Source organism: Myzus persicae, unplaced genomic scaffold (assembly GCF_001856785.1).
Source record: "Myzus persicae strain clone G006 unplaced genomic scaffold, MPER_G0061.0, whole genome shotgun sequence".
NCBI classification, from domain to species: domain Eukaryota; kingdom Metazoa; phylum Arthropoda; class Insecta; order Hemiptera; family Aphididae; genus Myzus; species Myzus persicae.
This window is the reverse complement of record NW_019103867.1, coordinates 461,681-605,859: the sequence shown is the minus strand read 5'-3', so window position 1 is coordinate 605,859 and position 144,179 is coordinate 461,681. Positions and strand designations below refer to the sequence as shown.

General features: G+C 29.2%; 11 protein-coding genes and 2 long non-coding RNA genes across 25 annotated transcripts in view; 7 read left to right on the top strand and 6 right to left on the bottom strand.

Annotated features, from left to right (window-relative positions):
• The window catches only part of LOC111035649, a 9,510-nt gene extending 599 nt beyond the window's left edge, over positions 1 to 8,911 (bottom strand). Inside the window, exons 1-9 of the mRNA XM_022317344.1 lie at positions 8,601 to 8,911; positions 8,061 to 8,182; positions 7,757 to 7,980; positions 6,528 to 6,793; positions 6,230 to 6,432; positions 6,035 to 6,159; positions 1,973 to 2,139; positions 1,644 to 1,845; positions 1 to 44 (exon numbers count right to left, since the gene is read on the bottom strand). The exon at positions 1 to 44 is cut by the window's left edge and continues 599 nt beyond it. Of these exons, the coding sequence (XP_022173036.1) occupies positions 1 to 44; positions 1,644 to 1,845; positions 1,973 to 2,139; positions 6,035 to 6,159; positions 6,230 to 6,432; positions 6,528 to 6,793; positions 7,757 to 7,980; positions 8,061 to 8,182; positions 8,601 to 8,679 (1,432 nt within the window). The 5' untranslated portion in view covers positions 8,680 to 8,911. The remainder of the gene's footprint in view (positions 45 to 1,643; positions 1,846 to 1,972; positions 2,140 to 6,034; positions 6,160 to 6,229; positions 6,433 to 6,527; positions 6,794 to 7,756; positions 7,981 to 8,060; positions 8,183 to 8,600) is intronic.
• Positions 8,912 to 19,073: 10,162 nt separating this feature from the next.
• Positions 19,074 to 24,996, top strand: LOC111035624 (peroxisomal membrane protein PEX16). The gene is made up of 6 exons (XM_022317320.1): positions 19,074 to 19,357; positions 19,418 to 19,688; positions 22,513 to 22,676; positions 22,772 to 22,875; positions 24,262 to 24,365; positions 24,453 to 24,996. The coding sequence occupies exons 1-6, from the start codon at positions 19,231 to 19,233 to the stop codon at positions 24,697 to 24,699; spliced, it is 1,017 nt and encodes a 338-aa protein (XP_022173012.1). The 5' UTR covers positions 19,074 to 19,230; the 3' UTR covers positions 24,700 to 24,996.
• On the bottom strand, positions 20,033 to 21,128 carry LOC111035625 (mpv17-like protein 2). Of its 2 annotated transcripts, none has more exons than XM_022317322.1 (4): positions 20,961 to 21,017; positions 20,663 to 20,852; positions 20,269 to 20,603; positions 20,033 to 20,201 (listed from the first exon to the last, which is right to left on the bottom strand). In XM_022317322.1, the coding sequence occupies exons 2-4, from the start codon at positions 20,733 to 20,735 to the stop codon at positions 20,067 to 20,069; spliced, it is 543 nt and encodes a 180-aa protein (XP_022173014.1). In that variant the 5' UTR covers positions 20,736 to 20,852; positions 20,961 to 21,017; the 3' UTR covers positions 20,033 to 20,066. The 2 variants fall into 2 exon arrangements, with proteins under 2 accessions (XP_022173014.1, XP_022173013.1); XM_022317321.1 differs by having other exon boundaries at positions 20,067 to 20,201; positions 20,916 to 21,128.
• A 4,356-nt stretch (positions 24,997 to 29,352) lies between the features above and the next one.
• Positions 29,353 to 38,743, bottom strand: LOC111035619 (protein kinase C and casein kinase substrate in neurons protein 1). The gene is made up of 9 exons (XM_022317311.1): positions 38,233 to 38,743; positions 31,564 to 31,942; positions 31,224 to 31,412; positions 30,915 to 31,141; positions 30,731 to 30,851; positions 30,425 to 30,538; positions 30,115 to 30,245; positions 29,600 to 29,778; positions 29,353 to 29,508 (listed from the first exon to the last, which is right to left on the bottom strand). Exons 2-9 carry the CDS (start codon positions 31,924 to 31,926, stop codon positions 29,399 to 29,401), a joined length of 1,434 nt encoding a protein of 477 aa, XP_022173003.1. The 5' UTR covers positions 31,927 to 31,942; positions 38,233 to 38,743; the 3' UTR covers positions 29,353 to 29,398.
• Positions 38,744 to 52,416: 13,673 nt separating this feature from the next.
• LOC111035613 (protein Fe65 homolog) lies at positions 52,417 to 61,816 on the top strand. 5 transcript variants are annotated; one of them, XM_022317297.1, is made up of 16 exons: positions 52,417 to 52,589; positions 55,728 to 55,871; positions 58,140 to 58,416; positions 58,487 to 58,642; positions 58,763 to 58,947; positions 59,019 to 59,131; positions 59,406 to 59,527; positions 59,611 to 59,803; positions 59,876 to 60,003; positions 60,105 to 60,110; positions 60,235 to 60,401; positions 60,459 to 60,563; positions 60,628 to 60,827; positions 60,899 to 61,078; positions 61,156 to 61,353; positions 61,413 to 61,816. In XM_022317297.1, exons 2-15 carry the CDS (start codon positions 55,760 to 55,762, stop codon positions 61,330 to 61,332), a joined length of 2,121 nt encoding a protein of 706 aa, XP_022172989.1. In that variant the 5' UTR covers positions 52,417 to 52,589; positions 55,728 to 55,759; the 3' UTR covers positions 61,333 to 61,353; positions 61,413 to 61,816. The 5 variants fall into 5 exon arrangements, with proteins under 5 accessions (XP_022172989.1, XP_022172990.1, XP_022172988.1 ...); XM_022317298.1 differs by lacking the exon at positions 52,417 to 52,589 and adding an exon at positions 52,630 to 52,850; XM_022317296.1 differs by lacking the exon at positions 52,417 to 52,589 and adding an exon at positions 53,564 to 53,689.
• A 438-nt stretch (positions 61,817 to 62,254) lies between these two features.
• On the bottom strand, positions 62,255 to 65,471 carry LOC111035614 (COP9 signalosome complex subunit 6). The gene is made up of 3 exons (XM_022317301.1): positions 64,966 to 65,471; positions 64,453 to 64,892; positions 62,255 to 62,643 (listed from the first exon to the last, which is right to left on the bottom strand). Exons 1-3 carry the CDS (start codon positions 65,272 to 65,274, stop codon positions 62,433 to 62,435), a joined length of 960 nt encoding a protein of 319 aa, XP_022172993.1. The 5' UTR covers positions 65,275 to 65,471; the 3' UTR covers positions 62,255 to 62,432.
• Positions 65,472 to 68,782: 3,311 nt separating this feature from the next.
• Positions 68,783 to 73,623, top strand: LOC111035645 (dynactin subunit 2). The gene is made up of 8 exons (XM_022317342.1): positions 68,783 to 69,028; positions 69,410 to 69,484; positions 69,945 to 70,081; positions 70,151 to 70,259; positions 71,267 to 71,415; positions 72,095 to 72,308; positions 72,972 to 73,257; positions 73,411 to 73,623. Exons 1-8 carry the CDS (start codon positions 68,990 to 68,992, stop codon positions 73,608 to 73,610), a joined length of 1,209 nt encoding a protein of 402 aa, XP_022173034.1. The 5' UTR covers positions 68,783 to 68,989; the 3' UTR covers positions 73,611 to 73,623.
• A 1,554-nt stretch (positions 73,624 to 75,177) lies between these two features.
• Positions 75,178 to 83,721, top strand: LOC111035612. Of its 4 annotated transcripts, none has more exons than XM_022317292.1 (18): positions 75,178 to 75,308; positions 76,880 to 76,979; positions 77,035 to 77,183; positions 77,609 to 77,669; positions 77,738 to 77,865; positions 77,932 to 78,335; positions 78,922 to 79,220; positions 79,972 to 80,156; positions 80,229 to 80,515; positions 80,581 to 80,683; positions 80,764 to 80,854; positions 81,517 to 81,615; positions 81,892 to 82,088; positions 82,150 to 82,349; positions 82,436 to 82,748; positions 82,843 to 83,031; positions 83,151 to 83,364; positions 83,431 to 83,721. In XM_022317292.1, exons 2-18 carry the CDS (start codon positions 76,916 to 76,918, stop codon positions 83,526 to 83,528), a joined length of 3,081 nt encoding a protein of 1,026 aa, XP_022172984.1. In that variant the 5' UTR covers positions 75,178 to 75,308; positions 76,880 to 76,915; the 3' UTR covers positions 83,529 to 83,721. The 4 variants fall into 4 exon arrangements, with proteins under 4 accessions (XP_022172984.1, XP_022172985.1, XP_022172983.1 ...); XM_022317293.1 differs by lacking the exon at positions 75,178 to 75,308 and adding an exon at positions 75,319 to 75,504; XM_022317291.1 differs by lacking the exon at positions 75,178 to 75,308 and adding an exon at positions 75,560 to 75,981.
• A 7,291-nt stretch (positions 83,722 to 91,012) lies between these two features.
• LOC111035652 lies at positions 91,013 to 92,540 on the bottom strand. The gene is made up of 2 exons (XR_002604667.1): positions 92,290 to 92,540; positions 91,013 to 91,269 (listed from the first exon to the last, which is right to left on the bottom strand). It is a non-coding gene; the product is annotated as an uncharacterized LOC111035652 (long non-coding RNA).
• Positions 92,541 to 98,105: 5,565 nt separating this feature from the next.
• On the top strand, positions 98,106 to 100,047 carry LOC111035642. Its single transcript, XR_002604666.1, has 3 exons — positions 98,106 to 98,361; positions 98,429 to 98,701; positions 98,759 to 100,047. It is a non-coding gene; the product is annotated as an uncharacterized LOC111035642 (long non-coding RNA).
• Positions 100,048 to 114,311: 14,264 nt separating this feature from the next.
• On the top strand, positions 114,312 to 119,547 carry LOC111035620 (cyclic AMP-responsive element-binding protein 1-like). 2 transcript variants are annotated; one of them, XM_022317313.1, is made up of 7 exons: positions 114,312 to 115,256; positions 115,343 to 115,486; positions 115,651 to 115,768; positions 115,840 to 115,929; positions 117,585 to 117,716; positions 117,789 to 117,882; positions 118,762 to 119,547. In XM_022317313.1, the coding sequence occupies exons 1-7, from the start codon at positions 115,167 to 115,169 to the stop codon at positions 118,907 to 118,909; spliced, it is 816 nt and encodes a 271-aa protein (XP_022173005.1). In that variant the 5' UTR covers positions 114,312 to 115,166; the 3' UTR covers positions 118,910 to 119,547. The 2 variants fall into 2 exon arrangements, with proteins under 2 accessions (XP_022173005.1, XP_022173004.1); XM_022317312.1 differs by having other exon boundaries at positions 115,167 to 115,256; positions 115,343 to 115,489; positions 118,762 to 118,909.
• A 5,624-nt stretch (positions 119,548 to 125,171) lies between these two features.
• LOC111035621 (tRNA pseudouridine synthase A, mitochondrial) lies at positions 125,172 to 130,539 on the top strand. Of its 4 annotated transcripts, XM_022317315.1 has the most exons (8): positions 125,172 to 125,566; positions 125,673 to 125,871; positions 125,928 to 126,094; positions 126,709 to 126,976; positions 127,072 to 127,172; positions 127,235 to 127,535; positions 127,851 to 128,092; positions 129,875 to 130,343. In XM_022317315.1, the coding sequence occupies exons 1-7, from the start codon at positions 125,515 to 125,517 to the stop codon at positions 128,086 to 128,088; spliced, it is 1,326 nt and encodes a 441-aa protein (XP_022173007.1). In that variant the 5' UTR covers positions 125,172 to 125,514; the 3' UTR covers positions 128,089 to 128,092; positions 129,875 to 130,343. The 4 variants fall into 4 exon arrangements, with proteins under 4 accessions (XP_022173007.1, XP_022173006.1, XP_022173009.1 ...); XM_022317314.1 differs by having other exon boundaries at positions 127,851 to 130,539; XM_022317317.1 differs by having other exon boundaries at positions 125,172 to 125,576; positions 127,851 to 130,539.
• Positions 130,540 to 131,851: 1,312 nt separating this feature from the next.
• Positions 131,852 to 136,143, bottom strand: LOC111035644 (cyclin-J-like). Its single transcript, XM_022317341.1, has 6 exons — positions 134,463 to 136,143; positions 134,008 to 134,130; positions 133,762 to 133,933; positions 133,420 to 133,695; positions 132,562 to 132,718; positions 131,852 to 132,164 (listed from the first exon to the last, which is right to left on the bottom strand). The coding sequence occupies exons 1-6, from the start codon at positions 134,463 to 134,465 to the stop codon at positions 132,008 to 132,010; spliced, it is 888 nt and encodes a 295-aa protein (XP_022173033.1). The 5' UTR covers positions 134,466 to 136,143; the 3' UTR covers positions 131,852 to 132,007.
• Between the last annotated feature and the right edge of the window lie 8,036 nt (positions 136,144 to 144,179).

Here is a 144,179-nt window from a genome sequence, read left to right as displayed (position 1 = left end):
TCTTTGGCCGGCCGGTCGGGCGGCCGCTGGAAGTGGCGGAACACCTGCAGTATAACGTCATAGGTATTATAGTCATTATTCGACCGCATTCATATTATATTAAATTTAAAATATTAAAAAATAAAACATTTATATTAACAACTATTTTTTAAATAATAATTTTAAATACCTACTTATATTTTAAACTCTTATTATTTTTATGACATGATATGCGGCGGCGTGATTCACGCCGATCGTGGTCACCTGCATACCACATGTTTTTTTTTACCTTTAATGGTGGTTTTATTCAAATTCTGATTTTTATAATTCATAAGTAAGTATACCTACTTGAGGACCATCAATTCCAAAACACCTGGATTTTTTTATACCATTTAAAAGCATGTCCATACAAAACTATTTTTTTACGAATAAAACGCCCATAACTAGTGGAAAAATGTTAATTGACACTGTTAGTCATTAAGTCGAATAACTTTTTCGAAAATGTTAATGCGTCTAAATCGAAATTCGGACGAGTATAGATTTAACGTTAACGATAATGGGTTTGTAGGATATATGGGGGCTATAATGATTTGAAAATTATAATCAATTAGATTAATCTATCAACATTTTATCATCTATACGAATTGTCCGAGTATAATAAATACTGCATTAAATTATATTAGATCCATTTTAAATTTCATTTTTTAGGACTATTATCATTAGTGCTTACATTTTATTAACACTCAAAAACTACTCTTTAGAATACTTTGGTTTGCATAGGTGCATGAACAATGTCAAAAGAATCAACTTGAGAAAGTTTATAGTAAAAAAGAAATTTCTCATGTCAACAAAAAAAAGTTAGGTTAGGACACTTAAATGGTATAAAAATCTTGATGGTTGAAAATATGGTTGTTAAGTATATACTTAAAAATTTTGAAAATCATTATTTGGATAAGTTCCTTATTAGAGGAAACTATTGAGGTGAGCATGCTTGGTGAATCATTTATCAATGTTAATAACACTGCATTTAAATTTTATGTTATTCCTATCTATACGTCATACTTATTATTATATTTACCTGTTTTATAAACATCATATTATATTTATATTTTGCATGCATCATATAGTATTATTGTTAGGTATATAATTATAATTTATAACAATTATTATTACACTGGATGACTAATTTTAACAGTAAACACTTGTTATCACGAAAATCATTATTGCTTATGAAAATATTTATTTTTACATATGATATGTAATTTATAAATTTTTTATAATACAACACTTCGAAACAATAACTGTTTTTACTTTTTTATCACATTATTTTTTTTTTAAGTTTTTACTTTTTTAAAACACAACTGTCATTTTTTATTTCATATTTTAAAACAGAATATTTTTCGAGTATTTTGGTGAATTTGTTCAAGTTTTAGTAGTACTATTGACTAATAAGTAATATATGTAAGTAAGTAGTTTTACAAATAAACAAGCCATTAACGAATTTAAAGCTTAACATCCTTCTGTACATTTACTAGTATAAAGGAGAAATAATCTCTGAAATACTATATTCCGGGAAGGGAGGCTTTTGTCTCCATAGCTCACCCCCTTGTATAACCGCCCTGGCGGCCTTGCATGATGTTCGCATAATATAACAAAATACTCACCTAAATGGAGCTGATTTTGATCTCTGCTCATGGTTACTCATGGACGGGGAACTTTCACCACTGTTCATACTTGAGTTTCGACTACCGAACAAAGTGAATGCATCGTCAAGTAATTCGTGAAATTTTTGTCGCATTTTTGTGACGTTGGTGTCCATGGCGTTGAAAGCGTCAAAGCTCGAACACGAATCGTCATCCTGATCGTCTGCAAATGTTTAAAATGTCATTGTATATTTTTAATTTATTTTTTTATAATATGACTGCGTCCCATGCTTATAATTTGTGTACGTATGCACTATGCATGATACACTTTGTTTTTTATTAAAACTCACTACTTTTTATTTTCATTTGTTTACAATGTAAATCCCAAACTATAGGTCCAACCACCCCAGGATCTTGGCCACCAATACTCTCGTGTCTTGTCACTGTACGTGAATTTTTATTTTCACTTCCATTAAGTCCATCCAGTACATCTGTCAACGGTCCCGGTATCGAATCTCTAAAAAAATATAGCACATACAAAATGACAAATATATTAACACTCTGCAGATTTAATTTATTTATTAGTACAACATTATTTATATGGATATACCTAGTCTCAGACTAATAGTCTGGATCTTTTTTTATGATTATTTTGTATTTAGGTATATACCATGTACATATATTTTATATGTATAGCTATATTTATTAAAACAATATATATGTATAGCTATATTTTATTAAAACAATATATATGTATATTATATATCAATGGTTTTTATTGGTGCTATCAACAACCCTATAAATGATACCCGCAGCTGTTGCAAATGAATTAATTTCTATATGACTGTATTAAATTATTTAATTAAATTGAATAATAAATAGTTACTGAGCAACTGCCTGGCACAAAATTATAACGACATACGTGTAACTTAAGTCGTATCATGCAATTATGCCATATAATGTATATTATGTACCCATATAAAAAGTAAATTAAAATATCAAACAAATAACTATTTAATTGAGTTTTGTTTGGTGAATTTTTCTTGTTGCGAGTGTTTTACATATTATACAATACACTATACACAGCTATAGTCTATGAATCCGTGATTACCTATTGATCATATATTTTAACTTGTAATTACTTTATTTTGAACTTCAATGGGTCGTATAGAAATTAGAGTATTGCACGGTTTTGACTTTATTTAAATCTTGACATAATTCAATAATTCATAATATTATATTATAATCTATAGGTACCTAAGTGGCTAAGTATATTATTTACGGTATATGCAAAAATATAGCTCAAATGCTTATTTGTGGTGCAGATCGTATTCTGATGATAAATAAAACTAAAAAAAAAGTATTAAATTGTTACTACTTTTAAGATATCAAAAAAGTTGAAATGTTATAAAAACAATTTTTTCTGATATTTAAATTCTATTGTAGAATACTATCTATTTTATAGAATATATTAAATAGAAATTACAAGCTTATTGCAACTGCAACTCTGGTTACATATCCAATTTGTAATTTGGATGTTTGAAACTTTGAATCTTTATTAGCCAAGGGTAATCAAATCTCGAACAGAATCTTATGATAAGAAACATTTTTAATAACATATAATAATAGCTATTAATGTATTATATGAACACAAAATGATCACATACAAAATTTAATCTGACATTGTTGTACGTTAATATATTATTTCGCACACTCCAGATTTTATTACATTTGGTATCTCATCATATTTACAATAATTGAGGACCCTTTTCCCCACCTTCGGCTCTTACATACCTATATTTCACTTTATCGTGTGGCTCATGATTCTCTCTTACCGCTGGCCATCCCTGCTATATTCCGTGGTGGACGCTTACATTGGTTGTGTGGCTTAATAATTAATTGAAAATGTACTAGCATAAGCTCTTATATTTAAGAGCGCGGCTAAATAGGTACTTGAAATTTTAATGATTTGTACAGTTTTACAACGTTTTTATGATACGTCCGTGAGTAGAACCCGTCTGTAATGACAGAGGTGATGGTCCAGTATAATAATTATTAATATGTGAATATGTGATCTCTATAAAACGATTATCATACCCGTATATTGTGTAGTATAATTTATGATGTTCAATAAACTATAATTTATGAAATTAATTCTACCAGATGGACTTACGAAGGATTCGTAGTTGGACAGATAATACGACTATCATATTAGCAGAATCATATCTACAAATGACTATCTATACATTTGTATAATATGTTTACGATACATAGCTTACAATTAACCAAATTTTAGAACTGGGGTGATAAAAACCAAAATAGTATAAGTGTAACATAAGAAATGTAGCATCATTTTCACTAGACATAATACTACATACATAATGGTGGCATTCCATTTACCCAAACAAAGAAGCAATATATTCTAAATTCTTACACATAATGTTATAATGTTATAAATATCTTAAGTGGAGTTGAAAGAAATACGAGTATTTAATGTATTTTTTATCCTATTCACTTTAATGACAAATTCCAAAATTAAATTAATGAAAATAACTAAAATACCAGCTAAATTACATTATTGTTCGATAAAATGCTACAATAAATTCTTTCGTGTACAAAATATGTACTTGTATATTAGTAATATGATAGTAATCATATTTTAATAGCAACTTAAAAATATTAATATTATAACGTACTAATTTTGAATTCACTTGTTGTAACTTATAAATATTCGTAACTAAAGTTGAAGTCTAACACTGACTGAATTATAATGTCAAACATTTTATAGTTAGATACTAATTTTAAGATTTAAAAAAAATAGTAAATACTAATTTTTACAGAGATGCTAATAAAATATTATAAATTATAATTTTGAATTGATATTGTGTGTAAATTTTTAAAATACTGAGAATAGATATCCAGATATTCAGATAATATAGGTTATAATCGGATTATTAGGTTTACATAAAAAACCGGGATTCGGATATTGATCGTACAAGGTACAACATGTACCCATGTAATAATAGTTAGGTACACTAGTAATTTTATCTCTAAAGCCATATTATATACGGCATTAAATCTTTTATAAAATAACTCACAACAATATTATGTTTTTTTAAACCCAAATAATATGTGATGTGTATATTTATATATATTAACATTTAACATACCCACACATTCTTAAATAAATTAAATAAATAATTTATTATTTAAGTTAGACTTAAATGAAACAATTGTTTATAATACATGCTAGTTTAGCCTGGGGGACCATATTTAAAAAAAAAAGTTGTTTGATTATGATTGAGCGAGTTCACATTTTAACACAATAAAATAATTATTCTAATTATCCGTGACATTAAACACAGCCTTAGTTCATACCAGCATAATTTTATTAGTATAGGTGCATTTATGTATTTTGTGAATCAATTGAATATAAGAAGTAAGAATTATAGTAGTTATCTACTACCCACCTGCTCTATATGAAGATTATTTTATAATTATTGATTTAAATTGTAGCTGTTTTCTTGTTAAGTAAATGCGTATCAACAAGTAAATAAGTACAATATAAACATAAAATGTAAGTTTTATATTTTTAAATAAAGCTATTAAAATAATTTAATTTGATTACGCTTGAACAAACGTAGTTCTGAATGATTTTGTTTTTATAGAGGAGGTACCCACCTAGGTATATGTAGTTAAAACTTTTATTCGTTCCTAATTATTCTATAAAAGAACATGATCGTGCGATAATGTTGCGTGAAGTTATTAATTTGTATGTGATCGTATTTGTTGTAATAGTATTGTACTTTTCTTTTTATGCGCTATAATTCTATGGGCAATGATTATTCATAATAATAATAAAAAAAAACCACTCATGAAATAAAACAATAAATTATCATCTGTTGTTATTAAATGATTACACTGTGTAATCCGTCCATATTATAACGGTGGATCATATATTAGTATAATATTATACTCCTGAGATGATTCACCCCGGGATACCAGGATTGTATCTATCAAGCAACCTACCTAACCGTTTAGTTTTTTTTGTTTATCATGTTATTTTCATCTCAATGGCTACTTATTTCTCACTGAAATGAAACGCCCCAGGAAATTTTTTACGTCGAGATAAAATCGCTCAGCCCGTTTTTAAGGTGTTCGTTAAGTTTTAAATTATTGGATTTTCCTAATGAATAAACATTTTCAGTAAATATGATAATATATACAAATTATACACATATTATACTTGATTTTTTATTTCGTTTTGTTTTGTTTTTTCATACATAATTTGTATCCACAAGAATAAATGTCAATTCCTCTTTTCTTTGGTTTATTTTTGTTTATGTATATTATTATTTTTTTTTTTTAGCGTAGAAACATTGTTTTATTCCATACTAAATTGACTTACTAACTTTTGAAATTTATTAACTGCCTGCATCGAAAGCAATGAATTTGAAATTTTATTTCTATTTCTCGGCTTAGGTTCGGGTGTGTGGAGAGCCCCGATGTCTTCAGTAGACGTCGCCTCTGTTTTTACCTGAAAAATAGTGAATATTTCTTAACGGTGCTTAAAGTCTTTAGCGATAAATCCCAAAAGAAATAAATACATCGTTGTGAGGCGTTTGATCTTCGCAAAACGCCATGTTAGTCCTGTCGGAGCTAATGCTATTTTTTCTTCTTTTTTTCTTATGCGCTACGAAAACGCCAGTTACGAGTACTAGTACAATTATACATGTGGCGGTGATGAAAATCCAAATCTCTCCATAATTTACACCACGAACTCTTTGAAACTGTGATCCGTCTAGGTAAGCTATACGAGAAAACCGAGTTTTTACAACCAATAAAATATAATATCACGCATTATATTAATATGATAATATATAGGTACACGAATGTTTTACTCACGGCGGGCTTTGATTTTTACAGCGTATCCCAAATGATCTGCAACTTCCCGTGTCGTGACAAGGCTCATGTCACGTACTGCTGTTGCAGCAGACACAGGATGGTCGTTTACGCTGACGAAATAAACCAAATCCAATTTGTTCAGTACGGATAGAACGTCCACTTTGACTTTAATCGGTTTTTCGTTTGTGTCCCATCTACGATTCCGATCCGAGTTTACCTCATCCTCGGTCCAATTCGAGTTTAGTCCGAGATGCCGAGCTTGTTGTCTGATGGATACACAACATATTATAGTGATTAGTAAACAGTATTTATACAGTAAGCACCTGCATTACGTATAAATCGAACTTAATCGCCTGTGATTCTATGGACAACTAACTCGGATGTACGCATTTCAAGTGTACGATATTATTTTATTGATCAAACGTTCGCTTCGTAACAATGCATTATCGAAACTTCATTTCATATCTGGTGTCAATCGGCTATCAGCCACTATGACTTAAAATTAAATCATTTTTTTTTAAAATATTTATTACGTCATAATATAGTAACTGTTATGTTTATGTAACTATTACTTGTAAGTTGTATGATTTGATGTACAATTTTTATAGATCACAAAATATTTTAAAACTATTTATAGATAATAATTATTGTATTTAGCTATTTTTATGTACATAGTTACGATCATTGTGGAATTATATTATGCTGTAACGCCATTGAATAAACAAATTAAGATTTATGTCAAAAATATCAAATATGTAACGAATAAAAAAATAATATTGTCTCTACAAATATGAGTCTAGACTCTAGATTAAAAATATGTTATATGAATATACATATTTTATTAATGGCGTATATAAATCAGAGTAAAAAACATAGTTAAAAAAGTATTTCAATCGCATTTAACCTCGGCAAAAAAAAAAATAATTGCATTGCTCTTTATAAATAACGGTTTGTTGAATCAAAGTTAATAACTAGTATTTGAATACCAAATCCATTATCATATTAGCTTATAATTATTTTGACTATTTTGAGTTTTACGAGCATTTATTTATTGTCATCTACTACCGTTCCTACACTACGCTTAGACTCATAGTATTCCTATTGACAGCATACACGCTCGCGAGTATAATAAACGGATGCTGTACGTGCAACTTTCATATTATATTTTAGTATGTTCCATGTTTAAAGAGCAGGTATAACAGATAATTTAAATATTTGACGTTTAATACCTGGTAAAAGCAATCGTGTAGAGGATGGCCAATTTTTCTTTTATGACGGGTATGGAAATATGAACATCCGCTGGCGAGTCGAAATTTAATTCTGTTACTATCCAATATTCTTTGTTTGGTATTTCGGCAGTTTGTGGAATGTCAATAACCCCGAGATGTGGCGTAATAGACGTCGTAGGTTGAATGTTACAATCTTGCCCGCCTATACAATCCTCGGGATTTTCCTAAAATAATATTATGTTTCATTCATTTATGTTTTTATTTTATTACAATAATCACCATAAACATAAATCAATTAATTTACTGAATAAGATGGAATTTTTTTAGTGGTGGATGTTTGTGTTGGTTCATTCGAGCCATCTCCGGAACCGGACCATAAAAATATTTTCAAATTTGTATAGTTGTGCATGGAGTCTATTAGATTATCTGAAAAATAATTAGTGAGTACCTAGTGTAATATTACTACGAAAATGAATTATGCTTTATTTTTTAACAACATCAAAGTATAGTAGGTATAAAAAAAAATAAATAATAATATAAACAACCGTTGTAATTGTTATTTTACTTGCAAATCACTTTTGTTTATTTGAAATAAAATATAAAATAATTGTAATCATCTACAACTCAATAGTATTATACAATAATTACACATTATTTATACTATACCAATTTGTCGTTTTACTTTAAGTGATTTTAAGCCCTTGACAAATAGCACGTATATCCATTAATTTAATTTTGTGAATTTATATATTTATTTTGTTTCGACCATCATTGATAGATTGGCGACACAAAATGTACTACCTACTAAAATATTACTCATAATATTAATTTATTATTTACTCACCTTCTTCTTGTTCGACACTCTGTAAATTGCAGCTAGATAACATTATTGTGTACACCAAACATAGCCACCTTATATCCATGTATACATTCCAAGACAATTGTTTGCATTTGGACAGGCAGTTCCATCAACCTCCATTGTATTGTCCAGGATTGAGTTTTTTGCTAGAAACGTTCGGTTTGATTGACATTTCATCCATTTATACATGGTAAAAAATGAAACATGTATACCAGCATACGCGCGTGCGCGCATGTGTGTGCAATGCGTGAAGTAGAGTATCCATGGGCAACACACCCAAATAATAATAATTAATGTGCATATAGGAAATAGACTTCCGCACGACTGTAGTGTATAGTTTATTCGCTAGACATTATGTTCTGTACGTATAATACAATAAATGAAAACAGTGTAGATCAGCGTTCATTAAAACTTGTGCCTACGTGGTTATATTATACGTCATAATATATACTAGATACCTACAGGGTGATTCATCAGGCATGCTCACCCTTATTTTTTCTTTAATAACAAATATATATTCAAATTCTGATTTTGACCAATTTTAAATATGTACTTAAAGGACACATTCATTTCATACACTTATATTTTTTTCATACAATTTTAGGAGTGTCCTGTGGTGACACAACTCCTTTTTTTTAAATGAGAATCACCCTTATTTCCTGGTATTTCCTAATATATTGTCAAGCAAACTAAATTTTGACAAGTTTGATGCGTCTGAATCAAAATTTGAACAAGTAGTTATACTTGAGTACTAATAATAATATGTTCAAGAATAAATTTTCGGCTTATTGAACTATAAAGACAATATTTGTGAAAGACCATCCAAAGTTATACCCATTGAGCTAGCTTGCTGACATTTTGACGACAACTACTGATTTAAATTTAATTAGAAAAAATATTCACTATACTAGGTCTTCGTTATTTCCAATTATTATTATGTTTTGTTATTTTATTATTTTATTGGAACAGCTATAGACTATGCTACGCCTCTAGGGGGGATTCAATTATTGTTATAGTCAATTTTTTCCCTGAGACTCAATTCGGATGCAGATGTTGTTCCCTCACCAGCTATTATATGGTATACATTTAATCTCGACCCCATTTAGCATCGGCCGCTGTTCAGTGGGTCATTTGATAAAATTCAAATTCGCGTACAGATTCGCAGTTTAATACCTCTGATAACAAATTTATTCAAATTCTGTTTTTTAGAATTTCTATGTAAGTTCGAGGACCATATTATTTTCAAAAACTTTGATTTGTTTACACCATCTATTTAGTATAGTAACCCATCGCGTTACCAATTTATTTTTTTCAAAATACGCCCATTTATCTTATCCAGTTGAGTTTTTATTTTTTGAAAATGTTGCGATACATATAAATCGAAATTTGAAGCAATAGTTTTCGATACCTACACATAATAATATAATACATAAATAAAATATTAGAATAACAATTATTCATCAAGAGCAAATTTATGTACCTACGTATAGTAATAATAATAATATATATATATATATTATACAGCAAAGACGGCTGTGGGAGTAATATATTACGCACATGATTAATGATTAATGACACTGAATGATTGGTTCGGACAGTTCGGTTTTGGCTTAAAGCGACTTTATGTGCGCAGTCAATAATAGTTGTCTGCGATCTCTGTGATTGAACAGACTATAATATTATCATCATATGCGCGAGTTTTTAATGCATTTTTATTAAATATATTATATTTTTATATTACACAATAGCGTAATTCGCATAAAAGTAAAAAAAAAATGTATATACTTAATAATATAGGGTATAGTGACACAGTATGTATGATGATCTATTACAATCATTTTGGATTAATATAAAACTTTATCGCAGTGCACGTAATGCAAAGTGGTGACATACTACCTCCTGAATCTTCGGCGACCTCAGCATTGAGTTCAGATAGTACCTATGGAAGAAAGTGAAGAACATCTATTAAACGGAAAATTATGGGGAAAACGTGACCGTAGGTATTCGGTTTGTGTTGGCGAAATGACAAATCTGTGGAACGCGGATTTTTTTTTAATCATTAAAAAACGTGACAGCGAAGTACTAGCGGTACTCATCATTATATTTTATCAAAGCAAAGGGTGAGACAGGTTCCACAATTCATAGTGCCGAATGGAAAGCATACGACTGCTTAAGGTTAAGTCTATAGTAATTGCTATGGATATTATAATTTTTACTAGCAAAATAATATCAAGCCTAATTTATATTTTCTATTCCTACAATTTCACAAAAAATTATCAAAATAAGTATAGGTAATAATTTTAATAACTTGATATTAAATTCTCATAGAAATTATATGATTGGAAAAATTCATATTATTTAAATTATTATATAATAGTACATGGACAATATACATACGTTTATTTAGGACTTATACCTGTAAAAATTTAAAATTGTTCAATACTTAAATGTATTTTCTATGAACTAAAACATTATATTTTATTATATTGGTATAATAATAATTTAAATAAATAATAACTATGATTAAATTGTTATAAAAACGTGTTATTATACCGCAGCCTGCAGGTCAAAGTTTAAAAGAAATAATTGCGTTCATAATATAATGATTAATGAACAATCATTTCATATAACACCACACAATATTACCTATCGGTTTTGGTAGGTACACAATTATCGATATCGATGATTTGTATTATAATATACCATCGAGTTTAATACCTGCTGGATTTATCTTTCTTTTTTGTGTGGACGCAAGTTTTATGCTGCCCGGCTAACATTCAATATCGTTAGATAAAATAATGTATATATAGGTAGCTATTAGTTATACATGATAGAATATGTTTTAAACACGCTGTACCGTAGGTACACATTATCAGACTATCAAACTATTAAGCGCTGTTGTACCTACCTATACTAATAGTTGATAAACTGTGTATGTTTAAAAGGTCATATACTCATATACATTAGTTAACTCGTACGTTATTCGGATAACTGATATAATATGTGTCTGATTAGGTCGTATAAGAGATTTTAATGTTTAACGTTTTGCTGTTTAGTACAATATACATTATAGGTACTAGATTTATTCGTTATATTCTTAAATTATTATTTTATTTGTCTGTTATATTTATCATATAAAACTCTACTCTAGAACGTTACAATATATTATATTATCATACTAGATTAATGATGATGCAATTGTTGTACTGAATAAAACTAAATAATCATCCACACGATTATACCAATACCTTTCATTTAAATTGTATTTTATTATGTTACAATTATTGAATCCAATAGCGTAGTAAGCTTAAACATTTTTGAAAACTAATCCGCCCTTTTATCACTTTTATCGACCATCCCAATCTCCTTCAAAATGGGATAACATGTTAACAGAAATGTAAAAAAAACCACTACTTAAATGAACTATCTAAAATCTATATCGATTTTCATAAATCTCTCTCGTTATGAAATAAATTACCTCAAATGATTCATAGCAGGTCTAGACTCTATAGACGATATGTACTTAATTCAGAAACTGAAAAATGACAAGTTATATTGTACAGTAAAAGTTATTTCTAATAACATATCAAGCTTATATTTCTCTTATTTTGACGAATGAAATTTCAAAAGTAGATGTGTTTACGATAATATTCAGTTAATACAATGTAATGACTAATAACTATAATATTAAAATACTAAATACACATTTAAATTTAAACAGTTTTTTTTTCATTGTTGTTATACATTTTCATTGAACTTCTATAACTTATAATGAGAAGTCAGTAAAAAATTATAAAAATATTTATTGCTTAAGAAATGCTAATACAAGATAATAAATAGTTATTAAATACCACCTATATACGTAGAATGAATAGACGGTCTTTTTTAGATTAAAACCATTTGGCATTCCTATTACAATTATTGCAATAAAGTAATACTCATAAAGTCACGCGATGTCAAAACCGTGCCTGCTATTTTCAATAAATGTTTTCTATGATACTGGTATATATTTTCGAAAATATAAAGCAATAAAATCGAAATCAATATTTCTTAAGTACTTTATCCTGTCAAACGTTTGTTGACGGTGGCTTATTTTTTATTAGCCAGAGACAAATAATAAACAAATTTGAAAATATATTATTCAAAAGTAATATTTGTATTAGAAGTCGTTTTATTGAAAACGATATTATTTGCTACACGAATAACTAATACATAAACAGTTTATATAGTTTTGGTTCAATCGACACCAAGGTAAAATAGTTCTTGATTATGCTTAAAATGAACCTATATGTATAGATACCTCATAACTTAATAAATATTTCAGGGAGACCGAAGTCCCGAAAATTTTAAATGAATAATACAAAACATAATAGATTGATCACTATATTAGGTATCTGTATATGGCTATATATCCCATATATTATCTATGCTTTGGGCGTTTATGATTTAAATAAAATAAAATAAAAACTACATTGTCTGACGAAAAAACAAAATTCCAGAAGGCTTTATAGTGATTTTTGGAGCGATAAAGTAGCCCTATCTTATTGATCCACATGCGTATGTACTTCTATAACCACCTCAGTTACTTCTAATGTTCTATATTATAATTATAATGTATATATACATAGTTATACTATAAGGTACTAACATTGTAAGTAAAATCCAGGTTTGCTCTTAAATTAAGGTCTAAAAACTAGATTCTATTATAAAATAACGTATTTTACTGTCGAAATCTGTTTCTACATTTTATATGTTCTGTAATTTGAATTTTTGTTTTTTTTTTTTATTTGATATTACGTAAAAAAACAAGATGATTTAATTTCTAGATTTAACAAACTTCAAATTAGCAAGTACCTACATTTTTTTAGATGTTATTAGTAGTATTGTATATTTGTATTCATCTTAAATTAACAGCCGCCGTAAATTTTACAATTATTTGGAAATATTCTGTACATAAATGGATAAGGTTTTGACATTAATTTATTTTCAATCAAATACTGGCAAACTTATTCTGCTGTATAGTAGGTTTTAAGTGTATAGTTTCGATCTTTATTTGGCATTGAGTGAAGAGAATAATTATTTGAATTCAATGATAAATAATTTTTTGTTCACTCAAAATTGAATATGTATTGTCCATTATACCATAATTTGTGTGGTCATACATTTTTTAATTTAATAATAGGGGATAGGTTAGTGAAGAACAATATGTGTGTTAACCATGCAGTGATGAAATGGATTTAGCTCAAAAGAAACGTATAAATTCAATAATATATTATTATAGAATACAACATTTTTGTACTTTAAAATCAAACACTTCGTTGGTTATTATAATTAATTGATTCACAATCATTTTACCATGCTAAAGAAACAATACAATTATATGAAAAATAATTGAAGATACTAACCCCGTAGTTGAAAATCGCTTTAAGTACTTAATACCTAAATGGCTAAATGCTTAACGACTCTCACGTCTATACAGTTTCTAATGTGTATGTATTCATTTTAAAATATTTATCATTGGTTGTACAATTAAATTTTTGAAAAGAATTCAAAAATGTTTTATAAGTATAGACAAGTGAATTTTTCCAGCTTACAATCAATTATGAATTAAAATAAATTAAAAATCAAAATATAACCCCATTAATATAAATTTTAGCGATTAGCAAGTCTTCAAATTCAAACGATACTATAACGACATGATTAATTAATTTAGTCCGTTCATTTAGTCATCATAAAATGATTTACTAAAAAAAAAAGTTATTACTTTGTTAATATTTTTTAAGCATAGGTTATATCCATGATAATATTCTATTTATCATTACTATATCCTATATCGTGAATATACAGAATATTCTTACTGATATGACTTTTAATCGTGTCATCGTTGCATATTTTCGTTGATTTTAATATATGAAAGCGGAAAATGTAACCTCAATAATAATAACGCTCAATTAATGCTCATTGATCGTATAATTTTGCTCCCCGGCATAGCGATAGTTAATGTAGTGACACTCGTGTATAATAATGAAATGTCCTCTCAACCTAAATAAACATCCATAACGCTTCAGTTGATAGTTAATATAAATACCTACCAGAGACTATAATAATAGATTTGTGGTATACCTAAACGCCTATTAAAAACCAGCACGCCACAAAAGAATCGTTTTTTTTTTTCTTTAAACTTTAGCATACGCCGTACGATGAGTGGTTATTACGTCTATTGCGGGCTTTGTACGATCGGCTATTATAATAATATAGGCTTATAGTTGAAATACTTTCAGCGGATAGCGAATTGACATGAAATTATTCAATAAAAACGCAACTTCTATATAATATGCAGGTACCTTACATTGCGATTTATTATTAAAATTCTAAATCCTGTTCAATGTGCTGGCCGTAACCAGGGTTTGGGACCTACAGCATATCATTCCTATGATTCGCTAAATTTTAATTATATTTTCATTTATAATACGTTAAGTTATTTTTTAGACTTTGATCAGAAGTGATGAATTCGTTAGTTTTACAATATTTTGTGTGTTGGTCGCTTAAACTTTGGTATTGTGATATCGTGATGAGTGGTTACTTCATCTATTGAGGTCTGTGTACGATCGACTATTATATAATACGCTTATAATAGTTAAAATACTTTCAGTAGATATAGCGGAACGACATGGAATTATTCAATAAATACACAAATTCTAAATAGGTACTATTAACATTTGCGATTTCTCATTAAAAATCTAAGACTTATTCAATACCCGCTACCAAAGTTTGTGCCATAAAGCATATCATATAATTTTTCCATTTTAAAATTATTTTATCGACTTTTAATATAGATTGTCATAAATGAATGCAATAAATTAATAGATTCTACAATGTTGTGTGTTTTTTCAATATTATATAATATTATTGTTTGTGTGTGTCGAAAGTCATTTTTTATAATAAAAAAAATCTTAAAATCTTCAACTTTAAGAGAGGTTTCTGGTGACAAATTAGAGTTTGTATTTTGGAATTAGACTGCTTAGAAAAAATTTCCAGTAAATTACTGCAATAAATAATCCGAAAAATGGAAAAAAAATTCTATACTGAAAATACCGAAAATTCTAAATAGGCATTTCTCCTATAGCTTAACTTTAAATAACAATAGGAAGAAATCAATTAGTTACCTCTGCACCTTTAAGACCACGGTATTCGACAAGTTTCAATATTATCTAATATAGTAATATGCATATATGTATGTAATTATGTTTAAATTATTAAAAATTTAACGAGGCTTTACAGTTTACAGGTTCAAAATCATACAATTTACGATGACTTTTATTTAAATAAGTAGCATAACCCCTACCTCCCTCTACGTGTTTGTAATATAGCAGCGTGAAGGTAATTTTAAAGGCATGGAACTCTAGTCTTACTAGCGGTTAGCTTGATGCTTAGAAAGTCAATAGTCGGAAGTCGGTAGTAAAATATTTATTATTAATGATTTATTTAAGTATAAGTGTTTTACGTTTTTCTTAGTCTAGTCATGGGGTTAGGTAAACAAAAATCGGTTTTTCAAAATGATTTCTAGATTGCACTGCCATCACGTGTGCCACAACCAACTGAAAATTATAATTTTGGTAGGTTTGTTAGGAAAATGTGTTCGGTAAGTAAATATACATATGTACTCCACTGGTTATATACAAATTCTAACTTTGAGTTACAATTTGAAACTATTAATCTTAATAGACACAGTTTGTAACAGCGTATTACATCATTTGTTATTATATCTATTATAAATTTTAATATTATATTAAATTGTAACTCGCTGATTAAATATGTTATAACTTATTATTTATTATTTTGCTGATCTACGCAGCAATGTAGCAAAATTGACTATACGTTGCGCCGGATAAACCGGTCAGTCATTTTATTGTCATAGATATTATTACAAATTAAAAAAATACTACAGTTTTTTATTTAATAATTTTCCCTACATCTACAGAGGTTGTTAGCTATAATTTATATTAACCTTTTCATATATCCTATATTTTCAGTTTTCAGTTGTTTGATCATGACAATAGTTGTAACATGATTAAATTAAATATAATATAATATTTATAATTTTTAATAATATCTAAATTAGGATTAACTGTAGTCGGCAATTTCATGATCGATTCATAATTATTCAGTGACAATTATTTTTATATTGTTCATTGATAGTGATTCGTGTATCTTCTTTTGCAGTTTTCGAACTGGATAAATTCAAGTCAGATCATCTAAACACCGTGATTCTTATGAAAGTCCTGCACCTTTCATGACAGGGCGTGGGATGAGTATGTTCTGGCTGCCAATGTGTATTCGTTGAGTTCATATTTTTTACTTTATAGCGTTCAAATAATTTGTGTTCCAGAGCCGAACCTGGCGAATCGCAGCAATACAGGGGTCGTACCGCCCAAGCTATATTGGACTGCGAAACAAAGGCTATGATCTTGATAATAAAAAAATCAGTTTTCATCGTTTTTTTGTGGAATTTATATCAATTGAAATTGATGAAAAAAATTATAGAAGTAGCTGGTTAAACAAAAGCGGGGCCTTCAAAAAATAGAATTTCCTGGTACATATTTGGGGCTAGTCCAACCCTGCTGTGTCCCCACGATCAGCCTATTTTAAAATGATTTAATTTCAATTGTTCGTTTCCAGTTTCATTTCAAGAATGACTGCAGATTTCGTCGGCCGTCTTCCCGTCTATTACGGTTTAATGACATAATACTATCCAATATTTTGTTTGTGTGTACTAATTATAATAATATTGTACAATCTTAAGCGTTGCGCGATTACGTAGTTAGAAACAGTTCCTGCGTTCCACTAACTGATATAATATAAAAGTTGCCGAGCTCCGAATACATAAAAGTATAGTAGTATATGCGCTAAAGTTAATTGGCTAATGGCCTTAGCTGTCGAAACAGACATTTATAAAATGCCAAGTCAAATAAAAAAAAAGTTGTTTTGTTAGACACGCGTATAGTTGTGACTTTACATCAAACTAATTTCTTAGTTTCCACAAAAAGTATAAACTTATTAGGAATCTTGTATCACATTTTTTTTCGTGGATTATGTATCTTAAAAAATACTGGAATTTTTACTTTTTATTCCATAAAGTACTGGTAAGATTCAATTTTTAACCTTAACCACCTTCAAAGTTAAAACTTGAATCCTTATTTTTGCTCTTAAACGTCACGTCAGAATAAAAAGTATATAAACCTATAAATAAAATACTAAATTGTATTAATAGATAATGAAATATTTATAGGAAAGAAGAACAACATCGTACATAATTACATAATAAATAAAATATAGGATCTTGACATATCAAGTCGAGTGCATTTCAAACGCTCATAAAAATGTTATTAAACTTTCCGGTTGACATTTTTTTTATATATAAAGATAGACAAACTTATGTGGAATTTTACATTAAATTTTAAAACCTTTGACATAAAAAGAAAAAATGTTATGAATTCCTAACACAAAATAATTTTGCAAATTTTCGTTCACGAAGTACCCATAGTTTATTTGTAGGAATTTTGTCTTAAATCTTTTTTTTTAATTTCTATTTACAAAAACTTTTGAGGATTCTTGTATTACATTTTCAAGTTTTTTGACCTATCAAAAATTGTTTCATCGACATTATTTTTAAAAAAAACTAATAAGAGTCAAAAATTTCACATGCGTATAATAATAGCTTGACATGAGTCGAAATATTTTGAAAAATTAATGGTGTATAGAAAATGCTAATATATACATTCAGTGAAAGAAGTTACAACAAAAACGATTTTGTCAATAAGGTCCTTTTTTTGGTCTTCATAAATGTATTCAGTTTAAGTAGATCGTTCCCTCACTGAATTTTTGTGTATTCAAATGCAATGTTCCTTCATTAATTATTATGTTTTGTAAGGGTCTGGGCGTAATCATGTATCCTATTTCATATTATTTGTAGTCAATGTGAGTTGAATGCGTATTGCCAATTTTTGTTCGTGATAGTCATAGGTTATAGGTAATAGGTCAAGAATAACGATATGAATAGCATTAAAAATTTAATGTAATCGGAACGTTTCAATTTCAATTGTTAATTATATGTGTTTAAAAAACATAACGCCGTGTCCTAACTCGACGACGAGACAAAAAACAAAACAGCTTGTATTTTGCGTACATCGTCTTCACTTAGGACACGGCGTGAAACTTTGAAATGAAGTTGCGTTAAATCGTAATTTATCGTATATTATAATATGTATTCTATAAGCCATGCCTTGTTCTATCTAGGGTATTATTTAATTGATTATTGAATAATTATTATTTTTATTTCGGTGTGGAATTCCCATGGATGCGTGTAATCTGAGTTAGGAGCACACAATAGGCAACTCATCGTACAAATCGGCCATTGGCGTTATCAGAATTCTCTTATCAATGGTTAGGCCGTTCGCTAACTCACGCACGTAATGTATAATCAACAACGTCAACCAAATAGATTCAAAAAATGTACAATACACAATTCGCACCGTGAATATATTACATTCTTTCGTTTTTACTGATTAAATTTTTCGACGGTATTATCGGCTGTCGAACTCTATAACAAAATAAAATGGAAAATTTATCTATACCTACGTTAAGAGTACTATATAAACATTACGTCAACTGGGTCAGTGCACATCCAGAACGGACCACAGATCTAGAAGCTTCAATAAAGTGGATATCGTATTTTTTAGCTGGTATTTTATTTATAAATAATGTAATCCAATTATTCACTATAGATTAGCGCGTATTTGCAGGTCGAATCAACAACTCGACATTACTATCTGAGCTCATATATTCCATGTCCAACTTCATGATGTTATTTAACGATCAAATTATACTAAGTACTGCCAAACCTAACTCTGTAACTGTCAGCGATAAAGGAAAGAAAAAAATATTTAGCTCTGAAAATATCAAGCGTTTCATTACCACAGTGGATTATGTTGAAGTGTTTATAGAAATATCTGCTAAAAAATTATGGGGCACCAAAGGACGATGGATTATTATTGTACTTTTGCAGACCGTAAAGTAATTATTAAGCTTTCTTTTTTACTCACCTCTTCGACATAGTTTATGTTAAGTAGGGTCTACAATCATTTGTTGGTATACGATTGTTAGATTTTCTGTAGATGCGGAGCCTAGCTGTATAAATTATTTCATATTTCTAAATACATAATTCAATTAAACTTGTACACAAGAAATATTAAAGAATCAATCAATTTTATTAAAAGCATAGATGATAAGATTACATCTCCAACGTTCATAGTTTTCCATATTAAATTATTAGATTCATATTAATAATATATCCAAATAACAAATTATAATTATATAAAATAAACTTAGTAATTTCAATTCATAAAAAAATGTTTCACCCCTAGGTGCATTGGTATGTATTTTATAATATGATTATTTTGATTTTTCACCACCAACGCTCATAAATGAAAGATATGTATTCCAAGCTAATGACACTATTTGCACTGTTAAAACCCTGTATTGCTGTGGAACAATGGTGAAATTAAATGTCTGTACAGCTGGCCAAATCTATGGAAAATATTGTAGAACATGGTATTAGATATAATTAAAAAAAAATTCTATTAAATGTCTTTACCAAGTAACTAGTGAGCATAACTTTCACATAATTGGCTTCCAGTTTATTTTGTATTTGTGGCCATTCGTCACCACTGAACACTCTACTCATAATCATTACAGCTCCATTAATAATTGGTGATGCAATCATTTGATCGACTAATATTTTTTTAGCCACTATTGGTATTGTGTTTTTAGTTCCTAATCTGTCCAACGTTTTGTACCACATAGTAAGTGTAGGTCCAACCGCACATCCAATAGATGCATAGCGAACTGTACGTAACCAATCAATTTCATCAGGTTTACGCTTTTCTACTGCGCTTTGAGCCATTAAATCACCGAGACCAAATAATAGACCTTAAATATATAATGAGTATTTAATTATATTTATACACAAATTTACACTAGTTACATACCGGTTTGAACGAGATTGGTCCTTATTGGATACGTGTGGCTGTAAAATCTGTACCATTTAAAAAAAGATGCCATTTTTATTGTTCGTTGTTGCCTGTATGGTTTGTATTTTACCAAGTCGAAACTGCTGTTGGTTTTTACTTTGATATGTTTAGTTTGATCAATGTCCTATTTGCTGATGATTTTAATGCCCTGTACAGATCAAAGTTAAACGTTGGTAGTTTTCCAATTTTTTGTTTCGTAGTAGATTGTTACCACATGGTCAGTAGTCACCACCGATTTTAATTCGATAAAACTTGCCTTTGCCTAATGCCTTTAAACCATAGTTCAGTATTCACGGCGTTAATAGTATTCAAAACTGTTCTGATTGCAACTTGTTAGTAAGTTTGTAACCGGTTGATTAAATTTTATCGTCTTATCTAAAACGTTGTCAGCGGATATACTGTGTACACTGTACAGAGCGTTCCTGATGAGATAGTATATTACCGCTCTTAACTTTCAAAACAACACTGTTATGACTGCGATCGACACGTGACGTGGCCACGTGGGGGTGGTATTATATAATATTTATGTCGTAATGTCTCATTTCGATTTCAAAATATATTATTTTTGAAAGAACCTTAGTTATTTATAACCACCTACAACATTCTGTTAATTTCGCTCAGCGGTTGTAGGTAGTCGTTTAGAATAGGTACTAAACCGTAGCTATAGGTATATATTTTGTAGTATTCGTATTTACATTATCTACTCGATAATTATATATTCGTTCGTGAACTCACGCCTGGCATATTATTATTATTCAATTTATGTACATATTACTACTACTTATTACATATTATATACGTTATAGCCTATTTAATTTATTTTAATAACTTTCATAGAATTTTCGACGATGGTTTAAAATTCGATTTGATATTAAGTAAGTTCCTATTTATTCCTATTATATTTGTCTTGAAATTCGTAATAGGTTATAGATAGTAATATCTAAATCATAATTTTTAATGATCCAAATTCTACTGCATAATACGTGTAAAATATTCTAATATTTAAATATTTTTAATGCATAATAGTATTTCTTACGATATCAGCAGTTGTAGTCTACTATTTGTAAATAATCTCGCTCTTCTTTCGATATCGAGCTTAACCGGCTAATCCTTTATTTATATTGATCTCTCTTAAGTGTACATGCAAAACAGCACTTGGCTGCAAGCAAGTCCATAGGCGCAACTAGGGATATTTAGCTAGAATTGTATCAGCAGCACAAACCTTGATAATTAATATTTTTAATTAAATATGATTTAAAAACTGAAGGGCCAATGCCCCCGAACCTCCACTAATTGCTCATGTGTAGCAAGCACCTATAGGAAATTGCTTGAGTTCACCCCCCCCNAAAAAAAAATGATTTTTTTCAAAAACATAATATTATACGTAACTTTAAATTTATAATTTGTCAATGATCCCACCCTGCCCAAAAATGTTTCATGACTGTGTATGTGTCAGTTGTCTATTCTTAGTAAGCATGTAGCCGGTTTTGGGATTTCTGCTCGCAGTTCGCACAAAAAAAACGGCCCAAAATCCAAATACCCAATATTTTTATATTTGCATAACGCCGGAAACGTTTAAACAAAACAATAATAGTTAGGCAATATACCTGAATGGCTGAATACCTAATTAAACCATATTTTTATAAAATAATATATAAAAACAGACTACATTGGATCAAAATATTGTGTCTTTACGTGTTGTGTTGTACATTATACATATAATAATAACTAAAAATCATGTAATAAAAATTATATTATTGTTTAACTACGTTTTAATAACATTTGTCTCACGGCGACTTATTTTACAGATGCATGGCGCGTCTGTACCTGTTGCACGTGCACAAGCTCCACATACTCGAATCACCCCCAATACAGCCTTTGGATCGGAAATCTGTGGGCCTCAATTGTAACGACGCTGTCGACGGAGTCATAACGCTACCTTCAGGACGAACCATTCGCAAAATGGACCATGGTAATACAACAAAATACGCATTGTAAAATTAAATTATTAATATTTCTCATATTCTTAGTACTTACTGCTTTACTGTTTTCCAATTGCGTTTTCAGCCCCTCCAATGAACAAGCGCACGTGGGAAGCCCCCCCAAGGGCGGACAGGCTCGGCGGCAGCATACCCGGCAGAGCTCTGAGTGACATACACATTGTGGCGGAGGTTCGATTCACATCACATGATTATTATACTATACATTTTATATTATGTCATTATGATAGTCTAGTGATGGTGGTGGACTATTGATTTGGTTTTTGGAGAAAGGCTTTGGTCTTGAACACATTTTAATCATTATACCTACTTAAATATTCTGGAGGGGGTAGAGCTTGTTAAGATTAGTATTAGGTCTATGATTTCAATGCACTAAAAACCCATAACTATGCATACACTTGTGCATTAAAAAATAGTAAATTATGCATCAAAACATGCAAGATTATATAAAATAAATTCAAAAGGTACAATAAGCTAATAATAATTTATCCGATAATATTAAAAATGTATTTAAACAAGTATATTATTAAAAAAAAAAATGGGCACCATCTATCGAAAAACGTTACTTCAAAAAGCTCCCTAAACAGCTTGGGAGCTACTGTAATCGATTATACCTGTTGAAATACTGGTATTTCCACTCATGTTAAAAATATTAATAAAATATAATAGATTATACATTGAACATACCATACACCCATATATATTAAGCGAAAACAAACTTAACCCATCACAAAATCCTTGATTGACATTGGACTTGTTAGGGGGTAGACTGTTTGAATTTAATTTTACTTTAGGCTTCAAGGTTTGCTCTTGAACAAGTTAAAGCTCCTTCAGACACCCCCATAAATACAATACTGATTAGAATAAATATGAAATAATTATGTACCACTATACTACACTAATATAATATAGTAAACTTGAAATAATAATTTTATTCAAACCAATTTTGTGTATCTATGAATAATGATTATTAACTTGGTACAGAAGTGAATATTAAAAAATTATGATAATCACACACACGTTCTGTGCGTGCTTGTTATATAAATAAATATACAAGTACTTACTATATGAAATTTGTAGTTGAATATGTATACTTAAAATATTCACAGTTAACATACACTTTTAATAGTTAATAAAAAACATTTTAAAAATAATGTTAATGATTAACAAAAATAAATTATTTTGATTTTTTCAAAATTAGATATCTAAATTAATTACTAACATCTTTGGTAATTCTTTAGTACAGCTTAGTTAAAAATAACGTTTAAATAAATTAATAATATATATGATAGAAATGAAATCATACTTTAAGTTTGATAAAGCTCAAGCCATGTATTGAAAAACTAGTAATACTCATTTTCCATATCCTGCATTTTTTACTATTCAATATATTTTCAACCATCAAATTGTTTATTTCATTTATCATAATTTTTTTTTTATGAACTATTAAGTAGTGACTACCTAACTATCAACTTAATTTTAATTTAAAAAAAATACTCTAAAACTTTTGCTCGGAGATGGCGAAGGTTTTAAAAGTGTTATCATTTATTATTTCAGACAATGTACATAATGAAACCAATTGTTCACTTGGGTAGTATGTGCGTGTTCGGAGAGAAATCATGGAAGCCTTGGTTGATTTCCATAACAATTGAATACATTAGGTAATAATTGTGTAGCAGAACAATACTTGCAAATATTTGCATTAAACAAAATGATTTGATCGTTATTATTTTTGTTGTATGTTTTAGTCTGCAGCGATTAAAATCTTTAAAAAACCTCACACCTCAGCAACGTTTGGTGCTGTCAAAACGATCACTACATTTGGCCATGTATATAGTGAGATCACCATTCTTTGAGAACTATTCAGAAAAACATATCCGTTTATTCTTGAACTGGTTTGTTAACTCTGTGCCGTTGGTTGGCCCACTCATGCGGCCTTTCCTAGAATACATGAAACAATGGCAAGAAACATATTTTTACCTTTGGTCTGTCTAACACCTTTTTGGAAATTTCTGTTATTTGGTTTTATACATTTTTATAAATTAAAAAAAAAACACTGTTTAGGGGGTTACTATTAAATTATTGATCTTTTTTTTATCGGTATAATTGTTATGGTATGTGTTGTTGTATACGGTGATTTTTTTTATATAAACTACAGTATAAATGTTTTGTAGTAAATGCTCAATTACGATGTAATTCATTCATTTAAGTTTTGTAATTATTTACTATGTATATTGTATACCTACTATTTTCATTGACAGGGTTCAAGTACTTATATTATATTTTACCTATTTAAAAATGTAAAACTAGAAAAAACAATATATTAAGTAAGATAAATTATTGAAATTCTTCATTTAATTAACAGGGTGAGAAAAATAAATCCCAATATAATTTTACGATATATTATATACCTGTTACTTTCTATAGGCGAGTTAAACATAAATATTGCAATATTGCAATATGGTACTCAAATTATTCTAAAATTGTATTGTTGTAAAGCATGAATTAAGATATTATATATTAAGTATATCTTAATTGATGGTGGGTAATTATGAAGCATTTTATATGGGTTGGTACTATAGTCTACAAGGTAATAATAATATAAAAAGGTAGATAAATTGGAAGTAAAGACAGATTTTTAAAGGTAGTTTTATAAGTTAACCAAGTGCATGAACTGTGTGTATGCATATGAATATATGATGTATTAACTAGAACTTGGATTTCAAAAATATCTTGTAAAATATTTCATATTTTCAACAACCTTTGTGTATTAGAGTAAACAAATATGAACTTAGATTATGAACAGTGTTTGGATTGAAAGTATACAGATTCTCTTCATTTAAAAAGAATATTTATGGTATTTTAATACCTAATCAATAAGGTATTAAAATATTCAGGTACGCGCATTATTTTTAAATTTTTGCATCCTACTAATTTTTTTCCAATTCAAGCAATTTAAAAATCTATTTGAGGCATACGTTTGGCGGGCTTGGGTAATCCCTTCTTATTATCAACTCATCAAATGTTTAAAAAAAAAAATTTTCAGTTGAAATAAATATTTGAGAATAATTTATTTGAAATGTTTTTACCCTCCTAAAATGTATTTCTGCATATTAGAGAAGTGGGTGCAAATAGACAATTGTATTTAATTGATAATAATAGTTAAAACAAATCGTACTCAAAATAACAGCCCTTGCTTAATAGTTCCCATGTTATTTATGCTTGGAATAAGAACGTTTGATTATTTGAGACTTCTTGACTAAGTTTAAAAAATATGGAGAAATAGTTGGTAAAATGTAGGTATATGCCTAAATCAATAAGATAAAATGATTTTAAAAAAATTATTATTAATTATAACCCTGAACATTTATCACTTTAAGTACCTATGTGTTGAGCGCCATTAGTCAGCTCAAAACTTAGACATATTAACTAAATTGTTGGTGTAGTTTTAAAATATCAATTTAACTATTTACGTGAGTTAACTTGTGGTCTGTGTGTATAATAGCTATGAGATTTTCATTTAACATTTTTATCTAATCTAAATTATACTACGGTCATATAATAAGAAAAATAGCACAATGAATTTACATTGTGATTGAACTACATTGAATTCGGTATGTTCAAAATCAAGTTATCTATAACCTCGGAATTAAACAGTAATCGCACATTTCAATTTAGCAGATAATCTATGTTACATTTTTTTGTCATACATCCAACAAATGGAACTTCCTGTGATAAACCTGAATTTTTAACATTAAGAATATAACTGTACCCGTATGTGTTGTGGATGCTATGCAAGTTTATGATTATAATAAAGTCAAGTTGAGTGAACACAAGATTATTAAGTTAAAAGTTAATAGTTAACAAATAATAAATTTAACTCAGTTTATAAAAAGTCTTTTTTAATTAGTTCATGGATCACAATGATCACATAAACATTTTTCTATTCATTTTAAGCAATATTATATACATAATATTATTTTATTAAGAAGCATAACAGAAATTATATAGTTACATTGTTTTTTATATAAAACCATGTACACAGTAATGAACGTATAACATTGAAATAAAACCACAACAGGTTTCAAAAACATTTTTTATTTAAACTTGAAGGATTGTTTTTCAATTGATTGAAAAAAGCTAAGCCAATTAAACTGTATAGTTAATTCTTAAGTTAATTGGAAAATTAAAACTGACAAGTTGGTGCTCACATTTGCACAAGTTTATCATAGCAGAATATACATGTCAGATTCTTACAATAATATATTTATTGTTCATATTAGAACAAATTTACTTATTATTGAATTTGTAGAAGAGAACTGTACCCGAACAATAAGTTTTACTTAAAATATTTAATTTTAAAAATTCATATTACTTTTGAAATAAATAGGTATATAAAATAAAACTCTTAGTTCAGGCAGTTTAATTTTTCCTTAACATTGCAACAACTAAGCACCAGGTATAGAAACAAATAGATATTTTATGGTACTTAAATTCGACACTAATATTAACCATAAATAAACTATAGTAAAAATCCGGTAAATAAATTTGTTATACTACTCATGTGTAAGGTATTGTATGTGGGTACAATGTCCTCTTAATAATTGTTGACAATGGTTTCATTTTCTATGTGTACAATTAATGGATCGAAGTAAAAATTATAAAATACCAACAATGTACACATGTTTTTTCTTAATGAACGACAGTTTTCAATAATGATATTGTTCAAACAATAAGTTAGAGATTAATTAAGCCCATGTACCAAAAAAAAAACACTATAATACATAGTATTAAAAATATTTAATGAATTTCAGTGTATAGAAACATTATCAAAAGATAAATTATATTATATCTATATTTAATCAAATAAATATATACATAGTTAATAATTTACATTTAGCTATGTGAAAAATATCAATTTTTGCAAGTTCTCAGTATTATGTGTTTTTATTGTTTGTGTAACACTCCATTAGTGGTATTTATAATAAGTTTGAGAAAACCAATCAAAATTAATGTTGTTTTATTTGTAGATAGTTATTGATTAAAAAATAAAATATAAACAACATTACAAAATATAAAAGATGCCTTCTAATAAAAATAGAAGTATAATAAAAACAATATTTTTATTCTCAAATAAACAATCAAGAAGGAAAATTTTGGAATCAAACATTGAAGATATATGTTGGTACATAATATTTTTGAACCCAGGACAAAATGTGATCCTAATAATCTTTAAATAATCTGTTACATACTTACATGCTCTTTAGCCTTTATTAAAATTATTCATCATCAACAATGAGTAGAGTCAATGCCAAACGAATTGGTGTTTAGCGACACACCTACAGTTGGTAAGACAAATTTATTTGGTGCACAATATAAAACCACTGAGTGGTGACTCAGCCAGGAGAGTTTTTGGTGTTTAAACCATCCTCCCTTGCTTTTTATTCCCTCGATAAATATGAATATGATTTTTGTGGGTGAATGTAATCTAAAATAAGCAATTTTAATTGCTAATAGTCAGCTAAAGGCGGAGTCATAAACACTAGTTTGTGTGAGGTTGAATAATAGTTTAGAAGTTTAGAATGCCAGCAGTAAGTTTTTTCAATATTTATTTTTATTACATTTTGTCTTTGATCTTGACACTTTCTTAAATCATCTTTAGTATTTCTTTTAATTAATTTTACATTAATATATGCAACAAAATTTAATCAATTAGAATTAAATAGATCATACATGAATCAATGCTAATAATATAATATTATATTCTATGTACAAAACATAACTAAAAAAATATTAAATAGTTAACAGAGTATTTTTTTTTTTTTACATTCTAATGGCAAATTAATATTTGTATAATAATAATTAATAAGTATTATTAGTAAATGTTTCTTTAAAAAATACAATTAACAACGGTTTATTACCAATAATACATTTCCATTCAGAAAATAACAATAGCTTACCATTGTTGTAGTAACAGATACTATTGTATTTTAATAAATATTAGTAACATAACAAAATGGAAATGAGTGATTTAATTGAAAATCAAGTTAATTATTAGCTAATGTTTTAAACTACATGTTTTATCTGGCTCAATAATAAAATAATTAAACATTTTCAATTGTTTAATTATCCCTAATGCATTATACTAAAAAAGTATCTAGTAAAATTGTTTGTCATATTCAAGTTATCCATTTATTGATTCAGATTTTGATTTGATCTATAAAATCATGATTTGGAACATACTTAGATACTCAACATGTTGATCACTCCTTTGTGTAAATAATAATAATAATAATTAATAACTGATTTTAATTAAATGCTGTTAAAGTAAATATATAACTATCTACACATTTTTCTAATATATTATATATTTGATAGAGTAGATAATGCCAGTAAATAAATTATCATTAAAATTAATGGAGTATTAAGAAAAAAAATTGTTTGAAATAAAAATATCTGTTTCTATCTACCAATTGTTCCCTCAATATAACAATAAGCTTTTTTCATTAAATAAATATAAATTAACAAACATTTTAAATTAAAAACAACCAATACTCCAAAAATATTAATTGGATCACAACATCTTTTTTTGGCAAAGGAACAGACAGTACATAGTAGTCCATATATATCATTATTGTTTTCTTCTTTAAATATATTATACATACTATTTGATATTAAAAACTAATCAATCTGTTTATGATACTGATTCTACATAATTGGCTGGGTATAATCCGACTCGGCCATCCTTACGTCCCTTGCACCAGCCTTGTTCATCTTCATCTTCTAATTTTTCAAATAACTCCCCTAAAATAAAAAAAATGATTTTAATTATAACTAACTTGTTTAAATGAAACAATCTACTCAAAATTATTAATTTGTTTATTTTTATTATTACCTTGTTTGAAACTGAGCTCATCAGCTTCAGCACCCTCATAATCATAGAGTGCTTTTACAGGTACACCGGGCTCACCGTTGTCCACAAGCGCACCATCGGGACCAACTCCTTCTTCCTCATCCCATTCCTCCTCCTCAAATGGGTTTGAATCTGGGGTTTGGCTATTGGACGCTCCATTGCTATTGAATATATAAAAATAATAATTATAAATACATAAATAAGAATAGCCAGGATAGTTATCACTTATCACTAATCAAACAAAAATAAAACTGTGTCAATTACATACAATATTAGGTTTTCCAATTGTATCTAATGATACTACAAATTAAAAGGAATTTCTAAATACAAAGGAAATATGGAACATGTGTAATCGATCTTACCGATTAACACAGGTATGTAAGGTCCGGTGCACGGCCCCTTCATTAGGAATCTAAATGGCACGACATTTAGGTGTCATTTATAAAGAATAATAATTGTTTTGCTGAACTGAAATATTTTTGATTTTAGTAACTCACGTTATTGGATGCGATTTTGTTCCATTTGATTTTTCTGTTGATTGCTTATGGTCATCGGTACTATCATTTGATCGCGATAATGCAACAGTTGGCTTTTTGCTATTTATTTTTGGATGAGTTGTATGCAAATCCTAAAAAGGTCATAAATAAATGAAAATGTGAATAAATCAAATATAATAACAAAAAAAAACCTCGTAAGTTAATAATATTAACAAAAATTTAAATAATATAAGATTAGTCTCATACACTAATACAATCTTTCTAACTAAGTTGTAATAAGTAAACTATAATTGAAAAAATGCACACTAACATTTACATGCAAATCTTCACCGACTGATCGTTGATTGATTAATGTTATTGTTCCAGCAGGTATAGATTCTTTGGTTTTGCCCTTGGATATATCCCGGAACTCTTCTGTATAATCCTATAGAAGAATAACACGACAACACACATGCACACAAATTAGTTTTTTGACTTCAACTACAATTATTATTATAAGTTAAATCCAAGCCAAAACCAAAGACATTGTATATACATCTAGTAAATAAATCACAAATGGCTTCCTACAGTTAAAATAACGAAACAGTAATACTAATTAATATGTAACTTTACAAACCTCAAATAAGGGCCAATTCATGGCCATATTGACACCATGATTATTTGACCACCACCGTAAATCTTTCTCGTGATCGGCATTATTGATAGTATGATAAAACTCTTCATAAATCTGAGGCAATCTAATAAATAAAAATAAATTTAATAGATTTTCAATCTAATTAAATACATTTTTAATATCTTACACAGGGTCTTGAGAAACATTTAGGCACTTGTGTATTGTAAACAGGGTGTCTTTAAAAAACTGTAATCTTCTAGCTTCCGTTTCTTGGCATCGGTCAAATACAACTGTCATATCTTCCATATATTTTGGATTGTATGCATTTAATTCTTGTAGAGCCATTTCATACTTTTCTTTGGCTTTCTGTACTTCTTCTTTCGATTTGGCTACACGATCTTGCATTTTTTTTACCTAAATAATAAAATCAAATTGTAAGTTTTTAATTAACACATCAAAAAATTAAATAATGCGTTATCAATAGCTATATTTTTACTTGATCCATAGATAAGGAACTGTCAGCAGATGCATTTCGTTCTTGGTTTGAAGCTGATTTCTCTGCCTTACATGCAATATGGTACTCATTTTTTGTTTTGTTAACCTTAGTCAATAGTTTGCACCAAGGTTTTTGAGCTTTTTTAAATGATTCTTCCATTTCTTTTCGTTCTTTTATGTGTAAAACAGTCTGAAGTAATCAATATTAGATTAGTAAGTAAAAGCGCATGAAAAAGTACAATCACATTTTATTTTTGTATTAGGTCAATATTACTAATACCATTGAGTATAAAAACCAAAATAATGAGTATGAAATAATAAAATTGTGCTGATGTGTTTACCTTATGATAATTGTCTTTTTGCCACGTCTTTACTTGTTGCATTATATCGTTACACAAGTCATCCTTCACTCTTATGTGCAAATCACATAGTCTATCCGCTTCAACTAGTACACCCTTCCAAGCTGCTTCTGTCGTTCCATATTCTGGACCTTTTTCAATAATTTCATTCCATTTCTTGGACCACCCTTTTAAGCTCTTGGAATATGCTTTTTCGATATCTGATCGTTCTTGTATGAGGGTAATAAGATCATTACATAATCGATAGCCATCTTCGATACGTTTAGTTGTGCGTTTGTGATTGCCAGGTTCCCAAAACGAATCACTACTTGCTATTAACATATTGTCATCACTGTGATGTGACATTTTTACTGATGTTTACCTAGACACAGTAATAGTTTTAATTAAAACATTATCTAAATAACATATGATTCAGGGTACTTGAAACTGATAGAAGTCATCAATAGTTACATCATTAAGAAATTAATTCTTTCCAAAGAACATACTATATACAGTATACACACGTCATGTCGTCATGTATACAACGAATAAATAATTATGCAATTAATAACCACTTATAACGATAAATGTTATAAAAATGACAAATTTAAATATGTTTTAAAGGTTAAGTAGGGAAAATATATAATAGCTGATGCCAGTGTTGTGTTCAAAGTGAATTATTAATTTAAATTTTAAAACGTTTTAAATATTTATACACATCTTGCAGTTAATAAGTGTTTTGTGAGGTTCCGCCCTTATTTTATTTATCATTTGTGCTCAAATTTTATTATTACACTTTCAGGAACGAATATGAAAAAAACATGGAAATAAAATATAAACCGAAGAGGTAAATTCTATAATATACAATAGGTACTACTACTGTTCCAGGTTCATTGTGTACCTACGCTTTACAACAACAGCGCGCATAATAACATAATATAGTAGTTTTGTTTTAACGAACGCCTTAAATGAATCAGTATTATTCTAATAATTTATTGATACACGTGTGTTAAAATATTCTTGGCCGTGAGGTTGGCTTAAGTAACAAATCGTTTTTCCCTCTACCGTGTATGGTAAATGGTAATACATAAGTACAAAGTACATAATACAATATCATCACCATCATCATGACGAATGATGTCATTTGGCAATTGGACCGTTAATATTATTATGCTGTACGGGTACGGTAGGATTTCTCCGCACGAAATCCATCCAACAAAATATTATGATCGCGTATATTCAGTTCTATTCATTCGTCCCCGCCAAGCGCGAAAACGACGACGTCCGAGACATTGCGGTAGGACGAACACAATACAATAATAACGTTCGTAACTCGACGATATTACTGATACGTTTTTAATATAATATTGAACGGCACGAGAATATTAAGTTATTTTTTTATTACCTAATATTTTACTATATTTAATACTATTAGATACGATATCAACGTTCACGACCGGACAAACGGGAGGTTACCTACCTATCTATCTACATAGCGTCGTGTAATGCGTCGTGTAATGCACGTATGCTCGGCACTGGCACATACTATGAATATTATGTACATACGCGCATTTCCACATATCAAATAGGTATCACATTGCAATTTGAACGCCAGGGTTCGGTTTAAATAAACAAAAAGAGTAAACTTATAATATTATGAGTTATAACGTACGTATAGGTATTTAGCACCTAAAACTATATCTACCTAAGTACCGGTACCCTGAAGTGTATCAAAACCCAAACAACAAAATTGTCTTTATTATAATAATCAATTTATAAAATAATTGTACGTCCAACTTAAATACTATCTGCATGTTATGCGATATGCGTGCTACGCGATACTTGTTTACGTATTATATGGTAGGTACTCGTAGTGCTGCAGCACTAGAACATTATAATAGTAGTGGGCTAAATGTATATTTTACAAACTGTACGTGACGCTACCTACTACTAGTACTTTATACTTACACAGTTATTCGATTATTACAGTTTGAGCACCTATATTTTACACAATTGTCAATTCGTGAATAAATTAAAACTTTATTCTAGTCGAAAAATCATCATCATCCTACATTCCTACTTAGTATTATTTGGGTACCTATATGCTATAGCTTGACACATAAGTGCAATAGCAGCTATATAAATAACAAGTTTATTGAAAAATGAAAATGATTTTATTTGTGTATTTACTCGCATAAATTAGCATACGGAGAACTGCCCAGTAATCATAGCCACTAAGAGGGAGTCATTATTTATATTCCGGTTCATTTACGTAGGTCAGTGTTAAATATTAATGGGATGTACCGTTTACACAAACATAATATAACTCTTGCGAAAACTGTGTTATTAAATGTTATGTAATATATAAATATATATACATTATACAAACATGTATGTTTATATTACAACCTTAATATAGGTTAATGTAAATACAAAAAATGATTCAATTAATTGGCAATGTATAAAAAAAGTAGAATGACGACCAAGAAGGCTATATTTTTGAAACAGAGTTTAGGCGACGTCGTTAAAGTTTGTAATCAGTTAAGACTTATCTATAAGTTAAAAAATACAACAATAAAAAAGATTTCCATGATTATCATAATTTAGAAATAAATGTATCTACAGTGCATTAGTGCTTATATTATATTATTATACATAATACTATAATTATGTATTATAGGAATACAATGATCAAGCTGAGAAAAATAAACAATTAAATTTCGTAACATAACTAAAACTCAATATTTTTTTCCCAGTCGAATTCAGATAATCTTTATAAGTTAGCATCGTTAACTCATCGGATAGACATTTAGGAAACTCAACAGAATGGAATGCGCCGTGAGAAAACAAACATACCGTTGTTAAATATAATACGAGATGATAATAAAGGATACCGGTAGGTACTATACAAATAAATACCTATATCATAATTCATAATAAAATATAAATAATAACGGAAATGTAAACGAAGTACAATAGAATAAATTATACTTTCAGTGTAAACATAGATTTTTTGATTTATAATTATTAATGCCCGCCTTTAATAGCAGAATTAAAAATACCTATTTTAAAATTCTAGAAAAACAACCTATACCAACATCACAACTAGATAAATATAGTCTAAAACCTATACTAAAATATAGTTCAAAATAACAAGTCAAATTACTACAAATTTAAAGAAAAAATTGACATTACTCTTATTTATTAAAATAAAAAAATGTATAATTCATTAAAAGATTATCAACGTATTAAGAAGTATTTTTTCTGATTTTACAATTAAAAATTACATTTCTACGAAAGATAAAACCATTTGTTTATGGAAATCTAAAGACAGTAAAAAATATCACGACAACAATGTAATTAGATAAGTAGAACTCATAAATTGTCGTTAACTGTAAGAATCAAGAATGTGAAAAAATACGATTCTCAACCATACCTGATGTATACATTTTAATATATTTAATCTTATATTATGTAACTTGTACTTTTCGGTTTTCACGATTACAAAAGTAGGGGGAGTGAAAAATCGTAATTCGTAATAGACGGGAGTAAAAATAATAATTAGTGATACCTTATAAATAATAATCCTAATTGAAATACGTTATGTGAAACAAACTAATTTGTAATATAATAATATAATAAGTTATAAATATGAAAACATTGAAATTTGTAAGCGTTATTTTAAAAACGTCAAAAACTATAGTTTTAAAAATTAAAAAATTAATTATATTTTTGGGTCTTGTTACCACCGAAAATTAATACAATTAAATTCTACATAAGCCCATGATTCATACCTAATTGATAACATAGAATAACAACAAATTTATATTATTAACTAATCTTAAACATAAAATATCATTTTTTACTTTTTAGAGTTCAAAATTTGAACTTTTATTTTTATTGAATTTAAATCTATTAAATAATTAAAAATAATTTACCTACCTATGTATCCTAATATTAAAATAATTATTTTAGATGATAACTTAATAATAAATAGTCATAATCATAAATATTAACTAAACACAAGAATATAGTGTTTTCTAGATAAATGTAATAAATAATAATTAATACTACTGATTAATTAAATAAATATTTAATTTATTAGGTATTAGATAGCATCAATAGTATTTTAGGAAGAATATTATCATATATGATCCTCGGTGGAATGTTGATTAGCTTGCAGCATATTTGGTCCTTGACCCTCTAGGCCACACCCAGTCTAGTGTGTATGAAGAGGCCTCTTCTTATATCAATGTATATTAAAAAAAAAATATGTGCTAATACAGATCAATTTTATTGATGATTTTGCATGAGTATTAATAACTATATTGGTACCAAGATACTAATTACTGATAACAATGTTCATTTTTGTTTCAATGACTACCTATAATATTTAGAGTAGGACAATAAGTCATCAGCAATGACTAAGACTAATACAAACCACTAAGGTTCATGTGATATGGCAATTGTATACATTATTTTTTTGTCAGTCTAGGAACTTTTAAGTATGGTCTTACACAAGTCAACTGTTAATGTGGGATACCTTTTCAAATGGCAAGAATGTTGTAGGTCTTCTTTTTACAATCCAGTGTTTGACCTTATTGATTGTTTTCAAAAGCATAAACATAAGAGTGATTATTTAAATGTATAATATAATAGAAATAAAACTGACATTATACATTTAATTAAATGTTAAATAAGCAGTGGATTATTAACTAATTATTAAGAAATTATAACAGTGAAGTAACCTACCTAATTTAATTTATTTGAAACTTACTACTTTACAACTTACAATTATTGTAATTGAATCAATTAAAATTTGGTTTAATCTTTAATTATTTTATTTAGTATCCAAGCAATGTATTAACACTATCACAATTATACAGGAAGTTAATCTTAATAGATTCATAAATCATAAGTATAAATACAATTAATTTTTGTTATATAATGTTTGGTTTAGACAATATAATATTTTCTAGATAGGTATTAGGCAATAAATTATGTATCATTTTAGTATTTAAATTCAACATAAATTATATTTACCTACATAATATTTAACTAAATGACTACCAACAATTTTTGTTTGATAGAGGATAGTTTACCCAAACTACATATTATTAACTTTCATCCAGGTTTGCCATAATAATAATAATTAAATACAATGAACAGGTAAACAGGTTGTTGTTTTCTCCAATAAAATTCCAAAATAGTTTGTAAAGTATATATCCCACTAGGCAGTGGGTACAATATTATAAAAAGGATATTTTAATAAATTATATGATTAAATATTGAAAACAAATATTATACTATTTATACTACAAACAAAGCACATTATTTTCTTTATACAATCCTACTTAGTTATACTTCAATTATTTGCTTATAGTACACCTGTGCATACATTCTAATGTAATTAAAGTAAAATTTGATTTTGAAGTATGTACCTAATACACAAATACATTCCCTCACAAAAAAGTTATAATTTATAATATGAAGTTAATAGAATACATATTAGAACAGTACCTATCTCCTTTATACAAACCAAAATTCAACTAAGTTAAGCCTGAATGCTTCATTTTATTATTAGGTAATGTAAAACATTACAACAAGTTGTATAGTTAAATTATATCATATTCTAAGAAGTAAAAAAAAAAGATTCCTCAAAATATGTGATATTCACATCAGTATTATTAAAATAAAAACTCACATTTGTGTAATCATATAGGTAATGAATAACAGTATAGAATGTACAAATAAATACTCACGATCTTTTAATTTAATTACCTGACAGTATTCTTTTAGCGAGTCAAGGATTATTTTTGATTTACAAAATGGAGCAACAGTGCAAATAAAACAGTGCATAGGTTTTCAGGTAAGAATAATGTAGGTTATTCATAATCAAATGAGCAATCAAATTTCTAACAGTTACACTTACTAAAATATTTTCTCAAATGGGTAGTACATAATATTGGATTTCATAGTTTGATGTACATTTTCTGCAGTTAGTAACCTTAAACGAGCTAAATTGAAAATATTTTTCAGTTCACACTTCATTAAGATTATGTACAAATAAGAGTGGCCAGGATGACTAAATAAATAATACTACTGGTCTTATTTTTATTTTTTACCTACCAATATATTATTTATTATTTTAAATTTTAAATATTTACTTTATTCAAGCGGTACTTTACTTATTGTTGTTCTATAAACCCCCTTTCAATTGCCTCTCTCATTTTCTTGATCTGAATTTACAACAGACTGATGTGAAATGTATGCACTGATTAAAAAAGTAAAATATCAGGTATTTATTGATAGGATACCTTGTGTAAATTGGCAGCAACAAATAATATTCTTTCACCTACCGAAATTAACAAATAGATAGAACTATTTACGAGTTTCAAGCCGATTTCATTATTACAACGATTTATACGTTTATCAGCCATAAATCAGTAGCCAGGTATTGTCGATAATAAATCGTTATCGCTTTGTCGGGTGGCGAAATGAAAAAAAACTACCTATATCCAATATTAGTAGCAGTTTGTTCGCACATGGTGTTTTGGACAGAAATCGTTTCTCCGCCTTGTTAATAAATCACACAGTGGCGAACATCGAAATAGATACCTATCTGGTTTCCGTGCAGCAGATAATTTCGTAGGTGAATATTATCATTATTACCTGGTGCGCAAAGCGTCGTTGAGCGATGACTGTAGTGGTTCTGCGGACGGGCCCACTATCCAGCTTCAGGGATCCAGGACTGTCGATCGAGGGTTATATTTTACTCGGCAATAACACGATTCTCGGCACGACAACAAAACGGTCATAAAAATATTTGACGTTCCGATAGACTCTCTTCTCAGTTCTTTATCAATCCGTTATCAATATTATTGACATGGCACAGGTGTGGGGTACCTCCTCTCGTCGTCGCGGCATATCATGTTATTTTATGGCATTGTAATTATTAACATTACCTACTGTAATTTTTTAACATATTCTTATTTCTTTTCACTGTAAAAAACCGGCACCCAACACGGTCGGCGAGATGAAGAAAAAAAACCGTCGGCGGTTATGGTTAATAATAATTACAATATAATATTACTACAACAATAACATAAAATTCGACGTTAAATGCACGACGACGGCCGTACCGGTCCGACTGTGGTGACGCCGAGTAGTGCCGAAACTGAACGAACGGGCGGCGGCGGCGGCCAGATGATGATGCGTGGACACGTTCGCGCGATACGGAGGTATTTTTTAAAACATTTCCTTCATTCCTTGCTCTGCCGGCCGACTTGACTCCGACGTCTTTGCCAATCGCGCGCGCCATCTACCGCCGGACTTGTGAAAATATGAACTACGCGGTATAATATAATAATTTTATGTAAGCGGTACATATTTTTATCCGTATCTATAGCAGAGGAAATATCCATCTATGTCTGAGGAAATTTTCTTTTGGACCCGAACCTAAGAAATTTCTTAAGAATTTTCTACGATTTCTACTTTTGAAATAAATTTCCAATTAATGGGAATTTGTATTATAATTTGTAAGTCATAAATCATAATAAAAGTTCATACATAACACTACTCCCAATTATTCAAACATGAAAATGTATTATACCTACTATATTAGTTTTAAAAGTTTATTATGATATTATTGATACGATATATATTTTCAGAATTTTCCATTAAGAAATATGAGGAAATTTATTAATGACTTCTAAAATATCTTCTGCACAACATGTCCTACCATCTACCGACGAGATCAGATACCCATTTGATGAAAGTTTGATCCATTTTTTAGGAGAAACAGAAAACTGAGAAAACTAAATATGTTTGTAAAAGATAAAACAATAGGTATTATGAGAAACATATCAAAAAAATTAACAATTTGGGAATGGAAAATAGTAAGTATCTGTGGGAAATATTCCTGATAAAGCCCCGAATATGTATTTCTATAATTTGGGAATAATTATAAGGCATCAATAAAGTTAAGAGCTCAACGACGAATCTCCTCTATTTATCCAGATATATTGAAACACAGGGTGGTTGCGGCGCCGTGACATCAAATGACCAGAAGGTTGCTCGTCAATATAAATTACCTAATTTATGAAAAAAAAATATAACATAACATAAATATATTGCATGCTACTCGGAATGAATTATATACGAGTATATAAGAGTGAAATTGGAAGTTATATATCATTATTATTATAGATACTAGGCACGGTGTAGATAACCTTGGTTACCGGTAAATAGGCATAACCAACTTGCGTTATTAATTATTATTATATACCCACCTAGCTACCTATATTACTTTGACTTGAATCAGTCACAGTTTTATTTTCGAGGTTTGCCAACTAATTTTGACAATACTGACTAGTTTACATATCTTATGACAAAATTTATTTCTGAATTTCAAGTTGTCAAATATCTCAAACTTCTTGCTTTACGCAAAATGGAAGTTTTAATAATTTTTGACAATGTCGTAGTTAGAATTTGAATAAAAATAACATAATAATATAGTGTTGTTAGACTTGCCACTTGTAAGTAAATGTCAGACGCATTAATGCCTTATTAACCAAAACAATACATTTTTACCTAACTCTGCAGGACCTATTTTTAGAATTCCAACAAAATAACTGAAATCGAATTCGTTGAAAACTCAATTATAAAAGACTTTTTTAATTATTTAATGTGTATTTTACAGCAGTATTTCGTTGCACTTAGACAAGAGGCAATTAAAATCAAAAAGTATTCAGTTTAAAACACCAACCAGAGAACATTAATTCTAATCGATACATTAAGTAATTTGAAACTTCTTTCGTTCTTCTATACCAGAAAACAATATAACAGACCAAAATATTATTATTTTTTTTTAAAACACGTCTCATTGTTGTTTAACAATACACTCCTCTGTTCGCTTATAAAGAATTTGATATTCATTTTTAACGAATCTTATTCTTCTTTCTAATTAATTTAATTCAAACTAGTTTCAAAATAACTTAACCAGCCTTGGAAACCGAAGTAGGTACCTAGCCACGTGGGTGTACTATCCTATATGTTATATGTATAGTAATATTGTAATGTATACAATGTATTATGCAATATGTTTACATCTGGACCTTCCTATATGGGAAATGTAAAGGTCTAACTAGTAACTAGTAATGCTCAACATACCAAACCCATTGAAAATATTTTTAGTAAACTATTATATTTAAATTATAAATTGTCTTATTTCTTCTGTTCAGTGGCAGTTCTGTAAATTGTATAGATCAAACAGGCAGCTACCAGAAACAATTTTTTTTGTACCTATAATAATAGCTTTCAAATATTAAAAATGAAGTGTTTTTGTGTAACGATAAAAATATAAAATTCACTTTAGTTTTAAATGGATTAGTTATAAGTTCCAACTTATAAGTATTCTAAGTTTAAATGAGGTGAGTGGGGAGGCGTAGGATTATATCACAAAATGTCAGACTCATGTTTATATGCTGCTCCTCAAAGTTCATGTAAACTTAAATATATGAGAAGGTTTCTTGATTCCTAATTATTCATATATATACTGAAGTAACTGTAGATATAGAACTGACAGAACAAATTAAGAACTAGGTAACTAACAATGTGGCTAAAATAAATTTGATTTTACTCAAAAACAGAAAAAAAATGTATTTATGAATTTTTAGGTAGGTATGTTTAAAAAAAATAACATTAATAAGAACATAAGTTATTTTATAGTTATAGTTAGTTACATTCGTCGATTATAATTTATATTTGTGTTACACTCTGTATAATTATGTACAGGCAGGCACGCCCGGAGGAGGGGGCAGGTGGTGCAAATGCACCACCTGAGAATTTTAATAATTTGGATTTTTCAAATAAATAATAAAATATAAAAATTCCTTCTCTGTAAATTTTTAATTTATGCCCATGATTATTCCCAATATAGTAAATATTAAATACTTATTAGCTATTCAGGCATCTGACTATTCTGAGATACCACCGTCTGCCGCATTTTAGTACTGTGTACAGCCACGTCTAACCACGCGTCTATTATTAATACATTTATTTTGGTCATCAATAATATTATTATGAATTTCGTTATCTGACATCTATTCTGTGGTACACTATTATTTATATATATATATATATATGTGTGTGTTATACATCTAAAATTTTATCTAATTTTTATATTTTATAAGAAGTAATAAATAAAATGAGTTATGTTTTAAATATATTTTGTTATGCCAATTATTGATGATAAATAATATATGTCATGTAATAAGTTTAAGTTTTAGGGGGTGTGGGGGGCAAAGCCCCCCACATCTTATATTGTTATTTAAAATATTTTGCACCTAGTGAGCTACATCTCTGCTGGCGTGCCTGTGTACAGGTACTATTAGTATAAGTTATTCATAATAATTAACTGCTCGAAATTCATCTTCAGAAAAATATTTTGCTTTGTAGTATGAAAATGTGAATGCATGTTGTCAATTTTGTCGTCAAATTTTCAATGAGAACATTTTTTAAAAAAAAACGATGATTAAAAATTTTTAAAATTTGCATAGAAAAAATATTTTCAAAGTTATTATTTAAGAAATAGATACTAAAAGCAACTTTAAAATTATAATACATAAGTACTTATTAACATTTAACAGGTAGGACTTATTATTTTCGATAAGTTAACATTATAATTGTAAGTTTAGAATTTGGTTAATCTTAATTGTTATATTTATTTATGACATACACACATACACTTGTATAACTAAAGATTTTACAATTTTTAGGTGGTTTTATATTCTGTTTTTTTCGACTTCAGTAAACTAGATTTATAAATCTTTCTGAACACAGAAATAGGTACACTTATTGAGAACATTTTACAAATCCATTGTGCGTCAAAAAATAATTAAAATGATCATAATGGTATTATCTTAATCTTATAGGTATTATATTATATTATACTTAGGTATATCCATGTACTGTATATCGTACATAAATTACGATAATATTATATTATGGTATGTATAGCAGTGGTCGAAGTGGCTTTCATAATTTATACAGAGTTCTCACATATGATATATCATTTATTCATTTACGTACTAAATAAGTGGAGGAATAGAAAATGTGAATTATAAAAAGTGGAGGGATGCCATCCTACCGTATCCCCGCTTTCACCACTGTGTTTATGTGTATTGGGTTTATTGGTATATTGGCATATTGGCTTTTCGGGGTGGTTAAAAGCCCCCACCCATGTATGTATCATCTGAAGTTGGTGAATAAATGTTACGGGTTCTGGTGACGGTATTGTGATTAACAATTCCCACCCGGTTCTTGTTTTTTTAAGAAAAAAAAAAGATATACTGAATGTAATTATATCGGCTATATAATAAGTAGTATTATAGTAAAAACTATATTATGTACCTATACCTCTTCAACATTACAACTAATAATATATAGGTAGGTGCCAATGTGCCATACAAAATATTACAAAATAGTCTACTATACGTCTATACTTATACGGATTTACGTCCTTAAATGTATAACTGCAGTTCAGTACCTACCGCTACAACTATAACATAGTCGAGTAGACTTAGTATATTATCGCTCATAAAATTAAAACAATTGTTGTGAAACTTAGATTAGTACAGTATTTAGTAATATGATATATTTTATGATTTGGTTATTGTTTTATTTGTTTTAACAACCTAACATTTACATTTTTATTTTACATAATTATACAAGTGTTGAAGTGTTAATATTTATAAGCATGTACAAATTAATAATGGTGTACCAAACTTTAGTTTGAGCAGTTTGGCGAATGACTAAAATGAATTCTTATTATGGCTGATGGATGATGGGGTCTCTGGAGTCTGGGTCCTTATTTGAAGTAGGTGTATGTATATACTTACAAATTAAATGTATATCTGTTCATAAAAATACTGTCGTCACCATATAATGTGGTCAAACGTCAAATGATAGCAATTAACAACTTATAAAATATTGACGATTTACACGATTACTATTTAAGGTTTATACTTTATTATTAGCCATTCACATAAAAATAATAGTCACATAGTTTTGGTATTATTATGTCACCACCCATTCAAAAATCGCATTTTCTAAACTTTATTATAGTATAAATAAGTCGCCTATATCTAATAATATTTGACATATTATTGACTTTTTATCAAAACACACACGTTACTTCCTTGCCAGAAAAAAATTGAGAGTGCTTAAATTATTAAATAATCTGACCCGATTATAAGGAATTAAATCTATAGTACCTACTCAGACCGTCGGCCAAATTGTTTGGGGAATACTGTTTACGAGTAATAACCACTCCTATTTGCGTCTGTAGTATGATGACTTATTCGTATTCTAAACGATCGTTGAATGAGACAATGTGACATACATGCGAATAAAATATACGGTATATTATATACCTATAGTACCTTCCTACCTTATGTTTAAATTTTTTATGTGATTGTGTATAAAACACGCATATGAATATGATCGGTATTATTATTATAGAAGGTGTTATAAAAATATTAACTGAGGAAGTACATAATATGATGGTTAAAATTAGTTGTCCGGGGACATGCACAAATAACTACATAATTATTATATAATATTTTATATTTAAAATTAAAATTTTTGAACTTAGGTAGATATCTATGTTTTATTGTGATTGAAAAACATCTACTTCTTTTATAGGGAGTTGTTTTGGGAAGGATCTTTGCAGACTCCCTGAAAAACCAACAAAACATGGCTCTTTTAAAACCTTTTAAATTTAAATTACAAACGTCTACTTTTAGTTTTTTTACGAATAGTATTCAAAATTCTAAAACAATATAAATTTTATTTTATTTTAAACATCCTTCAATTTATCAGTGGATATTTGAATGGCATAGAAAATTATTTTTGACCAAACACTGTCTTCTATATGAAAAAATTAAAAACTTATTTCGATTTTCGATAGAGACAACGCTAAATAAATTATTTAATTTAAATTAATTTAGTAAAATAGACGGTACAGTGACTAAAGTGATTAGTGACTTCTATTAAATAAAGGATTAATTTTTTTATCAACTTAAACAACTTATAGAATGTAATACACATCCACACAGAACTTAGTCCGAACGTCCTTTGAATATTCAATTGTGAACACGTATCACGTTAATGGTTAATTTAATGAAAAATAATAAATAGCAAATGATAATATTATGTATATTAATATCTAATAATAATATGAACATAATTTAAAAAATGAAATTATAAAATATTGATCACAACAAAGACTACCTATATATATTGAATTATAGGATATATAAATTATAAAATAAACTTTTGTTTTGTATTTTTAAGCAATCACATAGTGGTAATTATATATTTATAACACCTTATTGTTTTGCATATTACGCATAAGGATGAAACATAATCGATGTAGGAACGTGATAATGTATAATTTGTAGTTAACGTTCAGATATTGAATTCTGCTTATTATTAAAATCAGAAATTGCTTTTTAGGTACAATTACTTTCGAATGAGTATGTGTCAATGTGTATGAATATGTAATGCTGTATATAATGAAGTATGTAGGTACTATTGTACATTTGTATCATAATACTAGTTATAATACTAGTATACTTTATTACTATTATATAGGTTTTTAAACCCAGCCAAGTCCCGTACCTATATTAAACGACTATACTATAGAAACTTTAGAAACGCAACAACTAAAAAAGTCTCAAATTTATGTAAAAAAAATATAATTTAGAATCCTACTCTACTTCAATCGATGTATGATGGTAACTGTATATGAAGATTTTCTTATTAAATATTTGTCGTAGTCATTATCACGCATATTTTCAATGTCCCTGAGATCGACTATACCTATGTATACAATACTTTACATATTTACATAGTACATTTAAAAATAATTTACTCCTATATTCTTTAATATAGTATCTTTTAGTTATAGCTTGGCAGATCGCAAATGGAGTACGCATGACATCCTGTCTGATGTAGTGGCGTGACATCATGGTTACTCCTTTTTATTGGCTAAATTAACATTAGGTCTCAGATCACTTATTGGATCATCTACGCACACTCCTTAATCCCATTTCCTTCCTCCGACTTCCAGCTTTCGACTATTTCAGCTAACACTCCGTATAAAATGAGATATGTATTTTTGCATATTTTGTTATGCGTCTTATTTATTTTCTAAACTACTAATTTCATTTTTATGTAACATTTATAAAAATTGTATTTTAGATTCCGAGTGGAGCGATGAAATTTGTTTTGCGATTTTGTGTGTGTCCTAGATTGAAAAGTTTGATAATTTAATACACCGTTAATCATAGGTTATTTGTTCTTATAAGAATTTAAAAATATCGAAAATACATTTCACTACTATAAGAGTTTGTAGTTCAAATTTTGACAAGATTGGACATTTAAACAAAAAAAGAAACAACTTTCCTCAAACGTATTTAGTAATTTTGTTGAAATTTTAAAAATACTACAGACATGAAACTCTCCATTATTTATAATTTTCTTCATACAAAATAATTTAAAAAATACTTAGACTAATTTTAAACTATTTATATCATTTTCATATATTCACACACCACTGGTGTGTTATGGTAATTAGTAAATTACTAATAAAATATATGTCATATGCCCTGTTTTTTGTCAAAAATAATTAGTCCACTGAATTAAGAAAATACTTACGAGTATTATCATCGAACATAATCTATATCATTGATCCTTAGAAAAAGATGCTAATCCAGCCATCTCCTTCGCCCAATAATTGTTCATTGAACTTAAATTGAACTCATCTCTTACACTAAACAGTAATCTATATCTTAGTAAGGATATATATTAAATACGTCATAATATCGAATAGGGATTCCCGGATTTGGCAGAAGCGAGTTCCCCGGATTTTATTGTTGTTTGAGCTACGTAATAACAATCAAATACAAAAACATGTACATTATAATATAACAGTGTATTATGTATATTATTGTACAATTTTGAAAATGTGCATACCTATTTACGCCCTTATAACTCAATATAGGTACAATATAAAATAATATAATTATATGCTTTATAAAATAATTAAAATCAATTACATTACAATTTGATTATATAAGTAAATTTCGTATTGTTTGAAACGTGCAATAATAATATAGAACGAAACGTGATAGGTATTACATATGGGTATTAATGTATTATTATTAAAGTTAAAAAGTATAATATAATTATTATTATGCTTTACGACACCAATATAAATGCGTATCTACATTATTTATTACTATACTATGTTAAAAATAAATTATTGGTATCGTTGTATGATAAAAAAAAACAATAGGAATCAGGAGGGAAAATAATAATTTCGTCGGAATTCATCGTTGTCGGAATTATTATAATATTGCAATAATGCGCGTTTGAGTACGCAGGCAGCTTAATATTCATATACTATGTACAACTGATAATATTACGAGTATTATTGTATAATATAGACAATAATCCCTTAGTTCAATACACTTGGAAAGCTATTGCTTAAAATAACTACTTCATACTTGAATAGTTGCATACCTCCCATGTATATTTGTATAAATAATAAATTATGTACTCACTCTAATTATTATAATAAACCTAAGCACGCGAACAAGCGATCCTGTTTATCAGAGTAGATATTGGTGAGTGGGTAATAAATAAAAAGTTTGATAACTGTTTGTCTTTATTAAAGAGTCGTTTTCCTAGATAATTCACACACAAATCCAATGTGAATTTCGCATTGCACAAGTACTGGAAAATAATTTAATAATACCTAAGTAAAGTTTACCTGTATGCCTATACAAAATATAAATTCTACGAAATTATAATATTATCTTTATATGAATCGATTTATCGATTTACTCAATTTAATCATATAATATAATAATGTATGTAATAGTGTCCAACACTCTTACGCAGCACTAACGTGCAGAGTGATTCTAATAGACCATAATTGCACATTATTTGGAAAAGTAATGTTATTTTATTGAAAACCTATCTATTTTTACTACAAACATTTCGATGGTTCATCATCGTATAAATTATATCGATTTTTAAACAATATTTTCTTATATTTATACATCATTGCATATAGCCAATCTATACCTACGAACAAGTAAAAACGATTCTGGACGAAGATGGTGGTCACCAGTCTATATTACTAAATATATTTTAAGATATAAAACTGAGCAACGTGACTTGCTTGGAAATAAATTAACAAACAAAAAATTCGGTTAATTGGTTTATATCTCGGTTTTAGTGTAACTAGTGTAAGTACCTCTATCTCTATTCATAGGCAAATCAGCATCAGTGTTCCTCGCATTGTGAACTAATTTGACCCATCTCGTAACGACTGGTTGCGGACTAAATATAGCACGTGGTATTTTCCAAACTTTCCTGATATATCTAATCTTTAAGACTTATCAAAATTAATCGAGTAGTTTCTTCTTTATGATCAAAAAAATTATTCGATTTTTGTGAGCCGAAACAAAATTCATGTGTAAACCACCTTTTAGCAACCGACAAACATATAGGAGTTGATAAACAAAGCAAAAAACACTTTACTCCCCGAACTATAAGGAATACATGTGCAAAAAGTGGTGCTAATTCTTTAAGTGGTTTTCACGTACATATAAACGTTCACTAATTTTAATTGTCATAGATCGATTTGCTTTTATAGTAATGTATTTTACTATTAGTAATCGATGTCGGCCTGGCATGTAAAAGACCTCGGTTACAATTTTTCTCTAAGAGCCTCTATTTTTTTCTATATACCTTATTGAAGAAATAAATCAAAAACGTCAAATGTCTATTAGCTCAAAAATATTCTAAATATTTTGAAAAACAAACCATTTATTTTAAAAATTAGAATATAAACTTTTGTCACTTTCGGTAACGGTGTCGAAAGTGATCTACCATAATTTTTATGGTAAACGATTTGTTGTACTAACCGCTAATTACAAGGCCCACATTTATAGACTCACAAACTGGAACATACCTGGAATACCTAACACGAGTAACACATTAAATGTTCATGGTGATGAACTCGTGTATTACGAAAAAAAAATGTTCTAAAAGTGTCAATAATAAAGCTTCCCTTTGCTTGAAAAACGGTTGCAATAATAATGGTGAAGATCAATGCATCCTGCATCTATCAAAGGATTCAACCATCGATGATTTTTCAAATCACACAAAATATATTAATTATTATTGTAATAGTAAAAATAAAAAGTAAATCATTATCGGTCACACCCGTCTTACTCGTGTATACCTCATTGCAAAAAAAGAGAAACCAAAGTGCAATTATTATTTGTTACTTTATATGAACTAAAAAAATATAATAAATATAATTTGTATTCAATAAAATATTTATTTAATTATGTAATTCGTATTAATATATAATAAAAATATTTTTAAATAATTTTAAATATATACCTTGCCCAAATTTCTAATACCCCTCCCTCCCCCTCCACATCCAACAAAAAAAACTTCACTTCGAATCACTAATACCCTTTGTTCATTCACGACTATATTTCACCAAAGTTTGCTTGGATTTTAGTATTTTACCCTATAAATATTTAATATCACATATAAGCAAAATATATGGATAAACATTAAACAATAAACTAAGGGACTATAATAGTTTAGTTTATTAATTTATTATAATAAATAATAATACTAACTAAGCGAGTGCGAGTTTATGTTATGCAGTGCAAGTGGCATATTTGACCAGGGTGATACATCATCATACCTCCAGAGCACTTTTTTAATGCTATTATTATTTATTTAACAAATCGAAATTATTTAATACTATCCAGAATTCTAGTCTACTGTTATTAATGGATATTAATTAACAGAAAAAATACAATTCAATTAGTGTTTATTTTTTATTTTTTTTAGAACTAAAGTAAGTAACGATGCGATTTGTTATGTATATTTGTAATTGTTTGTTGGATATAAATCACTTTAAAAATCATAAGTATTTCATTATTGTGCAGTTCTACGACATTATATCCCGGCATAACGACGAGTCGGATATCGGGATATGTATGCATAGGTAAGCGGAAAGTCCACCGAAAAAAGCGCAGAAAAAAAATTTGAATATAAATATGAACTCATTTGTACATAATATACAGTGTTTTAAGGTATAAGTCAAAAAACATCAGGGGTATAAGTAAAACATCTTTGGTATAAATATACTACATTTATACAAAAATCACACATGATAATAATTTATTACCATAATTTTATTGTTTTTGAAAGATTTTTTTTATTATTTGAAAAACACAATTTACAAAGTATTTACAATTTGTTTTTATTCTGATTATTGTTTCAAAAAAATGTGTATTATACAGCTATTATTGATTATTACTTTAAAAACATTCATATAATTAATTATGATTTAAATAAAGTTGTATACAATAAAAAATATATTACTTTATTATAATTATACCAGGTAAATTTGGAGCAAGTGGGCTGTCAAAAAAAACATAACTTTTTTATTTTGGCGCAAATGGGTAACACCCAGGAGTAAAGTATACATGTGTTCAACTGTTTTTCGGGGCTTTTTTTCCTTGGTGTGTTTATTTTTTTTGTACTTTTTCGGTTCTATTTTTTTTCTGAGCTTATTTTCCATGGTCTTATTTTTCACTTTTCGTATATATTGTACAAAAATTGTACATCTGTATATTGCTTAAACGAAGATTCCCAAATTGTGGGGATAAAAAAGTTTTGAATTTTTTTTTTCTAACAAAAAGTCACAAAATATTTAATAATAGATTGCTTTAAACTATGTTTATTATAAAGTAAATATATAATATTGTATGTGTATAAATTCAAATAAATATGATACCTATACATTATTTTCCATGTATAATTATATAATGTACTGTATAAATATTGATGTTATTAATACCAGTGACGTGTCAGACTAAATAAGTTACCGAAAAGCTAGCGATCAGTAATAAAACAAAAAAATAAAGGCCATTAGTATATTGAGACTTTGTGGGTCGCCCCTCGCTAAAATTTTAACATTTTCAAAAATGGATCATGCCGTGAAAAGTTTGAGAGCCTCATCTGGCCTGAACATTTCCGGTCATTATGAAAAACAGTTTTTGAGGATTACGTGCCCGGTATTACGCATCAATTGCTTGTTCGTAATAGATTATTACTTTTAAAATAAATTAATGCTGTATGTTTACCTTTAAATAATTACCCTGTATTGTGCATACTTAAATTTATAGGCTATGTACAAATAAATTTTGTTAAAAATAGAAAATAGCATATTAGTATTGCAGTAAGTCGAGTTCTGGAGATCACTGCATGACACCTGACCTTTGCAACGGAAGCTTATACATACGCTCATAAGTTGCTACTGAGAGTTATTGATATATAATTAGTGAAACCTCCTAAAATGGACACAAATAGAGTTTTGAGATTGGGGGAATTATCCCCTAAACCCTCATATTTTTGCTTATGCCTCAAATTAACAGACTCCCAAGGACAACATTTCAGTGATTGAGTATTTACTAGTTTTTAGCGGTTTCGCTTTATGTATAAGTATAACCAATAAGGCAATAAATAATAATTATAATTACGTAGTGTCATTGGTTATAAATGCTATAATAATTTGTAAATACAAATATTTATTAAGAATGGTAAAACGGATAATTGAATAGTACCTATATTGAGTTTGTCATTTGACGTCCTGGAAATAGGTCTAGGGACGTTACTGCAGTAAACGTGTGTAGTGTCTAGTGTCTACTCCTGATCATGTAATTAAAAATATAGAATGTCATTTAAAAATCAATAAGGGTTGAGGTTTCACCAACACACATAAGGTGGGAAAAAAATAAGGGCAGCATAAAATGTCAATATTTCACATGTTCTACATTTTGAAAAAACGAAGTCTAGAAAAGTAAATACTTTTCGAAATAATGAGTGTTTACAGTAAAAACAATCATCCAATAATATAATATATATTATGATATTATGTTATAATATCATTATGTATATAAAAGACAGCCACGTATATATGCTAACGAATAGCTGATGCAATATTATTGTATTTGATATTTATTATTAACTAAATCCCAATGCTAATTTGGACACTAATTTTAACATTTTCATGGCTACTAGCTAGTTTAAATTACTTTAGTTTGATTAATTTTTCTTGCAGTATTGTACATTTAATCTAAAAATGTTACGTTAGGTACCAAATACGATTATATATATGAACTTTTAGTACTCTCATTAAATTAATTTATACAATTATTTATAGAAATTATTGGATTCATTTTTAATTAGAATTGACGAAATCACTTAGTGGTTAGTTTAAAAAGACATTTTTTTTCTAAAAAAATGATTAAAAAGAAGCATTTTCAATTAATTTAATTTAAGTGCGTTTTAACTCTTTTTTAAATAAAATTATCCTTAAATTCAATATTAATAGCTTGTGGATATTCCGCAAACGACAATGAAATGCTCAATAATATTTCATTGTTTATTTCTTATGAATAGGTTTATTTTATCCTGTTTGTAAATTTGTATCATAATTTTTTCGTTGCACAGAATCGAATTCGGACAATCGTTTCTCATAAGAGTCATTTCGTTGTTTCATATGAATAAAGGTGGTGTAGTCTACACTCTACCTTTATAGACTGCAGTTGTAGGCACATTATATTGTATACACACGTTAAGTTGACAGACACACGAGGTCATCCAGGGTACCGTTATCATGTGCAGCGTCGCATTGGCCGGGTCGTTATTTCCTTATCAGGAGACCGAGTGCGCGCGGTCTTTTATTCCAATGGTCTCGTCATTCGACAATTCGATTCTGGATTAAATGTTGTGAGTTCCACGCGGTTAATTTTTCTGCTGTGCAACTTTTTTTCTTTTTATGTGTTTAGTGCGATACGAATACTGCCTTTAGCTCCAATGTGTCAAAAGTCATTTTCCTTCCAAAAGTATTTTCCAAAGCCGTAAGTTCCATGCATATTATTATGTACACTGCATACATAGGTGTCATGTATTTGGGTAATAATTATACTTTTGGATAATTCTCATCGACTATTGTGTAACAGTGAAACGGTATCTATTTATAAAAAAAAACAGTATCGCGTTGACGTTATAGTAAATACACGAATAATGATAATGCATCTTTAATATTATAAACACTGCACGCGAAACTTAATTATAATATTATCGCAATACGGAAGTAAATATTATTCTAACCTACTGGCGTAAGTATGATTGTTTGTTTAATCGCTAAAAGCTTTTTGAAATACCTACTCGACCTTTGGCAGCAGATTAAACAGTACGAAAAATGTATATATAAATCAGTCAAACTAGGTGTGGTTGTAGTTAGGTATATATTATATATAGTATATTATCTGCGTCGAGTAAGTTATCCAAGATAATATATATGATTATTGAAAATATATCGATTTGGTGAAAAGTTTATTGTAATACCTACACGATATACGTTATACGTTATACGTGGAGTCTTGGTAACATTGTAATTTGTAGGTATGGTGCAGACTCCTCGCGCATTATAAACATGACGTTTACGCTTTTACTGGATAGGAACGCTAACGTGAAACGAACCGTGAGCTAAAGTCGTTTTTTGCAATACTTGTAGTGCTATTATTTGTCTTAATTATGTACACCTATAATAGTGCCCAGCGATGTTATTCAAAGATGTTTCGCGTGACTGTCCAAATCGTTCTCCGTATTTTTCCAGACATTTAAGCGCGTCGAAACCCAGTCCGATCCCGTTTTAAAATATATATCTCGCCGAGTGTCTGCGTAATGGGTGTATGTGTGTGTGTGTGTGTGTATGTGTTTGTGTGTGTGTGTGCGTGTGTGTGAGCGAGCGCAGGAAAAATAATCGATACCCTCTAGCGTCGGCCATGTTTGTATTGTTGCGTCCTGCGCCTGACTAACCTTTAATGACCAACAGCTGGGTTCTCGTTTCTTATACTTTGTTTGTCATTTCGGCGCTGCGGTGACAGTCGAACGCTAGTTGTAACTTTTATTTCAAGGCTATAAATCACCCGAATCCTGTCGAAAAACATATTTTGTGAGTATATTATACATATATATATATATATAGAGTTATTCTCGTGACCATGTAATGTTACATAATAATACACGAATGTATGTATTATATTATTAAGCTTTTCACCAAAATGTCTCGTTCTGTCATCATAATATATATTTGTTATTTTTATTTGTTTAAATATACTAGTGCCAAGTTGCATAAAATAATTATTAATGTTATGGTTCACTAAAACTTAATGAACCGATCGTGGGCTGCGAAATCATATTTAAAGGCTCATTAGCTCACTATTGATTCATTAAATGTGTAGTGATTGTTTATGCAACTTGGCATACTACTTATAACTTAATATTTCAATAACGTTGAATATTGTACAAAATTTTACTAAAAATAATTGTATAACTATTTTCATTTAATTCATCATTATAATTATATATTTATGATATTTCATTAAATATTATAGCAATATATTAGTATCTATTTGATAGCATATCGATACTTATGTAGGTATCTTTAATATAAGAAAATAGTTTTAAAATCAGATTAACTCAAAAGTAATAAGCCATCTGCATATGATTGTAATAATCTTATTTTGTAATTCGTAGTTATTAATCACTCGGTAATAAATATATGTATTTAACTAAATTGGTAGCATTAATGTATATATATATATATATATATATATTATATATGTATATATTTATGGACTTATAAATTATGAACGAATAATTAAATTGATAACGCGATTTTTGCTACCGATAATAACTAGATACTATACGTTATTGTGTATTTCACTTTTTTAGCTAAAATATTATACAACAAAATTAAAACTAAGACAAAAGTTATCATAAATATTTTGGGTAAAATAGTATCATGTATGATATTATTTAATTATTATGACGTACTTAATGTATTAAAACGTATAAAGTATGTAAAGTGTTTACGTTTCAACGCATTGGACGTGTATGCAGTCCAATATTATACAAAGTAGTCGATGCATTATTATGAAAAAAAAATGTTCACAATAATAATAATAATATTCTACATATTCTATGGATTCGACAAAATACAGATAACCTAATAGTTTTTGTTGTCTGATTTAAATAATGCATTTGGCTCCAACAAGTCTATATGTCTTTTTTAATTTCGGACCGCCACGCAAGACTAGTGTAATAAAGTGCAGCCTTTGTGGCGCCAAAAATGGTCGCTCAGACCCAATCAATATTGCCGGTAGGATGGAGGAAATGAATACGTCCCGTCGGCCGTCTTAACATTTCACGCATTTCACGCCCTCGCCTTGTAAACTCGTTTCTGGGCTGCAATCGTCATTGTATCGGTGCACTGTGATTTCGTGGGTTTTTTCATAATTCGATTTATAAAGGGTTTGTTTTTGAACTGTACAAATAATACTGATCGTTCGTGTTTATTTCGTTTAACTAAATATATAGTATTTGTATGATATATAGGTACCAATAGTACGGTTAAAAAAATTAGCGTTCTGAACAAAAAGAAAAAAATATTTACAATAGGTATAGTTGAAGTTAATATAGTTACTTTACCTATCAAATATTCAATAAACGTTTATAACTTTTTCAAAAGTCGGTTGAAAATAATGTGATATGAATTATTATGAAAAGTTCGTCGCATAATATAATATATTCATCTAACGTTCAAGTTTGCCCTAAAAAATATTTTAAAAAAATCATTTTATTATATTAAAAAATGTATAATAGCCAATAGGTGATGTTTATTCCGTATAGTGATTTAACAAAATAATATTAAATATCGAACATTAAGTAAATTGAATTACATAAGTTATAAATAAAAACTAGAAAAAACATTACTAGTTAATTATATTTATTAAAAATGTGTTGTATTGATCAAACACAAATAAAATATATTGATTGTTAACTCAATGCAATTACAAATTTGTAAATAACTACAACTATGTATCTGTACGAAGTGTTTAAAATAAAATAATTTATTAGTGCTTTAGTATGAGATAATTTATGATGTATATCTTATGTTAATTATGCATGTACTAATTTGTCTTATCTAGGGTGCGTAATTTGAGGTCAGAACACGTATGGTATGTTGTGTGGTGAAATAATTAGATCCCCAAATCGAAGTCCATACGCTACGTTGTTGTCGTCTCTATATCCGATGATGACTGCTGCAGTTGTTGAAGACGACAATTTGCTTGGTAATTACTAATTACTTTATACCTTTATCACATTATTTTGTTCAATTAATTGAAGTGGAATATGAAAATAAAATGCAGTTAAAGGAGATAGTTTTTTTTTTAATGACACATTTTAGCAATTATTCAAAAATATAGTTGTTGACATTTTCATTTCTACTTCATTATTGTAATTTATATTATTACTGTATATATACATAAGTGTTAAGTGCATAGGCGCAAATAGACTATATTTTTGGGGATATAGGTTATTATTATGAAATCCGAGAAATATCTTTCTTATGGAATATTAAGTCGTGTAAATGATCGATTTTTATTTTTGTTTGTGTGTGTTTGTGTAGGGAGGGGGGGACTTGGCGTAGACGCAAATTATTAGCTCTTTCAAGTCGGTTTGAAAAAAACTCTATTTGCGCCTATAGTAGATAAATGGTAATTAACTAATTAGTAATTGTACAATGTACTTATCAATATAGGTAAACAGGTAAATTATATTTCATCTATAATATTATTAAAATAGCATAAAACATTTCTAAACATCGGTCGAATTTTGAGACTTTCAGGTTACTCATAATATACGCTATAATGTTTCGTACTCGGGGTAGTTCTACAATTGTACAACGCATATTTCCCAAAATTAAAAATTAATCCTATTAATTTTAACAGTTTGACAAATAATAGATATCCATTGTATTAATTTAAGAATATAATAACTATTAATCTTTCATAATAATATAATATAATATATTTCGTACTTATATTTTATATCATCTAGCGTTTAATGACAGTAGCATTTTTTATTTTGTTTTGAGAAACTGTATATTATTCATCCGGGAGTAGGTATACCCCATATATATATCGATTTTTATATTCGAACGCTATGAGTCATCTCTACTATATAGCGGCGAACTGGCTGGTTTACTATGCGCATGATTATATTACTACACACGACTACAGTTGTTGTACTACGCATAATACGTTTTCTTTATTTAGTTTACCATAACAATATAATTTATTATGTTTTTATCAATGGACCATGTTCAAGTAATTGTGGGTGCGTATTTTTTTTCATATAAATGATCTTATGATTAATAAATTATTTATAAAATCAATATAAACTTAAAAAATTGATTACGGCTTGTTTTTATTTTGAATGTATTTTTTTCATTTTTAAAAACAATATTTTGTTTTTTTCTCTATCTCAAATAATAGATAGGTACATAAATATGGCAATTTTTTTGTAAATATTACGGCCCAATGATTGAAAAGAATTTCGAATAATAAACTTTATAAACCTATCACAATTAATGAGCTTTAGTTGAATATTTTAAGGAGTTAGGAGGCTACTAATTAACTAGAGTAGTAGCTATTATAACAATAACATATAACTATATAAGATATACTAAAATATTATATCAAATTATTTAATACATATTGGTTGACAGGTATAGTTGGTTTATTTCATTAAATAAGGTACCTAACTTGTCAAATGAGCCATACATAGGTGGGTAATTGTTAAATTCTAAAAAAACACTTGAATCTATTTATTACTATTAATAATTATTTACTATTTAGTATTATATAATATTTGGTATTTAATATTTACTAATTAATAAACATTTATGTGTGCCTACCTAGTACACATGTGTATAAATATTTATATTTGAATTAACGGATAAGAGGACGTTACAGTGCTACACCTGCATGTCTTGTCTCTATCACACACGTAACATAATGAATCTACGTACCTACCAGATTGTTACTACAGTTTATTTTTAGATAATATTAGAGCAAATTTACATACCATCGAATTTGTAGAAAAGAATATTTACTATGTCCAAGCAAAGAGTTGTCTTTTCACGTATTAATTTTAAAATGAGTTATATGCATTTGGAAAATAAATTATTTGAGTACTTTTAGCTCATTTCAAAATAAAATTATCCAAGAGAAGATAAAATATATCAATGATTTATACCTACATATATATACATATAAATAGACATATCGTCATAAAGATAATAGTCAATGACTGTGGTGTCGATGTTGGTATTTATCTTATTTTTTAAAAATATTTTACCATAGTATAGCTAGTAGGTATTGTTCTGAAGATATACCTACTATAAAAATAAGCATTGTGGACAATATTCCAAACTTTAATTTAAAAATACAATCATGATGTATTCAATATTTATAGTTAAATCTATAAAATAAATAAATAATAATTATTGTTGTAATTATAAGTTTTCAAGAAAATTATGAATGTTTTTTTTTTAGAAAATGGTCGTCTGAGTTACGAGAATCCAAACTATCATCTTGCTGGAACGGGCCACTTAGCCCTGGATGATGCATTGAACTCAAACCTAACATCAGCTACTGACTCTCCAGCTGGGTTCAATTTGAATGATGACTGTATATTATATTCAGAGCTTTTGTGTCGGGAATTTGACACAGTTTGCAATATTAACACAGACAACATTAACAGAAAACGCTACAAATCGTTAGACTTGGGATCAATGGGAGTGGACGTGTTGGGACAAACAGGAAAAAATTGGTAATTTATTGGTCTAAAATTAGAATTTAAGTAAAAAATTACAGAAAACCATGTGGGACTTTTTGTATAGGAATACAAATTTGAATCGTAACGTGACAAGAGACATGAATATTACAAATCAACATGATTTAACAAATGTTAGCAACCAAAACCACCAAATGCAAGTGTCGTACGTAAAACCAGATTTAATCGAAGAATCGGAGCAAACAAAATGTAAAGGCGGGAAGTAAGTTTATTTGATCGATCAATAATACATGTTCTATATATGTACCATTGTACATGTTATATTATGTATTATATTTATTAGTAATCAAATAAAAAATTTTTAAAAATGTTACTCCTACAGTATAAACGAGAAACGCACGCCACCCAATACTCTATCTTTAAACAAACAAAAGGATACATCTAATATAAATATGGATATACAACACATACAAGGTGATTTGAATAATGATTTGTATGCAGTTCCGATGAAAAATAATTCACACGAATTCACTGATGAATTGCCAGCCGGATGGGAAAAACACGAAGGTGCGTAGAGTTATAAAGCGTTTTTTCTTTTCTTTAAATGAACTAAAGGTATTGGACTAATTCAATTTTAGATAACGATGGTCCTTATTATTGGCACATTAAAAGCGGAACGATTCAAAGAGAACCTCCTGAATACAGTGGTAAAAATGAACCAAAAACACCATTGGTCAAAGATGCAGAATCGGTATGACAATATATAGCTTAAAATATTAAATGCCTATAGGTAAACTATAGTATTATACTATAATCAATTCCATAATATTAAATTGTAAAAAATTAAACAATAACAAATTATTTCAGAATTATAAGTTTTTAACAGCTCTACTTAAAAATGTAAATCTGTAATTTACGCATAAAAATTGTAGTATACCTAACTTAATTTTTAAAAAAAAAACTTTGAAACTTTTGAAAATATTAATTATTAAAACTATAATATAATGTATCGGTATTTGTTTAAGGTATTGAATAGTTTTCAAAATAACACCGGAGGTTTAGTAAGTTCAGTGACTAGAAGTACGACGAGCTCCGCTCTTGAAAATCTTTGTTACCAAAAGAATAGAAAAGAAGACATGGCTTATAAGTAAAATATTAAATAAAATAGTATAGCATTCGAAACATATCTACCAAAGTTGATTTCACTAAATATTATGTTATATGTTTTAGACGAAGAAGTTATCCAGCTCGAATCGAAAACGAAAACAAAGGTATACGATTTGCTGTGCGTTCTTTGGGATGGGTAGAAATTTGTGAAGACGATTTAACTCCAGAAAGAAGTAGCAAAGCTGTGAACAAGTGTATTGTTGATCTATCACTTGGGCGTAACGACTTTATTGATAATGTTGGGAGATGGGGGGACGTGAGTACCCATATCAGTGTACCTATAAGTGCCTAACTGCTAAATAAATATAATTTTTTTAATGGATTTCAGGGAAAAGATCTCTTTATGGATTTGGACGAAGGAGCGTTGAAATTAATAGATCCAGAGAACCTCACTGTGTTGAATACGCAACCAATACACACAATCAGAGTATGGGGAGTTGGACGAGACAATGGAAGGTTTGTTAACCATTGATATCATATTTACATTGTTACCTACATTAATAATGTATTGTTTTTATAATCCATTGTTATTCTTTTTTTCAATGCTTAACCCACAGGGAAAGGTAATAATAATAATACATACAATTTAATTATGAGTTTAAAAAATAATAATAATAAAATATAAGAGTAATATAGTTTAGTGGCATTAAGTAATCCATACATCGAACTAACAAAATTATTTCTTAGGGATTTTGCGTACGTAGCTCGTGACAGAATAACCCGCCGACATATGTGTCATGTGTTCAGATGTGACATGCCTGCTCGTACGATTGCTAACACTCTTAGGGACATTTGTAAAAAAATCATGATCGAACGCAGTCTCCAGCAGAACCTTTCTAGATCTACAGACATAAGTACACACTAAAACATGTTATTTTTTAAAACGGCGATTAATTAGTACCGTTTCGTAGATACTGCAACAAAAATGAATCAGCCGGTTAGACCGACAAACCTTCCACTGGAGTATCGCAAACGTAGAAGTTACCGGGGCAGTTACTCTGCAACCACCAACTTGAGTATACTATTGTGTCTTCTTGTATCATTCACTTATGTAATAATTGTGCAATATTATTTTCAAAGCTCAATCATTCCCTACGCCGATGGAAGAACCACGTAAAGTCATTCGAGCCACTTACTTGGGTTCAATTGAAGTGAGCAAAGCATCTGGAATGGATGTACTAAATGACGCGATTGTCGCTTTGGAAAATTCTCCGACATCGGTACCCCAAACGGTTACAGTGGCTGTAGCACCTTCAATGATTACCATACAACAAGACACTGTAATACGATAGATATTCAAAAATACTCGGACACACAACTATCCACATACCTAATATCTGTTGATTTTCAGGATGAAGGAGATCAAATGGTTGAATGTCGAGTGAGGTATTTATCATTTTTGGGGATAGGTCAAAATATAAAACAATGCGCTTTTATAATGCATACTACCCAAGATCTATTCATTGCACATGTGTTCGAGTGTGATCCATCCGCCGGAACACTTTGTAAAACTATCGAAGCTGCATGCAAAGTATGTCAAACAGAAATCATACAAAATAATATTATGTACAAAGATTGTTGTTTACGTTTTCTTTTTTCTTTCTTCAGTTACGATACCAAAAATGTTTAGATGCACATCCTCAAGGTTTGAATCCAAATGCATCTCTAAGTCACAATATTAATAGTCCAAATGTAAATGGCATATCAAGGAAAGGTATCAGTTCTACATTAAAGTCATTAGTCGGCACCATCACAGGTCGTAAAATGAAATTAACCCAATCCTGAGAAGAAGTCTTCACGCTACAGGTTAAAATTAATAACTAAAACTTAAAAAAACTTATTTACATAATTTTTATATAATTTAGGAAGAATTAACGAATCCTGGAGTGCGTGAAGTAATACCACATCGACATTTGCAGTCTCCACACACTATAAAATATTATGCTCTATCGACCAGTTTACAGTCGTTGTTGTCACCAACCATTGACAACCGGACCATAAATAACCCTTACTAATTATTTATTAAGACACTAAATTGTGACTTATAATCACTTAGGGAAATGAAGCATATGACGTAACTTTAGTTTACTCATTTTGAGATACCACTTATCTAAATAGGTTATAGAGTACAATAGAAGACAGTCCTTGGTCCTTGAATATGTTGTAATATTATGGACTTGATCTTTCTTGTCCTTCAGAAGCTGTGTATTATTAAATAATAATGTATACTTATAAATATAAATATATATATAGAAATTAGGCCTTCAAATGTTGCTAAAATTTATAATACTATGAAAAAGAATCTCATTCAAATTAAGCCAAAGCTGGTTTTTTAATCATTAGAAAATAAAGATGACAATAACCTGAAGTTTTACAAGCATGTAGACAAATATTTAAAAAGCACCTTTTTTATTTTTCTTAAATGCTCTCCACATATCAAGCTTAATTTATTATATTTTTTTTGACTGATAATTTTTTTCTTCAAACATAATTATTTAAAACCTATTTATAAATAAAACAAAATTAAATTCCTACTATTGAGTGATCTCAAAAATTTTGGTACATGGGTTATTTGTAAATTAAACATAGCTTGTTAAAAAGTAATTCTTATTTAGGGAATATGCACAACTATATTGATGTTGTGAAATTTAGAGCTAAGCTTTATAAGTGTTAAAATAAAAAAAATAAATAAAAATATTAACAAGTTCACTTAAATTGTACATTTATTCAATATTATGACAGTCTTAGTTTTTATTTTTATTTTCCAATATTGGTTTACATCGCCTAAACCGATTTACAAAAGTTTAAAAGTATTAATAATTAATAAGTGTGTATTATTACATATTCATTCATAAAGTTTCAACATTTTAAATGGAAAAAAAAAATTATAAAAACAAACCCTTAACTTTTCTACCAACTACTTGACGGTCATAGAGTGCATTGAACTTGTTACAGTAATCATTTACTTCATTACTACATTTTGTCAATACTCCTAAATAAGCAATCAGTGCTACATCATTACAATGTGTATACAAATCCCTGTAAAACTCTCCAGATTCCATAACTGGCAGTCGATGACACAAAGAAACGAATTCCCTAGAAAATAGAAAATGTTTAAATATAATATATTTTTTATTGACAGATAATTTATAACTCAATTTATTTAATTGTTGTTGAATTCATAATTGGTATTTTTTTTATTATTATTATTATGCTAACATTTCTGGTTATTATTAGTTTTATAACAAACACTAAATAAAATAAGATTTGTTTATTATAATGTACTTAATATTTTATAGAACAATTAAATCAGCCATTTTTAATTAACTAATTTATCTAGTACTATACTAATTGTATTTAAAGACAAATATATCTTGAGCAAAAGAATGGTAAAATCAATAACTTTCTGGTATGGAAAGCTCTTAAATTGAAGATATCTTTGAGTGTGGTAGATAGACGATGTAGTATGTAATTATAAATACTAAAATATGTTACATGTACATCTAAAAATTGTTTAAACATAGCAGAATGAAAAATAAATTAAGCAATTGAAGAAGATAAGAGAAACTTAAAAATTAAATTAAATTACAACTTAAAGCTATTGCTGGTATTTTATAATTTATACTAAGGACCATTTGTACTGTCTACGGTTACACTTCGATTACAAATAATCGGAGATGGTACAAATGGCCCTTAATGTTATAAACATACAAGTAATTGTTTTTAAGGGCATATTATGATACTGAGATTTTCAGTCGTTGTCTAACACAAGAGCGACATAGGAATTTAGACTATTCCTTACCAAACGTACCAATTTATCTAATGTAAATCCCCCAATTTCCTAAAAACGTTACATTAAAAAAAAAAAATATTTACAAATTGTTACATTTTAATTTTTGGAGAAGTTAAAATAAAAAAAAATCACAAATGTGGTTAAGTTAATCTTAAGTAGCCTTCTCAACAAATTCCAATTTGTTTACAGAATTCTTATCACTTCACTACATTAGTTGGCAAAGAATATGTCTAAAATTCTATATTGCGCTTATGTTAAACAAAGACAGAAAATCACAATCACAGTATCGAATCTACAAATGGGTATTCTAGACAAATTTTTAAGTGAGCACATATTATGTGTTCTAGTTTTGGACAAATGTTGTAATCATTTTTTCATAATTTATTATGATAAATTTTTGGGCTGAAATGTTATACCATATGTTGTCAGTTGTCACTGATTATTAATTTTATTTTAATATAAACTGGAGAAATTGCACTTAAATGCAAAAAATATGTAGATTATACACATTATTTAGGTTTATTATATAAAATTAATCTTTGTATCGAAACATATTTGTTCAAAATTAAGCATTCAAAAAGTTATATCAATTATGTACTGATTAACTGAGAACATCAGTCACCCATATTAGAATTCAGACCTTAATACAACTATACGGGTCAATATGCAACTACTATATATCGATACATATCTAATAAGTTTTTTTGAAAATCTTGATTGGTTTTAGTATGAATGTACTCTTCTTTTTTTTTAACAAATATTTTTATCCTGACACTCTGACCCTTAAACAGTTATTAGTAGGATTCTATTATATTTCAACAAGCACTGTTTATTTATATATTTAGTAGTATTATATAAATCTAACAATATTAAGTATTAATAATTTAATTTATATTTCAAATTTATGGATTTCAAAATGTATGAATTATTTATTATATAAATAAATACAAAACATTTATAAATGGGGAGGGGGATAAAGCTCCAAAGGCTTAAGGTGTTACTAGTGCCTAGGCCTAATATTTTTTATTGAAAAGGCAATCAATTCTTTAGGTACTAACAATAATATTAATAGTAGTTAAATTTCCCTAAATCTTAAATTTAAATATATTCACCTCAATAATTCGTTGTTCACTGAATCATCAGATTTCTTTACTTCCTTCAAATACTGGAGTAACATTTTAACTCTACTATGGAGCATCTTGATGGCATTAAACTGAACAGTTAATGTTTCAGCAACCAAACTATTTTCTTGTGCATCATTGCTTGACATTCGTGCAACATGATCAACACCAATACGTTCTGCATCTTCAGTAGATAAGGTGTATGTTAATTCAACAAATAACATTTTTGGCACTCCATTCATTATATCAATTACGGATTCATATACTTTGACTGGCAGATCGGTATGTCCACCATGAGGATCCATTTTCAAAAATATGGGACTTTCAGCAATATTTATGATTTGCTTATGCACATCAATATCACGAAATGTTGGTTTATCTGAACCAGTACCAGTTATGTACCATCCAAGAAAGTCCAAGTCACAAAATACCTAAAACAATAAATAGAAAATTAGAAAAAATAAGGATCTGAATGTTAAAACATGATACTGATATTTATCTAACCTGCTTGAATTGTTCTTCTTTAGAGTTGTAGTAATCTCTATCAATAACCATCGTCACATTATCTTCAAGTACAGTATATGACAGTTCAAAAGAGTTCATTATTTCAAGAGTTCGATCCTTTTGTTTACCGATCAAGGCACCGATTGAAGGTACTGAATTACCAACTTGAGCTGTTAAACGAGTCCAATGTTCAGATATATTAAGAATGACTAGTGGATGTAAAGATATAGATACACTGCCCGTAACATTTGTGGCTAGAACATTATTTTGGGGTTCGTCTACTTCCATTTCCACACTTGTGTTTTCCATATTGGAATAAGCTTATTTAATTATAAAAAATAATGAAAAATTTCTCACAATCGGGACAGAATTCAATTTACTGAGATAGTGAGATGAATGAAATAATACTTTTAAATTTAAAAAAAAACGATATTAAAAATCTAAAATGTTCGATAGTCGAATGACAAACACCTACAAATTCTATGATGTTATCACATTGATAAGTGATGTTCATCCCGACAAATTGTAACCACAAAAGTTACCGTAAAACCAAAAAAAAACCATAGTATATTCGTGGTAACAACGAAACACAGTTGATATACAACTCCATAACCATAGTACATAGATAATAAAGAGATGGTGAATAATAATAATACATTTATATTACATATATGATATATCTATATTGTCTAATATCTATGTGACTACGTCCAAATCTGAAATCACGAGTGTGGCGTTGAGGCGTAAACTTATTGTGTTTTAATAATTTAGTGTGTAGCTGCGTAAGTAATAAGTATATACAATGTACAAGACTGTTACAAAGCTGTTCTAAAATTGTATACTTCTTTTCAAATATGGCGAACGGTTATGAAGATTCAATGATCTTCGAATTCGAAGAATAAAAAACATAAAAAGCGTTGTATGCAAGAATGAAAGACCGCGTTTTAGTGCAAAGATAGAACCGTTTACTGCTTTAACGGATTCGTTAAATTGTAAAAACTTATAAATTATAGGCCAGGGAAGGTTTTAGAAAGACGATTAATTTGTGTAATATTTTGGGAATCGATAGTGACAGTTTTCAAGGGGTTCGACATAGGCAATTTTTAAATTTTATGCATGCGGGTCTTGTAAATGTGCAAGTAGTAAATGATCATTAATGTGTTTGTAGCTGTAACACTGTGTATAGCAAGTGCACTCGACGTATAAGTGATAAGTCTTGGTGTTACGAGAGTGATCGGTAAACAATTTATGCTCAATTGTATGTACTTTTTGTCCATCATACATTCATACAATCATACCGATCGACCTAATCATACTATAATATTTCAGAAAACTGATCTGAATTCTTTATATGGCTTACTTGAAATCGGTCAGTTCACGTCTTAAGATTTCTAATTTAAATTCCGAATAATTCAACGTTTGAAAATTCCGAAATGTCAAGATATTCAAACTAAATTTATAGTTGTTTTGGGAGGGGACGGGGCCGGTGCTAGGTTTTGCTAGGCCCTGGGCAATATATTCTGGAGGTCGCTGTAAACAGCTTTTACAAATCAATACTGAAAATCAAAAATATACATTATACTATAAATTTATAGAATGATCTTTGTCGTTGACCATTTGTTTTTGATAATCACTGAACATTATAATATAACCATTTAACCATACAACTAATATATGAATTTTATTATTTTTGAATGAATAAATTATAAACAAGCATATAAAATAACATCAATATACTACTTTTTAAATTGTATTTAATACAAGCGTCACATTTTGATAAAATACGAATAATACAATATTGTTACTTAAAATCAACTTTATTATGGCAGCAAAATGTTCCATAATGTTTTCGTCATTCATGTTTTCAGATATATAATTTTTTTCAATAGCAACAGTTTCCAGACCACTTAAACGGTCTTGTGACATTGAACTTCTGAGATAATTTTTAATGAGCTTAAGTTATGAAAAATTTTCTCAGCCACCGCTGATATAATGAGAATTGTGAACATAATTCTAGTGTGCAGAGTGCTTGCATTGAAGTTTTGGATAAAGTTAGATTGACCAATGACCTTAGTTCAATCTATTGTGATTTATGGTGTTCCCTTTTAGGCATTACTACGCCCATTGCCCACTATTTTTTTGATATAAATTGAGCATTTTAGCAAATCCAGATTTTTCGATTGCAGAGCATTACATTACAGGCTCTAATAATTTAGAGTATTTTGCTTTAAGGATAACACTAATATATTATTCTAATATGAAATATGTAGTTACCACCAAAAAACTTTCTCATGTAGTCATGTCCATCGTGTACAATAATGAAAAATTTAAATGTTATTTGGTAGAGTTTATTTACTCAAACACAGAATGACAGGTACTGCTGCACTATGTCTAACAAGTAACAGGTAATATGCGTCTATAGGTTTTAAAAAAGTGATTGGTATAATATTTTAAAATATCGACATTATCGCTGTCAGTTTGAGTAAAAGTTGATATTTATACATAAAGCACAAAACGATCAGCTTTAATCTCAAATAATTTAATAATCTACAAATAGACCAATTGATAAAATATAAAACGATTACACGTTTAGATTACACTCGGTTCCACTAAACTATTTTTAGACTTCATGTTCTATATCTTATTTAAAATTTTGATTTTAATGTAAAACATTCACGTTTGGTATAAATCACCGGTTCCCAATCTTTATAGTTGTGTGGACCATTAATTTTGTAAAAAAATCGTTGAGGCCCACAAACAGCACACCTATATACGTATTTAAATATGCATACATATATGTACGTCAGTTATTAGAAATAAAAGAATATTATAAAAACGATTGCTTACTAAAAAAAAATTTTATTCAACTGAATTTACTGAATCACAAGTTAAACAATTTAATGTGATTTTTGACATTGCTTGTCCTCCTGGTTCACGGGCTCACAGCCCAACTGCTAGAAGCGCACAGTGCACCAGTGGGCCCCGGCCCGCAACCTTTAGACGCTGGTATAAAAAAATAAAATTAATTTTGAGGTGCAGGGGGAAGTGCACTCTGCTCCACCTTGTTAGGCCCATGCGAATGTACTTTATATAGTTCCCAATACATTTTTTGAAATTTCTTGTTTGGAAATGTTAATATTTTTATGCTCAACATGTTGGTGAAATCAGAATCTACTCATCTTACTTACTTTTTTTTCACTGTTATAGACCCCGTAAAATTTAACTATAGGTTTTACCATTGATTTTATTATATATATATTTTATTTTTTATATCTTTTTTTTATATATATTTTATATTTTTTATATTTTATTTCATATATTTTATACTATAAAATCAATGGTATTACGTAGTTTATTAACAATAAAAAAAAGTAAGGAAGGTAAGTAAGTTCTGATTTCACCAACACGTTGAGCATACAAATACCAATATTTCTTAAAAAGAAAATCTCCAAAAAATTAAATTCTTAGTATTTTAAACTCAAAAACCACAATATTTATAAAATCGAGCATTTTGAAGCGTTTTGACCATAACTTTTATTGTAATAATTTGTTATTATGTAGGTGTTAATCCTTAAAAATGTTTTTAAGTCTTTATTTTACTGAATTTAATGCAAGCACTGTTTACCAGGAGCTCTAAGAAGGCCGATTTCTTAAATAATTCTGTGTAGATTTTACAGGTACTTCTATAGCGGTCACCAGGACGGTTTATAGTACCAGATTGCGCCTGTATACGTTTATAAGTGTCTCCCAAGCTGCAGCTGATACCTTGCATGTTGATATCAATACGTCTTGATAATACAAATAAAAAGCACGGTTGTATATCTACAACCGTGGTAAAAAGTAAAAAGCCTTGTTTCATTATCTATAATATTTATGTTATGATGCCTTATTGCCTTGTATGTACTGAGTAGTAAATTGTAAGTCTTTTGAGTTAAGTGTATTGGGTATTTAAGTTTAAGCAGAAACCTAAGTCTCATTTAATAGTCATTAATCACCATTTAAATATTAAATAATCACAATTAGAATGGCTGTTGATTCAAAATACGCTCATTTAAGTGGTATTGTAAGTATACATTATTAGTTATTCAGCATCCACAGGTTACAATATTATAATAGTTTGTGGGTTTAGGTATCCACTAAAATAATTAAGAATGTAATTATAGATTTTTAAAATTATGCTGCTTTCTATGTTATATCATATAACCAAATAGTTATTATGTCTAATAAGTAATATTTATTACATATTTAATACCTTATGTAGATGAGTGATTCTAATCACTTAAACAAAATATATATAATATATCATTTAAAATATCAATAAACATTTTAGAATAGCTATAGAATTACAGTTTAAATACAATTGATGATAATAAATGTACTGTTCATTATGCTAATTTGGTTATTTCAATATCAAGACCCTATATTTACCAATTTTTTTTTCAAGGCTTATGACCAACCTGATGTCTATGAGACTTTTGAATTACCAGAAGATGACCAACAACTTGATTACGCAGAAGAGGTAAGGTTTAATATGTTTATATGTTTATATGTGTATGTTATACTGTTTTCATAGTATGGGAATCATATGTGATTAGGGATAAAGGTAGGGCAATTTTTTATTACCTTTTTATAAAATTAAAAAGACTTGTGTATTGTTTAAAATCATTAAATTATTCAACATAAATGTTTCCATACTAGTGTAGCAAGTATTGTTCTTGGGAAAGAATAAGCCTTTCAAAACCTTTTAAAGCGAAATTATTTAGTATCATGGGTATCATAAAACATTATACTTAAACTATGTTTGTGGCCTTGTAAAAATATTTGAATTCCATGAAAGGTTACTTTAAAAAATTTAGTAGTTCAAACAAAAAATGTACATTAAAACATCATCGACCAAAAACAATATACAAATGCATTCAAATTTAAGTCCAATATTCCAAAATGTGTAATTAATATAATTGAAATACTATTCAATATAGGACAATGAAGATATTGAACGTGTTAAATTGGTTCCAACTGAAGCTTATAAGCACTTTAAAGACAAAGTTGTCAGCTCAGACAATATAGACTTTTCTGATAAATTGGGCAGATCGCTAAAAACTGGATATAACTCTAAGTAAGTATTTCCAAATTGTATTTACTGGTTTGCATTTAATTTAACAAGATTATTTTAAAATTTTTAAAGCCAACTTTGGGAATTAGCTGCACAAGGAGAAAAAGAAACTCCACTGCAAAAGTATTATAGATTGAAGTTGGAAACTGAAGAATTGGTTCAAGAAATAAGTTCTTTGCAGGTTAATTTTTGCTATAATAATTTATATAGTACCTGATTTAATTATACTTCATTTTAGATATGATCAGAAAAATCTGATTCAATTAAAATCACATTCTTTTTATTACAATAATATTTACCTAATAAATTATAATTTAAATTCTATTTGTTTCATATAGCAGCACGGCCATATTTACAATTTTTGTGCCTTGGGTCAACCATAATTTTACCCCCCCCCCCCCACAACTAAAAAATAGATCCATTTTTTTGATTTTTCTTAACACATTTTTAGTTATAATTATTTATGGTTAAGTCATGGTTGTCTATGTACAACCATGATTATGTTAAAATAATATTAATTATATTCTATGCAGCACTTATCCGTTATCGTTGTACTGTTAAGTTCACAAGGGTCCGAGTCATAGTACAAATTCTTTCCAAAAAAAAAATATTTATTGATACAATACTACACTGAGTTACCGAAGGGGGCCCGGCTGCCCCCTAAATAGATTAATATTTGGCCGCCTGGGGCAAATGTCCCCATTGCTCCCCCCTAAATACGGCCCTGTATAGCAGTAAAAATAATGGAATCAGATAAATGTAATGGTAATCCTTACCTTAATGTATTAGGAGATCTGTATTTATTAAAATATTAAACTTACTATTTTCTTCTTATTTTATCAAATTATATATACTACCTATGAAAACTTATTATTTATTTATTTATTATTCAAAAAAAACAATATTAAGACCAAAATACTTATTTTGATAAATAACATAAATACTAATAAATAGAGAGCCAACCATCTGATTTTAGTTTTTAAGGGCCTCCTACTACTAAACATTTAAACACGTATATCATATTGACATCAAAATTAAAACAAAGCCGTGTTTATGTTATAAGAAAATGTTTAGGTGGTCCTCTGTACAATGGGAAATTTGATTGGGTACAATATTACTATGTATGAACCCAGGGATAACCGGGATAACTATTAATTGAAATGAATCAATATTTTTTTTCTTTTTTAGGAAAATAAAAATGATCTTGATGAGCAATCATGTACTAACATAGGGTCTCAAGTACAAGATGTTTTACTGAAACTATCCACATTAAATATAGAGAAGTCTTTTGAACAACAATTAGGAAAATTGGGAACATCTGAAATTGATAATTTACAGTAAGTGTTGTTAAAAATAATACTCAACTAGTTTTTAGTTTTTTTTTTCCGGAATAATAAGAGTAAATCGCTTGAATTAAATACAAAATCAATAATTTAAAGAATAAGACTTATGGTGCACACATTGAAAGTAATAATAACCAGTTTCATCTTACTCCTATAGTCTTGCTAGTCAATTGGAAACATTTGTTATTTGGGGATAAGTCTATAAGTATTCAAAATAGAATTAATAAATATGTCTTATATTATTATAGTGATAATGTATTTAAAAAAAAATCAAAATGAAATAAATTGTATATTATAAAAGAGGAATATATGCTAAAGACTGATTGGGAAATAATGTATAGATGGAAAAGTATCAGGAGCACGGAAAGACAAATTAGTAGTAATTAATAAAAATAGTGATTTTAGTCCCCACTCATCTGAATAAATTGTTGATCCAGGTTCTATTTCTTTAATTATTATTGTTCCCAATGTTTCTCAATTCCTTTTATTGACTATAAAATAACGACTTCCCAAAATTCTACCTTAAAAGGCTGCAGGTTATGAATATATTAAAAAAATAATAAGGAAATGTGTAGATAACTTATGAGGATAGCGTATTTCACCATTAAATTGATGGTAGATAGCATACACAATACACATGTATTTTATTCTGATTATTAATTATGTGTTTTAGAAAGTATGTAGAAACTGTTACTGAATTGTTGAATAAACGACCAGATAGCAGTGATAAACCACAAGTTACAACAGAAGGTGTTTCTGAGGCTTTAAATTTTCAAGCACTTATAAGACCTAATAGAGCTCAACTTGATCAAGTTTCTCAAATTTCTAGATTGGAAGAACGTTTGCGTAAATTGGAAGCAACAGTTGGAACTGGTGCTTTAACACTAGTAATGATATTGTTTTTATTTTAAAATTAATTTATTTTGATTTAAATATTTTAGGAGCAGATCTTGTTTAACATGTTTTAAGTTAGTTTTTCTTTTATAAATATTTTTTTCAAACCAGACTTGAAGAAATTGTGTCGCCTCATTTTGATGTTATTGTCACAAATTTTATTTAAATCAATCATTTCTTTTCAATTAAGTTTGTCTATTACTATGTTTCAAATGCTTATAAATTTTTATCAAATCCATTCAAATTACTGCTGACTTTCATTGAAAAAATGAATGCTATCACTAGGTTGTTCATTTTAATTTTTTAGAATAGAAATGATAATAAGAAGATATTATTATATAATATATTTTATCAATATCTTTAAAAAATATGTTTATGGAAAAGAAAATTAATTGAGAGTTTTAAAAATTGTTCAAATTCATTAAAATATAAACGTTGTTCACGTTTATTATAACTAGTGACTTTCGCTTATCATTCATTAAATATGAATGTGAATTTGTGTTCATGAACAGCATTCTTTTCAATCACTAATTGTAAGTTGTTAGGAACCAATACAGAAAAATCAGAAAATAATGGATGACACATAATAAATAAATCTATAAATTATGGAACGGTCTCTGTTGATGAGTTTTAATTTTAATTTTAAATATTTGCAGAAGCGCTTAGGTGTTTGTGAGAGTGGAGGTTTGATTGAGGCTGTTCGACTATTATTAGGACAGCTATCTGTCCTTAACTCAACACAATTAGATGCAGTAGATACTAGAGTCTCAAATTTGCTACCCAAACTTGAACAAACAGCAGCAAAACTAGATTCTCAAGATCCTGAAAAAGATAAAAAAATAAATGAGCTCTATGAAATAATTTTAAAAGCAACTCAAGAATCACATTTATTACCAGAAGTTTTACAAAGGATGGTAGCATTAGAATCACTGCACCAAAAAGGTGATTATTCTACAATTGTTTGGTTGTTAAAATATACCAAAGTATTTAATTAAAAATTATTGATGTGTGTGTCGTCTTAATTTAAATAGACCATTTTTTAACTACACCCAATATCTTAAACATATTCACTTAAAAAGTCATGTTTTATTTCAGTTGGAAAATTAGTGATGACTATTAGCAACCTGAGTGCCCAGCATACAGAAAATGCTCAAAATATTGAAAAAAACCAAGAGTTTCTTAAGACTATAGAATCTCACATTAATCAAAACATGGTTAAAATGAATTCTAATATGAAATCTTTGTATGAACGAGTGGAAGTTGTTGCAGAAAAATTGAAACAATCTGAAGCTTAAACTTAAAATAAAATGTACATCAGAGTATAAATTTTATTAATTGATATTAATCATAATGATCTTTTTTATATATATATATAATTTAGCATGTACAAATAATTATGCTTTTTAAAATTGTCAACTTGCTTAATCGTAGGTATCATAAAATTATTTATAATGGTACAATAAATAATCCATTTCATTGATGTTATTATTATTGTTTTATATTAATATTTAAGCGTAAAAACTTCTTATTAATCATTAAATTATATAAGTACCTATAACAACTTTTTATTATTAAATTATTTAAAAATAATGAATTTTTTATACCTCTCATGAATTCTCGCGAAGTGTTTATTTCATATTTTTATATCGGTGAGTAAAAAGTTTAAATGTGATCAGTTATAAGCATGGAATGAAATAGGCGTTTACCATGTTGCCAATGAATCAATTTAAATACAATTTTTCCATAAATGTTTACTATTGGTCATTGTATGTAGATCTTGGAAAATACTTTTACATTTTAATATTAATGGTCGGGCTCTAAAAAAAAAATTATATAATTAAAGTAGATATAAAACTTATTTTACTAAATATTTTGTTATGCCTGTAAATTCAGAATTAACTTTTAATAAATAATAATTTGCACAATAGTCGAGCGGCAAGTTTTCATGAATTATCGATGCACAAAATTATCTCGTATTCCAGTCGTTCTACGAGTTTGCAATGTTTGCATTGGTCGTAATTATAATGATTCATGAGGGTATGCTAAAATGGTAAATAAAATAGAAATCAACAAGTAGCGATGAGTGTAATAATAATATTGTATCGTCGAGGAGGAGGGTCCTACCACGTTCTGAACTAAATGTAGTACCTCCGCGGGTCATGTATAATTATAAATGCGTTCGTGAACGGTTTAAAAGGTCGTGAATTTCGTAAAAACGATTAAGTGCGCGGCAACCGACAGTACGAGAAATACAATAGGTACTTAAACTAAAAAAATAGAGTCCACGCATAATAAGTAATTCAAAATCACAACTCGAGAGCAATTGCATTAAACGGTAATGCAATATATTGTGTGTGCCTGTTATGACGCGTACAATTATATGGGCAAAGGGTAAACGATAATAGTATTACATTAATATCTGTTACGGTTTGTTTTTAATTTTTTTTTTTTTTAACTGAACTGAGCAACAGACGGACGATATTGGTATATTTTTTATCGTAACATGGCAGTAATATGCATGTGGGTAGTGGGTACGTGCGCAAAAAAAAAATGTACTTGTAAAAATACAAAACGCGGGCCTCGCGACAATAATTGACAAAGGCAGAGCGAAATGGCGGGCGGCAAACGACGCGGGAGGAGTAACGCATGTGCATTGTGTGAGTGCGCGTGCGTGAGAGTTGGTGCGCGGGAGCGTGTACGCCGATATAATATACATGGTACATTTGCATTAGTGTGTAGGGCGTGCGTGCGTGCGTGCGTGTGCGGGTTCGTTACGAAACGACGGCGGCGGCGGCTAGGAATCGATGCAGCGGTCACGTGACAGCGGCCGTCCAATGGGGGCTCGGCGGACGGCGCGAACAACATTCCGCTCGCGGGCGCTACCTATGTACAACGACCGCAACCGCCTCGTTCTCCATTTTGACGTCGGTTTCGTATCAACACGAATTTTGAATAATTTTTTATCTACGAAAATTGCGTTCCGCACAATATAAGTAAGTACTAAAATTCGATCGGCACCGGTCGAAAATTTTTCATACACGCCAATTTCTTGGAATATTTTATCATCCCTCTCGGTCGCTACCCGCCGCGAACAAGTAGGCACCAACTTAAACACAGAGCGTACCGTTTTACGGTAGTTGGTCAATCGGCGGCGGCGACTATTCAGTGGTGGCCGGGAAGATATTTCAAGTAAATTATAACGTAAATAAAAAAAAAAAAAGGACGCGACATTGTGTATGCGTGTGTGTGTGTGTGTATGTGTGTTCGTGTTGCGTTGTTTTGTGCGTGCGTGCAAGTTTGCCGTGAGTGCGCGCTTTTCTCTCTCATCCGCGGGCCCGTTCTCTATTCGGATTTCTTCGATTTCCGATTAAATTTAGGTTATAAAATTTGTTGGTACTTGTCGTCGTTCCGTTCTTGTTGATTTTTTTTCTCCCCCCGAGCTTCCGAGCTTTTTCATGATAACAGTGTTTTTGCGCGAATTTCAAAACTTGTGTTCGCATACCGTACCGTCCGTCGTCATTTTACTCGTTACAGCCAGCAACGCAGCCGCTGGTCCCGAGAGCCGTTATAAAAATATGGCGCCATTTGTCCGTACGCTCTAAAGTCCGCTCTCCCATACACCGCCGCGTTTGAAACGCAAAAACGAAAAACGATCCTCACTAACAGGTATTTAAGTAATGTTTAACGGCAACGAGCCGTCCAATTTTCCATCTGTTGTTGTTACGTTGTGTATACTCTCAAATAAAATTACCCTAAATCATAATTCTCACAGAAAATTCGTCCGAGACGTCTGATGTTGATTCTCCGAACTTCTAGTTAGCATATTATTATCATCATCATTATCCAAAACAAATTCTCGATACCTATTAAATTTTATGGTCATTCATGATGTTAACTTGCTAATCGCTGGTTGAAATTTATTAAAAACACCCAAAGTAAATCAATTTATTTGTCTATTGTGTACTGCATGATATGTTGTTAAATAAATAATTATAAATCATCCTGCAATTACTTGGGTAAATTAATTCTAAGTTACCTATTAATATTGATCTTTATCTCTATTCAATTGTAAATTCTGTACATATGTATGTGCTTGGTTTTACTCTGTATTTATTCTGAAATGCAGCATGGCACATAGCTACACATAGGTATATGTTAAATATTGCGTTCTGTTTATTATTGATGTTGTATAGTTATATGGAACCACTTAATACAACTCTCACATAAACACCTATTATATTTTATTATCATGTTATAGTCATGTTCATAAATTTATAAATTTCATAATGCATTTGAAATGGTCTTTATAACAATAATCTAATATTTACTTAAAATTAATAATATTCAATGTGTAAAAAATCTGTATACTTAAGTGTTTTTACATCTAATTTTAACTTAATGTATATTGTCTATTTATCAATCATTAGTTTTAAAATATTTTAATTTTTAGGCTTTTAATAATATAAATAAATAAAAGAAATTTTTAAATACCTAAATGTAACTATATATTTGTAAATTAGGTTATGTAACTAATTTACTATTGTTATTTTTTTTTAATGTATAGCATTTCAGTTTCTATGTGAAATTATATTCAGCAATAATGAGTACAGAAGTAGATGAAGCATTAGTTACTAAAGTTGATGAAGCAGAAACTGACGGAAGTGGTAATTTTTCATCATAACAATATTTAATTTGTACTAATTTGATTTTTGTTGATAGCTATCAAACAAGAACTCACCAATGTAGATGTGTTGGTATGTGGTTTATGCCATATAGGATTTCATTTTGTAGAAGAATTTCAAGAACATAAGGATGGAGGATGTAATAAAGTATCTGCTTTTCGAGTCCAACATAATCAAAGTACCCAGGTACTTAAAATACTTATCTTGAAAATATTTTTATTTGTTCTACTATTAACTGCTTTTGCATTTGGTACTATTAGGTTATATCAATTTAATACAAATAACAGTTTTAACAACATTTACCTATAATGTTCTAATTATAAGTATTTAAATTACATTTTTATTTTTAAAAAATACAAAATAATAATACGATTTTTAGAAAATTAAATATTTATTTTCTTAAGTTTTATTATTATACCCCCAAGGTAGAGGGTATCCACACTGGTGGGCCTCCCTCCTCACGCCATTCATGTTGTTCCTTATTATTATTACCAAATTTACTTATTGTATGTATAAATAATACAGATTGTGAATATTCTATTTTATCAAATAAAAAAAAAAAGTTTTATTATTTGATGAAATTTAATTTTAATCAAAATATTTTATTTTAGGAGAACAAACCAAACATTCTTGGATTTTTACTTTGGAAAAACTCTCAAACTAAACAAATAGGTATGTACAATAATCTCAATATCTCATTATAAGGTTAATTTAATTGCTTTTTCATTATTTCATTGCAGAAATTGAAGAGTCATGGAAAGTGTATAAAATGTGGTCTGTCTTACCTGACACCGTTAAAGACTGTTGGATAGAAGCTGCCAAAACTATCCATACTTATGATGAGTTAGCTAGAACTATTCCCGATAAGGTTGGCATAATTTTGTTCTCATACATTTTATTTTCTATGTATTTTAATGATTTTATTAAATCTTAGATGATTAAACTTGACACATTACCAAGTACTTCAAATGGCAGTTTAGAAGAACAGCCACCAGCAGTTATGAAACCTAGTGGGGAATTTCCTTCAGGTCAAGAGTTTGTGGTTGAACGAGTTGTTGCCCGTCGTTTTAATCAGAAAAAAAGACAATTTGAATATTTATTAAAATGGGAAGGTTATCCTCCTGAACAGAATACGTGGGAGCCTGCAGATAATATGTCTGCTTGTTCCCACCTTATAAAACAGTATGAGGATTCATTAGTTAAAAATGGTACCGCGTCTACCCCAGGAAAGAGGGCAGGACCTGGACGCCCACGAAAGATTGAACAGATACAAAATATGGGGGTTGTTAAACCTAAAGTGTCTCCACAAGCACAAGTTGAACAAATTGGAATAGCAGGGTAAGATTAATAGTTTTGTATACCTACTTATGACTGGTCGAACAAACTATTTTAAACATTTAATTAATAGTAAGTAACCTGTTCAACATGACGTAGTGGCCTTTGATTGGTCCATTAATTTTAGTTAAATATTTTATGAAACCCTAAGCTTTTATATTGTAAATATTAAAATAATTGTGGAATTAATGGACATAATATATATATAATCTTACACAAGTTCTTAATGGATAATATACAATTTGAAATAATTCTAATATTTATTTTATTTACTGTAAAAATTATTTTTACAGTAGATTTGATAACTTGGTTGATATGCCAGGCCCCCTGCTGATGTTAAACTAAGTATATTTTTGAAACTGCTGATATAAGTATTAACATTTAAGTATTTTGCTACAAACAATTTTTAAAATTAAATAATCATTCATAAACTGTAATGATTTAATAAAAGTGTCCCTAATTTAATATACTTTTTTAGTAGGTACTTTGTGTATTACAAAGTGTTATTTTTAATTAGTTTCTGGGTTTTGAATAATAATAAGTAGCCTTTTTTAACTGTTTTTAATTGATTTTGAAATTTGCATTAAAGGAGGCCAGTTCGTAGCAGCAAACAAAAAGCAATGGACCAAGTTAAATATTGGTGTGGCACAATGAAAGCCACGGAAGAAGTTGTTGAAAATAAACCATCTCAACCAAACATTTTAAAACGTGATTATATTATGTTGGAAGAAGAAGAGGAAGACGAGGACACTCCAGTGTTAAAGAAAAAATATTTTCATCCAGATTCTGAGGATGAAGACTGGGATGATCCATCATTGCATAAATCGAATGCCTCAGTTAGTGAAAATGAAGAACCTCCTACAAATTGTGGAAGAATTTTAATGAGAAGTAAGTTAATCATTTATATGTATTACATGTTGAGCATAAAATAGTATTATACATTTTTGTATTTCAGTAGATATTAATTTTTCATTTAAATATCAATTTATTTGTCATAAACTCTTTTTGTGGTCATTTAGTGATAAATAACTGATGTGTTCATTCTCTTTCAACGTTAAAATACATTGACATTTAAATTATTCAATTCAATATTATTTATTTATTTTTACTCTTGTTACCTTCTAATTTGTATTTTTTTTAAAGTTATTATTACTAAGTACTAACTATAATGGTATAAAAATGTTTGTATTATTGTATTCAAAAAGTTTGTTCTCACGTATCTCCATAGTTCAACACCTGAATTACATGTAACCACTTAACTAACTTGTACACTCTGATGCTGTTATTATGAATTTTTTTTGTGGAAGCAAACACTACAGCATATACTAATATGCCCTCTAAACTTAAATATTAAATGCAACAGACGCGACTATGTGCTTAGCATAATCAATGGAACAAATTAGGAATATAAAATGATAAGCATCTGTATAGCCTGGGCTCAATAAGAAGAAGAACTTAATTTTTATAATTTACCTATTGCAAGCATTAAAACATAGTTTATTTATATTTAGTACAATATACGCATACAAAATCAATGATTATTCTTTAGAACACTGCTATCTGACCCCTTTAAGAGTTGTAAATTCCAATATTCATTACTTATGAATGAAAAATAATATAATTTTAACATTATTAAAAGGTCAACTGACAATGGAGGAACGCATAAAGTATAATGTTTCAAGAAGTATTACAAGACCGTCAGTATTTCCCGTGTTGAAAAGAGAAGACCGGATTAAAAAAATTAAAACTCATTTATCTCAGTTTAATAATTTTCATAGAAATTCTGAAATAGGCTTATTACAAATATCACCACATTTAACTCAAGTAATGTAGTTGTTTAATACTGTACGTTTATTTGCAATAGTTATAAATTTTCAAACTTTCTTTTAATTTTAGGTGACTTTAGCATCAATGAAGGGTTTTGTGAAATTAGAAACTAATCAAGTTCCACTAACTGGTTTATATCTATACTCTAATATTGAAGGATTTACTAGATTAAATCATAGTGATAAGACTCAATGTATGATGATGATGATGAAGAATAAGGATGAACCAAAAAAAGGGAAAGCGATTTATGCTGATGGAGCTCAAGCTCTGCAACCTCAAAAAAAAATTCTTGACCTAAATAAAGCGAGAGAAACTGTACACCAGTCATCTCCTTTAATGAAATCCTATGCTAAGAAGTATGGGGATTATAATTATTATCTAATATAAAAATGTGTGTAATATTTTATTGTATGTTCCTTAGACCATTTGTTCCACCCACTAAAATTCAGGCTGCTGTAAAGCCTAGACCATTTTTACATAAAGTTGCTGCTGCTAATCCAGAGTATGAAAAATCTTTGCTGCAGGTACTAAAATGCAAATTTATCATTTTACCTGCTAAATATGATGTAATAAATATTTATACTTTAATTCTTGTTTTTTTTAGAAACACCAAGGTTCTCCAGGGATGAAACCTCATCATAATAATATGACATTTGTTCCTAGGCGTACTTTAAATAACAGAGCAGTCCAACAAGGTAATTATTGTTTTTAGTAAATGGCACAATTATTTTTTTTATGAATAAAATGGTTATTTATATTTTCTGATTTGGTTACCTAAAAAAAAATATATATATTAAGTAACTGCTTTTGTTTTTATTTGTGTATTCAATATTTTGTATAATATTGTTCTATAGTTTTTGAATTTCTGATATTTTTTTTCGTAATATAATAATAAAATTGTTATACTACTTAATTTCATAACTACCAAGAAGAACTATTACAACTAATAATCATGTTTCTTCATTATTAAAATTGAGAACAAGATTGTGTCTCAAAATAATTCCATTAAGATTATGAAATTGTGAATAAGTTACAGATCTGTCAAAAAATACCGTATCTATGGCCATAATTTAAATAACGCATAATACTTGCCTTAAACTATTTGTATTTATTTTTGATTACACTAAAATCTAATTTAAATTATTCACATTCATTTTTTTAACATTTAAATTTTTAGCAAGATGTGTTATTCATATGTTAATTATTATTCAACATTATAAATATTGATAATACTTATTTTATTTAGATAACAGTAATTTATATTTTATAAAAACAAAAGCTATTGTAAATAGTGGGTGTCTCAAATTTTAAGTTTATGCGAAATTAATCGCTGCTGTTCATGGCCAATATTTTCCAGGTGCTTTCGCTTATAACACCCTAGAGCAGTTAGAATTTTGGGAAGACACGGCATCCGACACTGATGACGGCGGCCTGTCGGACCATTTCCCATCAGAAGGTTCTTGATTTTTAGATTTTCGTTTGAAACAAGTTTTTCATATCATTTTGACAGATTTTTGATGACTTACATCTTGGTTCAGAAATTATAGTTATTATTCTTACACTATTTTTAGTAAATAATAGTTTTAGAAAACGCAACATTATGGTCACGACAGCAGCGGTTATAAGCCGCAATAGAGAATCTGCTTTTATTTAAAGGATGCTCATGACGTTTGTCATCAAAAGTTTGTCATGACACTTACAGTCAAAATATATATTTTATTAATCATTTCAGACGTTTCAATTCCACCTAATAGTCCAAATAGACCATTAACACTTTGTCCAACAACTGGTAAAAGATTAATGAAAGCTGAAGGCGAAAAAACGCCTGAACCTACTCCACCATCAAGTCCTAAAACAATGATAACTATTGATGATTCACCTTTAATGGGTAGACAACATGACAATTCTTCATTACCAACAATAATTAAAGTATGCATTTTTTTTGTAACTGAATTAAAAAATAGATAAATTAATGAGCAATTTTTTTTAGTTGGAACCTGGAACTGGACATTTAGGAAATATAAACCCTTTGATGTCTTATGGTGAGCCAGAAAAAGTGAATATAAATCGTACACCTCAGATGCAACATCATCAAGCAAGACAAAGTTTTGTTAATTATAAAGACATTCCAGCTGCTTCAAATTCTGGCCTACGCATGAAAAAAACGAATTCAAGGCCTAATAATAACAAGTGTGTTTAATTTTATTCATAACTATTTTCTGTTGGATAAAATTTGTTGGTATAACCAAATATCTTTTTAATCCTATTTATTTTAGCAATAAATCGCTGCATGTGAGCTCTGGAATTTCAAAATCCCATAGTTCCCTAAATGTTCCAGCTCGAAAAATACAACAGAAACAACAACAGCAGCTGCAACAACATCAACAACAACAACAACAACAACAACAACATCAGCAACAACAACAACTGCAGCAGCAACACCAACTACAACATCATGAACAACAAATTACTCAACCTTTCCCAGGACAGCAGGCTATACTGACAGATGAATCTGGTCGTTTAATATTATCTGCTGATGATACTGATAGTATGATTACTTTAACAGGAGACGATGGCATGCTCTATCAGGTAAAAATATTAGATTTAAATTGATATATCTGAATTAAATTTGTCTTATTACAATTAAAAACAATTTTCTTAAATGTTAATATTCTGTTTTTAGGTTTCCGCTGCACAGTTAGCTGCTAGTGGAGGTACAGTTTTATTAGCAGGAAATGAAGGAGATGGGCAACAGTGTGTATACCTTACTGATGATACTAATGGTAGCATAATGCAAACCAACCAAAATCAAGAAGGAATGATAGCATTAGATGATTTTGGCAATACTGTTGGCCAATTAATGCCGCATCAGGTATGTAAAAATAAGTTTAAAAAATAATCTACTGTATGTCCATAATTTTGTACTGATGTATTATATTTCTCATATTTTATATTATAGTAATTAATGTATTCCACAATTATTTGTCTTAGCTTGACTTAGGCAACTTGGTGACTGATGACGCGGGAAATATGTACATGAAAGATAATGAAACTGGTCAATATGTACCTGTATCAGCAACAGAACAGGGAGGCCAAGTTGTTATACAAGCAAATGAAAACTTCACACAAGAACCTCAAGTTATGCAAGAAGATTCAGATCAATTAGTAGCTCAAATTGTTGATGCTGGAGAGCCAACTCCTGGAGGTATATTTTATTCTTTTGTGTTTAGAAATTTATGTATTTGACTAATACAATATTTTTTTTAAATAGGCGGTCCACGCAGAGTTGTGCTGCAATTACCTGATGGTAATTTAATGGTGACCGAAATGGACGAAGAACAGTTTGCTGCTTTGGATATGGATAAATAGTATACATTATAGAATGCTATTGATGCTAAACAGTCAATACCAATTTTTTCTGATATTTTAACAATATTGAATAACTCAATTTTTAATATACATTGTTATATTTTATTCGTATTAACAGTATGACATTAAATTTTAAGATTTTTAAAAATCTTTCACGTATGACTGATTCAAATTGAAGAAAGCAAAATAAATGTTTCGTTATTGAAAACAATACATTATATATATCAAAATATATATTTTACCATATAAAAAATTTATATTATTCAGATGGGATGTTAAAAATGTATAATTACAAAATTAAGGTTAACTATAACATTTTTTTTTATTTTCATTTCTTAACTTTGATTGATGAATTTTAAACTTAACCATTGTTAAAAACGTATTTTAACAAATAATAAAAATGTCGTTTTTTTAATACTTTTGGAAAATATGTTAAGTGAATTAGTTTTTTTTATTTGATCACTTGTTTAAATAAAAAAAATAAACACTTGTAGATTTTATGTAAATAACTATGGTTTTGGTTGTTACTAAAAAGTCAAAACCATTATTATTTAAATATACAATAGTTTTAACAAATGGAATCAGTTGTGTAAAATTGTCATGTATATAGACTAGATTTTATTGATAAAGTATATTTATTTTAATTTTATACTAAATATTTTAAAATAAAATCAGAACTAAGTTCTCTTTTATACATGTACATAATTGGAAATAAAAAATATTATACTTGAATTATTTTTTTTATGTATGCATATTTCAAATATATTTTGTTAACATGATAATATACGTCTGAATACATAATACTTACTATGTTAATATTCCGGTGTACTTATCTATTGCTGGAGACCTACTCATGGGTCCTGCGTTCAAGTATCACCTCATCGTAAACATTACTTCCCCACAACGGTCAACTTACATACTCTGAATATATAGTATATACTACAGTATTACACTCACACGCACAGATATGTGACTTGGACTAAGATAAATGCAAAGTACTTAATAAACCAAGTACACGCAAACAGTTAGGTGACCTACTTTTATAAAAGAAATGAATAATTTCTAATAAAAAGGAGAGACGTGACCTATTTAGTATATCTTCCAGTTTTATTATATTATATTGGGAGGTATGGCCACTTAAACCAAACTGAAAAAAGAACAAAGGTTATTTGTAATGAAGTACTTTGTGATAATGAGTGACGAATCCAAGAATTTTGATTGTGAATAAACGTACAAACCCAACCAACGCTCATAAATCATGGTACTGTAGAGATCACGGGTGTATCTTGCTCAGCTGGACTGATTTTGAAACTATGATGCTTTGTTATTATTAAAAATTGGAACCCATGATAAATCTTCATGGATCGATTTAAGACAGCTATTATCTTAGCCAAAACATTCCAATCTTTTGTCCATCATATTGATCGGCCTATTAATGTGATAATTTCTTTTAAAAATGATTTGGTTTCATTATTATGTCTACTTGAGATATGTCAATCCACTTTTCCCAATTTCACCCCCCCCCCCCAAAAAAAAAAAATTAAAAAATAAATAAATAAAATAAAATAATAACTACATTTAGTGAGAATATTTTGAAATTTCTGAATTTAAATCAGAAATCTTAGAATGCGGACTGACCGATCTCCAGTAGACATTTTAACGAACTCAGATTTTGTGTTTGTTAAGAAAAACGCCTCCAAGGGAGTACAAAGAGCCACTTTGTCATGAAGTCACCAAGAGTAGGTACCTATGCTGCAGTGACTGAGTGGATAGTACTACAGTAAGCCCAGTACGAAGTATACTAACTTCGTCAGTGAATGAGTAGTTACAAAATGTGTTAATTTTTGGGTGTAATTATTTTAAAGTTCTTTTATCTAGTAACTTATAGGAACCTATTAAGACCCGTCAATCGTACCTACTGTTAAAATTAAAAAGTGCAATATTTGTAAAAATCAAACAAATTTAATTTGCGATATATGCTTATATTATATTCTCTTTGGGAAAAAATGAACCATCAACAAAATTCATATTGCATTTCGTTCGTTGTCCAGGAGATATTCGTCGATTGCTAATTTGCATCGGCAGTATAGTTTTGATTTCATCTCAATCATTATCTCTTATAAAAAAAGTTATTTTCGTACTATACTTTATCACAAAAAAAATGTATTATAATTTATAGTTCAATAATTTGCATATTTCCTACTTGCATTTTTTTCTAACATCGTGATTTTGAATTATTGAAAATTGATTTTACTTGGGAACGAGTACTAAGTTTAGTAGTAGGTAATAGTTCTACTGTAACGAGAAACCGCACTCTACAAAGTGGAACGATGATGGATATCAAGAATGTGATTTAAAAAAATTTACGTTGGAGATAGGTACAAGGTTTTTTTTTAATCTAAAATATTAAAAATGTATTCATTTTAGGGACGAATTTTCACTAAATATTTATACTAACATTTTCAAGACAAATTGTTTTGTATGTTTTAAGCTATTTATAAACATTTTAAAATTTTGACTTATTTTAGTTTTATTCAAATTTACTCAGAACAACAATTTGTTCATGAATAAAAATGCTTAAAAATGCAATAATACAATGTCATCCTTATTAGTTGTTCTCGCAATAACTAGAAATAGGTATAGAGAATACAAAATAATTTTTATACAAGTTTTTTAAGTAAATATTTTTAAGAAATTAGATATTCAAACTAAAAGTAATGATTTTTTAGTAAGCAAGTATAACAAAAAATAATATTCGTTGGGACTTTCGTCACTACGTATATTATTGTTTGTTTGCTAAATTTATTTTTGTTCACAAACATAATGAAATAATTTAATTACTATATTTGGATTAGTTTTTAAATAGTCACCTATAGTAGGTAGGTACCTACCACGAACCTATTTATGCCGTTTTAAGGTGTCTATACGTCGGCATTGACTTTAGTAATTAATAGCTAAATATATACTTAAGTTGAATCTTGAATCCTACAAGGCTATGAAATACAATTATAATTATTTAATGTTTGTGATTTGTTTTTGGCAAAATTCAGTTCAACTCATCGCGTATTCTTCTTCTAGTCTTCTACAGTTTCAATGTAATGTTTCTGTTTCTATGCTCAATTATCGCTGGCCTTCGTCTTCAATTTTAGATGTGAATTACATTCTTGGTTTTCTATAATCCGATCATGTATTGTAATCGTGGTGTATCTCATTGGTTTATCTTATCAACCATGTCTTCCAAGACTAGTCCTACTCCTACTAGCAAGTAGCAACTCTTCGTGCCAACCGAATGATTGGCGATGCGAGTTAATGACACATTTACGATTTTACGATTTGGATGAGGCCATTCCTACATCCTACGTTTTTATTGTGAATGCTAATATTGTGGTATGAATAAAATAATTTTTAGGTTGATCCTTGACAACTCCGCAATAAAACATTTTTTTTTAGTAATCTACTATTTTAATATTTCTTATTCTATTGATTACTTTACAGTTAATTACTTATGTTAGGGTGTATGTAAAATAAAATTAAAAGTAAAATAAGTTATTTTGACTCAAGAAGTAGTACCTAGTCTATCTATACATATTTTTTGTAATGATAAATACTTAACTGCATGACATAGGCACCCGCATGTTTGAAATTTAGCTCAAAAAGTACTCACAAAATACAGTGCATAATGCATATATATAATGCATTTACCGTTCTGACTATAGGTACCAACTAATTTGTAAAATTCTCTGAATACTATGGAACACGAAATTAATAACTTATATTTTATGTATTAATTTTGATTGTATTGGTTTGGTATATTTTAAGCTATTCAAGAAAATTTTTAATTTCCGATGGATATTCAATAATCAGCAGAGCCACTTTCCCAGCTTTATAAAATACAATTATCCTGCTATCATCGGGGACCGGAAAGACGACGACCGCGACGACGCGCGGCGTTTGTATTATTTGATCCCTCGTAATATTTTATGCATTTTACTCTCAGAAATAAAATATGTGCCTACTATACACGTCTTGGGTAGCGTATTTTTCATGAAATTAAATATTTATTTGAAGCATAAAAAGTCAATTAAAGCCCCCAAAAAATATGAAATCAAACTTAATTACTTTAAACATCGGCGCTTCAGGCTTCGGCGGAATCCTTGATATTGCGTGTGCACTGCGGAGAAAATCAGATACCTACAACTGAACTTAAGTCTGAAAATATTTTGATTTATTAGGAAAAAAAACCATATTCTTTCATGCTTTGCTAACTGAAATTTTAGAATCTAATCGATCGCGTCTTTGCAACTACTTCGACAATCGCCATACGGATTGTATTTTAATTTTAACTACGTAAATATGATAAAACCAGAGACTTATATTATGATACAAATGTTTAGATCAAAGAAGTCCGTGTTTGCGATTTGATCGTTGAGTTAATGAAACGTGATATAAACCAGCCAAAATAGTTTGTAATTTTTAAAATTTAAATTACTACAATATATAAAGTACCTATTATTTTTATATGTTTATTTGATTATTAAGATGGTGTTTAAATATAAGAAACACAAGCATATTTTTTTAATAGAATTTTTTATTAAATAAAAATCGTATTATAAATAAATGTGATTACTCCTTTTTATATTTAACATAGAGGTATACATTGCGTTATGCATATACTTAAGGCATTTACCGTACCAACTATACCAACTAGTTGTAAAATTCCAAGTTAAATATTTTCTCTGAATACTATCGAGCACGAAATTAATAATTAGCTAATACTGTATGTACATTAACTTTGATTGTATCATCATCGGTTAGGTATATTTTAAGCTATCCAAGAAAATTTAAAATTTAAAATTTCTTTATTTAATTTCTGATGAATATTCAATAATCAGCAGAGCTACTTTCCCAGCTTTATAAAATAATTTAATGTGTAAATATTAATATTTGATAAATATTATGGCGTCTCTTTAATTCCGCGGTTCGTTCACAAGCAGACGTCATATAGTAATATTCATAATTTTTTTTCATTATTCATTCGTTATTCAATCCGTTCAAGTCACCCCACCTCTTAGAACTTTTCGCCAGACCTTAAGCTTTTTGTGGTGGAGGGGGTAGAGTTTAAATATTATAATGTAACTATAAACATTTATATATACTAAAAATAAAAATTGTTGAATTTTACGGGATATAAAAACTCTCGTGTGCTGTACTACATCTGTATGTACAACACTATTAATACCTATTTAGTTGTATAAATATATTATTATTCTGCGACCTGGATGTGCCGTCGTCTTTTATTCTAGCGTATTTTTTGTGTTGTGCGCTCTGAAATAAAAAATATGTTCCTACGTCATTGTCACCCGGCAACAAAATGTGTGTGGCAATACATTTAAATTTTAAGACTAAAAAGTAAAATATGTAAGCCCCAAAAGAATAGGTAGTTAAACTTACGTATAGGACATGTACATCGAATCGTCGGCTTTAATATTATACTGTGTCATATTATCATCAAGTTATTGAGTTATTGAGTTCAGACACCAATATATCCAGGAACTGTTTTGTTCATGAGGTTTCAGTCTGAGACAAAATATTATTCGTAGTATTTAAATCTATATGCAATTTATAAAACGGAACTCTGCATATAGGCTATTTAGCTACACTACTGTCACGGATTTTATTTTATTTTATCTGTGATGTGACTCTTGTTGTCGGTGAACTAAGCAAGCACATCACACAGTTCTTAAAGGCTAAATTAGTCGTAATCAATATTCAATACCCCTCCAAGGTCACTCAGACATTTTCTAAAAAGTACAAAAAATAACGCAGAAAACATGAGTATTATATATACAATATAATATTATAATACATTTTTTATTTTGCTTATTGTTTTTAACACCATTCAGATCACAGATCGACTTTATTAATTGATATAATGTATTCTGGTATTCATAATAGATAATTTATTAATTTGCGAAGAAAATCGGGGCTCAGTTTTGGCGTGCGGACCACATGCTTTCTATTAAACGAATCAATATTTTATCATATTAGAAATACCATGTTCCGTACAAATTATATGAAATGTTTCTTTTCTGTGTCTGGTCCAAACGCAATGTATGTATGATGTATGAATAATAGTATTACATATCGATGTGATTAATATAATGTATATTATTATAATACGAGTATATTATGTATATTTGCGAAGAAACTAGAAAGGCGGGAGCTTAGTTTTAGTGTGCGCCACGTGTTTTCTGTTGAACGAATTAAATATTTACACCAACAAATAACATTTTCGCTATAAACTTTCTTAATTTGTTTTCATTGGCTTTATCATGGGAAGAAACATTACGGTCATTGGTAAATTCGGTACAATGCACCTGTGTACCGTGGTGGCCGGAAACGTGGTAAGTAAGTACACATTATTAGTTTATGATACGATTAATATAAAAGTGGAAACAATTAAAAGTGTAAATTGCCTTTCAAAATGTTATAACCGTAAAGGAAGTGTCCATTTATTGAGAAACTGCTGTAAGTGTGTACTTAACATTTTTCTTATAGTTAGAGCAGTGGACGCAACAGGTAGTTGCAGTAAAATGAAAACCGTTGTATACAGGCTGGGCGAAGTCCGGGGTACTATGGCGGCCATCCACGCCAGTTTTCGTGTCGTCTACTATTTTTTTTATAATGTGTATAGACTATTATTGACCGCCTAACCAGTGATGCCTAACCTTTTATCCTTAGTTGGCCACCAAATATAAAATTACAAATAATCTCAATCTAGGGCTAGGTTCACATGAGCGCGCGTCCAATGGTTAATGATAACAACAATCTAATAAAATAATTTTGTTATACTTAGTAGGTATACAATATATACATGTAGGTAGATATTGGACTTCGTTTTATTATCTTTTATTGACTATTGAAAGGATTACAAATTTAGGTTAGGTAAAAATTATTTTAGAATATAATAATTATTTTATTTTAAAAATGTATAACGGCCCACATAGAATACATTCGCGGGTCGGATCCCACTGGTTTAAACTCCATAATAAACCCAACGGACTACGAAACACTCGTGATAGAGTTCATCCAGGGTTTGACTCACGATTTAAGATAGTATGGTTGCCCGACGACCTATGATAAGATCGTTTTAAACTGGAAACCAAATTAAATAACCAGAACAGCTGGAAAATTGACCACTAGCGCTTGCGACATGATGTGTGCCAATATAGAAGCAGAATTTACGAGCTTATTATTTTTTCCCGCGCTTTACTAATATCAAATATGTACCTATTACCACAGTTATACAGAATAAATCTATTATGTGATATTATTCTCAATTCTCATAGATCCCTATAAAAACCACGATTTAAATAATGATAAATATTCCACTATACAATTATAATAACTATCTATTATCTTAGTAAATAGATTTATCGTCCATGATAAATACAAATTTACATCTTGACAAGATATAACAAAAATGTTATTATTCATAAAGTTTTAATATATTATGCTTAATTTTGTTGAAATTATTTAATTGTTTGTCGTGTTGTAATGTCGTGTTGTATACCTAATTGTCCTTCACATGACAAATATGCAAAGATTAGTTCCTTCAAAGTTCCATTGAATATTGTCTTACGGTCTGAATGGGAAAATGTCTTGGGTATTCCTTTAAGTAATAATTCTCGTGTTTGTCGTAACCATTTTAAGACACATGATGTAATAGACACATGGGAATCTGGAAATGGAATAAATAAATACACGGTTAGTACCATTACTTATAAATATATGTATAGTATATTTATGAACTGATACAACTATAGGTAAAAATATAACAGCAATATAATATATTTGTAGGTGTGTCTAAAAAGACCTAGACTTAGAGATGGAGCTATTCCAGTGAATTTATATATTGTTAACAATAATGAGTCGAATATTTTGGTAAGAATTTATAACTAAATAACGTTATGATAAGTTAAATAATAATATAACAACATAAACTCTAAGCATTTTTGTACCTAGTACCTAAACCTAACTAATTTATACAATATTTTATTTAAGAATGAAAAAATAAATAATATACAAGAATGCCCAAACTCTGAATATACTGTGGATACCAAAGATATAATATCTATAAATAAAGATCATTGTTATATATCAAAAGGTTCAGATTCTGATACACTTAATAAATCTCCATTGCCCAAGCGTAAAAAGGTTATAAGTATAAAATTTAAAACACAGTGTATATCAACATTAATGTGTCTGGTGTCATATTATTATTATTATACATAATATGACTATATTATAACAATAGTACCTATGTACTTTTTTAAAACCTTTATATCTCCTATTTTTATAATTATTATTTATTTTTGCATAAAAGGTAGAACAAATTACTTTATTTCAATCTGTTATGAGTAATATGAAGTTATTAAATATACCAGTAAAATGGTTCTATGATACTGATCATACTGAAGTTGGTTTAAAAAATAAAGTTAGCAAGATGGTCATTTCATTTCATAAATTGGTATCGTGTAAAAAAATTTTAAACAGATACATAGAAAAACAAATTATTTTAACCGAGGGTAATTAATAATTATAAAAATATAATATGTCAAAATAAAATATCCATTAATGGTATAATATTGCATAATAATTGTTTGTACATTCAGACTCAGAAATGTTTGTCTATGTTTTTGAAAAAAAATTGGAGGTATCAGATATTGCAGCTAGTTCTTTGAATAAAATAGACACATACAGCGACTTGGAAAAATTTATTAAACTCTTTGATATTATGCCAATGTGTCAAGGTGCGGTGCCATTGTTCCAAAATAGGGATTTAAAATTATCATCCAGTCCAGTTGAATCAAGTGGCATGTGGTGGCATTGACTGGCATTCAAAATGTTGTACAATACTTCCTAAAGAAAACAGTAGTGATAAGTAAAACTAAAAATATTATATGTTTTGTGGTAAGAATAAAACATATTTTTTTTTAATTTCAACATTTTAATAGTTATTTGATTTATTATTTACAAAATACTAAAGCATAGAAAGAGATTAAAGTATTTTAATTTATATTTATCAAAATTGTTATTAATTACTTACATACTTCTAAGTTCTAAGTCATTCGTTATAATTTTAATCGTAAATCACGAAGAAAATTTGAAATACTAAACAGGCAAACAGCGCGCCAGTGCGCCACTCGCCAGTCGCCACTCTGCACGGTATTTGAGCTTATAAACTATAGCCGCTGTTACATTCAAGCGCTAGTGGTTAATTTTCCAGCTGTTTTTAATAGTGATTTCAGTAAACACTTTATCATGATTCGTTGGGCAACCATACTATCTTAAATCGTGGGTTTGACTAAACTATTATGTGTATCCAAGGCAGTGTTGCCAGGTTAAACATGTTGAATGTTCAGACAATTATCATAAATTGTTCGTATTTGTTCGTATCTCAATACAATTTTTTTTATCAATAATTATCATGTTCTGATAAGCCTTATCAGATAAGGCAATTAATTTTTCGCTTAATTTTGAAGGTTTAACATCAAAATATATCAATACAAGTATTATTATTTATTTTTATGTAGTATAGACTCTATAGAGTAAAATAGTAAAATAACTTTATTATTATATTATACTATATAGTCAATCACAATAATAATATAAATAATAAAACAGCCTACTGCCTACTATTAAATTATTAATTATTAATAATTTTTATAATTTGGAAATTCTGAGTTTTGACGTTAATGTCAAAAAATAGAAATATCAACAATATTGACATTGATTTGTATCTTGACAGTATTGTCAGTTTATAGTTTTGTCTCACCCGTCGGCCGTCACGCCCGTGGCCCGTATCGGGTTCTTAAATTCTTAATTCTTATCAAATACTGTATCACAGAATAGAAATTGAATTTCTTTATTTTCATTTATTTTATCTATTTTATGTGATAGCAGGTTGATATCTATAGTATTGTGATTTGTGGCCTCACCACAGTATTTATTCTTATCTAAAAAATTCAAAATTTTTCAAATTTAGATTTACACAAAATGTTCGTATTTAACCGTACGAACGTTCGTTTTATGTTATGTTCGTACACTAGTTGAAATGTTCGTATTAAAACGAACATGTTCGTACGCCTGGCAACACTGATCCAAGGTTATACCGAAATCAATCGGTAAATGTTCAAAATTCGGACATGTTGGATATTTTGTCCTATCTGTTGGTTATTCTAACCTTGGTCATGTTGACCTAGATTAATTTTGTAAGCCGTTTTTTACTAATAAATTCCGTTAATGTTAGCTTCACATTTATTTGGGTGGTTTTGATCAAACATAAAATACAGGCCTAAAATTTTATCCAATTATAACAACTATATTTTCTATAACTAATGGAAATTCTATAAAAAAAATACACAAAAATCGCTTGACAAAACTTAAGAGTTAAGACCCTATGTGAACTTCTCTTTAAAATGCAGAATTTGAAAAATTAACATTGAGATGTACATATGGTACATCCTCGGGTATACCTATGCGCCAAATTTTAGAACCATATGCTGGACTTGAATGTAGATAATTATATAAATACAGTAATAGCCATAGAATTGTTACAGTGTGTAGGTTTAACATTGCTCGACTGTCTGGCGCTATGTATAGGCAATTCGGCTACATTGCTGCGTAGATCAAAATTATCATAATTTATAATATATTTATAGGCTATAAAATATACCCTTCAATATTTAAATATACCTATAACATATACCCTTGGATATAAAAAAATAAATATGCATAAATAAATAAATATGCCTATAATACTATCTGCCGGTGTAACCCGGTCTTAGTATAAGAATAAAAGTATGAGACCTTTGGTTGGGAATATACATTTATGGACATACCATCTAATTCCGCTCGTGCACTGTGTTGGTTGTTAGGCATAATATGAGATAAAGGTACATACAGACAAACAGACGGACGTTTCTATAATATATAGATATTATTAGTTTCCATGATAAAAGCTATTTCAAACTTCTACATTTTCCAATTTTTTAATTAATTTAAGTAATTAATATAATATATAAAGATATACTTACTATTTGAGTAATATCACTCAATGGTGAATAATAATGGTGTCAACATATGTTTAAATTTAAAAAAACAGGTACCAATAGCCATCAAGGCTAGATAGGTGATCGTTTTGAATTTGAACCCTCATCGCTAAGCCTAAAAACACAAGTATAAACATAGTGCGGAAAATATTAATATCAATAACTTCAGTGTCTAACGGATCACATTTATCATCCTCATCAACAATAGTATTAATTTAATTACATTTTTTTATTTGCCGTTGCCTATCTGATTTATTACTTTTAGATATTTAATTTAAGTCAGTTATAATGTGATTTTAGATGTCGTTGAATACACTAATCTAGAATCTGTCAGTTTTTTGTTTTTAGAAGTTTTAAAATAGAATGTATTGACAGGAATTTGTAAAACCGGAAGTGTTTTTGGGTGTTGTGAAGTGTTCTCCGGAACTCTACTGAGGGATGAAACTATGTTAAACAATTATGATTTTAATTTATAACTTGGAACAAGTACAATATTAAAATAATGTAGATACCTATCCTACGCACCTGGAAACTTGAATGCATTACTTCCGCCAGTACATGCATTTTTCCAGCATAAAACTATTACTCTTTCTAATAAGTTGAATGATATAATGCATCATGCATGGCTAAATATATGAAATTATAATGTATATTAATATATTATCTTAGTCTGTACTACTCCGTAGTCAGGCATGTCGATAGGGGGGGGGGGGGGAAAGGTAGGATTCCTCCCGGGCCCTAACGTTTTAAGGGGCCCGAAAAACAGGGAAAGTAATTAATTATTTAATTCGAAAATATTTTTTTTTGCTTATCTACAAACTTTAGCTGGTGGCATGTTAACCAAATGATAAAATAATATAAAATATGTGTACATATATTTAGTTTTCACTAAAAAGTAATTGGTGTAAAATTATTAATTGCTATCGTGTCATACGCGTCAATACTCTATATATGCTGTATTTACGGTTTTACCCAGCAAACTGACAACTGTACACGAACTAACCTAACGAAGTTACAACAATATTATTGAGACATTGCGATTTACGATAACATTATAACAACCAATATTAAGTATCGGATAGATAAGTGTATAATACACTGTATATCATATTATTATATCACAGACATCTTATGGTTGTTGGTGCGTTGGTGCGTTTATGATGTTTTTGATAAATTGATATACAAACTAAACAATATATTATTAATTAGTCACATTGTTACATAGTATTTATGACCAGGTCTAGGATTCGTATGCAATTAAAAATTGAAAAATATGCATTTTATTTACCAAAATAGGTAGGTACCTATGTACAGTGATTTTTTTCCCGTTATTATTTTTTTGTACAGAAATTCTTGTCCAACAATTTCAACTAGCTACTTTTTTAATTCGATAAGTTTGTTGCCATATCAAAGTTATTCAATTTTTGCACTAATTTAAAATAGGTACAGCCGAACATAATTTTTTCCGCATAATTGTTTCAATTTTCGTTACGTTCTTTTTTTGTTTTTTTGAAATTACTCTTAGAAAAATATTTTTAATATTTTAAATTTTTTATTCATTACTTGAAATTACCTTTTATTTTAATATTTTACTATAGAAAAGTCTTAGTGTCTTACCCATATAAATCTGGCTGTCAAAAGCGTAAAGAGCGTGTAGAACGGGAAGAAAAATTTTTAAAATCTCAAAAAGGTCAATCAACTCTAACTGCTTTCAAATTTTGTAAAATTATTTAAAAAGCAATTTAATTAAAAACCCTGGTAATATTGTTTACAAATTTGTGCTTTTACTTTGTTATTTAAAATAAAAAAGGTATAAATAATATAGGTAATATTGTTTACAAATTTGTGCTTTTACTTTGTTATTTAAAATAAAAAAGGTATAAATAATATAGGTAATATTGTTTACAAATTAGTGCTTTTACTGTGTTATTTAAAATAGAAAAGGTATAAATATTTGAAATTTATTTGGTCTTGGTAGGGTGTTTGTAGCTCCTGGAACCACCACTAATAGGGGCCCTTAAACATTTTCCTCCCTGGCCTGAACTTTTCTCTCTACGGCCCTGTCCGTAGTGCTACCGCCTACCGTACAATAATAAATTCACCATTTAATAATTTAGAATAATATCTCCACCAGAGCGCGCTGACTACCCTCCAAGGAGTCAAACAATTTGCAATAGGCATCACACATTAGGGTACTACCCACACAATTACGCAAATTAAAACAGGTAAAACAATATTGATAAATATTTGAGCAGCTTTAAATTTTTTAAACTTATTTTTTAAAATTTTGTTTATACTTATATACTAATATTATATCACTTGCACAATTCTCGAAAAAAACATTGTCATTATGGAACTGAGCCCCTGAGGTGTACTACAGTCGTCTAGATTTGTACGTTTTTGTATACCTACCTAATCAGTAATTTGTGTACCTATATATAATAATATAAATCATTCACTTATAAACAATGCAGATGTGCTTAGTAGTTTTGTGATGAAATATAATTTTTACGGGCAGTGTAAATATTGAAATTAATTTAACAATAAAATATACACATTATAATGTTATATTTCTGATTTCTTTATGCTTATCGCCATGTGGGTTTCGATGTCGTCACGTCTAATTCTTCAGTCAATAGAATCGACATTACATTATATATATTTATGTGTTGACCGTCATGTTAGGCTTCACTAGAAAACCACTGTTAAAATGTATACACATGCACTTGTATTTTTGTGGTTGCTTTTGATATGATACAGGATCTCTAATTTAGAAGACGAGAAGTGCAATGAGTGCTTCTTCAGTGATGTTATTTTCACATATAATGTAGGAATATACATTTAATTATAACGTATCGATGGATGGGCCCTTATTAGGCGCAATTAGCGTTTGAGATTTGAGGGGGCTGAAGGCCTATTATAATAATATTGAATGCGTTTAAAAACAATTTAGGATATGTTTAGGGGAATATAGAAATTTTTGAGGAGCTTAGTCCAAAAATCCCCCCCTATTTTCGCCTATAGAGGGGCCCCTGTTCCCAAATTTGTGATTGTGGCACTCATTAATGATATATCAAAAAGAGGATCTTACACTCCCCCCCCCCCCATCATGGTCCCATCCTTGGGGTTTGGGCACTGAACACTGACATTATTAACTACTAGGTAATCAATTTAATAATGACATAGTAAACAATAACTTGTGAAACTTGAATGATTTATTTTTATTAGGCACTGAATGATTGTACGTACCTATTGTTATTACTTATTACATAAGTAGAAAAATATAATACAGCATCACTATAGGTTTTTCAATTTATAAACATTAGCGAAGCTCATAATATTATATTATATTGTAATCGTATGTGTGTGCCTAAATGACATGATACATTTGTCAATTTTAAAAAAGTTATTAGTCATTTACCATAGCTGGTACGCTCATTAGTCATAACTAAATCTCAAAAACGTTTGTTATCGTTGGTAACCTACTTTATACATTCAAATCGAAAATCACTGTTGTTATACAATGCCATTTTGAAGAACTACAGTTTTTCCTTTTTAGTAATTGTAACTAAATTTGATTTTTGATTTTTCTAGTATACATGCAATGTTTGTGAAATACTGAAATCTAAATAATTATGGAGTTGGTTAATTTGTTACTTTTCTAAGAACCTGTCAACTGAAATTATTTCTAAGCTTATAAGATCATTAAATTTCATGAGGTCAATAATATATTTTTGAAACCTACTTAATCAGTAAATACTAAACAGTTTAAAATTTAATTTACAGGTATATACGCATATTGAATACGAGTGAATACAATCTATCTCGTCACCATGAGCGTACACTTCAACAGCGTAATTTAAAATATAGAATATTTAAATCATAATAGATTATGGATTTACATAGATACCTGTAACTATATATGTATATTATGATATCAACATATAATACGTCGTAACGCACTAATGCCGTATATAATTGTACAAATGAGTGTTTCAACGCATGTCGTCATAATACGTATTACCAAAACAATTTTTGTATTTACGATACAACGTACAGGTCAGTGAGATTTATATTATCAGTGTAAGCTTTAAGACTAATTACTGTCTTTTGCAGCTCGGAAATATAATATTTCCACCGTAGTATTGGACAAATCTACCTCATCGGGTACCTTCGATAATAAATTGGTATTCGACTTTTTTTATTTTCCCTGCGACCTACTACACATTCACTGTGCGATTTCTCATTACAAGTCGTCGGATGTTTTCAATTTGAGCTGCAAGAGCGATCAAACAATACGATTGGGTCTCGAGAGAGCAACCAAAATACCTAAATAAAAAATACTTACTCCTGATGTTATTTTATTTTTTTCATAATATTCCAATGCCGTTTATCCAGACAGGTCTATTTAATATTATTAAAAATGAAGCTTAATATATTTTGTTTATGTTAATACTTAATTTAAATAAACAATTTAGGGGTTAAATGTTCAATATGTATATCAGGATGCTGAGGAAAATGCAAAACGTGTGGGGATAAATGCTATAAATTATTTAGATTTCTTTATACAGTGTTTTTTTAAAATTTATGTTGATTCACATTAGAATTGAGAAACAATTTAACACAGTTAATCCCTATAGTTACAAATTTCCAAACCACATAGATTTATATTCGCGTGGAAACTATAATAATGTCTATAGTATAAAAGGTGGTCACTGGTCAGGGTTAAAATTCAAGTAAGCCTACGTCATGTTTTTATTTTTCAACCTAACATAATATAGACATAATGATAATAATAATATAATATAAGTTATACACTGAAATCGGATACAATATTATTGTCGAGAGGTAGGGCTATGGGGCTAACAACTTAAAATGCAACAAAAAAAATTGTGTCACCTCGATACTGTCATTAAAATGTCTTTATAGATAATGAAGAAAATTTTACAAAATTATTTAGGTTTTTTAGAGTGGAGAGATGAATGTATTTATTTTACAGCAACGTATGTTATCACTTTTCCGATTAGAAAATATGCTTGGATTTTCAACTTTGAGAGTGGTTTCTGGTGGAAAATTGGATTTAGTTACTACTTACTACTATCAAAAGTAAATAATTCCAAGTATTTCTCAAGCTTAATTGGGAAAAATAATAAAATAACAAAGATAAAACGGGAATTTTTATTACGCAAAAACAATTTTTTTTTGGCGGAACTCAAAAACGAATTACTAGACATTTTTACCAAATGTTTATAGTAGTATTTTCCATACGTGATAATTTTCGAATTTTTTTTTTTTTTTGAGTTATATAAAGACATTTGACTGTTTATTCCCGTTGCGTCCGTCCGTTCGTACTTTAGTTAGTTATACATTATAATAGTACATATAGTTATATACGATTGCTGATATTAAGATAGGATTTAGAATTAAATAAAAATTTGAATATTTAATATAGATTCATACTAGCCAATATTAAAAATCGGTATCAAAATCTAAAATACTAATATAAAATAAGAAAATTATTGTATATTATTATAATTATTAAATTATTATAGTATAATAGCATATTATCTTTAAATTGTACATGTATGGAAATATGGAATTATAGCTTATTAAATATACTTAGAAACCGGGAATTTAGCACGCTTTCCGAGTGACTTTTTCTCAACTTGTATATTTCTATAATATTGATATGTATGTATGATTTTTTTAATTTTTGTATGACCATAAAAAAATTCAAGTACGGTACAAATGTCGATACATTTTTTTTCGAAACATATCAAGAAGACACGTGCAAAATATTATTTGATAAGCATTTCAAGTTCAAATTGTCCGTCTCACTCGCTTAGAATTGTTTTTACGGATACATTAATAAATAATGATTTATTGAATTCAAACCAACTAGGTATATGCAGTAAAAGTTGCGAGCTCGCTGGTTGTTCAAAAAGTATTTTTTAAATAATACCTGTCGGTTGGTATTCAGTACTGTTCACAAAACACTTCAGGGAAAATAAGGTAATTTTTTCAGTAAAAATATTTAACAATATTACAAGAAAATAATATTCTATACCTAATATTATGTACTATGTATTATGCATAGGTGTATATTATAGTACTAGATACTATGTTATAGGTATGCAATATGCATAGTTATTTAGTAGAGATATTTTGAAAATATTTATGAAGGAAATTATAATGTATTACAATTGTTATTATTTATTATTCGTTTTTAGGTGGGCTCGAAAGGCTTTTGACGGGGCCCCCCAAGCCACCCCCCTTTTGCGATTTCCGCCAATGAATAATATACAACATAGGAGCTCGTGGCAATGGCCGGCTCTATATATACAACTTATATAAATCACTATATCATATTGAATTAGGTACATGTTTTATTATTTCAATTTATGCTATCTGACGGATTATAGCCGATATTATTACGGATTATTTAATTAATTGTTAAAATGAAAACAATAATCGCGCACGGAGTTTAAAGTTTAATCGCCGCACACACGTAGTATATTAAAATATTACATGTCATAGGTATACGCGCCGGCGCGACTTGGCGAAAACCCTACCACCCATAAATGCGCCCCTGCTGCGATCGTGTTTGTGATGTAGTACGCGGTCATATTATATGAATGACGTCACCCGATGACGTAATCCCCGTGACTCGTTGTCGTATTATACATATTATGTACACACGATATTTTTTCTTACCGACTACTCCAACACCGTGTTGTTGATAATACTAAATAATAAAATATAATATATACATATACATTTACATTATAAGCATATAATATACGATACATAATAATATTGTCGGGAGTAGTCATTTTTTACGTGCGATATTCTACTTACGCATTTGTACATTTTTTTTAAAATGTCTTTTTATAATATTTATAATATAACGGTATAGGTACATTAGGTATATCGTATTTTATTATCTAAGACATGCATACATATACGTATAGTAAGCGTGCATTTGCAGCAGACGTTTGAGTACACGTCTATATAGGCATATTTCTAACACATATCACAGATATAATATAATGTTATATACCTCGTCGCCAGCAGTCGATAATTGTGTTGTATACAATGCTATAAATTATGTACCTATATTTATAGTTATTGCTTTTTAGTTAGGACATTAAAAGTGATAAAACCGATGCAACGTTTTGTACATTTGTTTAGTTATAATAATTAAGAATTGATTTTTTACCTATTTATATAATTGCGGTAGTCTACAGAAAATATATGGACGCGGACAATTATTTTGGTACAGTATATTATGTGATAAATATTTGACAATAAAAAACATGTCGCCAACGGCTTAGCTCACGATTGTCCTATATAATAATATTATGACTTACTTTTGAGTGGCAAACGAATTGCCATTACGCCACTTAAAAATGCCAAATAAAAAACGCAGTACCCGATCTAATAAGTTTGATATTATTATTTATTATAGTCTTCCCGAAACAATCTGCACGTCTGTTAACCGTTTAATATAGTATGTAGGTAGGTAAAACTCCTGATAAAAATTCAGTTTTCTAAACAGGCTATCATTGATAATTTACTTTGATAATGTAATACAATGTCGCAGGTTATGTCTATTAATTTATTATATCTAATATGTTCGGAAACTGCAGCAGATTTATGTTTATATTGTTGATACCAATTGTCCAACTAGGTTTATCTACGAGTTTTAAATAAACGGGTCTTATAAATTTACGAACACTGTGATGTCATTTTTTTGTTTAACTGTTTCATATAGGGATAACATTGATCATAAATATTATTATACATAGTACCTGGTATATGAGATTATTGCAATTCAAAGTTATCTGCCATCGCCGAATATTTATGTCAACTTTCATGCCATATATAATACACCATAGTTCAAATTAGGGGAGCATAACCAAATTAAAAAGTTATATTTTTAAAAACTGTTTAACTTAACTAGTTGAATACGTACGTATATCCGTCATACCAACTTGATTGTTTCCAGTTAACTTCATAAATAGTATGTTAAGTTAAAATCAAATTTGTAAAAGTATAGGTACAAATTATATAATACTGAAGGCAGGTAAAACTTAAAACTGATGACTTAAGTATTTATTTGTTTATTTAATCACACCCTATGCAATTATTTTGAGTAAAAATAAAATTTACACATGTTATTAAAAACTATACGGAGTTAAATGAATATTAAAGCATAATATAACCAACCAATTTTGCTGACTAAAATAATTATTCAAAAATATTTAGGTATCTTGTATCTTGAGCCTCGAGGTCAACATTGATGTATCTTTAAAATCATGTATCTGTAGACTATAGATACTTTTTTCAAATTTGCCCATCTCTGCCACCCTTTTTTTGGTTTTTGTGGAAGAAGGTAGGGTTACCTATGATAACCTATATTAAAAATCTGAACGCATATTATTTTAATATTATTTCGCACCGTTTGTGTATACAATTATTGTTAATTCAACACTCAAACATTGTAGTGAATTATTATTTACTAATTAACTATACATTTGACACTAAACGTGTGTATACTTGTGACAAGTGTATTTATGTTAAGTCAAGTATGTTATTTATCTAAGTGTATACAATAATATATTTATTCATGGTTTCTTAAACCTATTTAAGCCATACACAATAAATTTAGTATACATGCATAACACCATATTTACGAACACGCATATTTGTGTAATTAGATACAGAAGTAATACATAATTTACATTTACCTGAATAAATATACAAACGTTCTATATAGGAATAAGTGGATACTGAAAGCACATGCACGTGTTGCAGTTTCATAGATTAATTCACATGATTTTACAAATTAAATTGTGATATTTTATTGAATTCTTTGAAAATGTTTCATTAAAATACCACGTATAGAAAAAATGAATTTCCACCAAATATTTTTGTAGTTACCACACGTCGTTATGTGGTTTGTATGTACCTTTATGTATTATAAGTAATAACTGTTAATAATTATATATTATGATAATATAATGACGTGTAAAAATAGTTTATTATGTAAACAGTACGACCTAATTTTTTTCCGGCGAATAATGAGCAAAAACTTTTTTTTTAAATAATTAAATATCAAAATCAAGACCAATTTAAGAATACCCAGATCATTCGTCATTTTTTTTTAAATATATATAAAATATAGATACGCGTAAATATAATACATTAGTTAGGTGGATACAGCGATACAGTTATATAAATGAAATTATAATTATATTTGTATTGCCAATTAGGTAGGATTATATTCTTAACAAAGTTAACATGAAACATAATATCTTAAGAGTTTTTGATGGTATATATATTTTATGTACCGCTACATTTCTGAAATTGATGCAGAATATTATATTAATTTAGTATTATCTGTGGTTTTTATTATGCGTAGTTTGTGTGTAGCTATATATAACCAGTATAAGTAATGGAAAATGATTGGAAACTATTGTTGATAAAAATGTTTTTTTAAATGTTCGTCACCGCATGCAAAACTAATGCAAAGTTGTAATACCTACATAAATATTATGCAATATATGTACTTACAATAAGACGAACACCTATATAAACTTTTTATTTGCTCTCATTATTTTATGTTTCCTTTGAACGTCACGGGAATAATAAATAAGAGGCCGCTGGTTATAGAACGGTGAGTCAAGCAATATATATGCTAGGGGTGTAAAAACCTTCGAGTGAGCTACAGGGTGTTTCGAGCATGGTCGCCCACTTTATCACTTTTAAATTCTTATGTATGGCATTTTTAGCTACTTATATTTTTAAATACTTAGTTTTTATGTTCAACTTAATAATGATGAGATTCAATAGTGATACAAAATTATTTATTTCAAGTAATAACAATACTCTTTTTTATTGAACATTTTTAGTGTACTTTTATTAATCAAAATTCGAACGGATATATTTCAGAGATATTAAGCTTTGGTAGGTACTTAGCATAATATAATAATAATAAGTTTAAATATATGAGTGATAAGTATCACCATTGATCATACGGCATATGGATATTTTAAATATATAGTAATTTATATTAATTTATTATATATTACAACAAGAAAAAATTGTCTGAGTATAGATAATAATATGTACAATATATATTACACATATTTTTTATCATTGTTAAGAACAATATTATAATAATATATTTAGCATACATGCAGTTTATTAAATCAGAAGCTAGTTCCAATTTCGATTAGATTTCTCGATATTTTCCAAAAAATTACTAACTTAATAATAGATAAATAAATAAAACAAATAAAGTGATTCTTATTTGAAAAAAGTTTGTACTACCACACTATTATACTTTAAAAATAATGGTATAAATATTCTAAGTATTTGAAAATATGGTCTTCTAGTGTATGTACCTATGTAGTAATTACAAATTGTAAAATTTAGAATTTGAAGAAATTGGTTATAAAAAAATAAAAGGGGATGTTATGTTTGGTGAAGCACTCTGTATATTAAATTATATAATACTAAGATCTACCAAGTGTAAGAGCTCAGATATACATATAGCATTATATCATGAAACTTACAATAATCAGAGTAGTGATATATAATATATATAATATAATAATTATTACTTATTAATATCTATTACCTATAGGTACTATAGATGATAGACTGAACGAGCAAAGAACTTTTTTTTTAAGTATTAAAAACTATTGGTCGATAATTTTTACATAATATGATACGTAAAATGTTTCAGTTTATATCACATCGGCATAGCACACGAACAAATTAAAAATAAAAATGTATACACCAAGTAGCTATATACTTAGCTAATTTTTTTTGTAGTCAAGGCTTAATATGACTCGTTGAAGGGAGTCAGGAAAAAATTAAATTTGAATGGATATTTTTCAACTCGAAAAATGTATTGGTCAGCGATTTTTATATTGCACTCTAGTAGTCTCGCCTCGCTTCACTCGAGTCACGAGAGACGGTTTAGATGCGTACCTACTTATATTTTATGTTTAATTTAACGTAACAATAAATGTATTACAATCAAAAAGTGGTTAGGTTTTTTAGCAAAAAAAGATGAACAATTTTAAATGTTTGACTTGCTCGAAGTAAACCGATAGTCGATTATCCATAATATAGTTTATAATTTTAAAAATTATGTTCAATCGATATACTAATTTGAAAAAACTTCTTAAATATTTCATGCGTAAATTATGTAACTGCAGTTTTATGTAAGCATATTATAATTATATTTAAGTAATATTATTGATTATGAAAAACATTATTTTACTGTACAAAAATAGTTTATAAGTTTTAACAATTAAGGTACGAGAGTAATAACAATAATAAAACAAGTATATAATCATTCCAATAAAATTTGATTTTTATTAACTGTTGAAAATGGGTGTCATAAACCATAAAAATAAATAATAATATGTGTAAATAGATATACATATTTTATAATATGTGTGTAACTGATAATGGCTTATTTTTCAATGATTTTATAATTCGTATATCTATACCTCACAATACAATCGTATATTCAATATTGGGTTATTATTGTTATTTATTATAATCCAATAATTCCAAAATGTATGTGGGTGCAAACATTACAAATTTATAACTTAATAAAAATTTTAATTTCCAATTGGCATTATTAATTATTATATACAATTTATTAATATTATACTGAATGATTTCGTATAACATTACTCATGGTGATTCGTATCACCCATTATATCTCGAAAAATATTGATGATTTTGGAAACATTTTTTTATTCAATTTGTTTTGAAATGACTTCAAATAATCCAAAAAAATTTAACATTTTGATATAATGAGTTATTACTATTAAAGAACCACACTATATATATTATTATAGACATGTTATATTTTGTAATAAACACACGATAGTTACACATTGATCGATACACTTTATCCTAAAAAAAAATAGTAATAATAATAATAATTGGACAATAACATTGAACAGTTACCTACTAAAATATTACGTTCAGTATACCCATACAAAACAACTGAAGTTATATGTTTATATGCCCATTTATTATTCCAGAATATAATAGAATACCTACAGACAGACGACAATATAATATTCTGCCTAATATACTTTACAGAGTACCGCATTTTATATACATTATAATATAGTTGTAATATCGTTTTGACTTTTTGAGTGTGCTCGTTCCCCGCACGGTTATATAAATATATTAAACAAACAAGTGACAACTATTTGGAGAAAACTTAAGGCCATATCATACGTATACTATTGTAGATGCTAATAAGCAATTCAATAATGTATAATAATTATCTAATGCACACGCGAAATGTTCACCAATGTATCTGCTGTATGGAGTTTAAAATCGTTTTTGTTATTTACTTTTATTATATAATAATGATTAATGAATTCGTTATAATAACGCCTGTTGTAACAATTATTATTGTAATGTATATGTTTTATGCGTCGTATGTATTTAAAACGAATGCGATTTGATAGTTTAACTTTAATATGAAACGCGTATGTTCACATTATATTCATTAACGAACACAGACTATGTTTATATATTGCTAATCATTAGGAAAATCACTATTTTTGAGAAAGAGAATGTCACATAAACGTGAATTTACGAATAGTTAATCTACTAGTAGTAGGCCATTATAGCATCCGGTATTTTAATTTAATTTTTTTTTATACTCTTGCAGTTTTCGTTATTATATTAACAACCAAAAAAACGGTTATAGTAAAACTTGTGGTGAATCCAAAAAATGATGAGATTTTTGAAATTCAGTTTGCTGTTTGCACGCACCATGCTATATATTATATAGCCTATATACTTTAACTTTTAAGTATCACTTAATTATTTTCTCGTATTTCTCAAATTAATTTCACAATTTATCTAGAAAATTAAAAATTATTTTATTCAAATCTTATGCGCAATTTATGTTTAGCCTAAAATTAATTGATTTGGTAACATGGCGATTTAAATAATTTTATTGGTTTATTGGTTGCAAGAAAAATATTACTTTCCAACACATTTTGGACATAGCAATTATTCAGCTTACAATTTTACAAAATTTCCTTGTTAGATTATAGGAATTAAAATAATACATCATCGTAATACTTTGATACCTAACTAAAATGTTAAAAAATTGTATGGGCATGTCTATAAATTACATTATTACATAATCTATCAACATTTTTAAGATTATTATATTAAACCTATTAATAAATCAAATGTAATTAAAACCGGCTTACATTTCACCAAATTATCTTTATCGATAGATTTTTCGCTATTCTCTTAAAAACTACTGGGTAATTCAAATAAAGATGACGTGTTTAATATACAATTTCAGCAACTGTTGTAAAAAATAAAATTCAAATAGTTTTCTTAACCGGTATAGGGACTGGCAATAAATTAGAGCCCAGACGTCCTTACAATTGTTAATGTTAGATTTCACGCTGTAAACAGTATACTTACTACCTACTCTATACATGTTGGACCACTAGGACCTCTAATCCATACGGTCATACAGACAACAGAGCCATATAATAAGCATAATATGTAACTTTTGGAGCACTCCTTATGTATGAGAAATAGCGATATTGACGTTCCGAATAATATAAGAAAAACACATAGGTACAACTAAATATCTGGTATAGTAATGTATTTGGTAGTTGTTGTTATGTATAATATTATAGTATTTATAGTGCATTATAATACTATAATTATTATACTAGTTCCACTGCCCGAGTATTGCAAAATAAACAGTAGCCAGTACCTATTCGTTGTTTGTTGTGAACTGTGGTAAACTGTAGAAACTATTATAGAACTTAGAAATGGTACCTATTCAAAGTACGGTAGCTAGGCCCTAGGTATATAATATGATATTAATTATATTACACTATACCTAGACAGTACACGCCCCTGCATAATGTTCCTTAACTTGTTGTAATAAATAGATTGTAACAGGTTGTAATACACCTAATATAAATCTAATATTATTACCACAAAATCGGGCGTAAGTGTAAATGGCTCGCGTCGATGCACTCGTATGAATATACGAGTATAGTATACCATTCCTCCACCTGTAGGTCTATGATTATGACGATGTAAATGCGTATCATACAATAATATTATGTAGGTATATATCAACACAAATATAATATACAGCGTGAACGCCGAAACTCATGGTCAAAAATCAATGACGACTATGACATTATATATATATATATATATGACATATATAGCTGGTTGCTGCGATAATATACGTGATATACGCGTGTACAGTACCTATTAGCTATATAATATATTAATATATATATATAATTATTTATAATAAAGGTGTTATATTGCGGTGCTATAGTCTCGTATACAAGGTGAATATTATAATATATGAGTACGCATAATATATCGATCTCAATTTTTTCCCGGAAAATGTATAAATCACTCTGTCGGCGGTGTATGTGGGTGCCTACAATACGTATACCTATGTGCACATAGGAACCTTCTGAGCCTAATAACAATTATCGCTGAAACTCTACGATGTCATACTCGTGCACGCGTGTACCTACTATTTAATTATTAAACTGTATTGGAGGTTGTCAACATTCGTCCCGATCTCGCTGGGACAAGGAACGTATCCGTCATCTACCCCCTCCCCCAGAGTTCACACCACTCCCTACATATTATGGAATTTCAAATTTAATTCAATTTAAGTCATATTGGAGAGTCTATAGAATGATAGTTTTGTTTGAATGGCAACCATACATATTTATACAGGTATTATTATGTATAGACGTATATAGTACACCGATGACATATACCCAGGACTCGGAAGACAAAAAATATAGGAAAGGCCCTTAGCATAATGTTTCTGACTAATTTTTTTTTTGATAGCTGAAAATCCATACACCACCATTCACCTCAACCAGCACACTTAATAATACGACATCACTGTCCCAAACACACATATTATAATATATTTTAAAATATTTAATATACTTAAAACATGCCAACAAGCGAATCGGATTTTGTATCATAATATTATAGATTTTCAACCGAGTTGAGATAGAGAATAAGCGAGTTATGTATAATTCACGGACATACACAGTATAATAATACTTCGATTCGAATATTATTATTATTATTATTATTAGGTAGTTTAATATAATATAATTTAGCAGCGCGTTTCTCGACGACCTTGAAGGGCCAGTGTGGTTGGGTTTTCCGCATAAAAAATGTGAGTTTTTTTTGTTTCTGAGATTCTACGATTTGGAACGGGTTAGGTATACGTGTAATAGAAAATATTATTAGACAAACTAAGAATTTATCATAATTTTATTTTTATTGGTATACATAGCGACATATTTTTTTTTTTTCAAATCGAACCGTTCACACTCGGTAGTACTTACACATAATATACATAGGATATCACAGGCATTCCTCTTAGCAGTCTAAGCATTAGTACAAAATAATAATAATTGCAATTACGTTTCTGCGTGATGGGCACAAAAAAATAATTATATTGCCGCCGAAAGACCTGCAACAACAACTCGTCGACAAATACAATATTTGTCGATTTGTGGAGTGTTTTGCGCGTAAAACATAGTCAAACACGGTGTGTCTCTCTTGCAGTCTTCTGCTTTTCAAACAAATAACTTTAGCATAATAATTACTTAATTTAATAATAAAAATGTATTCGTCGGTTTTACTGTCATCGTTGCCCATAAGTCGTATGTTTAACACGGGCGTGAAGTTGGCCCCACTATGTATGTTATTATAACTATGTCAAAAGTGTACCAATATTTTGCAAATAATTTGCAACCGTTTTAACTGCCCATATATCTCTTTCCAACGCAAAAGCTTTCTCTCCCTAATTAATTCTCTAAACATTCCACAATTCCAGCCAATCCTCAATCTATCCTTTCCTACAATTCTCAATCCGTTATTTTATCCTTACTTAATTTATTCAACCAGGCTGGTTTCATAATTTAAATTAAAAAAAAAAAATTTGCAACCGATATAGAAAAATTTACAACCTTATATTTTTGCTTTAATCGCTTACTCTAACCCACCGACTAAAAATTTGATTCCGTGTTAACCACGAAGTTGCAAATTTTTCACAGAGATTGCCGAAAGTTGCTTAATTATGAGTAAAGTTTTAGGTTGATCAGACGATGTGGTAGGACTGCATGAATTTGGCCCCACTCCCCCATCAATTTTGGTTTTTAGCGATTAAGGCAAAAATATAAGATTGCAAATTGTCTTATACCAGTTGCCTAAAATTGCAAAATATTGGTACAACTTTGGTGTGATTGCAATAACATAGTGGAGCGCCAACAAGCTACAGTACCATAATATGATTTACCAAATAGTTAAAAGTATTCAATTAAGTCATCTAGCGCAACCAGAATTTTTCAACGATGGGTGAGGGACGTTAATGCTTGATTGAAACATTGCTAGTAAACAAATATTCTTAATAAATTATTTTATACAGCTCATGGGATGGTCAACCAAACTTGGGACGCTCTCCCTGGTTGCTCCACAGTTTTCACTGTGTGTCCGTGTGTTTGGAGGTTCATAATTTTTATAGGTAACTATCTATATTTATGTTTTTAAAATCATGCCGTTCACACTCGATAGACGATACTGTGTATAGTACCTATATCAACACATCAGAAGTATTTCATCAAAAGTTGGTATAGTTGGTACACAATAATAATATATTAGGCAATATTATATGTTTCCGCGTATAATAAATACATTTAGATTTGCTTAGCGTTTTGCGTGCGGTTTTGCAGTGACAAACGCGATGTCCTTCCCACTTGTGTTTTTTTTTTGAGTTATTATATAACAATTATTTGTTTTAAAAACGAAAAGATTTTCGTCGTTCTAACATACCTCCTACCTGTTGGCTATTAATTAGTAGTACATATTATGATCGTCGTTTGCCGGATAAACGGTGTTACCATCATTTTTTTTTTTTTATTATTATTAAAGTTATCAGTTATCGATTTAAAGCGTTACTATCATAATATACCAAATAGTTGAAAATATTCAACTACGTCACCGATGTGGTCACGCGGTTTATAATTATTTTTATATGGGTATATTGTTATACCTATCTGGGTACCTCCTCGGTGACCTTAGGTATAATATGTGTATTTTATTTTATCAAAACTTACACACCCGTTGCAGAATAAATGTATATAATATAGGACGACGCATAAATCGTTCGTACACGATCATAATATATGCAACTGTGCGCTTATGTGCAATGGGCACAAAATAATAATAATTACCTATAACGTAATAATATTATTATCGCCGTCGAGCGACTGAGCAACGACAGCTCGCCGCCGATTAATACACATTTCGATTTGTAAAGTGTTTCACGCGCTCGAAACGCCGCAGTCACACCCGCTATGACATCCCCTCCCCCTCCCCTAACCGCGGCTTTCTGATTTTCGCCAACGAATAAGTTTATTATTATTTATATTTATCGAAATAGATTTTTGACGGTTCCAATTACCTTCAATCAAACCGACGTGGCGCTTATCGAATCCGATTTTACACACGGTGGGCATTTTCGACGACCAACCGCGCAACAATATTACGATCGCGTTGTCGTCGTGACGTCGATAAAAATTCATGCTAATGATGTCGCTCGCCCGAGAAAACTTCGCTGCACACAATAAGTCTGGTAGTGGTGCTCTAATAATCGTGTGTGTCGTAGTTATGGACGTGTTTTCGTTTGAATACAAATTTTCCTATTGTAAGACTCACACACACACACCACGACGCAATAATAATCATAATTTATGCGGTGAATTGAAAATAGTATCATTATGTTCAATAACATAATATTTAAAAAATTATTAATAATAATAAAATCACAATCGCACGATGCACATTGGCCGCCGCCGCCGCCGTTACAAGTAATACGCGCAGCACGCGTATACCGGATTACAGATAAGTAATAATATTTATTATTTATATTATAATATAATAATAATAATAATAATATCTAAAATATTCGGATAACGACGTCGTTTTCAAACGATAAAAAGTATTAACAGCATTACAGCAATAATAATAATAATATGTTAATGTAAAATAATAATAATATGTAAACGCGGTACGGCAACGAAACGATTTTTGAAGCGCTATACTGTGCGGATGAAGCGGGGGGGGGGGCTGGGGTGAACGCGGTTACGCTCGCGTAACCGAACCACGTACGGCGTACATATTATTATACGATTTTGACATTGTTATTGTTTTGTATACATTATAAAACATAATTAGTAATTAAAATGTAAAATATTGATATCGTGCAACGACGACGACCGTTGTATTCATTTCGCATCGAACGCGCGAATTTCATTCTGACTTTGAGCATTTGTAACCACGAAAATACAGTATACGAACACAACGATGATAAATCACGTCGCCGACACTCGACCACCCATTTGGGTGATGGGTACCTCACCTCAGTCCACTCCCGACTCTCGCCGACCTATTGCTCACAAAGTGTAAACTTTGAAGCCGCGTCCGTTTTTTCTATTTCCGTACGCTAGCGTGGGCAAGACGCGCGCAGCAACTTGCGAGTTGCGATCGTCGTCGGCGAACAGAGATCGACCTCAAACATTGGCCGATACATCGCCAAGACAAACATAATATAGTTTAACAGGCATTTGTCAGATATCGCAATTGCAGACGTGCGGGCTGAATTTATTAATCGATTAATGATCACATAATTCGGTTAGCGGCGTGAACGCTGGATAGGAGGTGTTAACGTGCCGGACCAGACCTGTATAACGAACTAGGAACTATTTTTTCGTAGAATTTCTTTCACATCGCATCGGACGTGGAACCGAATTCTTTCGGGGAATTTTCCGAAAAAAAAATTACCCTCGATCAACGTCGTGCCCGTCACTGTTTTAAACACGCGTTGAGGATAGGTACCCCTCCAAATGTGCTAGACGCATTCGCCGAACGAAAAGCGCGGCGACGCTTGGATAGCTGATAATTGAATATTAACAATTCGATAAGACAAAACAATAATAATAATAATAATAATAATAATAATATTAATATTACATTAGACGATGAGCGCCCGAGAGAGGATGAAAAAAAAAATGAAATTAGTAATCGCGCGAGCGTTCGAAGGGCATAACGAAAAAAAAAACGTCGACGGCGTAGATTGTATAAGTGGCAGGAGGGCGGCCGGCGGCGACAGCGGTGCGCCTGTGCCACGGGTCGATTGTTGGCGGCGGCGTACGACGAGCGCCTCCCTCCCACGACCCCCGCCCGTAGCTGCAACACGCTGGAGTGTACGGAGCGCGCGGCGGTGACGGACGACGACGACGACGACGACGATCGTGACGGAGGCGGCGGCGGCATGTTCGGTTGTGGTAGTGGTCGGCGGCGGTGAGGGCGCGGTGTTAGTTCGGCGCGGCCGCCGTGTTCCTGTTTTGATGACGCAGAATTCCGTGCGCGCCGCCCGCACCCCACTCCGCCGTCAGACGTCATTTGACGTGGCTGCTACGTAGCACTCGCTTGGGCCAGTCGGATTGCAGGACCAAGCTCTCGTACGACGTAACATTGTGACTGCTGGTAAGTAACGGCGGCGGGCTTACGGGGCCGCGCGCTCGCTATATACCTTGTTGTGTTGTCATCACTCCCGTGTGTCTCCTCCGTACCTATCTCTCTCGCCGCCGCCGCCGCCGACGCCGCTGTCCGACGTCCGTCCGCGTCGTTATTATTATTTTATCGTTTACGTTAACGCTCGCTGTCACCGGTCGTGTTACGCTTTACCCGTTTAATTAATATTATTATCGTTACTCGTCGTTCGTGGTTCCATCCGGCCCGAATCTCCGACACCGCCGACGACACTTCCGTCGTTGCCGCCGAATCGTACTCTTCCGCGACAGTCTTACGACATATTTACGACTTCCAATAGTTAATAATTTACATCAATGTTGTGCTCACGACATCCATCCGCTGTCCGGCGGCGACACATCTGCCGTAAATTACAATATTACGACGACCGGCCCGCGACATTTTATAATCGTCCGTGTGTGTTATCACTACCGTCGTCGTCGTCGTTGTATTATTATTATTATTATTATTGTCGAGAGGCTTTATTTATTTTGGTTGTTTACCCCTACCTAAGTAGAACACGGACGGAGCCGATGCCGGATACCCGCAGAGACTGTCTGGCGACGTCAGAACTCAGTATCAGAAAACCAATTTGAATTTCGTAAACAAACCAAATGTATTTTTTTTATCATTTCTCGTGGCCACCGGTGGTCGGACACCTGACGACGCGACCGTATTAATTGTAATACCTATTATTGTGTATGCACTTCCGCGTACGCGGCAATCGTCCCTGCACTGCCTTGATCGTGTATGCCTTTACACTGCCACCTTAACTTAACAGTTTTTAAGCGCCATGATCAAGTGTTTTATTCGTTTGCGTAGGACGTAACGACGATCCAATCGTGTTATGGACGGTATGGTAGAAGAAAATGGCACTGGCGGTTCAGTTGACGCCCTCGTCTCGCAGGGTACCGGCAGTCCTATCGTCGTCACGTCGGTAAGTCATTGACGTCAAACAGCGTTGTTTATCTATAAGAGTGGTCTACGTTTGACTTTTTCACATTGGTAAATAACTGTCAACAGGTGCACTCAGTCATCCAGGCAAACCAACAGTCAGTCATCCAGACTGCAACGCATGGCACCATGCTCACCAAAGGCAATGTTATATTATTAAGCAAGCCGAATTCAGTTATACAAACCCCTCAAGGAAATATACAAACTCTTCAGGTAGTAGTATATTTTTATATTGTCCCAATTAATTGTAATAATAATTGTTTGTTCCTATTGAAATGTTGTAAATTGAGTGTACATGTATGAGACTTATTTATTTTTTTATTATCTGTTGGCCTTATTGCAATACTATATAATTAAATTTCTTATTACTTTTCAAGGTTGTTGAAGCTGGTAGTGATGAAAGCTTATCGGCAAATGAGGATAGTCCCAAAAGAGTACGCCACGATGCTTTAACCAGAAGGCCGTCTTATCGGAAGATCTTGAATGATATCGCAGGTTGTTTGATCTATCCGCGTGTTGTTTGTCTCCAAACATATTAAATAATTACTATTACATTTTCCGTTTAGGCGGAAAAGTTGAATCATCTGGTTCAGATTGTGATTCAAATCTTGACAGCGAATTATCTTCAAATTCATTGTCTGCTCATTACCAATCTGGTGAGTTAATGGATTTATAATAGTTTAATATTATACTGTATAATATATAGGTAGCATGAATTGGGTTAGTTGAGTTTTAATTTACTATATTATGATAGCCTTAACACACTTACTTTTTTACCTATTAATAAACAACATTAATATTAGGTTTTATTATTAAAAAAAGACATAAATTGATTATTGTTGCACTAGTGAAATTTTCATAAGTAATAAATATTTTTAGTGTGTAGTAAATAGTGATAACATAAATCTACAGGCTACAGTATACAATGTATGCATAGAAGGATAGTGGACAAAGTAATTGATTAATTGTTTAAATCATATTTGTGTCATGATATATTTAAATATTTTTCAAACGATTCAATTATTTAATAAACACCTAGTTGACAATACAAATTTATCTACTTAAATTATATACTGTTATTAAAATCCATATCACTGTTATTTTGTTGAAGTTAATTATAACTAAAAAAAATTTATAATTTTTATTATTGTGGTTTTGGAGTAGAATGATTAACTGTTTTTAAAACATTCCATTAGATTGTATTACAAAATAGCAGACATTACATTCAAATATTGAGTAGGCTACAGCTGCGGGTATGTTATCACCTATCAGTTATCATATTAAATTAAAAAAAGATTATTACATTCTAAACACAAATATTAATGACATTGTATTAGTGGGTTAAGAAATTGTAAGAAAGTATTTATTGTTAACATACAAAATCCTAAATCACTATTAATATTACATAAATACTATAAATTGTGTACAATATATAATTCACATATAACAAACATGGTTTATAATAAGTGATTTTATACAAAGTAAATCGATTCTGTTGGTTGACAACTGTGAACTGATTAATAATCTACTCATTAAAAATTAATTTTAATAGTAGGTTCTATACTCTATACTATCGAGTCTATAGCCTTAACCTATAGGTAAATAGGTACTTTGAAAAATGCTTTACAGTTTTTGACAAATACTTAATTACTATTAGCAATAATGACACATGTGTGTAATACTTTTACTAGTACATTATTCTTAACCTATCATAGATTATGTAATGTCTTCACAAACTCGTCAATTAGTACTGTAAATATGTAAAAAATTATTTCAATAAAATACAGACAATTTTACTCAGAATATGAAAAAAAGAGAAATAAAATTGATTCCAATAGAAATTAAATGAAATACCGTCTTTCCATCATTTGCTTTTTAATTTAAATCCTACGTCAGACATGTCAAACTCATACTTTTTTAAGGGTTTTTGATAGCAATTATATTGAACAATTAACTGAAAAAAAAATGTATACAATTTTCCTTTTATGTTTCAACTATGTCAGTAAGAGGGATACATGATGTTACCTTTTTGTCTAATCTTCTGATAAACTATAAATGAATAAGTATTGATTTTAATTACAATTTGTATAAAATGTTTTTTCTTTGATAAATTTTTATGTGCACAGTAACTATTCAAAATATTTGGCCCTGTTTGGGTTGCCCTACGTATTATAATAATACTGTAATACATATAGTATATACAATAAGTTATAGAAAACTCTTGAATATTTATGTGTTTTAAACAGTACAATTACTAGAGAATTTTGAATCACTGGTAAATGTTTTAATAAAATTGTTGTTTATATTTCAGTCCCTGCAGCAATTCAGTTAAATACTCAAGGTGAAATGCATAATATGCCAACATTAACAATGTCAAATCCACCATCTACGGGGGGTACTATATTGCAGTATGCGAGTCAGGATGGACAATTTTTTGTACCTGGTAAATTTTTAAAATACAATAATAATAGTCTAAATTAACAATGTTTAAATATGAATTATAAATATTTTTTAGTTGTTACCCAAGGAGGGAGTTCCACTTTAAATACAAGTTCTCTGGTACCTGAAGACCAAGTTAAAAAACGTGAAATGAGGCTATTAAAAAATAGGTAATTCATTTTATAAGCTAAGAGTACACTGTACATCACATTATGATTTTGTCATCACATGGAGAGTATTTTATAATGAATATAAATTATTATTGTTTGATTAGTACTGGTCTATTATGTGTGTGACACATTAAATTATTTATAATGAAATTCATACAAACATTTTTATCAGACATTTGTATAATTTATGTTGTCAATAGAGAATTTATCAAGTTTAGTTTGCTTGTTAGGGTGAAGAGATCACTAATACTTCTTTTTTAGTGTAGTGACTGTAATAAAATGACACACCACTTATACTTATTTCATATTATATAAGACAATAGTCTTCATATACCTTATCCCTAAAACTTTTTAATGCTCCATCTAAATATTATTTTTTCTTGGTCTTTTAAGACACTACACTTTTCATTACTTCGGAATTTAGTACAACAATTATTATTATCATTTTGTAATATATTTCAGGCTTGTTAAAGTTGAATTCACATTTTTCTTCCTTCCTGAATAATATTTCAGTTAAGGTATCCTAATGGTACCCATTATAAAAAATTACTAAAAGTAAATAATAAATAAAGGGTCATGTACAAATCGTAAATTTGTAATAAGTAGGTCAAACATTGGACTAGTGCCATATTTTTAATATCCATATAATAACAAAAAAATCAATATTACTGAGAACTTCTTAGACTATTTAGAATTTCATAAATAAAATAAATGTTTTGTTGCCATCTGCATAAAATAAATTTAAATCAGACCATCACGTTTTCCGGTTTAGTTAGGTAATACTTTTCATTACTTCAAAACACAAAAATTGACTAAAAATGTGTATTTTTGTTCAATTTGTCATGGTTAAAATAATTTGTATGTTTCATTATTTTACAGAGAAGCAGCAAGAGAATGTAGAAGAAAAAAGAAAGAATATATTAAATGCTTAGAAAACCGAGTATCTGTATTAGAAAATCAGAATAAAGCACTAATTGAAGAGTTAAAAGCGCTAAAAGAACTTTATTGCCAAACAAAGACTGAATAGAAATAGTTTTTGAACCTTCAAATTTAAGAGAAAAAACAAAGTACCAGTCATGACCAAAATTGCATGCTTAAAGTGATATTAAAAAAATCTTGTAAGCTCATTTTAACTTATATAATATGTTTTAATCTTTTGGTTATGTTTGGAATTGTGTAATTTTTAAAAATGGTTTATTTTTGTTAAATCCAAGAAATTAGTAAAAGGGTCAATTGTGCAGTTAAATGGGTGGCCAATTCCGTGTAAACGATTATTTTAGTGCATAATTGTCTATTACATGACATCACAGTAATTTTTTTTTTTTACATATTTTCAACGAATTTGTGAGCTTTTGTATTATTATCTATGCAGTTACATAATTTTATATTCTAGTGAAATTTGAAACTAAAAAAAAGAAAAAGTTTCTGTCTTTTCACAATATTAGTGTTGGCTAATTTTTTTTATTTGTCAACCATAAAATTTTATTTGGTAATGTATGGGGTTTGTTCTAAATTTAAATAATTGTTTTCCTTAAATTTACTTATTAAAATGTACGATCCAGGCAGATTTGGTTATGATGAATTAATGAACTATTTTTTTAAACATACAATTCTCAAAATATTAAGTTACCTGTATGGTTAATTCGGTTTAAGATAATATATAGATAGGTTGGTTTATTTAATATACTCTGATGTATTTACCATTTTTTAAGGATTGGTATTTGCCATAATTTTATTTTATAGACATCAATTAATGAATTTTACTGTTTGTTGAAAAAAAAGGGTGTTAATAAATAATATTTTACAGGGGAAACAAAATTAATGTTTCAAAAATAGACATTGATTTAATTATTTAAATTATTTAATTAATTTATAGAATAAAAGTAAGTTTTCATTAATACTTAAAACATTACTCTGAAACGGCCTAAACGGCAATAATGTTTCCACAGTAATGAGACTAAAATTGATTGCTTACTTCCATGTTAATTGATACTTTTTTTTATCTTAAAAAAACTTGAAATAATTCTATAAATTAATTCAAAATTAACCCCTGTTTGATGTTAATATTGGAATTGACTACCATTTATCATTTAACAAAATTTGAAGACCTCTTTGTGTATACATATTCTATATTATATAAATATATCTCGGTATAATTGTTAAAACGGAACAATAAAATATTTTCGTAGAAATTAGATATTTTTAATTTGTTTAGTGTATATAGTTATTTTTAGATTTGTTTTATTATTATTATTTTTATTTTAAAATGTAAATTGAGCATAAACATGTAATATTTTTAATGTAAATTTGTTGTCTATTAGAAAAAAGATTATTTATGAATATATTATAAATTTGTTAAATATTGTGTATGGTGTATAATCGATAATCATGTTTCATGTTTAATATATTTATATATAATATGATTATGATAAATATTTTTAATACTATTTTGATAAAGAAAAAACCGTTTAAATATAAAATGGATAAATTGTATTTAACTGTTTATATAAATGTAGACTAGATGGTTAAACTTCTTCAATTTGAACTCAGAAAATAAACCAAAGATAAAGAAGCTATTAACCAATTTTTACCAAACAAATTTTTGATTATTTATTTTTAATTTGTTAAATAGATGACTAATTTATATAATTTATTCTTTGTTTATTTTGTTATTCTTAATTTATTTTTTCTTTGTTCAGATAAAGGGTCAATGTTGTTATGGTAAATCTACTTATACTTGTATAATTATTATTTTTATAATCTTATTTGGTTTTATTGGTGTTTTTTTCCTTGGTTCACTTGTAATTTTTAATGGCAATTGTGGACGCTGGGTGGGAGGATATAAGCCTCATGGCAACATCTAGAAAAGTAAAACAAAATATCCTTATCCAATTTACAAATTGTCCTCAAGAATAAAATTAATTTACATATTTTAAAACGTGTTCCCGTGTTTGTTCCTGTTAAATGGAATCAAAATTCTTAACTAACTGTAATAATTGTTTTTTAAAATCTTCAATATATATTAATCAAGTTAAACTAGTCTGTATGAATATTTAATTTATATATCATCTGATTATTGGTGTGGATCATGAGAGTAATATTTTTCTATATGGTATGGATAAACCATAAACATATCAATCCCATATAATTCATTTAACACAATATGTAGCATGTATCTAAGTCATAAACCATGTGGATACACGTATATTTGTTATCCCATTGTAGCTCAATTATATGTTATAGCTATTTCATCTGAATAAATCATATTATAATTTATAATTATATATTATTGAAATTATGTAAGAGCGTAATGCACAAATACCATAATTTTTCAATGAGTGTACATGGTAGACTACTGAGATTCAATACGGAGACTTGTCTGTTTTGACATTGGTTATTGTTTTAATTATCACATGGAATTTATTTCATTAAAATAAGATAATAATAAGTAGGGTTGGGATTTTATAGCACTTAAAATTGCGTAAATATGTGCTTTAATATGGCCTTGACTATCGCCAAATATGCGTTAAAAATATGCAATAAAAACAAAATATGAAAAAAAAGAAAATTTATTAATTAATCAATGATCACATACAAATTTGAAATTATTATACGTAGTTGAGTCACTCTAGTCAGATTCCCGAAGGACTGTAAACAATTTACCCAATTAATTATTTAAAAAAATTTTAAATAAATAGTAAGCGATTTAAAATGTTTACCTTGAGTGTTACAACTTACATTGAATTTTTGGCCAGATTATCGAATTTGAATTTACGGAGGTTGTCTGCCAACAAAGTCTTGTACGTTCATTTACACAATATTCATCTAGTGAATTTTTCGGAGTTAAGACGTCACACGAGTATTTGTAGTCTCCGTCTTACAACCGTGTTACCTACGTAACATTGCAAATTAACGATCAGTTGATCACGTTGAGCTTCGTTAGCTAAAAAAATTAAAGTGAATCGAACTTTTACGAAACATGATGGAAATAGTAATATCCGTGTTCCAGTATGCATGTGGTTTTTTTAAGATGGTTCAATTTTTAGCAAGTTGTACGTATATAATATATAAGCTATTAAATGGTAGGTACTGTTAACTGTCCTTAACTATTACTTTGTTTTTAGTTTATTTTATTAATACCTATGTTACTTGAAAATGTGAACTAGCTTTTTAGTTATTTATGCTATGTTATTTCTAATGCTCATAACTTACATAAAAAACTGAATTATCGTAAAAAAAATCACGTAACATCGGTACTTGCAAGACGGTCGACGGAGACAACTAATGTCCCATTGTCCCAACATATGGCACTGTTGCATCCTCTTAAGAATGATGAATGCGATCAGAAATTGTCGGCCGAACTTAGTTACTACTGGGAAATTCATTATCCGAAGCAGCCTGATCACAAGAAACTGGCTTCTTAGCATTGGACTGCAACTAGCAATCCATAAATCGGGGGCACTAATTATAACGAACACAAGAACCTACAACGGAATGACTATCCTCGTTGGCGGAGAACAAATACTAGATCGCAAATCCTTCAAATAGCTCAGACTACAGATAGACGCCAAACTAAAATGTACGCAGCATGCAAAAACCGCAGCGATCTGCGATCAAAGTGATGTACGTAGTACGTAACACCAGCAGAATATTACCAAACATTATTAGTCTCGCCACACCGAGGAAAAGAAGACTAATCTTCTGCGCTGTCCAATCAATCTTACTATACGGGGCCCCAAACTGGGCGGACAGAATGAGCACAAAAGGCAAAACAGAACTCACATGCAAAGTCCAGAGAAAAGCGGCAATAAGCGTAACGTCAGCATACGCGACCATCTCCACTGAAGCCTCCCAAGTACTCGCACACCTCCCCCCTATCGATCTACTTGCAATCGAGAAAAGATCCATATACTTGGGGAAATGGACCAACGACACCACTAACACCAGGACAAAAGTGAGGGAAACCCTAATCGAGGACTGGCAATCTAGATGGGATTCTTCCAGCAAAGGAAGATGGACCCACAGAATTATTAAGAACATAGAAGCATGACACTCAAGAAAGCACGGGGAAATGAGCTATCACCTCACACAGGCCTCCACAAATCACAGGACACGGGTGTTTTGCATACTTCTTACACAAAATAGGTAAGACTCCAACACCCGGCTGTTGGTACTGCGTCAGTCCCTTGGACGACGCGCTACACCCAACACACCATATTTGAATGTGACTCGTGGTACCATTGCAGATTAAGACTGCAACACAAAGTAGGAGAATACATCAACCCCGACTCTATCCTCTCATTAATTATGAAGAACCAAGAAAACTGGGCATCAGTGCGGGAGTTCATGAAAGAAATCCTGTCCAAAAGGCAAAAGGAGGATGAAGAAAAAAGACGCCAAAAAATCGAATATCTATAGTTAAGACTTGTTCATATTAGGCCACTTACTCCAGGGTGGTTAGAGGCTCCCACATTTTTGTATATAGTTAACGCCAAATATTATTATAAATATTATTGTAACTGCTTTGATTACCAAATAAATGATGGAAATTAGGGTTGAAATGATCCGGGTCAGTCCCACGCTAGTTTTCGATACCACGGTCCACGATGTGTAAAAAAAAAAAAGGGACGATGAATGCGATCAGACGTTGTCGGCCGAACTTAGTTATAGCGTAATAAACACATTAGATATGATTTTTACGCATTTACACAACGCTCTAGTTTACTATGCCACTAATTATCTTTATGCCGTACTGAGCTATGATAACTGTTTTTGTAATTATCTTGGGATAATGAGTATAGCATCGTAACCTTGCTTGCGCCCTTTAGTTAAAAGTATGACATTCACTCGCTATACCGCCTACCAACTCCGGCCGTCAATATTAATTATTATATTATTTTATCATTTGGTAGTCATTGTCCTTTGTTGATATATAGTATAATAATGTTGTTAATATGCATACCTAATGAAATTAATACCATAGTATTTAATATATATGTCGTGTATAGTGTAGGTACTCTTGTAGGTACTCAATTTAATTAATCCAGGTAAAAAAGCAAAAACAAGGCATATAGATATAACTGCATAGGTGAATTGTGGAAGAAGTAAATTAATTTAAAAAGTCTAAAATAATAAATACACAAGCAATAAATAAATAAATCCAACTAAAACATAAATAAACATAAATATAAGTACATGCAATTTACAAAATAATGTTTTAATATTTAATCACACCTTCTTCGTATATTATGATTTACGACTGTTCAAAAATCGAACACACCGATTTTGCCGGCTTGTATTTGGGTAAATACATTTTGTAGACGTATTTCTAGTATTTCTACGGTCCTAGTGTGTCCTAGTTTTTTAATATTTCTGGAATTTCTTACAGCATCTAAAATATAGCACTAAAATACAGTGTACAACTGTAAAATGGCACAAACAAAAGAATTTCGATACATTTTTCACTAAACTTTTTTTCCGATTACCTTTATAAGTATATTAAAAACCAATATGGCAAAATTCAGTATAGTTAATTTATTTCCTTACACTCTTACTATGTTTTATTGATTTTCCATGTTTGTATTAAAAATGAAATTTAAGACTCTGAGTCTCTGACCGGACTGACCCTCTAGTCACCTTGATTTCCCATCCCTGATCTTGGTAGTTGGTGTCGAGTCCGACGCCGTAGCGGTAAATTAATACCATAGATTATATGAAAATATATTTTTATATTTTCATACAATCCAAAGTACTATTTACTATTTAGAAATTTTGGGACCCGAAGCTAATTTTTTGGTGAGGCTCTCGACCTAAATTATACATTCAGCTATTTTTTGCTTTATCGTTTTTTATATTCAATTTATTTTTCAGATTTTAAATAAATTATACCATATAAGTCTATAAGTTATAAGTAACTAGGTATTTAATGTTGATTCGTTTAAATAAAAATTAGATAAATGACTGTATTACAGTAATATCTATGAGGGCTCCTTATTATGTCGGGGCCCGGGGTTGTAGCCCTCTAGATCCTCTCCCATAAGTAGGGCTCTGATAAAATCTGGGTTCATACTAAATTATGTCGCCCGGCACTTATAGCTTCGGCAGCATTTTGCCGCTACCGCTGTAATGCCGTACCATTGAACAATACCGTACCCTACTACAACTGTACCGCCACAATGTGTAAAATATACTCTTTGGCACGTCCTAACCGGTTGTTCGAGAAACGAGGTTCGGACGGTTTTTTATACCAGCATTGAGTTACCAATAACGCGGTAATTCATCGTCACGAAATATAATTTTCACATATTTCAATTCCCCCTTGTGGGAACAATTTTTTAATTTTAAGCATGTGTATCGTTCAAAATGTGTATCGTTTAGTATTAAATTGTGGTAATTTCCCTATCAATTAATTTCTATAAATTATAAACATGATGTGTATGTCAAATTGTATTATCACGAACGCGCAATCTTGCCAAATTGTCGGAAAATTTAAAAGTTGATGAAACGCTTTGGGGCTGGCCGATTCTGGGTTGTGAAAATTTACTTATAAAATATTGTTGTTAAAAACAAGAACATATTTTACACACTTTCTGTAAATCTCGTTTTTGTTGAAAGTGAAATAAATTGCGCTAAATGGTATTGTCCACTCGTCAGTTACTTAAAGCCTTGTTGCCCATAAATTCAGGTACACAGGAGTAGGTACTGCAGGGTTTTATAAATTATATATGAGCGATATTGCTATAGACTATAGAGTTGGGTAATTATTCTAATATTTTTCATTTTTATAACAGCCTTTCGAACATCGTTTAGAGCAACTTTATTTTCTGTCCGTATGATGGTGTCTGATCCGATAATCAATCAGAAGCATCCGCTTTCAGAGGATGATGAGAATATTGTAACTAAGAAACTTTGCATAGAGCCAAGGGTCAAAAGAAAAAAATGTGCCATATTATTGGCATACTCTGGACAAGGATATTTAGGTTTACAGAGGTAATTATAAAATACAATTTGTCAAATTGAATTTATACATTTTATGTTATCCATAGAAATAAGGGTGTCAAGACAGTTGAAGAAGAATTGTTGCTTGCATTAAAATCAAAAAATTTAATTACCGATGAAGGTTTTGAACAAATTCAAACTATGCAATTTCAACGTGCTGCTAGAACTGATAAAGGAGTATCTGCTCTGCGACAAATAATTTCACTTTTATTACGTAAGTATTTTTAATATTTAACAACATCATTTGTAGCAACTTTCCATTCTATCTATGCTAAAGTATGTTTTTATGAACAAACTACTTTATTATGATGATATATTATTAATAATTGTATATAATTTAAAAATAATAAGCATATCTTGAAACTTACAAATTTTTGTTTTAAAATTATAGCTTTAAAATCTACACACTACATAATAACCTGTTTCATGCATACAAAAAAATCAATAACCAAATTCTATTACGATACATTTTTTACAATGTCATGCTAATTAATGCATAATTTCCATGAATTGTTTTAATTTTTTACTTAAAATTTATCACAATAATTGATATTTTTATTTTTGATATTGTGTTATGAAAATATTTCTTTAGAATACAATCTACTTCATTCCAATACCCAACTATGTTGTAAAAAAATTTTAATATAAAACTGTGAAAATTAAAGTTAAATATATACGTTTTGAACCAAGATAACGCATTATCATTTCTGCCAATTATAATTTTTAAAAATTTGATCTTTATATTTTATCATTTTTTATGAGTATAAGTTAAATCCTGATTCAAACTATTTAAATTATTTAAAAATTGTATTTTGTTAACCATTTCAGCCGAAGATGTAGATAAACAAGTTATTAATTCAGCTTTACCGGAACAAATTAGAGTTCTAGACATCAGAAGAGTAACCAAAGGTTTCAACAGTAAGAATTCTTGTGATGGACGAACATATTCGTACACATGTCCAACTTTTGCTTTTGCACCATCAGAAGCTACTATTGATTTTAATTATCGAATTGATGCCACTGTTATTGATAGAATAAATGAAGTTGTTAAGAGTTTCTTAGGATGCCACAACTATCATAATTACACTTCTAAAAAGTAAGTTAAAAAGATAACAAATTGTGTCAGATTTTATAAATTCATTAAACACAAATTATGTCAGAATTTATAAATTTGGATTTGATTATGTTCAGGAAACCAGGTGATCCAAGTGCTCAAAGGTATATGGTTAGTTTTTACTGTGATAAACCATATGAAAAAGATGGTGTTGAATTAATATCATTATATGTTAGAGGTAATATTTATAATAATATATTTTATTATTAGAACGGTGATTATATTTTAATTTGATTTTAGGACAAAGTTTTATGCTTCATCAGATTCGTAAAATGGTTGGTGTGATCATTGCTATTTGCCGAGGTGTAGCCAAGCATGATGTAATAGAACGTGCATGGCAACCTGATCGTCTTGATTTACCTATTGCTCCAGGTTTAGGCTTGGTATTAGAAGAAGTTCATTATGATAAGTATAATGGAAAATTTGGCAATGATGGTATGCATGAGCGTTTAGATTTTGTTGAGCTCAATGATCAAGTATCTGAATTTAGAGCTAAATACATCCTACCAACCATTATCAAAGTAGAAAAAGAAGAAAGCTCGTATCCTTTGACAAAAATATTATTCAATTTTAAAATTATTACTCAATAGATTCAGAATTATAAAGAATGTATTTTTATAAAATATTTATTCTTAGGTTATAAGAATCATAGACCATATGCATTAACTATGTATTATAGAAAGTGTATATGTATATCACATTTACATCTGAAGTGTATAATTGAACTAATTTTGTGTAGTTCTATAGAAATAGTAGAATACTCCCCCCCCCCCAATTCATAACTGCGTAACAACTCAATATAAAAAGACAATTAACAATTATGGTACAAAAATTAACCTTAAGTCATTATTTATAGTATGCAATTATGGCTTGAACAGCTACCATTACATACATTTGAAGTACGTACAGAGCATCGTCACTTGCGAACAGATATAAACGAAGTAAATAGTCCAGGATTAGCATCTTTACAAGCGGCTGCTGAATTAATTGAAAAAGAGGAACAGCATGCCATTGATACAAATGGAGAAGTACCGCCTGATAATCTTTCAACACTTGCAGATGCTGCTCAAGCAATGAGTTCAGATAATAATTAAGTTTGTAAGTTGATTGAGAAAGGAGTGTACTACATTAATACTAGCATAGATTTAATATATATTTATGTGTACAATGTTTAATAATGAATGATAGCATCTAGTTTGAACAAAAAAAAAACAATTCAGCTATATGTCAGATAATTAATAAAAAATAAAAATAATAACAACTAATTATGTAGTTATTATTCTATCAACTCTAATATGTTAAAACAAACAAAATTAAAATAACCCTTTAAATTTGGATCAATATCATTAATTGATGATTAAAACAATTTAATTAAAAACATAAATTTATTAAAAGAACCACATTCATTAAAATTAAGTCATGGAGCATCTTGAGTTAATTCGCCCCAAAATGAATTTAAAAATTGAAGTAGTTCCTCAATTTTAATTTAAAATGCTCAAAATATTAGCATTCTGCTATCAAGCTTCCATTTTTTTTATTTTTAGTCATAATTTTTTTATTTGAATTTTCTGTATCGGCCCATATTGTGTGTACCTACTATTTTATTTATATTTTAACAACAGAAACATGAGTTCCAAGTATTTTTAAATTTTAGAATTTTGATCTGAATATTCATTGAAAAAATCCATTATTGTACCTCGATTTGTATTTGAGCATGTTCTCAGACCTGGTTTATGGATACAAGATGATTTCTATTGTTTTTTGTATGTCCACCAAGTGTTAAATTTCCCATATCATAAAAGACAAAATCAATTGTTCTCAACTATTTTTTCAAAACCTTTCTACAAAAAAAAAACATAAACATTCCTTGCATTAAAATCTCATAAAAAAATTGTATAATATTACTTAGCATTGTGAAGGTCCAAAGTACTAATTAATATAGTTATGTCCCTATAATAATTTGAGTAACTGCAAGCTTTACAAGTAATAATTAATTTACTTTAAAATCCAGGATTATAAGAATGTAATGAGACTTCTAAAGTTAAATGTCTTCATTGAACATGTTTAATGAATTAAAGTTTATTAAGTCTTCTCTAATTACATACAAATTAAATAATGTTCACTGAATAGATACAAAAAAAATAATCCATTTTCAAATGTGCATGTGCTCTGTTGAGCATGCCATATTATTAAAATGTATGGTACAATAAGGTTTGACAATTAATTCAGCAATACAATTTTCATCAAACTTCTCACTTTTGAATTTTCTCTATGCTGCCTAAGGGCTAAGTACCATTTCTTATATCAATAGGAAGAGACACATTTAAATGATCACTGTTACTTTTTATAACTTGTATGTACTTATTGCGTAATATGCATGAGTTGTTACTGAGGTGAGCAAGATTTTTATAAAACAATTTAAGAAAGATCATGGATGTGCTTTTCGTATCAATAATATCACAAATTTAACAATCAGAACAAGTCCCAAAAAGCACAAATTAAATATATTGAGTACTTGTAACCAGCCATCTCTGCAAATAACGTTCTAAATGTGCTAAAATGCAAATTCAAGAGATTCCCATACCAAGTTTGAAAGATGTTTAAAACAATATGGCTACTTTTTAATACAATTTTAATTTCCATTTAAAATTATTATAACTTATGTAGATCTGTTCCTAATTTAAATATAATATTATAATAGGAACCAATCACTTTCCGTTTAATTCTCTATATTGAAAATTATGGAAAAAAAAAATGTGTGACATAAACAATTACATCTATACTAAATAATACTAATAATAATTGGTTGCTGAACATAGAAATGTAATTTATTCTGGAACTCTGGGTGCCAATTATCTTTGGAATGTATGTACTTTACAGGTTGTGCAGTGAGGATATACCCATGAAGATGAGCCTATTACTTTCTATAGAGGGGGACTCGCCGCCTGGACAAAAACCAATTTTTTGCTGTTGTACCTATAAACTAAAAAAAATGATTAATAATCATGAAATTAAAATGTTGAAAGATCAAAATTGTTAGAAATGTAGTCCTTGTCCTTGTGAGTATTAAAAAAAACAGATTTATGATATATTTATTATCTTGGGAGATACCTCCATTGGGAAATCCTTGCAGGACACCCTATATATAGCAGATATCTAAAAATAAAGACAAAACACGTTTGTTTTTCTTCTGCTATTCATATAATAAAATCTTGCCCCTTTTTTTAAAAACTACCGCAAGAAGATAATTCACCTATCAATTGCTGATTATGATAATTGTTCTGAAATGTATATTTTATAAATACTTAATTATATATTATGTGTGTAATAAAATTAACTGTTAGGAGTATAACTGTTGTTTTTGTACCCAACAAAATGTTCCTAACTAAATTAAATTGTCTCTTTGAATTATTGCAATTTTCTGGATGTTGGTAACTAATGATTTTGGGTAAATTTAATTTGTATATTTGCAATCAATGTTATTTTTTATAATGTTCAAATTGTAAGAAATGTATCAAAAATAAATGATGAAAAGTATTTTGTTACTTGTGCTTTCAATATTTTTTGATAGATTGAATATGATAAAAAACCTTTCATCATTATATTAATTAATATTAACGAACATTCCTACATTTATTTTTGTTATCAAACTCAAATCAGTTGTAGCTTTAAAATAGTAAGTTAAGTTAATAAATTATGGTATTTTCAATTTATTTAAGCATACTTTTATTTCATAGACAATTATTAAATCTTGGCCAACTTATTTTGGATTACCAATATTTGCTAATGATAATTCAGTTAATAATAACAATACTAATATATTCTTATTGTGAATGTGCATTGACCAGTTTTAATTCAAGGATGTTAATAAAAACTAAAATTAATTAATTAAAAATAATTTATTTAATAGTAATTGGGTTATTCGACATTGTATGATCTATTTAACTAAGAAAAAATTACATTTAATATGTGCATGAATGCAATTTTACTACATACTATTTATAAGTTACATACAGCGTGATCAATTTAATTGGTGATGTACTTTTTTGTTTTTGTGGTATTTAAATTAATATTTTAACATTTTTTGTTGATAAATATTAATTAACAATAAACTTTAAACGTATACCCTAAAAAATCAAAATAAGTTTTCGACTTAAAAGTAAAATATCACTGATAAAAAACTGTAAATGTTGACTGTAACACCAATTAATCGCTTTTACTCGTCAAGTATTCAAATACATAGATATTATATTTAAAAATATTCGATTCAAATTAAATAAGCATAGTAATATAATATAATATAGTCTTGAAGACTTAATATAGTCATGATAATTATATAGTTACTGTTTCTGAAATAAGTATGAATTCAAATAACTAAAAATTTTAACATAGGTAGTATATACTGTTATTTTTACCTTTAAACATCTTATATCTCTAAAAATAGAGAAACTGTACATTTGGAAACTTAAATATTTTAATACTCAGTTGCAATTCTTTTAATGGGAATGCCCCAAAAAATATTGGATAGCAATTGCTTTTTTACATTTTTAAAGATAATGTAAAAATTATTCTTGTTATATGATCTCATGTACACCCATACTGCCACATTTTGAATTACACGTTAGAGGAAGTTTATCAATTATGAAAAAGTAAATGCATTTATAGTTAACATAATTGTATTTTACAATTATATTCAATCTACCTTTTTGGAATTTGACAACAATTGCATAATAAATGATTGAAAACAATTTTAACTAGTTTTATCTACACAAACAATTAAATATAAATAAATAAAAATTAAAGTTTATAACAACAAAAAAATAATAAATATAAATTACCCAATAAAACAAAACAGAATTCAGTCTCATAAAATAAATTGAGCTTTATGAATAAATATCACAATATATTTTTATATAGTAGAAACAAATAAATAACTTAGGATAGGCATTGTGAACCGGCACAACTAGGAATATAGGAATAATTGTAGGATAACTTATCACAGTTGTAAAAATTTTAGAATGCTGTTCGTTTTGATAAAATTACATTTGGTACATCAATGTGACTTCTTTTCTTTTTACTTGCCATGATAATCGGAGATTGAAAGCCTGGAGAAGAACTAAGATATCCCTCATCTACTGGCACAAGCTTTCTGTGCTGCATTACATTTCTTCTGTAAAACAATGTAAAAATTAGTAATTACAATTTAATGACAATAATAAATAAAACATAAGACAGAAATGATGGTTGAAAAAATCAAAGGAAAAGTTTTATTTAATTATGATGTACCATTTATTGAAGTAAAATAAATATAGTCATTAATTTAATTGGTAAGCATAAAAAAAAATTGAATAAAAAATCTCAAATTGACAAAACCAATAATAAAAATCAAAAATATAAATAACGCTAAATGTTGCATAGAAAACATTGATGTCCGCTTGAAATAGTTTTTTTTAGTGCACCAGTAGAGTCCAGTTTATTAAAACAATAAACCCAACATCAATTTCACACATGTTAATATAAAAAATTCACTAAATAAAATGTATAATTAAAATAATTAAAAAAAATACCCTAATAGAGAACAACACTGCACGAGATCTTTTTTTAAGTATCCAGTCACTTTTCGTAATTGTGCAGTCCAACATGGTACCAATCCTAATGTATGCCTAGTAGTTAAAATAATACTAGCTGCAACCATTGATGGATTATAAGATATTAGTTTTATACCTGAAACACATAAACATAATATTATATTTAAAATATAAACACACCATACATTTAACTATGATTGATTAATACGACAATTTTCAATATATTCAAATACATTTTGGTTGGCTCTAAATAGTTAATTATTGTATGGTTTTAGCTTTATATGTCTAGGGGCAACTCGTTTAAATTACAACTTTAAGATAAATTTCGTTAACACTAAATAAATCTATTTTTTCAATTACTGGAAATATAAAAAAAATAACTGGGTATGTACTTCTTTAAATTTAGAATAATATATTTTGTAAAGTATGAGAAGGGATATGTTACTGCTTATCACAGTGAACGAGAAGTGAGGTGGTATGCTGTCTGATTGACAGACTTAATTTTCATATTAAACAACCTAATTGCAAAATTATATAGTACGTTGTATGTGAATCATAAATATTAAAATAAACTCAGGAACACCAATAAGAAACAAACATAGGTTAAATGAAAGGTTATCATACTAATGATGTTAATCTACTAGTGTAATAAAACATACCTGTAGTAATTATTAATAACTAAAAACCACATTTATTGGTTTCATAAAAATTCAAAAACCAATAAATCTTAAATTTCCAATAGTACTTCTCAGACTTAAAATGTATAATAAGTAAACAATATGGTGCAATTAGTAAATCATAAAATAATATGAATTCAGTCAAAACAAAATAACTTACTTTCCAACGATGCATCTTGGTATGCAATGATCATTCTATTGAATTTATCTTTTAAAATGCTTGAAAATTCATTATGATAAAAATCATTTTCACAGTAAAAATGGTCTTTATAAAATTCAATGAAATGTGCAACTGTAGGTACTGCAACATTGAACTCAAAAAACATTAAAATTTTCATCTCAACTTTACGAAAATGGGAATTTGTTACATCTTTACTAATGACATTTTGCATGGTTTTTAGCTTTGGTATATTTAAGCAATGTTCTTCAATCTTTGCTAGAAATAAAATTAACGCAATTTACCTTTATATTGATAGTTAAAAATGGTATTAACGACACTTACCAGCTAATGTTAAGCATGCAAAAGAAACTAACATGATAGTATCAAATTTTAAATCATGGTTATCCATAAACAAATCCATCAGGGTGACAGCCAAATGAACACATACATTCGAAATTTCACATGACTTGGCTATACTTCTAATGGTTTTTAACAACACAGGCCGCAAATGAATCTAAACAATGATCAAATAAGGGTATAATACTATAATGTCTAAATACTATCATTATATTATTAAATTTGTATTACTTGTGGCGATCTGGCTCCATATACCATCCTCCATTTAATTTCATGATACTGTAAATATGAATGTATGTTGTCACTGTATTCTGTTTCCCACCATTTATCAGTATGTCTCCTATGATTTAATGCCTGAAATAAATATTCAATTAGGCTAATATTAATTTACAAAATAAACTACACAAAAATAATAAGATAATAATATTATTATGTTTTGGTGGGCAGTAGAAACACACAGTAGGTACAATATCATATTGTTAGCAAACCTGTAATTGAATGAAAAACTCAATACCCTGCCCACAAATCATTAGTAATAATATTGTGTAATTTTTGGCGAGAACAAAGTCAAGCCCGAGTAAACAAATTGTTTTCAATCATGAAAGACTACACATCATGTGGTCAGGGACAAAAAAGCCAGGAAAAACTTCCGAGATTCTCTATGTAGAGAGAAGTAAGTCACTTACCATAGTATTATCCCGGAAGCACTAAACTTGGCAGTGGCGGAGACCCGGCCACGCTACGGCCCTGCTACAGCTGACGGCGAACTTCCTAAGTGTTTGTGAAATTTTCGATTTTTAGGTCGAATAGCCGCTGCCGAGACCAATGTTGACGAGTTATTGCGAAACGGTGGTTGTTGATTGCGGTTTGCAAAAAAAAATAACAATACGTTGGTAGGTATATTTGTAATGTTATAATTAAATATGAATAGTCGTCGTCGTCGTCGTCGTCGTCGTCCGTCTGCTAAGTCCGATGAACAGAAATTCAAAAAAAAAAAACACACTCGTCACTCGGGAATGCGGATTATATGGATGATACAATTTCGCGGGGTATGTGGATCCCTGGCCGGCCGTTTGCGGGCGACTACGCGAACAGACGAGTGACGAGTGACGAGTGCTGACGACTGACGAGTGACGACGGTCACGACTCACGATGTGCCGCTGCTGCGACGGACGACCCGGCACCACTCGTACCCCGTCGTAGACGTCGGACACCGTACCCCCGCCCGACCGTGAGTCCGTCCAGCTGGGGCTTCTGCGGCACAAAGGTGTATAATAATAATTCGATATCGTCTATCATGTTTTAGCGCAGTCTGCAGGTACACGATGCGGCGGTGGTGATTGCGATTTGTGACAATACAATACAATATTACTATTTTATCACAATTCAATGTAATAATTAAACAGATCTATAGCAACGGCGCATTTATATAGTATATACACGACCGCGGTAGGTATCCGTACACGCGCGAGATAACGCGAAACGACTGGTTTTACATCCGAGTTTAGCCGACAGCGACGATTATTTCCAGATGTATTTTTACGAATCCGCTATAATATGTATAGGACCCGCGTGCAAAATGTACTCGACAATGTTAAATATTAATATAATTAATGATTATCGTACATTCGTACGTGTACACGCGATTGCACTGCGAGGGAAACTTTTGTCTTATCGTCCCGTCTGCCGCGTAGTTTATTTTTAGAAGCGCGCGAAACGCGACTTGTGGAAAGTCTTTCTCGACGTCCGCGACACATAGATATCGCATATTATTGTGATTTCAGATCGGTGGCTTGCACAACATAATATGATATTTCGGTAGCCAACCTACCCACCTAACCTCAACCCCTAAAGTACCACCCGTAAACTTTGTTCTCAACCACGAATCGAGGAAAACCGAAAAAATTACCCGTTCACCGAGGTACTGCGTGCAATTAGGGTCTCGACCGTCATTGACCAGGTAATCGAAAGCAAAATAAAAACACAATTTTAGACTCCTCCGTAACACGCATTACGATGGTTGCGACACACCACCCTCGGGGGTAGGTATATCTGTTTGCGACAGAGGCTGGGGAGAGAGCCCTGGAGCAGGTGGAACAGGTGGCCATGAGACGGCAGGGTGTTGAAGACACTGAATCACGATCGTTTGTTCGGTTTCGGGTCTTTATATTATAATGTAGTCTTGGGCCTCGGGCCTCAGCATGAGGGATAGAACGTAGGTAGGTAGTTATGTCGGCCAGGTGGTGTGCAGAGACGTATTCGTATAGGTCGTACACGCTGCGATTGCTCTGCACCAGTTCTCCTTCCACTTGTTGGCTAGCCGGTAACCGAACAAAGGAAATTCATGCCGCGTGCATGTTATATAGCGATGGTCTGCGGTGTCAACTCGTAATGCGCGTTTGGCAAAACTACTGAACCCCCCCCCCCCATACATTATGCTGTTGTCATAGTGCGTTTCGGTTTCCCACACGAAAACAACTTACAGCATAAACATCGAAGTTCAAATATTTAATATATTATTTATATACTAATATATAATGACGTATCTGCACTATATAGCTGATAAATCACGTAAATTTGTTGTGGCTCCGGACTTTTAAACAAAGACTTTAATCTTTTATCTATGACAAAGACGGGCAAGTTTTTTTTTAAATAATGTTAGTTATATATTTACAATGAATCGGTGTAAAACATTCCGAAGTAAGAAAGTCCGGTATATATATATGACAATATTTAAAATAATATATTTAACTGAAATATTTCGCTGATATTGGTACCTAAGAGATTATTTATTTATTTCGTCACGTAAATCATTTAGTTACAATTTATATTAATACTAATAAATTGGAAGTTTGATTGTGAAAAATCAAAATCAAATAATATTAACAAATAATAATAATCACAAAATAAAATAAAATCATATTTTTCCTTTTACCTAACTATAGGTATGTACCAGACTTTTTCGCCATTGACTTTTTTTTCTAGAACTTTTTTTCCCCCGGACTTTTTGGTAGTATAGCATTTACAATTTATCTATTTATAATCCATACTAAGTGTACACTAGTTACATTTGAGGAAAGAATTACCAGTGACAGACGGTCACGTTATAACAAGAATGTACTCGAGTTGATGAAGTTGAGTGTCAAACGTTAAGAACGTTGCTTAACAAACAATATTGGTATTAACTATATCCGTAACTATAAAAGTTTAAAATTAAGGCGGAGAAAAAGGGCACATATATAGAGATTGTGCAACTTAAATTTTTTTATACGATAAATAAGCAATAAACATATGTTAAAACTGCAGTGTATACTATATGCTTTCTGCACACTATAACTGTAGCTGTTTAGGCAACTCCACGTGTCAACAAATTGATTAAATCAAGGAATAGTTATTTGTATTTTAAACCATTATACTAATACAGCGAGATTAAACAAAAACAAATTAATTATTTTTTTTTTTTTAATTGATCCTGAGCCCGGCAACTGTGGCCATTAGCTATTAGTAGGTACTGTAGGTTTTTGTATTGATGGTTTGTATGTTTTTGGTACGGTAGGGGGGAACACGTGTGTGTTTGTTTTGGCAGAATTTCGAATGGGGCACCCGTAGGTTTCTGCCATGCCCCGGGGGTGGGGGATGGCAGCACTTGCTCTCCGGTCACCGCGACTTGTCCGGAGAAAAATGCCGCCCGGTGGCCGAGGATCGAACCGCGACCGGCTGAGTCGCAGCGGAAGAGTCAGACCACTCGGTCACCTCGTCCCCCAAATTAATTATTTATTTGTTTAAATACAGTTAATAGGTACTTAACGAATTATTTTTCAATTAAACTAATAAAATCTAAGAAGTATCATAATTCATAATATAATAGATGCTTTAACAAGAAAATTAACAAACTAATATTAATTTCAATTGGCCATAGCCCACATTTGCTTTTAAAAATGTAGTATCGAGTATCGACCACATTATTATTTATCATCAACAACTCCCAATTCGCAGTCGTTGTGTCGGTAAATTAAGACTAGTTTTTGTTGATATATGACCCTCGACCGCCGGTCGCTTTGTATGAGAAAAGTGGTAAGGAATTAGCCTGATCTCATCCCTTAAAATGTCCCATGTCGATTTGATGATATTATATAATACAGAGTTTGCCACTACATAGGGGACAGGTATAGGAACATAGAAAACAAACCATACTCCAGCTAATTATTATATCGCTTAAGTTTATCCCGATTTAGACTTCAAACAACATTTTTGCAGAAATATTCAATACCATTATACCAATTACCAACCATCACGTCAATTATAGGCATAATACACTAAATTTGAACATATTGTGTATAATATAGTATAATGTTCATATTGTTTTTTTGGTTATTACTATTTTATTTGTATTTAAACATATTTAAATTTTAAAAATTAATAAAAACCAATTTGTATTAGTGTTTTTCGAATTATTTAGAAATGTAATACGTAGTAGAGTAAAAAAATGGAACAGACTTTGATTATTTATCATTCAATTTAAGGGGCCACATGATCAAGGTTGAGAAGCGCTGACGTATAGCCGTACAGACGTTTAACATTCGAAAACGAATAAAAAAACATGCTTATACAATATTATATTAAGGTTGATATCAATATATTAATACTATACAGCCATATAGGGTGCGAGGGTGGCCATCGTGTTTCCGCGTTAACCATAGCTTATAAATTTCATGTTTGTTGACTTAAAAACACGAAAAATGAATGCAAATATGTATGTTGAATATCTATGTAAGCGCCCTTAAAACAATCAAATACGACATAAAATGCGAAATTGTATAATAACGTATTATTGATTCAAAATAGTAATATTATGCTAAAATATATATATATTATTTCTAACTGATGATACATTTATTTTATTGAATATAGAGCGTTCGCATGAATTGTGACTAATTTGTGAGTGACACCAACAATTAAACTTATTACCTATATTACCTAACTATGAATATTGCGATTGCCTACAGACGTATAGTAACTGTAAAAGCATTTAAGTATGCCACTCTTATTTAGTGTGCACCGTAATAGAATGATAAAAAAATAATATTTTTATTCTTTAAATTCTAAAATTAAACAAATTACAATATAAAAAAATAACTTAAAAATGACCTATACCTTAAAGAAATGTAAAAAAAAAAATTATAGCCAAAAATCATTAAAAAATACAAAAATATTCAAAATAAAATGTATTTAAATTGGAATTTAAAATAGTCTTATATCTTTTTAGATTTATAATTTAGCATGAAATGACCAAAGAAAAAAATATGTACAGGCTCTACTATTCACACAAACGCCATAGCATACTAAACCTAATCTTATTTGTGAGAAAACCCAGAGGTTATATACTTATAATTTTTCTTCGATGTTTATTGTTTATCATCGATGTTGTTCGCAAAAAATACAAACTAACGTGAAACTCTTTGATATTTTCTACTGTCCCTAATGACGAAACTTAAAATTAAATATAGGAGGTGCTAAAGTTATTAATTAATGTATTATAGAGAGGCAGAGAAACGACTTTTGGGTGGTAAATATTTGACGTGCAACCAGAGCACAGTTTTATATTAGCTGGAGGCACCTGCAGTGTACCACGTGCCTATATCGGACCATAGGTACATTATAATATCGTTTAGACCGCGCCCAATAATTGTATTTATTTTTAAGAATCGTTGAACATTATCCAGACTCCAGAGAACACCACCACGATAAGGCGACACGATTCGGAGATTCCCAAATTGCCTTCCAAAAATGACGTAGAAAACGATATCGTTAATTGTAATAACTATATTTATATTATATTTACACGATTCCAAAAATTTCATATTATATTTATACACGAATTCGCATTATTTAGGGTGAAACGTTGCCATAACGCCATATTCGTTTTCTCTCGTTATAATAATACATTTGTATTTACTATAAATGTATTACAATATTAAACATATTATAATTTAACTGTTAAAAGAATTTAAAAGACGAGTATATATGGTACAATATTAATTGTGTAATGATAAAAATCTGAATTTTGAAAACTTCAAGAGCCTGTGGTAAACAGGAAAATAATAAAAATGTAACTAGTGATGACGGTAATAATGAGTATAGGTGAAAAATTAAGTCAGCTTTTATTATAATAATATGTCTATATACGATAGATTGATCTAATATCAAGCACAAAAGGCTTAATGATTTGAATCCAGAAGAACGTTTGCTTTTTTATTTTTTATTCAAAAATAGTAAATTTCAGCTAGAATTTTAGTAGATAAGAATTAGATACAAAGGGTGAAAATGCATTTAAAATGTATAGAGTGCTAAGAAGAACTAGATGGTTCCTTGCAATAGCGTTTATACGCTAAAGTATTAAAAAAAAGGTTAACATTTTAGAAACAGACCACTAAAATGTTGAACTTACTACTCCTAATAAAACAAACAGGTTCCGGTTCAGAAAAATTTCCATTTATTATACTAAATTAAAAATCAAGAAAGACATACATACATGGCGTCCTCGACTTGGCAAGCTTTTTTTTGCTTGGTGGCGGAACGGTTGACTGCACACAACATCGTACGGTTTAAATTATACGTTACAATAATATCTTTGTTTATATATGTCTTTTTGGTGCGGCAACGCTGTATTTATTTCATCATGCGAAATCGTGTATATAAATATTAAATATTTTGTGGAATCGTGTATGTGTGTAAATATTATTAAATGGTTATATTTCAAAAGATTAATAGGTAATAACTAGATATCCAGCATGAATATGTTATTAAAAATTATATATATATTTTTAAATGCGTAGTAAAAAGTTATTTATATTTAAATGCCGTGTACCCTTCGGGTTCATTCATTCATAATTAATATTTCGCTATTTGTATGTTTTTAAGCGTATTATTCATGCAATAAAAACTTTAAATACTTAGATACATTTTCTATTGCTTTCAAATTGAATCGTGTGTGTGTCTGTAAGTAATTTCCTTCAAAATAATGACTAATTAACTTATTTTTACCTGTTATTGCTGTGTCAAGTGTACACCAATCGAGGTAATCTCACAGGCTGAACTAACATATTATTTTGTCCATTCCAACATATTTAAATAATTTTTTTTGATAGTTGCTTGATTATTAAAAATATCGAAGTCGACAAAACAAATTTAACAGAATTTAACATTTTTCTTTATTCGGTTACTCAAAATATTTTTTTAATTTTTGGCGGAAATTTAGGAATTACCTACTGCGAAGAACAAAAATAGTCGAGAGGACGTCTCACCCGCATGACATGTGTTCACCATCTTACTAAAGCATTACATTTTGGTAACTATTGAAATTTACTTATTGCAGTTTCAATTTTGTGTTGTTAGCTTAAATAGTTTAGTAAATTTACTTGTTATCAAACTTAAGGTAAGAACCTTCGTGTTTTCTTGCCGGGCGTATGTTTTTACGATATTTTAATGTCTAAGCGAGAATGTAAAATATTAATATTTAAAAATGCTCATAACTCTCTTAAAAATTTAAATATTGTAAAAATCTAAGTAAGAATTCAGATGTGAACACGTCATGTTCTTATCTTTAAGTTTGATAATAGGTCGATCCACTCTGATATGAAAACTAAATTGGAACTGCTTAACTAATTTTGCTGTGTTCTCTATTTATCTGATGGATTTGCACATGCGGTTGTGACGTTTAATGATTTACTCGTTATAAATCTATTAAAACAAATAGGTATAAAGTATTATTTCCTCTTTATTAAAAATCAAACTACCAATTTTGATGTTTTGTTAGAATAGCACAACTTTTGAAACATAAGTTTCAAATCGTTATCATAAGTTAATAAGACAAGACAGTATAGCATTGATTAAGTAAACAAATTATTGGAGTTTACTTAATTATTGGTATAAGTGTATAATTATACAGGATAGTATTTGTCACCACGGCGGCGTGGTGGAGAGGTATGAGTTATCCGATCCTGCCTCTCTCACAGCATTCACAACTTCCAAAGGACCCTTAGACAAACTCTAGCCACACCGCTAGACCGTAACCACCGTAACTACTTCACCAACAAGTTATTAATACAAGTAATACAACTTCGATCAGCATACCGGTAACCTGTATAAGCCATACACAATATAGACGTAATAAATATAGTAGGCTAAATTGTTAGCGATGGTAATTGTGTGATGGTATAAAATATATATGCTTGGCATTGAGGCACAAATTGCTCATTACTGCAGTAGTGCGGTATGATGTAAGAATTTAAGATAAGATATTATGAGGTAAATCATAGCAGTCTTATATATTATATTTTATCATAGGTACTATGCGGTAGTGCGGTACCTACTATGAAGTTTATTAAGAAAGTTTTATTTTGTACGTATAATTATATCATTGATTTGAAAAGATCACATTAAATTATAATCATTTGTTATCTTCGTAGATTATATACTTCACTTGTGTCAAAACATAATACTAGGTTACGAGAGTTATGACTGAAAAATCCCACCAAAACTAGAAAAATATCTACTTAACCAGTTTATTATAGAACGTTTGTTGTAACATTCAACTGAGTGAGACATATAATAATTTTGATAAAAAATATCATAGTAAATTGTAAACTCGTCCGAAAATTGAGTGTTTTAAATCTATTATAATATACCTACAGCTGTAACAAATAAAAATGAAAAATATATACAAGTTAAACTGATGAAAAAAATTATGGAAATTATATGGTTGATTAATGATTTTAGATTTATTATTATGACTTATGTCTGAAAATTCCCAAAAATAATATTTTGAAAATAGTTATTACGTTTTGAATAAATTTATTCCAAAAAATATTGATATTTTCAAAAATTGTAAAAAATAAAGTATTTGACTTATATAAACATTTTTGCCATTAAAATTTGTTGAAAACATTTAATTTTCTGTACTAAAAAAGTAAAAAAGGTATACTGGACTTGTGTCGCAAGTGTCTACAAATAATGTATAGATAAAAAAATTTAAAATATTGAATAGAAGTTAGAACAAAAGTAGTTATTTCATTCGTCAGATCATTCTGTTACACCTTGTATAATGTACATAGATACACCAGCAATTAATTTGTAATCACTCTCAGCATTTGTAATTTACGAGTATCATGTATTATGTGTATCAGAATAAATATAGAGTTCTAAACAATTAATTAAAGCGCACTTATTATACAATTTATTATGTTTCAATAATTATGACGTAGTTTTATATCATTTTATTATATCTGCCGTAGACAATAAGTAGGTATATTACGATGTCTTATAGTGTGTAACTCGACCTACTCCATTTTCATGGATTATATTTAACAATTTATAATAACATTTATAAAATACCTCATAAAAAACCCGTCAGTGCATTATAACGACAATTCAAAAGTACCTAGCAATTAAAAATCCCCAAACATTTCTAAAATATGTCACTTTTTACAATGTTCGTTATGACGGAATAATATCGTCTGATGTATAGTGTTGAATAGTAATTTTAAGTTATTGCAGCCATTTTTAATTTTAGAGATTATGATAGTTGTATGGCCATTTTATAGGAACTACAATTTAGTATATATTATTATACATGGATTGGGTGTGTTGAATAAAGCAGCTGATAATATGTATATAAGCGTATAATGTCGGTCCACCGTCAATCGAAAAATGTGTTAAGTGCGCTTCTACTCCGTATTAGTTCTGTAATACCTAACAACATAATCGGTCTGAACTTTAAACCAACGTCTCATATAGATTACATATAGTATATAGTATATACCTAATTATTATTCTAATAATATGTACCAATTTGTAGAGCGTACTTACTTACATGATCTTTCTCGACCGCGCAATTGTATAATATGCGATGGTTGATATCACTCGTCTTTTATGTTAAATCCAATATAATATATTGTATATTACTATTCTATGGTATTATATTATTATGCACTTATACAGAAGTCAACATTTTTGTAAGTTGAAAAAACAAAAGACACTTAAATCATTATTTGTCTATTGAAAAAATGTTTTGCATTACCCACTGTCACTAAGTCATTGGCTGTGACTGACGACTGCAGATATTTACATAATACTTGTAAGTTGTAAGTACTTACGTGGGTAGTTAAGTATTGTTCGTCTTAAACTTTGATGGTCGATGGATACTGACTATCTATAATCTATAAGTTATACACTTTTAAATATAAGTACAATTAAGTACTAGGTAACTTCCCCATAAATATTTTTTATTATAAACATGGTTTATCTGGTGTATTGGATTACTATAGGCGCCTATATTATATAATTATATAGCTTAGGTATATTTATGGAAAAAACAAACCAAATTTCAAATTTATTCAATAGTA

Excerpts from the sequence above, each read along its gene's own strand:
- LOC111035624 (XM_022317320.1), top strand. The coding sequence starts at position 19,231 with ATGGAAAATTTATCTATACCTACGTTAAGAGTACTATATAAACATTAC. Across the intron at positions 19,689-22,512 it reads GTACTTTTGCAGACCGTAAA|ATGCATGGCGCGTCTGTACC; the intron begins GTAATTATTAAG and ends CTTATTTTACAG. Across the intron at positions 24,366-24,452 it reads ATAACAATTGAATACATTAG|TCTGCAGCGATTAAAATCTT; the intron begins GTAATAATTGTG and ends TGTATGTTTTAG.
- LOC111035625 (XM_022317321.1), bottom strand. The coding sequence starts at position 20,735 with ATGGCATCTTTTTTTAAATGGTACAGATTTTACAGCCACACGTATCCA. Across the intron at positions 20,604-20,662 it reads GACCAATCTCGTTCAAACCG|GTCTATTATTTGGTCTCGGT; the intron begins GTATGTAACTAG and ends TATATATTTAAG. Across the intron at positions 20,202-20,268 it reads TTATGCTCACTAGTTACTTG|ATTTGGCCAGCTGTACAGAC; the intron begins GTAAAGACATTT and ends TATTTTCCATAG.
- LOC111035619 (XM_022317311.1), bottom strand. The coding sequence starts at position 31,926 with ATGTCACATCACAGTGATGACAATATGTTAATAGCAAGTAGTGATTCG. Across the intron at positions 31,413-31,563 it reads AAAAAGACAATTATCATAAG|ACTGTTTTACACATAAAAGA; the intron begins GTAAACACATCA and ends TGATTACTTCAG. Across the intron at positions 30,539-30,730 it reads TGAATTGGCCCTTATTTGAG|GATTATACAGAAGAGTTCCG; the intron begins GTTTGTAAAGTT and ends ATTCTTCTATAG.
- LOC111035613 (XM_022317297.1), top strand. The coding sequence starts at position 55,760 with ATGTTGTGTGGTGAAATAATTAGATCCCCAAATCGAAGTCCATACGCT. Across the intron at positions 58,948-59,018 it reads CGGATGGGAAAAACACGAAG|ATAACGATGGTCCTTATTAT; the intron begins GTGCGTAGAGTT and ends ATTCAATTTTAG. Across the intron at positions 61,079-61,155 it reads CTATCGAAGCTGCATGCAAA|TTACGATACCAAAAATGTTT; the intron begins GTATGTCAAACA and ends TTCTTTCTTCAG.
- LOC111035614 (XM_022317301.1), bottom strand. The coding sequence starts at position 65,274 with ATGGAAAACACAAGTGTGGAAATGGAAGTAGACGAACCCCAAAATAAT. Across the intron at positions 64,893-64,965 it reads AAGAAGAACAATTCAAGCAG|GTATTTTGTGACTTGGACTT; the intron begins GTTAGATAAATA and ends TTATTGTTTTAG. Across the intron at positions 62,644-64,452 it reads GTGAACAACGAATTATTGAG|GGAATTCGTTTCTTTGTGTC; the intron begins GTGAATATATTT and ends TCTATTTTCTAG.
- LOC111035645 (XM_022317342.1), top strand. The coding sequence starts at position 68,990 with ATGGCTGTTGATTCAAAATACGCTCATTTAAGTGGTATT. Across the intron at positions 70,260-71,266 it reads AAGAAATAAGTTCTTTGCAG|GAAAATAAAAATGATCTTGA; the intron begins GTTAATTTTTGC and ends TTTCTTTTTTAG. Across the intron at positions 71,416-72,094 it reads TCTGAAATTGATAATTTACA|AAAGTATGTAGAAACTGTTA; the intron begins GTAAGTGTTGTT and ends TATGTGTTTTAG.
- LOC111035612 (XM_022317292.1), top strand. The coding sequence starts at position 76,916 with ATGAGTACAGAAGTAGATGAAGCATTAGTTACTAAAGTTGATGAAGCA. Across the intron at positions 77,184-77,608 it reads AACATAATCAAAGTACCCAG|GAGAACAAACCAAACATTCT; the intron begins GTACTTAAAATA and ends ATTTTATTTTAG. Across the intron at positions 80,855-81,516 it reads TAACAGAGCAGTCCAACAAG|GTGCTTTCGCTTATAACACC; the intron begins GTAATTATTGTT and ends AATATTTTCCAG.
- LOC111035620 (XM_022317312.1), top strand. The coding sequence starts at position 115,167 with ATGGACGGTATGGTAGAAGAAAATGGCACTGGCGGTTCAGTTGACGCC. Across the intron at positions 115,257-115,342 it reads GTCCTATCGTCGTCACGTCG|GTGCACTCAGTCATCCAGGC; the intron begins GTAAGTCATTGA and ends AACTGTCAACAG. Across the intron at positions 115,930-117,584 it reads GTCTGCTCATTACCAATCTG|TCCCTGCAGCAATTCAGTTA; the intron begins GTGAGTTAATGG and ends TTTATATTTCAG.
- LOC111035621 (XM_022317314.1), top strand. The coding sequence starts at position 125,515 with ATGGTATTGTCCACTCGTCAGTTACTTAAAGCCTTGTTGCCCATAAAT. Across the intron at positions 125,872-125,927 it reads GGATATTTAGGTTTACAGAG|AAATAAGGGTGTCAAGACAG; the intron begins GTAATTATAAAA and ends TGTTATCCATAG. Across the intron at positions 127,173-127,234 it reads AATATCATTATATGTTAGAG|GACAAAGTTTTATGCTTCAT; the intron begins GTAATATTTATA and ends ATTTGATTTTAG.
- LOC111035644 (XM_022317341.1), bottom strand. Across the intron at positions 133,934-134,007 it reads ATGGAGCCAGATCGCCACAA|ATTCATTTGCGGCCTGTGTT; the intron begins GTAATACAAATT and ends ATCATTGTTTAG. Across the intron at positions 133,696-133,761 it reads TGCATGCTTAACATTAGCTG|CAAAGATTGAAGAACATTGC; the intron begins GTAAGTGTCGTT and ends TTTTATTTCTAG.